At 38.8% G+C, this 106,568-nt stretch overlaps 1 protein-coding gene across 2 annotated transcripts; it reads left to right on the top strand.

Annotated features, from left to right (window-relative positions):
* Positions 1 to 217: 217 nt before the first annotated feature.
* RGS7BP (regulator of G protein signaling 7 binding protein) lies at positions 218 to 78,897 on the top strand (the record flags this gene model as incomplete). 2 transcript variants are annotated; one of them, XM_084233086.1, is made up of 6 exons in its annotated part: positions 218 to 382; positions 1,312 to 1,478; positions 51,312 to 51,442; positions 65,326 to 65,473; positions 68,910 to 68,980; positions 78,782 to 78,897. In XM_084233086.1, the coding sequence occupies 6 exons, from the start codon at positions 218 to 220 to the stop codon at positions 78,871 to 78,873; spliced, it is 774 nt and encodes a 257-aa protein (XP_084089212.1). The 2 variants fall into 2 exon arrangements, with proteins under 2 accessions (XP_084089212.1, XP_084089213.1); XM_084233087.1 differs by lacking the exons at positions 218 to 382; positions 1,312 to 1,478; positions 78,782 to 78,897 and having other exon boundaries at positions 51,379 to 51,442; positions 68,912 to 68,984.
* Between the last annotated feature and the right edge of the window lie 27,671 nt (positions 78,898 to 106,568).

Below are 106,568 nucleotides of genomic sequence, written 5' to 3'. Positions count from 1 at the left end.
CGCTGCTAGTGGAAGCAATGCTGCACGGCACGGCCAACGCTTCCTCGGCTCTCCTTCAAGCTGAAGGTTACCCACGCGCGCAGGCAGCCCCAAGCCTGTGAGCGCCGCGCCTCGGGTCCCGGCTCTGGTTACTTGGCGGCGGCGCGCAGGGCAAAGACCGGGCCGCCCGCGCCGGGGCGCACTGCACCAGTGGCTTTGGCTTGGTGGATGTGTATGCATGAGTTCTGCACCGAATGGGCGCAAAAAGCGCCCCAGCCGGTCCACCCGCTCCTCGATCTTCCAAATCAGCAAGCCTCCCCTGCAGAGCGGGGATTGGGAGCGCAGGGGCAGCGGCTCGGAAAACACCTACAAAACCCAAAGAGCCCTGGACGACTGCAAGATGGTAGGTTAAAAAAAAAAAAAAAAAAACCAAAAAACTGCGTGTTTTTGTTTTTTTTTTTTTCCGGAGCGGGGGTAGGGAAATTGTGTATGTTAATCATTTGCTTGAGTGCCAGCCAGTCCCCCACCCTCGGCTCCTCCATGCCGATCACGTGCACATGCACTATTTTTAAATCTGCAGTCCCCGATTCAGCGTGATACCCAGGTCGTAATGACCCTGCAAAGAAGTGCCACGCCAAGGGTCTTGGGGTCAGCGGCTGTAGGTCGTGCCTCTTCCCACCCCCAGAGAACGGTAGATGCGAGAGACACGGTGAACCGGCTCGCTCAACAGGGAGGGAGAAAAGGAAGGTGGGGCTGTTGCTTTATGGGAGATAGTAGCAAACAAACCCAAACAGAGCGCACTAAGCGCTGCGGAGGGGACGTAGGTTCCAGTGCAGAGGCTGTGGCGGGTCTTCCGGTTAGGCTTTGGCGCCCGCGCGGATCAGTCTGAGTGATTTGGCAATTGCAATCTACCTTGTTCTTTATCCCCTGCAACTTCTTCTTCTTCTTCTTTTTTTTTTCTTCCCTGCAACTTCTAATCCATAACCTAATATGTGTATAGGGGAGCGAACTGTGCGGGAGTTCCTGGCACTAATTCTCTAGTGACCTGGGAGTGGCATGGTACTCTCCAAATATGCTCTTCAGAAACTGAGTCTGAATGGGTCAGGGCAAGTTGGTCTGAAAATACAGCTTCCCTGAGCTGACATGCTGATGAAAAACAGCCCCTGGGCAAAGCGAATTTACCATCTTTGTGCCTTAATCTTTCATCAATTTTAGTTGTCTTAGCAAGAGATTTGGGGGGGTGGCTCGGGGATCAGCAAGAACCCCTGTCATGAACACTAACAGAAAACTTTCTGGTACGTGTTTTCTGAAAGAAACTCGCTTCTTTTCCAGCTTGTCCAAGAGTTCAACACGCAAGTGGCTCTGTACCGAGAGCTGGTCATTTCCATTGGGGATGTCTCGGTTAGCTGCCCCTCACTCCGGGCGGAAATGCACAAGACGAGGACCAAAGGCTGTGAAATGGCCCGGCAGGCACACCAAAAACTCGCTGCCATCTCAGGGTAGGAGACTCTTGACATTGTTTGGTAATTCTTGCACATAATGCTTGGAGGAGGGAAGGTATTTATGGTAGCAAGGCCTCGAGATGATCACTGCAAATATGGGATATTAACCAGCCACCCTGAGATCAGGATTCTCTAGAGAGCTAAAAACAAACCAAATCACAAACCAAAGCTTTTTGGCCATTAAGTGATTTTTTTAAAAAAAAATTAACTTTCAATATGCTGACGACATAATTGAAATTCATAGCTAAAGAATTTTCTACAGAATGTTTTGGCATCAAACTGAAATTAAATCATCCTGCCTCAAGATTATTTTGTCATCTACTGTTAGATATCCACAGGCACAAAAGGCCTGTGCAGTAGAGAGAAAATCTTTGCTAAAGCCCAGATTTACTAAACTATTTATACCATGAGATAAATTCCTATGATACCATTTAAAATGAAATCCCTAAAATAAAGCCTTGGATATAAATTACACTCTTCATTGTAGTGTGTGAAAGGGAAGTTTTCACATAGGAAAATCTTCTTAAAGATTGGAACAATTCACTAATCTAACTAAACCTAAGCTGTTTATGCCCGCGCCCCCAATTATTTTCATCACACCTAATGGATTCCCAAACCTACTTTACGTGGTAATACAGTGAATGAAAACTTCTCTCTTAGAACCCCAACCCCTCTTTCCTAATCTCTCAGGATTGGAAGAAAAGTTAGTCATGGAATTTAACAGTTCCTATTTTCAGATGAGTACATAGAGTAAGGAAACAGGAATCCTTACATAAACACATTAATTTAAGTGTTTGAGTCAGTCTGGATATAGCTTTTTTTTTCTGTTTGTGTGAATATGGCATTATTGTGATAGAAGTTTAAGTTTAGTCAGATACATAATGTTGTACATTGAGCAGTTGTAGGAATTAGATCTAATTTACAGATTTGAAAGAATCACTGTTTGCTATCTTTAATATGAATCATATTATAATTATTACATAAAGACTAGAGAGCTATATACTTATCAATAGTTTACATCTGACAAAAGGTGTTTCATACCATGAAAAAATTTTATAGCATCAAAAAAATACACTTTGCTAATCTCAAAGGGAGAGAGAAACAAAATATGTTACAAATCTACTTTGGTAGAAATATTTTAAGGACTATCCTTTTCTACTTTAGTGGTGAGAATGTTCTTAAAGGGAAGTGAATTTGGGAGAAAATCCAGGAGGTGGAAGGGAATTAAGTTTTTCAGGAATTGGGGGGAGAAACACAGCTCTGATAAATCCAAGACAAGGTGTGAAGAAAAAATCAGAATCATGAAGGGGAATAGTGTGAAGTAAAGACTGTGGAGAAACAATTACTTGGAAGGAAAAGAAAATTTAGAACAGAGAACTTGATGCTCAGTTTGAGAGGTAGCACGCTTGTAAACTTTGTGTCCAAGAGTATATGATGGGTTCTATCCAGGATCTCCTTAAATTAGAACTCAAATGATGGCATGTTCTAATTAGAAAATAAGGACTGAAGAAATGAACAAGGCACTCAGTTTAGTCTATTTTGCTACACACATAGAATCCATGTTCTAAAGTTAGAAAAGAAAAAGTCTGAAACTGTTGGCTAAGAGTTGAAATTCAAGGAACTGGGGGGATTTTTATTTACTCGGGGTTGCGTTGCCCTTTGCTGCTTGTTTCTGGTATCTGAGAGTTGCTGTTAATGAGAACAGTTTTTACAAGAATTGGTGGGAAACTATGTTGTTCTTAAAGTCTTGCAAAGGTAAGACTGGACTCTATAAAATGTTCTAGGGTAGGATCTGTTTCTCCTTAAAATCATAAACACAACTTAACCATCTTTGTAGAAAATGACAGCAACATGACTGAAGGAAATCCCTTTAGCTATTCACCATCTGGGCTCCATTAATGAAGGGTATAATCCCCCTTGGTGGAATTCCATTCCTGATATTGCGATGCGGACTTTTATTTTAAGCTTGATCCAAAGGCCTATAGGGAGGCTGTAGGAATTATTTTAAAATGTGAAGCAGAGAGAAGAAAAGCAAAATTTCTTGGGGTATGTAGAGACTAGATTTATTGAGGGCCCTTTCTTAGCCAGCATTATCCAGGTAAGTCACAGAATAATTCTCTAAGGGAGAGATTATTGTCCCTGTTCTACAATGAGTCTCACAGAGGTTAAGGAACATGCCCTTAACAAGTGGTACAACTTTTATTCAATTCCACATTTGCATGTTTCTGAAACCCACGATCTTCCCTCTATATAAAACTGCCATTCAAAAATGTGTTATGTAAAAAGGAACAAAGTACTGAGACATGTTAACATATGGATGAACCTTAAAAAGAGTATGCTAAATGAAAGAAGCCCGTCACAAAATACCACATATTTCCATTTATATGAAATACTCAGGAAAAGCAAGTCTCTAAGAAGCAGAAAGTAGATTGGTGGCTGCCTATATCTGAGGTGGCAAATGCCTAGGGTTTGGTGAGGGGAGTGGAACTATTCCAGAATTTAAGCGTGGAGATGATTGTACAACTGTGTATTTGCTAAAGATCTTTGATTTGTGAGCATAAAATGAGTACAATGTATGTCATGTAAAGTTTACCTCGGTGTGTGTTAAGAAAGGTGTGATCATCATCACCATGATTAACACTTGGCCTTTTGCTGGCTTTATTCTTTTCTTCAGCAGATTTTAGTGCAAGGAATATGAGCTCGTTGGAATGTGAGGCAGTAGGGGATACATGGGTCTTCATTCGTCGAGATGCCTACTTGAGAGCTAGCATCTAAGAACCAGTGGGGGGAGGCAGAATTTGACTGAATAAATGAATTTACTAATTTCTTACCAACATAGAGCATCCCCATTCCTGTCTACCACCTGGCTTTGGGACAGTGGAGGGCAACACGGTTGAGGGTGAACAGGGTGAAAAGAGGATAAAGCACAATAGAGAGAAAAAGAAAGAAAAAGAGTGAGTTTGACTTAAACAGACTGTAAATGCTACATTGCTTCCCATCCCTGACCAATGGAAACCTTCAAATAATGGTAGCCACAAGGGGGAAAAACAGACTATTTCTCACTAGCTTGTCCTGGGAAAAAAAGCCATCACCACAGACATAATCAACACTTTCTCAAACTTTGTTTAGATCAGCAAAGATGGGGCACAGCCTTCTCTTACAAAGGCATTGGATGCTTTCTAGATAGAGGCAACAAGGTGAATGAATCCCAGGTCTACCGTGTGACTGCTTGATTTGCCAGTTTTACAACCCTGATTCTCCCCTAGGCATTAAAGGCAAAGGAGCCATAAAGATCAGTAGCAGAGTGGTTCCCAAACTAGTTTTAGCATCAGAATCTTCACTTCAATGTAAATGTGGAAAGGCAGGTCAAAGGGGCACTGCTCTGCACTGCTGGTCTGTGTCTGTGTGTGTGTGGGGGGGGGGTGCGTGTGTGCATACACACACACACGTGCATCACATCAGAGGCAGATGCCCTATCGCCTTGGTTTTCCTTCATAAAATGACTTATGAGACACCTTCAAAGAATCCCAGGATTCCTGGCACAATTTAGCACAATTTCCTTGTTTTCTATTTGAGGAGTCTGAGGTTTACAGTATTAAAGTGATTTTCAAGGCAACTTTTGTCAAGTATATGTGAAGTTTTTGAAGCCAAGCAGACCTACACTGAATACTGTCCTTTTCTGCAAACTCGATGGAGTCACCTAACTCTCTGAATCTTAATTCACTGTAAGTTAGTTCTCCTGCTCACTCATGGGGCAGTTGTGAGGACTGAGGAAGCCAGGTATGAGAAATGAGGAGCACAATGCCCCACCTGTGGATGAGATTCTGCCCGGCCCAGGCTGTTGTGAGACTGGAACAGGTCTCTCGCCCCTGGCCTGGTGCCTGTTCCATCAAGCATACTACCTCCTGAGAGTAGAGAGAGAAAAGCACAGCACACAAACTGGGGGTGACCCAGAGGAGCCAATAGCCTCCAGCAAACCCCAGGAATTTGTGTTATGGTTGCTGGTGTGTTATGGTTCTTCATACTGTCTGTGGCTGGTGAAGAAAGTCAAAGTGCCATTTATGTATAATAATGTGAGAAGCAATATGCAGTGATGGGAAAGCACATAGCCCCTCACAAATTAAACCTGTATAAAATCATGGCTTTGCCACTTATGAAGCATTTCTGCATGTATTGAGATGGAAACTGCTTCATGGAAAGGTAAGTGGCAGTCCAGCACAATGGTTAAATACATGGAGTTTGGACCCAGACTGCCAGAGTTCATAGCTCAGGGCTACCACTCACAAATAGTGTGACCTTTTGGCCAAAGATACCCTCTCTCTCTCTCTGCCTCAGTATCTTAATCAGTAAAATGGGGCTAATAAACAGTGGGTCCAAATCATAGGCTGTGGTAAGGATTTAATAAGTTAATATCTTCAAACACTTAGTAGGTTGCCTAGTATACAGTAAATGCTAATAGCATTAATGGAGATTAGTTAGTGTAAGACATTTAAAATTCAAACAGGTCAAGATACATTTACTTAAAAATATTAATCCATCAAATATGTTTCAAATAAATACTTGGTCTGGATTAAATTATTATTTACCTCAAATTCTTATAAAATTCCTGAGGAATTTTCTAGGTTGAAGTTTCTCCAATGACTATCAAAAGGCCTCTTCTTGAATACTTTTAAAACAATATGGGATTTTGAGGGTTGAAAGTAGTTTAGAAATATTTGTGTCAGCTGAGAGTGTTCATAAATCATTTAATATTTACAAGTTTTTGGAAGAGGTATTGGCTGTGTGAGATTGGACAAACCGTCGAGTAGTCTCTAAATCTCAGTAAGGCCACTGAATCTCATGACTTCTGCGTCTCCTGGCTTCATCGTCTGGTGTTCCATAGTAAAACATGTAGAATCACATAGACTTTGTTTATAGAACTGAGCTATGAAAAAATAAACACTAAGAAGGAAGTTTGATGATCAAATTCCAGAAATAATTTGTCAACATGTGAACAAACTATAATCACAAGAAAAATCTTAAATTCCTAATGACTTTCTGGAGCCATATAATGAATATTTTGAAATCCATAAGCAAAGGTTTCCGGTCTTTCTCTCCAGCAATTATATTTCTGACCAGCCATGGCTCTGTTTCTCTCATTTCTCTTACATCTCTTTTCATGTTTTTTTTTCCTATTTTTTGGTCTGTTTTTATTTTGTTTGATTCCTATTTGAACTTTTCTGTTCTATTTTTTCCTGTACCACTTCTGGCTGGTACTTGTTCACTCCTTGTTCTATTTGCTAAGGAGTCAGGAGGTGGGAGTGGAGAGGGAGAACAGAGAACTGCAGTTTTAGTTGGTAAGGCTCCCTCTCAACAGTTTGGCTGAGACAGAGGCAATTATGTGGGGAAGTAGAGTCCAGAAGAGCTTGGTGCCTGTGGAGGCAGCGCTCTCAGCTTTCTTTGATAAACATGGTGGAGGAGGCCGTAAGTGTTAGTAAAAGGAGACTGGTTGGCAGGCATACCAGGCTGCCCACTCCTGTATTTCTCTCCCCCATTACAGATGTTTTTCTTCTAAAAATTTTAACCCTCATTTATCAAATCATGAAAGATGAGTTATATCTCTACCCATAGAATATTCTATGTTAGTTTTGGAGAAGTGTTGGGTTTGGATAGTGGAGTCCTTGGATTAACTCTGGGAAAAGTTTCACCAGAACACCCCTTTCAGTTGCACGCTGAGAGTTTCCCAGGCGACAGTGGCACTAGTTATATCCAAAAGGGCAGGTTTATTATAAAAACGGAAAGAAAGGACATTTGCGTAGACACAAGTGGGCAGAAAGAGCTGCCCCCAAAAGGGACAGGTTTGCTAACAGAAAGGTCAGCATAGTCACAGGCCAGCAGGAAAGCTTTGCTCTGCAAAGGGAAGAAGTTGGCAGCGAGAAGCTCCTGTATTGACACAGGTTGGCGGAAGGGCTGCTACCCCTTGCCAATACAGAAATTGCACTGATATAGTCTTGTCTTTGGAAGGGACTCATTCCTTTGGGGAGTTGTTAACTTTGTTAACCTAACTACTTCTTGGGTGTAATTGGTTGATCTGTTAGAACCAGTGATTTCTTTACAATGGCTCTCAATCTCCATATCCCCACCTTTGGTCTGCACCTCAAGATCCTTTCTACAGCAGTCTGCTACAGCAGTTGGCCCAAGGACTTTTCATTTCTACAGCTGATTTAATGACTATGTTAATCACTTCTAACCTCCCTCCCTCCCTCCCACCTCCCGCTTTTGGCTTCTTGTGAGCCAGGTTTCTGGTCTTGTGTGGCTCCTTTGCAAATTTTCTACCCTTAATCTCCATTAATAATATTCTGAATGAGTTCGTTAGGACTACAGTAACAAAGTACCTCAAACTGAGTAACTTAAACAACAGAAATTTCTTGCCTCACAGTTATGGAAGCTAGAAGTCCAAGCTCAAGGTGTTGGCAGGGATGGATCTCACTAGGGCTAGGAGAAAGGATCTGATCTTTCCTCTAATTTCTGGAGGTTTGCTGGCAATCCCTGGGGTTACTTGGTTTGTGGAAGTATCTCTGTCTTCATCCTCACGTGTCTTTCTCCTGTGCGTATGTGTCATGTCCAATTTTTTTCCTTTTTATAAAGACAGTAATTGTATTGGATTAAGGGCCCACCCTACTCTAGTATGACCTTATGCTGACTCAAGTAAATATACCTGCAAGGCCTATTTCCAAATCAGACCACATACTGTGGTTACTGGGGATGAGTACTTCAACATTCAATATTTGAATGGGGGAGGGGAGAGAGGAACAACCTTTTCAACCCATAGAATTCCTTTGACCCACCTTTGATAGAAAGCATACTTTAGGGCCTGCCTGGTGGCCCAAGGGGTTAAGTTGCAGCACTATGAAGCTCTCTGCAGTCACTGCCGGCCAGGGAGGTAATGCACATGGCCCAACAGACCTCTCCTGTCTTGCCTGCTGCTCCCCTTAGCACTCCGCCTTTTCCGCTCCCCATTCTATCTCTGGTGAATCCTCTCCCACCTCCCACCTCCAGGCTCTACCCCAGCCCTTATATGCATAAATAAATAAATAAATCTTTAAAAAAAAAAAAAAAAAAAAAGCAAGTACACTTTAGGTTGTTTTGCCCTGCAAGGATAGAGTTTTACCCAGGACTGTTCACACGTGCTCTTAGCATTCTTGCGTGAAGACTACTCAGTACCCAAAGTTGTAGCTCCTAATTAGGGCTGGGGTTTGAGACCGTAGAATAGGATACTTCCTATATGAAATGAATGTGTTCATAAATGTTCTGACTCCCAATATGGTTAGCCTTTTGCCTTAGCCAATTTAATTACTAGTGTCCGAAGGGGGAACAAAAATCAACTGCAAGAGAGAATACTAGAGGAGCAGGCGCGGCAACTGACATCAGGGCGTGTACTTTCCGTGGTGTGTAGGGAAACAGAGCCGGTTGTGGTTCCTCGGTGGTGCTGATGCTGATGAACCATAAGCACACATTGGAGCAAGTGCCAAAGTACTGATTCCCCCCAGAGTAAAGCAAAGTACTGTTAAGAGCAACAAACTAAATGTGATATGCAATCTAGACAAGTATTCTCCCATTGCCTGTTGAACTTGAGAGCTTTTTTATATTGTGAGCAGATGTAATGATGTTCGCCTTGTTAAAGCTATCTTAATAAATGTTTCAATTAGAGAGAAAATTTAAAAGAACTTTAGGAAAATTTGTCGGCACTATTGTGGCAAGCTAAGTGTGAGGATGTGAGGCTCAATTGCTCATTTGGCATTTTAAAATCTATTCTTAAAAGAAATTGTGTCTTGATACAGATGTTAGTAAAAATCAGAAATTAGATTAGCTTATATTTTATGACATTTCTATTACACTTGATTTTTTTTCTGATTTGTAACTATAATATGTTGGTTTCTAAATAATAGAGGGCTGAAAGTGTATACCTAGGATCAATGTCTGAGGCACAGGTGTTTGTTATTACAACCAAATCAGCAGACAGTGTGTATTTTAGAATTACTCATAAACTAATTATGTTAAATTCCAGTTATTTAATAAAATATCACCCCAACATCTATCTTTTTCATGGCAGCTTTATATTGAATAAACAATCATTTACCACTGAGATCACCTCTTAAAGCTGCATCTCATCCAGAAAGATACCTACATGAAGCACAGCTCCAGAGCAGAAACAATACCATCAGCCAGGTCATATTTCCTCTGCTCTGTAAGTCATGACTTCAAGAAAACATAAAAGCCAAATGAAAAAACATTAATTTCTTGTCTAGATGTATACAAATGTGTATTCCTTTCTGCATACATATAAGCCAATATAAAAATTTGTGAAATAGACTCTTGATTGAGATAAAGTATCTGAGACATTAAATAGAGCTGATTTTTAAAGTAAATATTTCCAATCTAATGGAAAACTCTAATCAGGTTAACAAGATCAACAGTTGTGGATACATAGCAAACAAATATCTATACCTAAGGTCAAGCAAAAAGTAGAAATTCATACTAGCTCAGAGAAAGTCAAACTCCTAGGATAGTCTTTAGGCACTAAGAATACCTCACCCCTATTCTGTCAGTTACCGAGTCTGATAGCGTGTTGTCTTTTTCACTGTCTAGTGTTTCGCTTTTTTTTCCACCTCTGTGGCCTTCCTCTTTGTTCAGAATCACGTCCCCTCAGGCCATCAACTATCATAGTACTTCCCAGTAGGTCTCTCCTGGCCTTCACTCTCCCACCTCTTCTTTTCAATTCATACCCTAGATCCAGACTAATCCTCCTAAAACTCTCCTCTGATCTTGTCACTTCTTTACTTTAAAACTTCCAAAGATTCTCCATTGCCTAAAGCAGTTTCTTCAAATGTGATCTGGATTGCCTGTCTCAGAATCACCCAGGATGCCTTCAAACCTCAAGAACCAAAATCACTGGAAAGTGAGGCCTGAAATCCAATTTTTAAATAAGAACCATCCTATTTCCCAGGAGAGTCTTGAACTTGCTAAATATGAGGCCTGTCAGCTAAGTCAGGGTTTCAATCTAGACTGCACATTGAAATCACCTAGGAAGCTTGAAAAATGCTGATGAATTCTATCCCTAAAGTTTCTGGGAGCTGCAGCTTGGCCATTTGGCAGATTTTAAAAAACTCCCCAAGGGAGCATGTGTACCAAAATTGATTATATTTAGCTATACTAACAAAAAAATCCAAAGGAACCGTGATTAAAGAAACTAGGGTTTATTCTGTGACAGTAAAGGAACCCTAGAAGAGACAATTCAGAACTAATGTGGTAACTCCGTGGAAGACTCTTCTGTTCCCTATCCTTCGTGCCTGACTTCCATCCTCATCCTCACTTAATGATGCAAGGTTACTACACAAGCCCCAGCCATTGGTCCAAGTTCCAGATTAGAAGGAAGATTGAAAGGCAAAAGGACATAATTTTCAGCCAGGTCGTCTCTCCTTACTCAGTCCCAGACAAAAGATCTTCCAGAACTCTATCACCTGGTCACACCTAACTACAGGGAGACTGGAAAATGTATTCTTTTGTCATCGCATCCCTAAATAAAAAGAGGACTTTATTCCTATGAAAAAGAGAGATAATGAGTATTGTGAAACAACTCTAATTTGTGTCATAATCCCCAACCTACATTTCTGGATTTACCATTTGCCATTTAACTTGTAAACTCTTACACATGCTAGTCTACTTTTTATTCTTTAAGTGTGTATAACAGGATCGCCCTATCCTATGAGCCTATATACATAGTTTCTATATGCAAATGCATACTCTTTAGCTGTTAAAAGAAAGAATTTCATCTCCCGAATGTCAAGGTTTTACTTGTAGTCTCTTTGTCCGCCATGCTCCTCCCACCAAAAACCAGAGCAAAGGGAAAGTCCCTAAAAGGATTAACAAGATTTTTCTGCCTTTAAATGGCAGAAAGACAAGAGGGAAAGACAAGAGATTCAGGGGCCATTTGGGAGGGCAGGGAGGGAGGCAAGGTGCCTTTGAAAGTGCTCCAATAGTATAATTTTCACAAGAAAGGATATGAAATTGGATAAGACCTGCAAGGCATGAGTAGTAGCACTCAAGAAATCAATTAAAAAATATCTCAGGTTGAGTGGGATTCTTTTTATAAATGTTTAAAACCTCCTTTAATAATTCAAAGAAAAAATTATCAAGGTGTTAAAATATGATGAGCTTTCAGATATAAAAGGTAGGGAGTCTTAGATATGGTGATAAATTGCATGATGACCTATGATCAAGATCATAACAAGCTCATTAAGAGAAATTAAACTTAAAACTCATCTCATATAAACAATGTTCTATATAGTACTTAGGTGATAAATGGTATTTAACCCATTTAATTCCATAAATTACAAATCCACATAACAGGGATCAAGAAGGGCTGTGGTCTGAATGTTGGTGTACCTGAAAAATTTATATGTCGAAATCTTAATGCCTCATATGGAGGGATTAGTCAATGGCACCTTTGGGAGTTACTTTAAGCCATTAAAATGGAGCACTCGTGAATGGAATTAATGCCTTATAAGTCCCTAGCCCCTTCTGCCATGTGAGGACATAGCAGGAAGGTATCAGTTAGGGTCCAGGAAGAGAGCCCTCACCAAGTCCTTCCCAGCTTCTAGAATCATGAGCAGTAGAGTTCTGTTGTTTGCAAGCCACTCAGTCCATGGTATTTTGTTATAATAACCTAAATGGACTAAGACAAAAAGACAAAAGCATTTCAGATAGTGAATAAGGCAGTGAGGAAAATAAAATAGGATGATCTTAGTAAAGAATGATGGATGCATTGCAGGTAGCAATTTCCACATAGGGAATTCAGGGAACATCCCTCTGAGAAAGTGACATTCTAACTTGATGAGCTGACTTTGAAAAGATATAGGTGATGATAGGAGAGAAAAATGTTTCATGTAAAGGTCCTGAGTTGAACTGACACTGGCATTCTGCAGGAAGAAAGTAAAAAAAGACTAGATTATCAGTTTGGAATTGTCTTCCACTGCAAGTAACATAAGCCAGATTTCAGTGACTTGAACACATAGTTAAAAACACAGGTATCAGGCATAATGAGCATTGGTTCGTGATTCAAAGATATCAGGACTAAGATTTCTGTAGTACTCTAGAAACTGTGTCCACGAAGGTAGGTCAGAGAGCAAAAAGACATAAGGCAATTAAGTGTGTCCCTTTTTACAGGACTTTCTCAGAAGCCTCACACTACAACTTCCATGAATGTCTCCTTCACAGACCATGCCATGTGACCTTCCTGGCTGCAAGTTTCACCATATATCTTTCTCCATATTAACTATGTAATGAGGATAACAATTTCCCAATCTGTAAATGACAAGGATGCTCCTGAAACCCAGGATATTTAACATGACTGGAGAGACAGGAAGAATAGGAAGCTGGCATGTGAGAAGTAAGGAGAGGGATACTGGAGTAAGCCGAAAGAAATGGAAGAAGATCCCTTATCACCTACCTCCCCTTCTTGTCCATTTCCTGGTTCGTCCATTCATTCATTCATTAAACGTCAAACAACTACTGTGGGATCAGATACTCTGCTAGGCTCTGGAAGTAAAAAGAGAAATAAAACACAGTCCTTTCCCTTGGAGGAGCATATGGCTTAGCATGTGGTATAGAGACAGATCATTGCCAACCATTATGATCAATGCTGCAATGGAAATATGTAGATGGTATAGTAGAGGCAGTGACCACCTCTGCTTGACAGGATGGGCCAGAAAGGCTTCACAAAAGGCCTGATGCCATTTGAACTGAGCCTGAAGAGCAAACATTAGCGCCCTTTCTCATTCACTTGCGTGGTCTCAGGCTAACATGAGTGGACCTTTCAAGGGACCCTTGAACCAAGGGGAAACAGAAAGAGGGCTTTAAATGTGTGGAGACCAAACTGTGCTGTACCCTGTGCCTTATTACTTCAGGATTAAATGAGTTCATCTGAAAGAACATTTAGAACCCACTAAGCTGATGTTTTTAAAGGCTGATGTTGGCTGAGAAATGCACTCACCAGCCAAGAAACAGAGTACAGCCTTCAGTGGCCTCATCAGAGAGCCAACTGTGCAGGAAGCTGAAAGGAGGGATTCTTCACCAATCTGAGCAGTCGGGACTATTGTCATCCTGATTCTTTTGACTTTTCCCTTATCGTTCTGAGAGGGTGGTTCTATACAGAGCAAATGAAGCTCCCGAGGCATCTCTGAGTGACTCTACATGAGGCATGCCTGGAAGTTTTTCTCAGCCCCCAGAAGGACAGATATTACTTCTCTATTTCATAGTATTTTTGAAATTATTTATTTATGCATACAAGAGCCAGGGTACAGGCCAGAGATGTGGGGCAGGGGGGTGGAGTGAGAGGATTCACCAGAGACAGAGTATGGAGGAGACTAGGCAGATGTACTGAAATACACTGCTGAGGGGAGCAGCAGGTGAGACAGGAGAGGTCTGCTTTGCCATGTGGGTTGCTCCCTGGCCGGCTGGTGATCGAACTCATGCTGCAGAGGCTGTGGATTGCTTCAGAGTGCCATGCTTAACCCCTTGAGCCACCAGGGAGGCCCTGTAGTATATTTAGGTTAAAAAAATTGAGCTATTTGGTGGGGTTGGTATTTGAAAATGTTTTCTCTGCTGCCAGCGTTGTTTTTCTTGACTCTGCTGGGCAATTTCCCTGGGAAGCCCCTTTCTGCCTTGGCGAGGCCCCAGGGTTGGCCTGTTTGCTTCCCTTCTGCCCATGGGCACAAACTAGGATTCCCACTCCGCGGCTCTCTCCTCCCCTGGACACACTTCAGTACAAGGGCCTCTTCAGCCAGCACACAGCTGATTTGAGGGTTTTTCAGGTTTCCTTAGCTAGTAAGAAGAGGAAAACAGGCAGGAAGGAAAAAATAACAAAATTACAGCCTTATTGAAGTTGCCAGCCGAATGTGAATGCATCTTGGCTCGGCATTCTCAAGACCTCAGCACTTCTCACGGGGCCTTTCTTTCTCCTTAGTTGATCTATTCAAATTGTTCTATCCTTGGGCACCTTTTTTCTTGTTTATTTGTCTATGAAAGTCCCACAAATAACCATGTAGAATCATACTTTGACCCAGGTCTGGAGAGGCTGAATTCAGGTTTCAAGAAACAAACTATTTTCCCAACAGAGGTCATTGGGATGGAGCAGGACACCCCAGTACCACAGTGACATTGGCCATCCAGCTTTCCTTTGCGACATTATAAAGTACAGGGGTGAAAAGAAAAATGAAGGTGAGGGTGAAGAATGGTATTCAGTGCTAGAGCTCAAAGAAGAGACAGCTGCCCACTGAGGAGATGGCCATATGCAAGAAAGTAACATGGAGGCTGGTTTAAGAGATGGGAAGAACTCATTGGGAGGGAGATTGGGAAGAGACTGAATGATCAACCTCAAAACTCTGCTTCTTAAATTCGAAAATCCTGTCAATAAACCAAGAGAGTACTGCTTTGCTAACAAATGGAATTTAAAATCAAAATAGTAATTAAAGTGCTCCCCTCATGGGATTTTGAGTTCTCAACCAGAATGATGGCTTGTTAGAGCTTCAGGCTCTGAGTTTAGACGCTCATTCCCTTAGTGGGTCTAATTTTAAAACACTCTAATTTTGATTGGAATTCCTATTTCCATTCTTGCCGTCCACTCACCAAGCTGATGCTTATTTCTCTCTCAGATACTCATTATCAGCAAATAGATAATTGACTTTTCATCTTCAAAATTATATTTCCATTATCCTATTACTGTGGAAATTCCTATTTGTCTCAGAATTAAAGACAAAACTTTTCTCCTCATTGTAACCATACTATTTCTGATATAGGTAAGAAATAGAAATTAAGTCCCCAAATCCCAAATGGTCCCCGGTGTATAGTAAATACTTCATGTTTCTTGAATTATATACCTCAAACATTTCATCTTTGTGTCATTATTTCTGTTCAAAGGGGAATTATTTATAAAAGAAAGAAAAATATTCCACTCCTGTGTGTCCTGTTACACTGTAACAAAAAGCAGGTGAGGTAAAAAATGACTAATGGGAAAGCAAGTCAAGGATAGATCATCTAATACTCTTGTTCTTTTTTTTTTAAAGATTTATTTATTTTTATACACGAACCGGGGTACAGGCCAGATGTGCGGGAGGGTGAGAGGATTCACCAGAGACAGAGCAGGGAACAGAACAGGCAGACTGATGAAATACACCACTAAGGGGAGCAGCGGGTGAGACAGGAGAGGTCTGCTGCGACATGTGGGATTCTTACTGGCCAGCCAGGATCAAACTGGTGCTGCAGAGGCTGCGGACAGCGTCACAGCACAGCGACCAACCACCTGTGCCACCAGGGAGGACCAAAATTCTTGTTCTTGCTAGCACTTAACTTTTATGAAAATCTATTTGTTTCAGTTTCTTAATAATCCTCATCTAGATCCTGCTCAAAAATAGTGACTGGTATAGAAACACCTTCACTATGAACATCACAACAGAATTTTCACTCCTAAATGGACTAGATGAGGCAAATATAGTAGACTGAGAGGTGAGTGGAAACCTCTCCAGACTAGGGGTTAGGGATCTCCAGACAGACAGTTCCAACATATTTATTTTATGTGTGTGTGTATAATATATAAATTATAACATATATGTATATATGTCTATAATATGTATATAGTGTTATATATTACTTATAATACATTATATATCACAGCATACACACACACACACACACATATATATATTAGGGAGACTGAGAAGTCCCATGATTTGGTATCTGCAAACTGGAGACCCAGGAAAGTTTATGCTGTATCTTAGTTCAAGTCCAAAAGCCTTAGAGCCAGGGGATCAAATGGTATAGATCCTAATCCAGAAACATGAGGAAGGCTGATGTTCCAGCTCAGCAGTCAGGCAAAGAAAGAGAATTTAATTCCCTTCACCTTTTTGTTCTATTCAGGCCCTCAATGGACTGATTGGATGATGTCCACTTGCTTGGGGGAGGGCCATCTGCTTTACTCAGACCATCAATTCAAATACTAATCCCTTCTAGAAACACCCTGGCATATACAACCAGAAAAAATATCTAACCAGATTATCTGGGCATCCTGTGGCTCAGGCAAGCTGATACTTTGGGTTATGTCTTTTGGCCACAGCAGATGGCTAAAAGCCCTAGAATTCATTCTCAGTGTGTAGGTTGGGAGATCACCTATGGACATTTGAGAAAACTCTGTGACACACAGCAAGAAGTGAGGGTTAAGGTAGCCCTGTCAGTCTGTATATAGGCAGCTATCAGGACTCATTCACCCCTTACCTGGAAGCAGCTACAGCAATAGAATTTGAAGTAGTTTGCTGTATCTTCCAGACTGGGTGACTCCTGTGAATATTTTCCACCATAAATCATGTTTTCTTATGAGTGAAGTTTGAGCTCAAATGGCTGCATCTGTTTTGAATACTGTACCATCATTGAATAATGAGGAAACTGCTCAGATTATTTTAGGCCACAGCATGCACCATCCTGCAAAATCATTCAGCAAATGTTTCCTCCATAAAACAAGCCTTATCAACTGTTTTTATATTCATAGATTCAATCTTTTGTTTTCTGAGAATGAAATATGTTTTAAGCTACCAAGTCTGTTCAGATTCAGAACAGCTTTAAATTATTCTCCATATTTTTGTATTAGCTTATGTACAGGCACTGTTGTAGATGTGCTACAAATATGTGAAGTGAGTTCAGACAGCTATTTAGGTGTAATCTTCTCAAAAGAATTGTCATCTCAGTTCATTCTGGAAAAATCTTGCTTTTTTCTTCAGTATTATAAAGGTATTCTCCAACGTCTGAGAAGAAAATTCTGTGGGATGTGAGGGAGAAAGAGGCAAGAAAGGAGAATGATTCAGCTAGAAAAAAAGAAAGAATATGGGAAAGGAAGAACTAATCAAAGTTGACCCTTAAGCAATTTGAGGGTTAGCAGTGCCAACCCTAGTGCATTCAAAAATCCAAAGATAACTTTTGGATCCTCCAAAACTTAACCACAGTATCTTGGTATCTGGAAGGGGTTTTCTCCATGACTTCCAGGGCTATGAAAATCCATGCATGCTCAAGTCCCTTAGAGTCAGTCCTTGGCATCTACAGGTTCTGTATCCCTGCAATCAACAGACTGATATCCAGAGTTAGTTGGATCATGAAGGCAGTATGCAGGGATAGAAAAAAAATATGAATAAATTCAATACAAACTTGTGTTGTTCAAGGGTCCACTGTAGATCTTTGGGAATCATGCTGCTGAAAGAGTCATACTGCCAAGAGAAAAAAAAGAATGAATCCAAAGGGGAAAATACCCAGTGTTTGGGTTAGTGGTTGGAGGCATTGTGCAACTCAAGGTCTCCAAACTCAGGTCCATCAGGGACCCAGAGAGGTGATATGGAAAAGTGAGGTGGGGGGAGGAGTGGCCAGCAATTGTGGGCAGGAGAGCACGCACCTGTGGATCTGAAGCAGGTAGCAACAATCCAGGGTTCTCTGATTGCTGATTCCCATGTGGAAATTGAGACAAATGTGCCATAGTTGTGGCTTCCATTTCCTTAAAAGAATCTATGACTTCATGTGTGTGTTTGAGACACCACGATTTTTAAATGTTGGCCAACAGAAAGTCTGCCTACTAAAAATGGCCCTCAGCCATCAGTGTCTGACTCTTCATTATCACCTCCTCCTTGATCAGAATGCTTGTAGATTTTTGGATGTAAACAATTGGAAAAATGCCAAGATGTCCGGTTATTTCGTGCTTGTATTAGTAACTAGGACCTGTATCACCTTTTTAATTTGTTGTTGTTGCTTTCAGAATGGTACAATGTGGAGTGTTAAAACTTGCCAATATCAGTCACACATTTTAAAAATTACCAGCTGAAAGGGGAGTGGTCTAATGGGGGATTGTTGCAGCTTTGGTGTTGGGTGTGGTGAAACACACTTGTGGAGGTGTGACCCTGTACCCTAAAATCTATATTGTGATATAAATCAACATTACCTCAATAAATATAATTTTTTAAAAATAAGAAGTCAAAAAACTTTAATTAGAAAGAAAATCTGAAAAAGTAGAAATTCACCTGGATGTTAAGACAATATATTTTATAATTGTCTCTCCTTTTCAGAAAAAAATTCGTCAATTCAATTGTTACTAAAGGTTATCAATAAGAGTATATAGGAAGTTAAGAAATTTTTGAAAAATAAAAATAAGTAAAGAAAAAAGTTTAGAGAAGGGATATGTGCATTTGGAGAGATATTGCATTAAATAACTATCCTGTAAGTTCATGAAAACTCTAAGATGTTAGTGTCTTGATAATTTAATATTTTCTTGGCAATTCCTTCTAGTTACAGATTTGGCATTTATAGCTATGATTCAACATCAACATTTTAAATATCAGTATTATGTTTCTTTTTTAAAAAAGATTTATGTTTATTTATGTATACAAGAACTGGGGTGTAGGCCAGAGGTGCAGGGGGGGTGAGAGGATTCACCAGAGACAAAGTGGAGAGCAGAACAGTTGGATCTACTGAAATACACTACTGAGGGGAGCCAGGGAGAGACAGGAGAGGTCTGCTGCGCCATGTGGGTTATCTTCTGAGCCGGGGATCGAACTCATGCTACTGTGGCTGCCGATAGCTTGATAGTGCTGAGACTTAAGCCCTTGTGCCACTAGGGAGAACCATCAGTATTATATTTCTTTTTTTTTAAGATTTATTTATTTATTTATACAAGCACTGGGTACAGTCAGAAGTGCGGGAGGGTGAGAGAATTCACCAGAGCCAGAGCGGGGAACAGAATAGGCAGACTAATGAAATACACTGCTGAGGGGAGCAGCAGGCGCGGCAGGAGAAGTCTGTCGCAACGTGTGGGACCCTCGCTGGCGGCCAGGGATCAAACTGGTGCAGCGGTTGAGTGCTGGGCTGCGAAGCTGCCACCAGGGGAGGCCCATCAGTATTATATTTCTGATATAATTATACCTTCTGGGGTTTTTGAGGTCAGTAGCGTCCCCAACTTCTAAACTTTCAGAGGGTTTTTAAATATTTTTATTGTTGTCTATTATATTAGTCCCCTCAAAAAATAGTGCAAATGAGTCTATGAATTAGCCTGTCCTCATCAGCACTGGGCTCTTCTGGCCCTGCTTTCCTTGTCCTGCTTCAGCTGTCTCTTGTCCATTCCCACCGCTCACATTCTTTCCCAGCTGGTCTCATGTACTCCCTACCATTGCAGGGTTCCTTGGACCTACAATGCTATAGCTAAAGTGGATACTGTATTCTATTCCTTGACTTCTTGGAGCCTTAGAACCCCCAAAGGGCACTTATCCTTTGCTGAATAAATAGAACCCATTACCACCATAAATATTCCAGTATTTTACAAGGTGCAGAACGCTTTCACAAATATTGGCATTTAATCCTTTCTACACCTCTACGAGTTGAGAATTTTTATTTCTATTTGACATGAGGAAACTGAAACTCTGAGAGTTGAAATGACTTGCCTTCTGTGACACAGCCTCAAAGTGACAGAGTTGGAAGGAGAAGCTAGGTCTCCTGTCTCCAACTGCCTCACAGACAGCACACTTCAGTCATTTCTTTTACTTGTCTTTAAGGATTTTCTGAATAGCCAGAGCTGAGGCCATGTAAATTCTTATGTCTCTTGTAAACAGACACACATCTCCTTCATTTGTAACCCCTCATTTACCTTCAGCTGGTATTCTGTTGCACAAATCTGAAGAATTCAGGTGATAGTAAGTAAAGCAGGGAGTCTCTGGGAGCAAATCTACCACAAGGAAGCAAGTCAGTACATTGCTACAATGTTTAAGAGTGATGTTCTAGGTAGAGCAGACCCCTAAATTCTTCCCATCCCAGGCCTTGACATGGAGCCTGTGGATATGAGCTGAATCACTGATGCTAGAACTTTGCAGTCCAATTAACTTTCCTTCCAGATCTTTCTCTAAATAAATGGAAAACAGAAAGCAGTCTTCTAACTCGTGGTCTCTGACCTGGAAGAGTGGTGGGTAAGCTTCGCTGTCCCCAGCCTCAAGGTATAATTGATTTCTAGCTCCTCTGCTGTCAGGAATTACAGTGGCAGTGATGGCCAAGTTCTAGTCTGAGTGGCATCTCTGTGGAACAGTTGGAGCCTGAGGCTGAAGAGGCTCAGGACAGCCTACCGTGACAGTGAGCAACTGATGGGACTGTTTATCTACCTACCAGCATTTTACAGAAATACAAGCAGGGGATTCTTGGCGATGCCTAGGTAGGTTGACTCCTGCCAAGCAGGTGAAGGCTCAAAGCTATTGACATGTGAGGATTCATGCTAAACAGCTTTGTAACTCTTAAGATAGGTGAGGAAAGTCTGAGACACTGAGATTTCCCTCAAGCTTCAACTCCTCAGTCACCCCCAAGTCTTCCTTTACTCAAGAAAGAATAATCATAGGTTATTTCCATTCCCCCATTAATTTGAAGAAGCTAGTGCTATGAGGACCCCAGGACACCTCTCTGCATGATCTGACTCCAGAAGCCCCGTGAAGAGCAGTGGTATTAAGTATGCGGCACATTCGAGCCCCCAGAGGGGTTTGGATCATGTTGTCCTCTCGCCTAGGTCAATTACATCAGAAAACCTGGGGGTGAGGACATGATATTTTTTTTTAAATCTCTGCAGGTGATTTGAGAACCTCCAGTAGGGGTTTGAGGACCCCTGGTAGAGAGAAAAAAGGCCTGGAATGACAATCAGAAGATCCCATTTACACTTAAAGCCAAGCCTTCAACTTTGTAGTTTTTATTAATTCCCTTGACTACTTTGGGCTATCGTGTGCATATCCCTTCTAAGTTTCCATTAAGCATACACACTTTTGTATGTACATTACAGCGTCATTTATCACAGTGAAAAATGAGGAATCACTTAAATTTCCAATAGACTGATTAATTAAACAAATTACCTGTGTCCTAGTGCTAGAATACCATGCAGACATCTAAATAACAGCAAGTAAAACTGCAGATTATAAAACAGTTTTCCAGTATGACCCCATTTTTTAAACAAAATACAAATTATACAGATAGGCAAATATTGCCAGCATATCCACCAAAATATTTACACTTTTTCCTTTCTGGATAAGTGACTTTCACTTTCTTCTTTTTAATTATTTCCCTTTTTTTTAATATTTATTTATTTATTTATTTATACAAGCACTGGGTACAGTCAGAAGTGCGGGAGGGTGAGAGAATTCACCAGAGCCAGAGCAGGGAGCAGAGCAGGCAGAGGACCGAAGTACACTGCTGAGGGGAGCAGCGGGCGGCAGGAGAGGTCTGCGCGCCATGTGGGACCCTCCTCCGGTGGCCGGGGAGCAGCCGGGGATCGAACCGGCGCTGCAGAGGTTATGGGCAGCTTCGCAACACAGCGCTCTACCGCTGCACCACCAGGGAGGCCCCACTTTCTTCTTTTTAAATATCTGTATTCTAAATGTTCTATTTTAGATAGTAAGGGTAAAATCTACTGACATATGTCTCTCTCCTCCAAGATGAAAATGCATACATTGTGCAAAAATGAAATATGATGTAAAAAATATATAAAATTAAAACAAAATAAAGAAAAAAAATCTACTGACACACACATGAAGCCTTTAATATTAGTCTTAAATATGGTAGAAAATCTCAAAAATCATCACATTTTTAACTTTAGAGTTCTAGATTTTATGTATTAGGCAGCTATCTGCAAAAACTTGAAGCTTTCCTTGTCCCCTAGGTTACCTACAAAAATATACTAACTTTAGACTTGTTCATCTGCCTGATTTGGAGCTTTAGATCTAGAGGGAAAATACAGAAAATGTTTCTCTTGCAGGACCTGCTGTGGGTCCTGCAGGGGCTGCCCCCATTTCACTGGAGAGGATAATTACAGAGGAAGCAGGAGTGAGAAATCATAAGGCCAGGGAGCCAGGAGAAAAGGCTATTGATCTTTTTTTTCTTCCCTAGAGCATTCTGTCATATTTTTGGCCTGGTGTGGCAGTGGTTATGAAGATAAATGAGAGACACCAGTGAAAGGACTTAGCACACATTTAGGCACAGTTTCTCACTCAATTTTCATACATTTGTGATGCCTCTGTAAAGAGAATAACTTAACTTACCAAATGAGTGTGACCTCAGACTATCCTCATCCTCTGCAAGCCTCAGTGTCCACCACTGAAAAAGTGAGGATATTGCGGCATCACATTGAGTTACTGCTAGAATTAAATGAAGGTGTAGCTAGAGCTCTAAGCAAAACATTAGACACATAATAGGTGTTCAATACATGCCAGCTATTATTGCTGCAGTTTATTCCCGCATTCTTTAACCAAAAAGAACCTTGACGTTTTGATAAGATTTTCATTGTAGTCTTAAAAAAGGGATTGTACAAGCTTATAGCTTTGACAGTTTGAGAGGGAAATGATAAAAATAGTTTGGAAGATTATATTTTGATTAGAAAAATATATTTTTTCACCATTTCAGTATTTTAAAAGCATATTATTTAAAATGTTCAGAAATGATCCCTCTGTAGTTCGACACCAAGAATAGAATATTTCATTTCAGAAAAAAATACCTTTGAGAAATGATGAGTCACCGATAAAGACAGTTGCCCTGGAAATGACTTTGGATTTAAGGCAAGTATTGTTCTGTTGTAAAATTGAGTAGGGCTTTAGAAAATGTTTGCAAGACAACATAGATATGCATATAATACAACAAATGCATCTTGACTTTCGTTTTCAGGTTCAAGGTGTAAGAGAACCGGGTCTAGGTAGAGGGATGAGGGCAAACATACTGTGACACTGATGATTGCAATTCACAAGACTGATTAAAATAGGGAATGAGAACATAGACCTGGGATAACTTGTAATGTTCACTGGTGTCACCTGGAGAGCTTCAGAATATACTAGTGTCTCCATCCTGTCCTCAGAGATTCTGATTTTCTTGGAATAAGGCATGACCTGGAATCCAGATATATTGAATATCTCAGATATTTAATAAACCAGAATTTTTTTAAAAAACCAGAATCTACCTGCCAGGCTATATCAAAAAAAGAAGTAGGAAATACAGAACAGACATAGATTGTTGACCTGGAATGATAAATATAGCTTGAAGACTTCAAAGTGCTTTCAGGTTAAAAAAAAAAATCTCATATTATCCTTAGGGCATACCTGTCTGATATTTTTTCTTGTCCTTTCAGTGAGGAAATGGAGGCTCATAGAGATTAAATGACTTGCCCAAGGTCACAGTTAATAAGTGACAGGGTCAGTCCTTGAACTCATAACCTCTTGACTCAAAGGCCACTAGACTTGCTACTATGCCATGCCCGGCAGAACAGAAATGCCTGAATATGACTCAGATTTATTAGATAATTGAAACTTTTTAATTTTCACTTTATAACTACTAGGAGTAGACTTTACTCTGTTACTGATCAGTAATTGAGAAGATATACTAATTAAGATTCTTGAAAGAAAGGGTAGCTTGTTTTAGATATCTTAAGCAAAAAGGATTTATTGGAAGAGTATGGGGGAGTCATACAATCAAATGGGGGAGCCATAGTGAAGGCTTAGAAAATGGACAGGAACCAAGGAGAGTGCACAGGTGGTATAGCAGAAATGGAATGGCTGGGATGTTGCCCAAGCCAGTGCCAATGATGCTGTGCCAGTGATCCAAATGAATCCTGTCCACCCTTTCCTTTTGTAGCACACACTAAAGGTTTAAAGCCCTGGTAGGAATGCCCGGTGGACCATGAGCAGCATCCTGCTGCAGGCAGTAAGATTCTGCTCTCAACTATTGTAAAATGAATAATATCTTTATTGATTCTTTTATTTTAAAAATACATGGTTATTAAGTCAAAGTCACTGGACACATCAGTCAATTTGCACAATGAGAAGAAAACAAACTCTGCACTTAGGGAATTTATTTGCTATCTCCTAAATTGGAGGCCAAAGGGGTTACAATCTCATTAGCTTCCTCTCCTGCTCCAGTGCCGGACAAAGTTGCCCCCATGCAGCAGTGACAGAGTTGCTTGAAGCTATAGTCTGAAAACACACTTGTTAGTTTGTTCATCCAGCCGACATTTATTATATAACTGTGTGCGAGGCACTGAGGTTTCCAGTACCTGATTTGGGATACAAAGATAAAAATTCATAGATCCTGAAAAAAAATCTTGTTTGTGCATGTGCGTAATGGACCTGTCCTCTGTGTATGAATGTGAGTGTGTGCGTGCTGCAATGCCAGAATCAGAGATAATCTCATTTTTCAAACTGCATAAGGGACTATGGTAATTTAGAGAAACCCTTTATTAATAACATTGGCGTAGCAGAGAGACTAATATGTTTAGACAGTGTTAAATTGTTCATCATCTTGGAAATTCATCTCCTGCCTCTGCCCTCAAGTCTCCTACCTGCTAGTTTCCTTTCCCTCTTTCTTTTTTGCTGCGTGCATACACGCACCACTAGAGAATAAAAATTTCTTATCAGTAAGTGCTATTTTTAGAGAGAATCTTAGGTCTTGAAAGATTTTGTTTCATAAGACTTTTTGGCACACTTTAGTCTTTCCAGAAAAGTGAAAAGGAAGGAGTTCACCAAGGACAAGTTTATACTTAAAGTTAGGCTAATTGAAAAGACAAAAATTGAAACAGAACCATATATGGGTTGAGCTAAACAATGAGTTAACGTTATCACTGCTTAAATCTTTTCTAAACAGTGCAAGCAGCACCAAGATTTGTTGTAATATCCTTTTTTTCCTGAAGCTGTACCTGGGTTGTATCAGCTTAATGTCTGTTTTCATAAACCAAAACAGAGAGAGCTCCCTAGAACAATAAGGCTTAATCTACAAAACACAGAGAAGCAGAATGGGCTATATAAAGAGCATTTACTCTTAGAATAAATTGTGTAAATACCTTTTCAAGTGTCAAAATAATAACCTTTTGTTTCTGGAAGTTGAATGTTGGTGAGCATCTATATTTGCTTTGCTGGGTATTTGGAAAGCCATTTCCATTTTAAAACAGTAAGTAAAAAGAATGAGGATCTAGTTTCCCACTTCACAGGAAAAGGAAAAGCATCAGCTGCTCAAATACCTCTATAAATAATGAAACAATTTTTTTTTCTAAGTTCTTCAGTCCCTGGGGCACTGTTCTTACCTTTACTCCGCATCCCACATTCATAGGTAAGTCCAGAGTTTCCTGTGCCCTACAAACTCCCTGCTCAGGCCATTCTGCTTGGGTCCATCTGGGTAGCGGGGGCTTGTCCTACATTCACTGCTGAGCCAGCTCGTGTTGCAGCCTGAACCACTGATGTTACCAGCCTACCCTTGCCCCCTTCCGTCATGCTCTTGTGTCTCTGCATCTCTTTTCTCACAGCTTCATCCAGGCTACATATTGATTGAAATGGGACCCAGTGCTTCAGTGCCTTTAGTTCACAAGGCACTGCTAGTGTCAAACAGCTATCAAACCGCTATTACCCTTTAATATTCCTTCTGTCCATCCCTGAGAACGCTTCCAACATTGACATGGTCCAGAGGATAACCACACCAACATCTCCCTGAGACACATATGTAGCCTCTTTGTTTCCTCGGAGTGGACTGTCATTCCTCACCTGCTTTCAATTTCCTTTCATTTATTCTGAAATGTCTATAGCCTTATGCCTTAAGAGAAATCCATGTTGATGGCACTGAAACTCGGCTAGGGTAAGGCAGGCCTTTCCAGGCTAATGACAGTTGTATGAATAAATCAGAAGCCATGGAAACTAATACTAAGCTTCAGGACAAATAGCTGTATTTTCCAGATTTTATGGGCTTTGGAATGCCTATCTCTTCATGCCCAAAAATATTCCTTAAAGTAGGGGTTCTCAACTTTCCTGCATATTAGAATCTCCTGAGAAGCTTTAACAATTCCTGATGTTCAGGCCATACTCCACATTAATAGTATGAGCCTCTCTGGGGTGGGACCCAAGCTACCCAGGGCAACCCAAGCTAAGGGGCAACCAATGCCTTCAGAAGATCAGCACCTGATATTTTTTTTCTTCCATATGTAAACGTATGTACCTATAAAAGACCTGGATTTTCAGAATAACTGTACATACATTCAAAGCTTTATGCCTCTCTCTGTTTAGCTAAATTGGAGAAAACTCTGTGACAAGTAAGAGTTTGAGGATACTTTAATCTGTTTTTCCTCACTCATGTCTATTTCTGAGCTCCAGTTACTCTTTCAACAAAGACTTATTGAGCACTTACTATGTACCAGACACTGGGGATACTCCAAGAAATAAAGCAGATAGGATACACCCTCATGGAATTTATACCTGTGAGAGGACACATATGAGAAATAAGAAAACACATAAAAGCAGCATGTGTACAGTGACAGTAATATAAAAGGATAATGTGAAAGCAAGGAGATGAGGAAAGGACAGCTGATTTGGGTGGTCAGGAAGGTTCTCTGAGGAGGTGGCATTTGAGATGAGACCTGAATGGTAAAAGGAATTAACCATGTTAAGATCTGGGACAGAGTATTCCAGGCAGAAGGAGACATGACTGCCAAGACCTTGAGGCAGGAACAATCTTGGTGAGTTCCAGAACCTGACAGTCTGGCATGTGGTCAGAGGGTGGGAGAGCAGGACAAGACAAGATCAAGGAGAAGTTAGAAAGTAGCCTGGTAAGGCCATGCAGGTCTCAAGGATGGGTAGATTTGATTTAAAATGCAGCCATTGGAGAATGCATTTTACATTTTAAAATGTGTGCAGAAAAGACTGCAGGGGACAAGGGAGGTATCAGTAGCTCCAGAGCTGTGGCTTATTTTAGAGTTATTTTTTAGAGGAGAGGTCAAAAGGACTTCCAGATGAATTGAGGTTTAAAAGGAGTTCAGAGGGTGATAAAAAGAGAATGAGGAAAGGGAAGAATCAAAAACATGTCCTTTGTTGTTTGGCCTGAGTAACTGATTGGATGGTAGTGCCATGACTGACACAGGGAGGTCTGAGTGGGGTGCACTTTGGGAGATGAGGGAGCAAAAATCAAAAGCTCCATTTGGACATAAAAACTTCAAGATTCCTTTAGGCATCCATTAATATCCATTAGAAGTTAATGTCCATTAGGACAAGTCTGGAGCTCAGAGAAAAGGTCGAGGCTGTAAATTTAAATTTGGAAGCCATTGACATGGAGGTGATATTTAAAACTTTGGAACTGGATGAGTTAGTTCACTTATGGAGATTATGTAGATAGAAAACAGAGGAAAGTGAAGGACTGGGCACTGAGATACTCTGAAAGCTTAGTAACAAGAGAGAGATCCAGGATTAAGGTTACAGGCCCCTAGAAGTCAAGCGGAAAAAGTTTCTCAAGACAGGGAATGATCATTGTGCCAAATGCCACTGCAATGTCAAAGAAGAGGAAGACAGAGGGATCAGTGCACTTCCTGAAAGGTTCTTGGCGACCTTGCCCTGAGCGGTCAGTGTTGCAGTGGGGACAGAAGTTTGAAGAGACAAGGGGAGGTGAGGAAGTGGAGTTAGTGGCTATTGTGTTCTGACAAGTTTGGAGGCCTGAACGTGTGTCCTTGTTCCCCACACTGATTTAAACTACTAAATATACAGCCCCATCACAATGTGCACATTCCCTGCGTCAGGGCACAAGTGGGTACAAGAGATGCCTGATCCAGTTTGAATGTCATGTATTCAGTGCATCCCCTGGTTGGAATAACAGCTGCAAGAAATGTGAATCTGTGCTTGGTAGGATCGGTTCTCCTCTCACCACCCCAAGCATGAATAACTTCTAGGAAGATGTTTCCTACCAGTCCCACCCTCCAGCTAAGCATCATAATCAAAAGGCAAAATATGTGGTCAGCTAACAAAAGCTGTAAGTAAAAGTTGATGATTTAATGACAGGAAAGACGAGCGCAGAGAACTTCGATCTTAATAGAAAAACTTAAGAGTAAAACTTCCCCACATTCCTATTCACTTGGACTTTCAAACTTGAAAAAATTGGAAGTTTTAGATTGAATTTTAGCTGAACTGGACCATTTTCCCTCCTGCCCTAGAAGATAAAAAGAGACACGTTCTCCTTTATGAAGATTAAATGGTCCTGACAGCACCTTTCAGATTGTGGCCTTGAGAAGCAGCTGATTGTATCTCACCAGTTACTATCAGTGGAACAACTTAAAGTCAGTTTTTAAAAAGGCAAAGAAGTGTTTTGGAAGAGAGTCTTGGAATCAAAATGGATAACACACAAAAGATTCGGAAAGATATAATTATCTGAATTGTCCATATAGTGTGGCTGAAATAAATTCTATTAAAATGTCAATTTGAGTCTCTATTTTGAAGAGAATGATAATTCAGATCGGCATATTAACCATATTTCTGTCTTTGTTCACATTGTAAATAGTCCCCAAAATAATCCTAGTTCATACCCATCACTATAAAAAGTTACAAAATCTTTTTTTCTTGGGATGAGAACCTTTCTAAAATTAACATTTATTGAGTGCATACTACATACCAAGCTCACATACACTTAAATATTTAAAGCTTACAACAATAATTCTTTAGGGAAGGTGTTTAATAATTCTTTAGGGAAGGTGTTTTTTGTTTGTTTATATCCTTTGTGAGGTAACATTGGTTTACAGCACTGTATATGATTTAGGGGAATAGGCTCATACCTCCTAGATGTATGTCACCACCACTCCCCCCTCCCCATCTAAACACCCAGGTCCTTGGCCCTATACCATTGTGATTCTTCGTCTTCTGTTCTCACCCCACCTTCCATCACCCTCTGGGTCTATTTAGGTTTAATTTGATCTAGGGTCTATTTAGGTTTAATTTGATCAGTTCCTTTGTGGGTTTTGTTGTTATTAGCTATTTGGGCATGAGAATTTTTAAGATCTATTCTCAACAATTTTCAAATAAGCAATGCAATATTGTTAGGGGTGGTCACCCGGCTGTACTTTAAATCTACATGCCTTATGTGTTCATCGCTGGAGGTTTATGTCTTTTTCACCCTCTTCACCCATTTGACCCAGCCCCTGCCTCCTGCCTTTGGCAACCACCAGTCCACCAATCTATTCTCTAGATGAGGTATTTTGGCTTTTTTGTTTTTAGATTCCATATTGAAGTGAAATCATATGGTATTTGTCTTCCTCTCTCTAACTTATTTCATTTAACATAATGTCCTCAACATTATCCTTAAGCATATCCAATGTAATAAACAGAAAATAGCAACTCTTTTTTTCATTTATTTTAAGTTTTCATGATTAGTAAGGTAGTAATACTTATGTTTATTGACATAGTCATTATTTCTGCCTTGTTTATAACCTTTGCCCTCTTCCTGTGATGGTATTAATACTTTTAGTTTCTAAAATCTTAATACACTAAGTTTACGTTTGTCAAATCTGGTGCAAATACATTTTTGGTTCACTCTTTGTCAATCATTAACTCATCTTTTGCTTTGTTTTGTTGCTGAGAGAGAAATACCCTAAATCAAAATCAAAAATATTTGCATATATTGTCGCTTTTACTCTAGGTTTTTTTTTGTGATTTTACCTGTTTATTTTTTGTTCTATATAATCTGAGTTAGGATAGGAATTCGTTTATTTCTAAATACTAACCAATTTCACAGCACCGGTTTAAAAACAATATATTCTCTGGAGCTCAAAGGGATAATACTAAATGAAATAAGTCAGAAGGAGAAAGATAAATACTAGATAGTGTCACTAATGTGTAAAATATAGAGAAACCAAAATAAGGGTTAAAGACAAGGTTAAAAACTAACCCTTGAATAGCACCATAGTATGGCATTTTTAATGTATTAGATTGTAATATATGTTAGAACAACAGCATAAATGATGTGGGCTTCCATATTTTATATAAAGTAGTACAATATTTACACTAAATTGATGGTGAAAAATTAAGAATGTATACTATAATCCCTGAAACGAACATGAAAAATATAATGTAGTCATTTAAAAATTCAATAAATTATAACAGAATTCTAAAAAAAAAAAGAAAGAAACTAACACTTGAAAACCAACTGTAGGAGTGAAGCATCCAAAGTGGGGAAGGGGTAAGGGAGGGTAAGATCAGAGAGAGCAGGAAGCAGCAAGGACGATGGGTGATTTGGTGATGGGCCTCCTACAGTGGCAACACCCTATGGGGAGGATCCTACTGTTACCTCAATTAAAAGAATGAACAAATGAATAAATAAATACAAATTTCAATAAATTAAAAATTAAAACAAGCTATCTTCTCTCTGTATTCTGAAGAGCCACACCTACCATCTTTTCGTGTCTTACATATTCATGGTATATTAACTGAAGAGTGGAAAGGTCAAAGTAGACTCATAAATATTATATACATCTTCCTCAATGCCAAGTTTTCCTAATGATACAAAGAATATTGGCATGATCACAGCACAGATGAGGCGTTCCTTCTGGAGGAGCCTGATTCCATCAGAGACAGTTTCCCAGAATTGGGCCTTTCTCCAACATCAGGATGTTTTGGTTTCAGATTGACAACTAAGTTCAGAGCCAAGTATGTGGACATCTTATTCTCAAAAAATAAGATCATTTTGATTGTGGGCTTCCCAATTTTATACTCTTTTAGTTAAACAGGAAATGCTTACATGACTACCTTTCAGTCTCCAGTCATGCCACATAAATCCATAAACTGTAGGTTTTTAACAATGCACAGTCTCGACAGATCAATTCTATGTTGCCAAAAGTTTTATTTTAGGTAGGACTCTCTGGTATCTTTCCACTAATAAATACCATTAGCATATTTAGAAGGAGCTCTGGTTGAGGTCAGTCATTTTCCCCTAGCAGGGAGGGATGGCATGTCAGGCCTGCTATTCACTCTTTATTCTCCTTGTGGACAGCACTTGATTTAACAGTGAAAGGAAACACACATGATTTCTTTTGTGTCCATTTTACAAACCCCCTCCGGCTCTTTAAGTTAAATAACCTGAGTTCTGTGTCTAAATTTCATCAGCGCTTTGTGGCACTACCTTCCCATAACTAGACTATATGAATAAATAAAGCTATTAAGCCCACGATGCTTGTCTCTTGTACATGCACCATCCCCATTGGTCCACTTTAGCTGCTCTGTAAAGCGGTGCTGGGGGAGAACTCCTGTACCTCTTTCCAGATTTTTTTTTTCCCTCTGGCAGCAGCACTTTTAATGTCATATTTCTGGTCTCCTGAACTGCAACAGGATGCATAGCCTCATTTTATAAATGTTACAGAAACAATATTTTATTAATGGTTAGATGGAAATGCTTAGGATACATATGAAATAAACAGTAAAATATGTAACTCTCAACAGCATGTCTTAAACATAGAAAATCTACTTGTGTGAAGAAATGCTTAAAAACTTTTAGAACTCTAAGGAAAGGGCTCTCCACCTTATTTACTCTGCATAATAAACATTAGTATAAAAGTACTAGATGGCTGAAGAGAGTCCAAATACTTCAGAAAAATACTATAAAATAATAATTTTAGAGTCATAAAGAGAGTGATCATAAGAAGTATTTCATGGAGTCATCCACCAAACAAGAAAAATGGCGAGAGAGAATCAATCTGTGGCCATATATGCAAGGTTTGTAGTATGAAAGACCTCTCTAGGTAAAACATAAACACCTATATGACCTACAGTTTGTGTGCTCATTAATCTGCTGGATTGTGGGATATTTGGAAACCTTCTTATGGTAGTGCCAGCAAAGACAGAGACATAAATGGAGTATTTTACTCTAAATTACACAAGATTCTCTAGTTGTCAATGACAAAAACCAGTGCTGAATTAGCTTAGGCCAAAATGAGAATCCCCAGGAGTTCCCAGGAACTCTATGAAAGTGTCAAAACCCAGTGTGAAGATTGGGATTTGGGTGGCTTGCAGGACTCTCTGACTCTGGAATATAAACACCATGAGGATGTTTGCCATCTTGGATACAGTGCATCCCCCTCTCACTCAAGACCAGCTTGTGGGATTTTTTTTTTTTAAATCCCAAAGAATAAATAGATTTTCTTCCAGCTTGAAACTAATCAAATGGGGGCAAGAGTGGGTATTGTGATTGATACAGCTTAGGTCCAGGATCCACCTCTAGTAATCACTTAAGTCTAGGCGAGCAAGTTCCTGAAAGATCACGGGAGGTCTGTACAAGCTACATGAGTGGGGCAGAGGGAGGAATGGTTCCCAGGCAGTCTGTGCACAGACAATGTGGAGGGTGTGTAGGGCAGAAGCAAAGGGTATTCACTCTATCGTCTCTGTAAAGAACAAAAAGAAAAGAGCAGGGCAGAGATCTTGTCATTATCTTTTATCGTTAATGTTGAATCCTGTGTTTTAGTTTCTGTTGCCAAAATAACATCCTTAGGATTTCTGTACAGAAGGTAGAACTTTCAGTTTTTAAAAACTACTGAATTGGGTTTCCTTTCCAGAAATGCAAAAAAAAAAAAAAATGATGCTCTAGACATTCTTGATCCACTACTTAACATTTATAGGATACATATGAGTACATTAGTGATGTTTAACAAAGGAAGTCAGATGTGTCAGAGACTGTAGTATTGGGTACTGGGGCACAAAAAAAATGAGTAAGACACAGTCTCTGCCTTCATCATTCATTCACTGCAGTGGGAGCTAGAAGCAAACAGGTGATGACAATTTAGTATGAATGATACATGTCATCCTATGTCATCCTAGGGATAGCACTTAATGTAGGTTAGGGATTTTAGGAAGAATTTCCCAAAGAAAGTGATATTGATCTTCAAGGTGAGACTTCTAAAGCATTTAGAAGTTGGAAAGGACAGAAGCGTTGAGAAAAGCGTGACAACTAGAAGAAGAGCATGTGCAAAGGCTCTGAGATACCAAAATCATACCACACATTAGAACTAAAAATGGTTTTAATGTAAGACTGAGGGGCAGTAATAAATGAGAATAGTGGGACTAGGCTAGAGAAGTAATCAAGAACCCTGTTGTAAGCTATAGTGAGCAGTTTGACTTTATCCTCAGGGCAACAGAGAACCATTGAAAAGTTTTAGTCAAAGTAATATTATGATCAAAATTGCATTTTTTAAGATTTATCTACTTATGCATACAAGAACTGGGGTACAGGCCAGAGGTGGGGGGATGAGAGGATTCACCAGCGACAGAGTGGGGAACAGAACAGGCAGACTGACTGAAATACACTGCTGAGGGGAGCAGTGGGCAAGACAGGAGAGGTCTGCTGCGCCATGTGGGTAGCTCCCTGACCAGCCGGGGATTGAACTCATGCTGCAGAAGCTGCAAATAGCTTCATAGTGCTGTGCTTAACCCCTTGAGCCACCAGGAAGGCCCCAAAATTGCATTTTAGAAAGTTTACTCTGGCTGTACAGTGGAAATGAGCTGGAAAGTATCAAAACTTAGGAGGATGTTGGTATGATTTATGTTGGCAGTAAAATTACCCTAAAATCAGCTAATATAGTAAGAATAGAAAGAAGAAGAAGGAATTGAGTGAATTTAATTGGTAAAATCAAAGTACTCAACTTAGTCTGAAAAAAGAAAGAGGGGGATAAATTAAGAATAACCCATAAAATTCCAACTTGATCATCTTCATGAATGGGAGTACCATTCATCGAGGCAGGGAATCCAAAAGGAGATTTGGGAGACAGATAGATATTAATCATGATGTTGAATTTGGAGTACCTGAGTGAAATCAAAGTGGAAAAGCCTGATAGACTGTTGGATAAATGGATCTGGACTTCAGTAAATGGTCTGGACTGGAAGTAAACATTGCAAGTATTAATGGAAGTAACGGGAACTGATAAGATGGGTCAGGGAGAGTGTGTAATGTGAGATGAAAAGGACCCTGGGGAACACCAAGTTTAAGAACAGATAGAATAAAGGAGCCAGTACAAAAGACTAAGACCGGCATCCTGCGAGGCTGGAGTAAAACCAAAAGGCAGCATCACAGTAAAAGAGTTTCAAGAAGTAGGAAGAAATCAAGAATGTGGGATACTCCAAAGAGGTCAGAAAATTGTTCATTAGATTTGAAATAAGATTGGTAGATTAGAAATTTAATAAGTGAATACAGACATCACTGAAAGTACTTTGTTTCTAAAGTACTTTGTTACTGGGAGAATACATAAGCCTAAAGACTGTTTTTAAAATGGAAGAAACTTGAATATATTTATTCTAACTTTTGTAGTTAAAACTCTCAGCATTAGAATTTTTTCTCATATGAGGCAGAACATACATATATAATACAGTGATTTGATATACTAATCTTAAGTTCACTTAATTCCTACATCTGTATACATACATCTGTATATGTAACACCACCTAAAGATATAGAACTTTGACAGCACCTCAAAATTTCCATCATGCCTCTTCCACTTAACTTCACTCCCAAGAGGTGAATAACCACTATTCTAATTTCCATCACCATAGATAAGTTTTGCCAGTTCTTGAATTTCATGTCAATAAAATCATACAGTATATGTGGGATTCATTCATGTGTTGCATGTGACAGGTTTTTAAAATTGCATTATAGCATCTCATTGTATGAATGTACTACAGTTCATCCATTTTTCTACTGAATGACATTTGAGTTGTTTCCAGTTTGGGCTATAATAAGACTGCTATAAAATATGTTTGTATATGATTTTATGGTGGATACAGCTTTTCAGTTCTCTTGGGTAAAAGCCTAGGATTAAAATGATGGATTAAAATAGGTGTATGTTTAAGTTAAATAGAGCCAAACAGATTTTTAAGGAATAATAATAATACTGCTTACACCCCCAAAATCAATGTATGGAAATTCTTACCTTTTGTCTTTAATTTTAGCTTTCTGGTCAGTAGACATTTTGAAAGCAGGACTTTCAGAGATTATAAACCACAGCTTCTTAGCTTGTACTTACAAAAATTTAAAAGCTTTCTACTTTAAGCGTTTCCCATAATTGGCTACTGCCCTTCAGTAAAACAAATCTAATATTAAAAACATATAAACATAATTCAGGATGTTTCATGAGAAAGAGGTAATTTAATTCTCTTTTAAAGTTAGCTAAATTATAACAAAGATGAGGGAAATCCTGTCAGAAAGAGTCTCAGTTCTAATTATGAAGATACAGGAAATATTACTACCCAATGGACTACTAAGAATTGAGTGGCTTATATGATGATAGAAATTCTTCATTAATATATCTATTTCAATTTACATTCTGTATAAGTAGTAAGTTTGGAGGTAATGGCTCTCTTTCCCCTTCTCATTTTCATTTTGATGAACTGTATTTGAAATCGTTCACTATGATCAGAATTATAGACTCCATTATTTTAAAAAATGCTAGTGCATCTTTTGGGGAAAATAATGAAATAGAATAAACTATTGACATAAAACTGAACACTGATTATTTTGTAATATTACTCACAATCGTTTCCTCTGTTTGATACAATATTTGAAACCTGACAAAGATAATAGCCATATGACACTCAAATAACATTACCTGTATGATTTATTGTTACAGTAAAATTTTGTATTCATGCTGATATTACACACAAAATTGGTTGTCAATATCATTACCTAATAATTCATTTAATACCCAAAAGTATCATGGTAAGTCTATTTAGAAATCTGTTCACACATTTTACCAAAATAACATGGATTACAACTTTACTTGTAAGACGAAGTGATTAAAGTACTGAAAATAATAGAAATACACATTTGTATGACTGAGTTGGTAAAGGCCTTTCCAAAACTGACACTAAAACCAGTGACCATTAATGAAATGTTTGACAACTGACTCGATAAATATTTGACATTTCTGTGTTCAAGCTCAACAACATGACATAGAAACAGATAAATTCAGAATGAGAAACATTTTAGCAGGTACCTCACATGCTCTCTCCAAAAAAGTATCATGGGGAAAGAAAAACAAGAGACCATTCTAGATTTAAATGAGACAAAAGAAACTTACCAACCTTGCATGAGCCTGGTTTTAAAATTAAAAAAAAAAATCTTTAGGGATAGATAGGAAAATTTAAAAACATGTAGTATTAAGAATATTTTATATTGGGGCCTCCCTGGTGGCGCAAGGGGTTGAGCGCAGCACTGTAAATCTGTCCGCAGTCTCTGCAGAGCAAGTTCAATCCCCAGCCGGCCAGGGAGCAACCCACATGGCACAGCAGACCTCTCCTCACTCTCCCGCTGCTCCCCTCAGCAGTGTACTTCAGTCTATCTGCCTGTTCTGTTCCCCGCTCTGTCTCTGGTGAATCCTCTCACCTCCTATACCTCTGGCCTGTACCCCAATTCTTGTATACATAAATAAATCTTTAAAAAGGAATATTTTATATTAATTCTATAGTTAATGTATTCATCAATTAATTTCTGTAACTATTTCAAGTTCTCAGTAACCATATGAAGCTACCATACTTCTTGGCACAGAAAATCATTTCTACCATTTCAGGAAGTTCTATTGACAAATGTTGCTCCAGAAGACAGACAGAGGGGTAGAGTAGATGGTGGCTGAGCATGCACAGCCTCCACATGTTACAGGGCAGGGAGAGGGGCACCACACAACCCCCAAACCTGCCTACTCTAAATAGGTTCTGCTGTCTACTACCTCAAGACAAAACATATGCGACCTTTAATGGAAGGAACTTTAATACAATTATTGTGCAATACAGAAAAGACAAAGAATATAGATTCCAAATCAGGTATCCAAAGTTACCCATCCCCTCATGGATAAAATGTCCAGACAAACAGGGTTGGTCCAGAGCAAGGCCAGAAAGCCTGCCCCAAGTCTAAAGCACCTGCGGGTGGGGACCCATAGAAAAGGGTGAGAAAAACCAGACAAGTCTGGGAAGATAATCAAAATCAAGATGAAACCTGCCATTGTTAACCTCTCCACAGGTCTCTCACCCACGTCTGTTTCAACCACTCCAAGACCAAGAAGCAAACGCAGCTTCTTCACGTGTCTCTCTGCTCCATGTGCCTCCTCCAGATCGCCTCTGGCTCAACCACCTTCCTCCTTCCCCAGTTTCCTCTCCAGGGTCTTCTCCTCCCTGCTCAGCTCCACCTCCCTTGGGTGGGGCAGGGAACCTGGAACCTCCCCTTTTCCTGGGGACCACCCTATTACACATGGAACTTGGAGCTTCAAGTTGTTCTCCAATGGTTGCATCACTTGACCCTCCCATTAGCACACTGTTCTAGTTCCTCTTATTAAACACTTGGTATTTTCAGACTTCTATTTTTCTAACCTAATGGGTATGAAATGAAATAGCTCACTGATTTAAATTTGCATTTCCCTGATAACTAATTAGACTGAGTATTTTTTCCATGTATCTATTAACCTTTAATATTTCCTCTTCTGCACATGTACTGTTTGTTTTTTCCCCACATTACCTTGTTGAAATATTTAATGGGAAAATGATCTATAATATAATGATAATCTAAAAAATAAAAATGATAAAATTAAGCTACAATGATTCTAATTCAGAAAAATAAATATCCAGATGGTCAAAATTTTAGAAAAATGTCATAAAAGTAAAGCTTTACTTTTCATGTAAAAAATCCTTTCATTTCCCATAATGTTATTTTCTCATATTCAAAGAGCAACCAAGTATAACATTGCTTGACATTTGGGGAAATTGCCCTACAACTTCTTATCTTTGTTTTCTAAGTTTTCCTCTCAGCTCCATGTAGACTGAGTGATTATTTTTCTTAATCCCTGCTATTATTTTTATTTGATATTATTCTTTTCTGGTAGAACACTGTGTGCTTGACTTAAAAAAGAAATCTCTGTGTGAGTGTGTGTGTAAAGGATAGAGTGGTGAGAGAAGAAAAATATTTCAAGATTTGTATCTAATTAGACATGTTTAAATTGCAAAGGAAACTGCCTTTCATAATTCATTGTAGAGGAAACTGATTTTGTGTCTATTGCTTGGAGACTTCACATATTCATGTTTTAGAAATTAGCTTCAGCATACACTAGTCTAAGCAGTGACCTTGGAAAAGAAATGACACTCTTTTAAAGGTGGAACTGGACTGTTTTTAAAAAGCACAGACAGAAACAAGACAGCAAGAAATAGTGTAAAAATTCACTAGAAATTAATCCCTGCCTACCTAGATCCTTGGAAAAGACAGGGGGCTGTGTTCTGTAAGATGTTTCACCTTCAGCATTAGCAGCCAGCCTGTATAACCTTCCACTTGTGAGGATTCCCACACGTACCCAAGCAGATTTGTCCCCCATTGGTCCTTTTTCCCTCTGTCTTATTGTCTGTCAGACTTTTTTCTATTATTCTTTCATTCCCTGTTGGGAGCAACTTTTCCAGTTTCCCTGCTACACTCTACTGAATGATGTCCCCCAACCTTGATACAAGTGCTTTTTGTGTCAGGCTCAAAGAAACAATCAAGATTTTTACCTTTAGCAATGGCAGACAGGGGCCATTATGCCATCCTTTCGCTAAGACCGCAGGCCCCTGTCGATACTGCAGCATCACATCCTTCAAGTGATTTTCATCAACTGGAAGCACATTGGGTATATGTGATGATCCCTGGCATTGTGATACATTGAGCTGGAATGTATGTGAATCTCTGATGTCCCCAAAGGAGCACTTCCAAAGGAGCACCCCTGTAAGTGATTTGTTCAGAGCAGGAGGCATGAGAGCTTCTGAGTTAAGCGGTATTGTTCTAGCCCTTGCCTGGAACAGTGCCTTGTTCCAGTCATCTCACCATGTGGGGCTCTTTGTTAACTCATATACTAATTTGTAAAGTGGGTATTGCTGTATTTCCTTTGATTTGCAATAAGATGTTAGTTCCCATTAAGAGTGTTGCATCATGATTTCAAGGACAGGAAATGAAAGAAGGCCAAAATGAAGCAAAAGTTTTAAAACAAGACATTTTAAAAATTAGGATAAAACCTTGCCCTGTAAAACCTGGAGTGCAAACCAAATAGGATTTGCAACTTCAATGCACACCCTCCAGGAGGTCTTTCAGAGTAAGCTGCCAAGCAATGCTCGGCTTCTCAGGGGTGCTTGTCATGCAGGGCACCCTATCACTGCAGTCCTGGAGCCTCCTATAGTCTTTCATCTGCTGAAGTCTGAGCTAAGGTGTGGGTTTGGATCTATTTATTAAGGTTTCTCTAATGTGTATCCTGAATGTCATCTGAAACAGCTTTCTCCCCATGTGCCTGGAATGTACTTGGATATTTACAGAAGTGACTCTTTTGCTTAATGGAATTAGCTCTATGGCTCTGTGTTATGATTTGGGAACACTCCACAGGATCATTTGGTTAAATATCAGCCTTATCACTAGCATGCCAACATGACTGCTTCTTTCTTTTGGATGCTAAGTGCCTTCCCACTTTAATAAGCATTATGCCTGCAACATGCTCAACCTTTGGTTCTCAAAGTGTGGTTCCTGGATCAACTTATAACTCATTGGAAAGAAATGATCAGACCTCAGTGCAGACATATTGAACTGAAAACTCCAGAGGTGGAGTCCAGCATTTGTGGTGTATAAGCCTTTCAGGTGATTCCAATGACAGTTGATTTGAGAATGTCCATTCTAAGCCTGTGGGCTTCAAAGTAACATGTGCAAGATGATGTGAAACACTCAATATTATCCTTTCTAATTTCTAACTGTGCCTGCTTTTGATATGCCAAACGTGTTAGTATTGTTAGGGGGAGACTACATTCCAACATCCATATATTCAATCTTCATCACCATGGAAATGGTGGCAAAAAGTGAAAGGGGGGGATTGTTAGGGGGAAAAGGTTTTCCTAAAGCTAATTCCATACAGGCTTTGTGGACTCCACCCCCCACCCCAGGCCAAAGCCAAAGACACTGGGAACTACACATCCCATCACCACCAAAGGGAAGGTGGCTGGGACCTGAGGGTGGGGTTAAGCAGCCAGGTTTGGTATAAAAACCAGACACGTGGGCCTTGGGGGATTCCCCATTTTGGCTCTCTGCCAGCTCGCAGCGAGTGGCCAGCTCTGAGAGTGCCTTTGGGTTTCCGGGTCAGCGGATCGGGTAGGACACATTAAAGACTTTATTTCCCTATTTTCTCCCTGAGTTGTACATTTCCTCAATTCCTTTTCCCTTGTAAATAAACCTTTTATTAACCTTTTGTGTGTGCATGCAGTGGAGTATTAATAAGTCCTTTTTAGCGCGGGTGAGGACCCACAGCCAGGCAACCTGTTTTATATCAGGGCTACTCCGTAACAGTATCATTGTATCTGGATAATTTATCAACAAATACATATTGTGATTACAAGTGCATGTTTAATTTTTTCTTAGGGATACATGGTATACAAAGTTTGAAGACTAATTTTCTAATAGTTTGAATCTCTTATGTTCCAAATCCATTGATGCCATTAGCCACCAGCACTGTCACGTATTTGCATCAATATATTTATTCTACTTCTTGCTTCTAAAACACTTTGCAAATAATTTATAATATTCACTTCTCTGGTGCTGAGAAGAGTCACATTCTCAGTAAAATGATAAAGAGATACCTCAGCACTGCATCCTGGATTCTTTTTATATTTCCCAATTTATTCCTTAATTTGTTCCTTAATTTTATTGTTTTCAATATGTAAATTATGAACTCTTCATGGCCAATCTTTTTCTTTCAAATGAATTTTAATACAGAACTCTTTTACCAGATTATTCTTTTTTAATTAATTAATTTTTAATTGCAGTGATATTTGGATATTCCCATCTGTTTTTGCATCCTGGGTTCTTTCCTTGAGTAAAATAGAGGATAATGATGCCCATGAACAGCATCAATGGCACCTTCCTGCTTCCTCCTTAATTAATTTGCTTTTGTGCAGACAGAAAAGGACACAAAGAGCTAGAAAGAGGATTCTATTCCCAGTCCATATCACACCCTTTTCCAACTTTCACTATTTTGCTTAGTTAGAGGGATTCCTGGAGGGGCTAAAGGGCACCCTGTAAAGTAGCAATTTTCCCCACTTCCCCATATAGACCAGACTGCTTAGCCTGATGTGGCCTCCTGTGTTATAAATACTTAACGCTCTCTTTGTATTTTGCATTTCCCTGAGTTAGGCATAAAATATCATTGTGCAATAATTACAAATGGGAAAATGGGAGAACTAGGAGTCGGACTGACTTTTAAACCACAATAGTTAAGTACTTTGACAAAGGACAAGTAGAATAAAATGATTATTTCATTGCCAACTATGTATGGGATGAATGAGCCCATATAAACCACAGTTTAGTTCCCGAGCACTCAGTTTTAGTAAGATTCTATAGCAGTTAAAAGCATGAATAAAGGTTAAAGTATTATCGCTGCATTTATTATTTGCATGACCTTGAATAAGTTCTACAACCTCTCTTAAACCTCACTTCCTTCAGTCAGTGTATTAAGGCTAAGGACAGTAACCGCTTCATAGGCCATAGACTCATTTTGAGAATTAAATGAGATATAAGTGCTTAGCTTGGTATCTGGTACTTAGTAAATTTCCATTTAGTTATATTGGATTTTACTTATGTTGAATCAAATGTCCAGAAATAAAAAGTGTGGACTGACTTACCCTCAACTCTTGTCAGTGAAGTTCACAATCCTTTTTCCCCTAGATAAAGCCTGATGATCTTATATAATGCTATTTTGCAAATCAAAAATAATGCCTCCATTGGAGAGACTGACCTAAATATTCGTTAATCTCTGTCTCCTCTTGCCATATGCCTGTCTGCCTTGAAGAGCTGTTTCTGCTCCTGAGCTAACCATTGGCAAAGGTACAGAGCCCTTTCATCATGTGTCACCTAATGTTTCATTTTATTTCGTCGTTAAGAGAAAAAATTACATGTAGCTAGCTCTCCATGGTGGTGCCATTTAGTTGGAAATTTGAGGGCAATAAAATGATACCAATATCAAGGAAGGAATGAAACATTGCCAGTTTTCTATCACCATTCAGAAAAATTAATTTGTACTAAAGGAGACTTTATAGTATGTTATCATAAAATAAAAACCATAGGATAACCATGAGTTTCCATGAACTCTTTAAAAAAGACTTCAGGGTCTCCCTGGTGTCACAAGGGGTTAAATCAGCACTATGAAGCTATCTGCAGCCACTGCAACCTGAGTTCATCCCTGGCAAGGGAGCTAACCCACATAGTGCAGTAGAACTCTCCTGTCTCACACACTGCACCCCTCAGCAGTATATTTCATTCAGTCTGCCTGCCCCCCCCACTGTCTCTGATGAATCCTCTCACCCCTGCACCTCCATTCTTGTATGCATAAATAAATAAAATAAATCTTTAAGAAAAATAAAAAGGACTTCAGAAAAAGTGATGTTTTTCTTTTTTCCCCTAAATTCACCCTTTTCTGAACAGCAGAATATTAATAATATTATTGAAATTAATAATAATTAAGGAGGAAGGAAGTCTGTAACAAAGGTCTAAAAAAGTCTAGACATAATGCACAGAAATCACATCCCTGGACCACATCTCCATTCATTTGTGCTTCTTACGACCATACTGTATAGTTTCCACATACTGTTTCACCTAAATCTTTCTAATAATGCAATGACATGGGCAGTAACTCATCTAAGCCAGTATTTGAGGTACTGAGAGGTTAAGAAATTTTCCCAGTCTCTAGATTATTAGTGATGAAATAGGAATATAAACCCAGAATTTTCGACTCTAGACCTTTTATGCTTCATGAGGAGGCTGTTAATATTTTTTCCTTCCTTTGAGGAAACGTGAAATACTGCAGCCAAATGGGCCCTCCTCAGATTCCTTACCAACTTGAACATGAACTTACTAGCCTTGCCCCTTTGATAGCAGTACCTGTTCCATACATGACCCATCCTGTTTAGTGCCTGGCTGGCCACCCTCCGCAAGTTTCAAACGTTCATTTTAATTCATTTCAATGAGCCTTCCATGAGCCAGGCATCATCACACAGGGGAGAGAAACAAACAATGGGCAAAACCTCACTGTTCCTGAGGTTGTTTATCTCAGAGGAAATATACCCACGTTAATAATGAATACCTCTGTTATTAGTATGTCGTCTTTTACTCTTTTTATTTATCTGTGTTAAGTGTCTGTTCACATGCCTCTGTTTTTTGAAAATAGCTAAAAGAAAAAAAGAGGGTTGAAAGAAAAGAAACTCTGAAAAAAACAATTTCTAATGTTGAAATGGGGCTCACAGTGGCAGAAGCAGCACTGGTGGAGCACCAGCTCCGTCTCCTCCATTGTGTTGGCACCACGGTGAACTGGTGAATTGTTTGAGAACCAGACAATCTGTTAAGTGTTGGAGGTTATAACGATAAATAAGATAAACTTTCTGAACTCAAGAAATTGACAAACCAGTGAAAAAACTGATGATAGAATAGGGTGTTTTCCATGTACTGGTCTCTTCTGTTTGCATCAAGCTTTCTGCCTTTTTGTAGAAAATAGCTCTGACATCTGTCTAGAAGTGCACATTTTCACATTGGCATGAAGTATCATCTTCTGACTTATGCAAAAAATATAAATTATCATCGCATGCCAATAGAATGACAGAATGACACCATGGAATCCTATTCGATACAATATTTAAAGTATGTCTATGTTGGGCAGGAAGTTTTAAGCTAAAAATTCAAACTGCAAAATACCATTTTTAAAAAGGCCTAATTCTTCTCTAAATCCTTTCTGAAATCTAAAGAATGAACCAGAGAGCTAATCTGGCAGCACTGAAGCCTGATAGAAGCTATATATATTTGCTATTGTTATTAATATGATAAATAGATGTCATGTTTCTACCCTAAACCCTACCCAGACAACATTTCTGGCTTAACATTTTTGTCGGTCTAAAGAATAGAATTTCAGGCCTGTCCATATTTTGGACACTCATGGTCTTTTGTCACCTCCGAGAACATCACTCTAGATAAAGTGTCTCGCATAAAAGAGAGGCCATTGGAATTGACCCACACAATGGACTTTACAATTATTCTGTGACTGTATAACTAATATAATTGATATGTCATAATTAACTCTTACAGTGTTGATCAACATTTTGTATTGTTATAGTTACATGTGATGAGGAAAAAGTAAATGCTAATTTTGAATATAATAAAAATTAATTAGTTGAATTCTTTCCAGTATAACACACATAACTGAACTTTGGAGATCACTGGTTTCAGGTAACAGTATCAGATTGAAAATCTTAATTTTTAGATGCCAAAATATTTTCCTTATTAAAATATGGAAATAGGGCCTCCCTGGTGGCCTAGGGGTCAAGTCTCAGCTGTAATGGTCCAACACATAGGCCTGAGTTCGATCCCTGGCCAGGGAGTTGACCCACATGGAACAGCAGACCTCTCCTGTCTCACTCACTTTTCCCCTCAGCAGTGTTTTCGGTCTCTCTGCCTGTTCTGCTCCCCACTCTGTCTCTGGTGAATCCTCTCAACTGCCCCCCAACCTCTGTCCTACACCCCAATTCTATTCTTCTGTGCATAAATAAAATAAATTAATTTTTTAAAAATGAATAGAAAGGTGTGGGGAAAGGCCAGGACAAAATAAAAAAGATATTTTATTTTGAATATTAAAGAAATACTGCCTTGTGGATTAGTTTTCTCCTGATCAATAGCATGGGTTTCAAGTATCAAGAAAAAGACGTTCTGATGTATAGCCCATATACCTTTTTGATCACTAATGTGCTGAACATGTCCCCCAAACCCTTCCTAATCACCACAAAAGTCACTACCTATTCCCAACTCTCCTCTGTAATACCTTAAACAGTAACATTTCAGGTTAAAAAAAAGATTATAATTCAATAGTATTATTTTTGGTCTTGTTATTACAAGTAATGTAATGTCCGGAAACTGGTAGCTCTTGATTTTTTAAGTGTTTATATTTTCCACTGTTTAAGTGAAAAAGAAATACTTATGGTGCTTGGTAACACCTTACGTCCATTCACTAGCAGCTCTCCCAATTGGATCATGAGGAAATGCCAAAGGTCCTGCCAAGGGGAAAACTAAAAGCAACTGGGAGAGAAGACCAGAATATGCCCCTACATCATAGAAGGTGCTGGCCTCTCTGAGCTGTGTTTCTTTGCATAAAAGTACCCAAGGTCACCACCCAAAGATAATTCACTTCAGGTTTCACTTTGTTGTTAAAAGTCATTTCATTTCTGAGTGAACCAAAATAGCTCCAGGGCAGAGTTTGATCCCAACTCATGTTCAGTGGCAAGGAATACACCGTGCCTTGTGTTCCCATGAAATGGCAAGCTGTGAAGGGAGGGAATTACTGCAATTATGTCTTCAAAGGCTCCTGGGGAACCAAATTTGCTATAACTTTCTATGAAGAAAATGCAAGAGGTTTCCACCTAAGAAATAAATTTCATGAAAACTCTCTAGAGGAAGATTATGAGACAAATGGAGACAATAAGGAGAGTCAACTATTATATATATACTTTGAAAAATGTTTTCATTCTCTTCTGATTCTGTTTTAATTGCTGTACATGTTCTGGTAAAACAAAAAAAAAAAAAATAGTGTAGTCATTTAATAGGTGCCTGGTATCTGTTCTCTGTTTATAAACTTGGATAGATCCTGTAATCACCTTTTAGAACTTAAAACCAAAAATAACAACTGGGTCACCCACACAGAGGCATGTATGCTTGAGGGCCCTTCCCTGCCCTCTATCCATTGATTACATAAACTTACAGGGCCACCTTGAGAAGTCTCCTTCACAGAAACCACATAAAGGCTGGGTTCTGGGCTGTGCCGTGTGAATTTGGAACAGAATTTGGGTATCCTTCTAAGTAGAACCCATCTGAGGAAACCGTGGGGGTATTTGAAAAGATACCCTGGAGATCGTTACCCTTAGGTTAGTCATTTAATCCCTTTTGTCTCTAGCTATTTGCTCTGAAAAATAGAGCAAAGAATATCATCCTTTTATCTACCCCCTCTCCACTCACTCCCACCTCCTCAGTCCCATTATGCTTCTTTCCTTTTGACTTAGTAGCCAACAACAGAATTGATTTTGAAAAGACAAACTTGGGTAGTTTTCTGCAACAGGATTTCTGGTTTCCATCTCTGCTGGTTGACAGCCCCCAAGTGTTTTTCTGTCATCATCTGAGACTATGAAATGCTGAGTAGTTGTCAATGAGGTGACACCTTTTTTTCTAGGCCTAATGGCCTGTTTATCTAACCATGGTTCACATTTGGGAACTGTAAGCAAATAATATAATAGAATAGCAGATAAAGCTAAAGACCATATGCAAGTTTAAAGTTAAGTAAACACAATTTTGATGTGTTAAGATGGATTGCAGCCAACTTCTAACAATCTTCACAGTTTCTACTTGTTTTCCCACACATGAGCTCATCTGATTTTTGCACCAAACTGGAGGTACTTCAGTTGTGAATAGTAATTATACCTGTTTCACAGCTGAGGAGACTGAGGCCCAGAGAAGTTAAAATTTTCCTAAGACCACAATTCTAAGCAGCTAAGTCTATATTTAGAGCTAAGTTTTATGACTCCAGAACCCATCTTCCTTTTATTATGTCTCACTTCCTTCAACTAAATATATAAACCATTACATTAGAGACAGACCTTCAAAACAACAAACATTTCTTTGGTTTTTAAAAAGCTTTTAGCAGCTGCAGAGAACAACAAAGTCTGGCAATCTAGGCAAAAGAGCAGACAGATTCTGGGCCCTGTCATTTTATAACTAAAAATCCCTGTTTCATTCTTGAAGTTGACCTTACTGTCATGAAACTTCCCAGTTGGTATGTTCAATTTATGCTATGTAATTAAGGAAATGTGAGTCCTTGGACATCAAGTGAAAAATCCATAGTCTACATATTTCACAGCTGAGGGGGCTACAAAATACAGCAAAACAACATTTTATTTTACTTGCTAAACCACATATCTAGGTGTCTGTCCATCTCCTATCCAACCTGCATTTTTCTGAAGTTTCAGGTATCAGTAAACTACCCCTAAGTTTGTGCATATTATTAACTAGAGTTCAATATTTGTTTCTCATTTTCTTTAGCTCACATTTAATCCAATGCCCAAATCTTAAGTGTACCTTTCAGTACGTTATGCCAAATACTTACATCCAGGTGATTCATACCTCTACCTAGATTTGGAATATTACTCTCATGCCCAGTCAGATCTCTCTCCACCGTTGGTCTAATATCTGTCCCTGTTGCTTTGTCTCATCTGCTCTGGAACTTCTTGTAAATGGAGTCTTATGGTATCTAGTCTGTATATTTTCTTCTTTGAGACCATGTTTTTGAGACTATTTCATGTTGTTTTGGGTGTCAGGAGTTTACTCCTTTTAATTGCTGGATATTATTTTATTGGAGGAATGTACTAGGTTCTTTATTCACTTTTCTTCTAGTAGACAGTCCAGCTGGACTGTTGCCAGTTTTTGGTTATTCTAAATAAAACTACTATGAACATTCTTAAAGAGGACTTTTTGTGTATTTTTTTTCATGTCTTTGACATGAATACCTAGGAATGGAATTGCCAGGTCATAGGGGTAAGTATATGTTTAGTTTCATAAGAACTTCCAGAATTTTTTTCATAGGAGTTGTACCATTTTAACTCCCACTGGGAATGCATGAGAGTCTACCAGTAATTGGTATTATCAGTCTTTTTAATTTTAGCCATTCTAGTGGGTACTCATCATACTACTTTTTGAATTAAAAATAGGAGTACCACAATGAAAAGTATTTCCATGATCAAGTGGCAACTAGGCAGTATTTGTCTTCATGGCTCCCTATTACCACATCAGTTCAGGTTTGCTAAACCATATGATTAAGTCATTAAATCCTGATTCTCATCCTTTAAGAGGTTGGTTGAAAGATTCATAATTTGGCAGTTATTTTTAATGTTTTTGGCTTCAACTTCAACTCTAAATTGCTGAAGTTGATTTGGGGGATATTTTTTCTGTTATTATTAAGGTTTTCAAATTACTCAAAATAATCAAGTTAGCTCTTGACTTATGCTCAGTAGAAAAAAAATAATCACCTCCTTGTCACTACCTCATAAAATTTCTTTGACTGAATTGAATGATCATCAGCTCAGGGACAACTCTCATAGACCTAAACTTGATTAATAGAGTGAATCATTCTAGACCAAGCATGCCATGTGTGGTAAAGTGACCTCCAAGATAAGTTGCTCCCATTTCCTGGAGAAAGTCCATAGGTCTAGTTTTGTTTTAATGTAAATGTTTCTTCCATAGGCCCATAACTTATCCCTAGTAGGTTTCAATTTTTAAACTGCTGTTTTCTTGGCCTTTCTGCTATTCTCCATGCTCTGACGCTTACTCATTTGTTATGAAAATAACCTAAATGTTCTTGCTTCTCAAAAATGTATTTCAACCCACTGCTTATAACATTAGACATATTATAATTCATTTGGACATTGGCCTTTTAATGAACTTTTGGTAACCTGATCAAGGCATTGTGAAACACAAACATAAAAGACATCTTAACTTTTCACTGCTCTTTAACTAGCTCCTTTTTCTCAATTTTCCAAGATATTAAAGGATAATATATGAGTGGATACATGACTTTTTAACTAGAACACTTATAAGGCAACATTAGCACAAGTAAATTTTCACTAGGCAGATTTTATTTCTGATAGAACATATTGAGTTGTTTCCCATAACATTTATGAAGGACATAATGCTTCCATAGCTTCCAGAATCTCCACTGGCTACAGAGGCATTGGGAGATGGCACCAAGAAATTGTTAAGAATTAGGAATTAATCTCTGTTCTGACTTGCCTTTTTTTCAGAAGCATTTAATACATAATTTTCTCTCTGTCTAGCTGTAAAATAATAAATAAAATATTCTGGCTCTTAAGATATGTTAATATGGTTGTCATTTGTTTAAATTACATAAAATGTCATCTATATATGAATTTTGCATATTTTGGGAACTAAGCCACTAGGCACATATTTTGTACTTCTGAAAATAAGTATACTCCATGGTTTGGAATGACACTGCACTGGCTAATTGTCCCACTCATCAAATGTACAATACATACAACAGATTTATTATAGGTTTGAAAAAATCTGCATATGAGCCACCAGAGCCCATGTTATGTGTGGGCGAAAACAGACAGCTATGATTGGGATGATGAAGAAGCAGTACAGCGAAGACCTGCCTGCTTAAAATATTTTCCCTCTAGCTGCCTTTGGGATAAGACACATTCTTCAAATGTTTCTATCAAAATCAATGTATTAGCAGGTTCTAGATCAGCATTTTTTTTTATTAAATGAACCATTAATGCCAATTATTTCTTCAGAGCCCAGCAGTGCCAAGAAAGAGTATCATTTTGAAAGGTCAAAGATGAGATGAAATGAGTGATGTGTGTGTGTGTGTGTGTGTGTGTGTGTGAGAGAGAGAGAGGGAGAGGGAGAGAGAGAGAGAGAGAGAGAAAGGGTGGAGGGTGGATAGAGGAATTCCAAGGATCTTGAGATAGCATGAGGGTAAAAGGTACCTGTGGGGGAAGTTCTCAAAGAAAATCTAGAACTTTTGCCAAGATTCTCTTGCTTCCAATGTTGGCCTAGGGCTGGAGCCATGAGACTCAAATGAGAAAGCAAGGTAGTTTTTATTTCTCAGATAAAACAAAATTTTGCATGTAAACTCTTTTAGGCATTTTGTTCTATTGGGCAAAAGAAAGACACAGAATGACTGTGCAGCTATCACTGTACAAAGACAAAGAATGTTGCATTTTTCTGTGTTCTATAAGCCATTTAGTTAAATAAAATGGCTCATCTACTAAATAAGTGTTGAAAATGATCACTAAGAATTATTATGATTATAATGATAGTTATCAAGGTAAAGGACTGTATAAGTATAAATTCTTTTTACTGTGATTCCAGAACTTAAATAAAAATGAAGCCACCACCTTTTCTATTAATTACTCCTGACATTTACCACTGACCCACTTTACAAATGAATCAAATCCAAATGCCACATTGTTTAATCAGATTTCATTGCATTTTAAATGAACGGTGATGAAATAAAAATAACACATCAGGACATTTGACAGTTCACTTTTAGACTTCTTCCATTTCTAATCTATTGCTAAACTTCATCCCTTTTTATTTAGTTTGCCTTATCCAACACATGCTATTTTAGTTGCATGTAAAATAGTTTTATCGACAATTAGTTTCTCTCCCCTTAATCAAAAAAATTAAAGTGATCATTCCTTCTTTTATCATATTCACACATACATGCTTTGTCATGATTAATAGAGAAAGGCTCAAGGATTTTAGAATACATTTAGAGCACAAGTACAATGTTTCTTTAACTTAATTAAACACAATTATTAGAATTTTATTACTCTATTTTTTAAAAAATTGTATTTTCATTAAAAACATTTGGTCTTTTATAAACTAACCACATAAAATAATAAAGAATATTGTTTACACTGACACAAATGGCCCTGGTAAAAATAATTTGTATCCTGGCTCACTAATCATATTATGCTAGGGTCTTAATCCTAAACTACCTTCTAACTTGTGATTGAATAGCTCTTCATTAGTTTCTCTAAAAATCAGAGTTTTTAATATCTCCTGGCAGGATAGGATATTCTTATGATTTAAATAGATTTAGGAAATTTGTTCCAACAATTTAATTGAAAATATTTGTTATTTTCAAATACTTAAAACATTTATGGTTTGACGCTTCTAGCAGAAATCTGCTGCTGATGGGGGAAAAAACTGAGAGCTGTAGGTCAGAAAGATACTTATGTAAGAACTGTGACATTGGCCACTGACTTAAAAGCAGGAAGTCCTACATTTTAGACTCAAGGTTTTAAGGAATCTTTTTATTGAGCATTTTCCCTTCTCGGAGCTGAGACAAATGGCTGATGAGGGAAATCTGGAGAATGCTCACAGCTTTTCTCTTTCATTCTGTTGCAGCCCAGAAGATGGTGAGATCCATCCAGAAATATGTCGACTTTATATCCAGCTGCAGTGCTGCTTAGAAATGTACACTACAGAGATGCTAAAATCCATATGTCTACTGGGGTCTCTTCAGTTTCATCGAAAAGGTATCTGCATTTAACTTACTGCCATAGAAACTGAGGAAAGTTAAACAAAAGATCATCTTTTGCAAAGTGCCTTCTGTTGTATATGTCTATAAACAATTAGAATGGATATAGATATTTGAGACATGTATGATATAAATTAATAAAAGACATCTCTATCAGGACTATCTAAATGCATTGCACACTAATCGTCTTGAACAGAAATTGCGGTAGAAACAGTTCTAAATTAATTATCTCACCACTTGTGACTGGTTAGAATTGGCATAAGCAGCAAAAATACATAATTAATTTACAAGGCTGCTATTTTCCTAAATGAATTAGGTTGTAAGAAGACAAATTACATACTGTGTCCTAAAGATTTAAAAATAGGAGAAACTCAACAAATAATAAAACTCCTCTTCGCTGGCTTATTTTCTGAAGGAAATATGTTGGCTCAAATGACTGAAGCCTCCAGAGGTGACAAAAAATTAAGAGCTGTAAGTCAGAAGGACACTTATGTAAGAACTGTGACATTGGCCACTGGTTGATCAGATTTCTGGCTCCCATTCTGAGGCTCTACCTTCTCCTGGGTGTTGGCATTCCCCTCAGACTGCCTTCCCTGCATTGAGCAAACTGATTCCAACAGTTCCAGTCATCATATCTGCACACCACAGGATCCATAAAGAGAGAATTCTCACATTATAGATGAGCGAACGTCCTGAGCTCCATGCTGATTATACCAGGTCAGACGACAGGTCTCCACCTGAATCAACCACTGTAATAGAGGGATGGAATTACACTGATTGATTTAGGCAGTCAAGGCCCATTATTAGAGGCCAGAGAGGAGTCAGCCTCATCCAACCAGTGGCTTTTTCATGATAGGAAAAGTGGAATATGATGGATGCCGGGGATGAAGCCAAAATTGTCCCATACTGGAGGGCTCAACCTGCATATGCCTTAGTAATTCATTGATGGTAATTTTGGGGGAACTGCCTGAATGCAAACCTCTTGCTCTTGAGTTCAGGAGAATGAGGGTGGTGCATGGACAGTAATCCCTGCATATGATTTAAATTCAGAGATAGAAAAAGTCAGTAAACTCTAATACTTAAGGAAAATCTTGTAAAAAGTGGAACTTGAGCTAGGCTGTGAAGATTAGGCTCAGTGGGGAAAGTAAAAGAATGACCAATGAGGCGAAGAACCAGTAAGAGATTTGAAATGAAATGAGCATGCAGTTCAAAGGAACTAAATGACATGACAAAGTGCTTATAAAAATCAAATCTTTCCCCAAAAAAATAAAAATAGAAATACCGTGCGATCCAGCAATACCACTTCTAGATATTTATCCAAAGAATATGGAAATATTAATTTGAAAAAATATGTATACCCCTATTTTCATAGACGCATTATCCATAATAACCAAGATGTGGAAACAACCCAAATGACCATTAGCAGATGATGGGATAAAACTGTGGAATATATACTCAATGAAATGCTATTCATCTGTTAAAAAGATGAAATCTTACCTTTTGCTACAACATGGATGCAACTTGAGATGATCACATTAAACAGAGTAAGTCAGAAAATGAAAGATAATTACTGAACACTTTCTTAAGTGAAATAACCAAAGCAAACTAACAAAAGACAACAAAAATAACTCTTAGACTGGAGAGTTACTAGAGGGGAAGAGGGTGGGAAGAAAAGGCATAAGGGGTCAATTTGATAGAGACACTAGAACTTCATGGTGAGGGTGATGGAGCATAAACACATATCAACGTGTGATGCTGCACTCCCCAAATTTGAACAGCATTATAGGTCAATGATAAATCAATAAAATGCTATATTTAAAAATCACATTTTATGTACAGCTATATGCATGCATACAGCAGAACTAAACATAAGAGTATGCTGCCTTGTTCCAAAGAGAGAACATTTTCTCAATATGTGAATTTATTCTATTCCACTTTTCTTTGTAAAGGCTGACCTTTCAAAGGTTTCTGTCTTTACCTCTGTTATTAATACAAGTGAACATGTTTGGAGAGATTAACTTCTTGACACTCCTAATGCCTGATCAGAAAATTGGATATGCAGACAAACTGATGACATCCCAACAGGTTGTCATTGGTTCCCTACTTCTTGTCCATCAGCCCCCCATACACACACACACACACACACACACACACACACACACGGTCACACGTAAATACGGATTTGAATAGCATTTTCATTCTTCTCAATTATGGTAAGATAGGCTGGGTATGTTTAGATTGTCTGTGCAGACCCGGGGTCTGTACTGGTTACACCTACAGTATTTCATATCCATGTCATTAAAATCCACCTTGTTGATGATCTGACCTGAGTGCCCAGTGACCTCCACTCCCATCCCTTCTCTAGCTCCGCAGTTTGCCACCTCACCTCCATATGCCACCCAGTCCTACTTGTCAGCTTTCCACAGTTGACTTGTGAAGGGAAACCTCTTCTGCTCCCTATCTATTTAAAAATAAAAGAGATTCTCCCATGCTGATTTCTTTCTTATTGTGTTTGGTCTTGACCACACAGATAAAAAACACATTTCTTCTTTACTGATCTGCTAAGTTAATTTTCACTGCCTTTTGTTTTCATTGCCAGTCTCTGATCTGCTTTTTTCCTGGTACGTTTTTAAAACAATAACTCTCCACTTTCTGCTCTAGCACCTAACTTCCTATGTACAAAAAAAAAAAAAAAATACTTGAAAAGAATTTACTTAAAAAGAACACACCTGATAGCATATTTGATGATAAAGCCCCATGTAACATTAAGTCTCCACTGGATCTTATTCTTCTAAAATCATTGTTAAAGTGCTACTGTAGAAAATCTACTTCAATATTACAGGATTCTGGATAAAAATGCTGACTCTAGGATTCTGTCCAGAATCTCCTGAAATGGGACACTTCAGGTTATTGTGAAATAAAATGAATATTGAGAACTCTTCTACCTTTTGAAACAAAAGCAAATAGTGGACATGGCAAGAAACCAGTCCCTTTTCCTCAGGAAATATAGGTTGGGAAGAGGATGAGGTGTAGGGAGTAAGAGGAGGGATAGAGAGCTGTAAGTCTACAGAGATATGTATATATCTGTATCTATATTTTTTAAGTCATGTCTTAGCATAAAGGACCACATATCCACTGGGGAAAAAAGTCTGTCAATAAAGATTTAAGATATCAGACATTTTTGCAAGATAATATCCTCTATCAAAAGGGGATATCTCTGGGCCTCCATTGGTGGCTCAGCGGTTGGGCACTGGGACGCGAGGCTGCCCGCAGCCTCTGCAGCACCGATTCGTTCCCCAGCCGCCCACGAGGGTCCCACAAAAAAAAGGGGGGGGGATTTCTCTGATGTGGCCTCAGACTAGGGATGGGGCCTGCCTATCTGGATAAACTAAGTCCCTTTGCTTAAGAAATCAATGCATTTCCAATTACCTCATGTCATAAATCTTTGTTTTCTATCCATTCATTCATTCCAAACATATTTATTAGCCAACTACTCTATGGTATTAGTCATCCTTGAATTCTACTGTTCTAAACTCCAAATCTAACAATGTACAATTCATGTGTTATTAGTGTCACGCTATCTCTTTAATCTTCTGCACATGTCTACTTAACTTAAGCTCTAACTTACATTACCACAGATACCCCCATCTTCCACCTCAAAAGAAAAATGAAACCAGCTAGTCCTGAGCCTTAGAGGAATAGTAACTCCCATTCTAGTCTGATAACCCTTGAAGTTTCTTTCTGCTTAGTATCAATCTCTGGTATGTTTCCTTTAATATTACATAAAAATTAGTATTTTCATAATATTTAGGTTAGCTAATTTCTTTTCCTTCTGTGTGAGTGTTATAGACTGGCCATTCCCCTCGTCTTTATTATTTCTTTTTCATCAAGAAAAGGAAAGGAATTATAATCAAGTCGTTAGGTTTGGTTCTATATGAATCTTTTTGTGTGTGTGTGTGTGTGGGACCCTCCCCAGCGGCCAGGGGAACGAACCGGCGCCGCAGAGGAGCCTCGCAGCCCAGCGCTCAACCACTGCGCCACCAGGGGAGGCCCTATATGAATCTTTTTTTATTTTTTTTTTATTTTTATTTCTACAAGAACCAGGGTATAGGCCAGATACATGGGAGGGTGAGAGGATTCACCAGAGACAGAGCGGGGTACAGAACAGACAGACTGACGAAATACACTACTGAAGGGAGCAGCAGGCATGACAGGAGAGGTCTGCAGCGCCATGTGGGACCCTTGCAGGCAGCCAGGATCAAGCCGGCGCTGCAGAGGCTGCGGGCAGCTTCACAGCTCTGCACTCAACCGCCTGCGCCACCAGGGGAGGCCCTCTATATGAGTCTTTAGTCAGTTTTTTGTTAAGATGAGAGACTGAAGCCAAATTGTATCACACTTATCTCTACTTTTATTTTTGTTTCTAATCACCTTTCTGGCTGAAGCCACAAGTCCAGCAAAAATTGTATATTACCTTTAGTTTTACTGTGGTATTGAGTAGTTGTGAGCTTCCTCGAGAAAAAAGACACAGAAGGTCATCACAGGGGTGAAGAGCATGGCTTCTTTCTGGGAAAAAAATAAGCCTCAAATCATTTTAAAGCTCCCATGGTGAGCTTGAATTTAGTAATGAAGATTGTCCTTCTCTCCCAATTAAGCAAATTGTGAGTATCTTTAGGCCTTAACAACATCTTTAGTGGATCTTCATGTTTTTTCACTGCTCTGGGCTGTTGAAATTTTGCTGTCTCATAAGTCTGATTGGTACAATCTACTTGGAAATCGTTTATACTTTACAAGAACATGCTATTGCCAAAGAAATGAAGAAAAACAGTACTAAAATTATTTTATTTTTTCATGGCCAACAAAATTAAAGTGAATTACTGTGATGTGAGGTAAAATTCACATTTAATAAAGGCTATTGGGTTATATACCATGTAGAAGTAATTCTAAAAAATTGTGTTTATTTTTAAGAAGATGATAGATGGGTATAATTTTAGTCATTTTGTTGTTTCATATGCTAACACTTTTAGTTGGTGATTGGATCATTACTTAACAAAGTCTAATTTCTATGCAGATAGTGAAAAATAGTTGCTCTCACTTCTTCACAGTTAGTTAAGTAGGAAATCTTTCCCCATTACTGAGTCGATGCTTCACAGTGACCATTAATGCCTATTTCCTGCTACAAGATGCAATGAGATTGCAGGTTTCATTCATTCCGTTGGCAGAAAGTGGATGTCAGTTTCTAAGGGAATTGGATGATCCTGCCATTTTGACCATGACTTTCCTGTCTCACTTTCTCTCCCTGTTCCATCAGTCGAGGCAGCATTCCTGCTCTGACAGGAGACGCGATGCATTTCAGCACAGCCCCCTTTACACAGGAGCTTGTTCTGACTGTCTTTCTTTTTGCCTCACCTTGCTCTGTCAGTTGCCCTCCCTGACGCTGCTCTGCCTCCCTGCCATAACTTCCAGCAAAACTGTCCCCAGGTCCTTTGAGATGAGTTCTTTCCCTGAAATGTACCACCACGATATATACAGATGTAAAGATTTGCAGAGGAAATGTAATCACAAAAGGGAATGAGTAGAGAAAGCTTAAAAGGTGAAAAAAAATCTTCATCCAAAATCTACTGGGAGCTGAGAGCTCAAGATGCTCTAATGAGAAATTAATGAAGCAATACCCAGCAAAATACAGGACGTACCCAAGACACAGAATGGAATGTGCAGTGAAGATTCCCTATATTTAGCACAATATTAAGAAATGTAAAGGAAGTGACCCAACCAATAAAAGGCAAACAAACAAGATAAAGACAGAAATAGGATATAGCTAAAAGTGAAAACCTATTTTCCAATGTAATGAGGCAACTGATACTAAAATAGAACAGTGGGTTAGAAGAACTAAAGAAGAATAAAACTTAAAACAGATTTAAAATACACTATGATTCAAAGTCTGAGGGCAAATATGCAACCACTCTTTGAATAACACTTACCGAACACATCGCATACCTAAGGCAATGCTCTAATGCTGGGAAGATTGCAGTAATGAGGCTGATGAGAACCCTGTTCTTGTGCGTGTGTAGCAAAAAAATAGTTTTTGGGAAAAAAAAGAAAAAGAAAAAAAAAAGGATGAATGAATGAGAATCAAATATTCTAAAAATCCCCAATACTAACAAATATAATACAAGTAATTAAAATTAAACTAGAATGGGTCATTTAATAGAAAGTGGCTGGGAAGCTTCCTTAAAAAGAATGGTCAAAACTCTCTGAGGAGATAACATTTGATCTGAGACTTGAGTGGTAAGAAGGAAACAACACTATAAACACTGGTATCTAATGCAAAGAACTAGAGTCACTACAAGCTTGTACTGTTGACAGGATATAAATATAACCAACATCTGGAATCCAGTGGTAACCTTAAACCATCTATTATTCTATCTCCATGTCTTCATGTAACAAACAGTGAGTAGGACACCATAATCATCACTTATTGTCAAAGCAGATGTCAACTAAGGAAAAGGCTAATTAGCAACTATCATCGTTACTACTTACTGTATATCTTCTACTTGTGCTTTATACAAATTATCTCATTTTACCCTCAAATATTATTCTCTCCATTTTACAGATGATGAAGCTGAGGCTGAAAGAGGTGACTTGCCCAAGGTTTAATTCTGACTAGAAAGGATTATATTTAGTAAAATAAAATAAAATGCAGCATTCATGTGAACCAAAGCAAGCATGGGTTAGCCATGATACCCTTGTGGGAACGCTGGAATTACTGATTTACATAATATGAGCATCTTATATATTGTTCTACTTTAGAAGCAGGAAGTGGAGCAGTAGAAGCCTCCTCGGGGCCTCCTGTGAATGTATCTTCCATTGTCTGCTCTCTCACACAGCTGCAAGGAACCTCTAGATGGCTGCTGTCCCCAGGGGTAGCGATAGGAGTCTAGTGCCATAAGGAACAGAGAAGCACATCAGGCAGTGGAGGTGGGGGTGGGGGGGAGAAGAAGAATAGTTCTGTGTCTTTTCTGAATTGGAAAACATTTATTTCCCAGTGTATGGACTAGAATGGAGCTCTGTGAACAGTATAATTATTATTTTCCATGGCAGTGTGAATAGCTACTTGCCATAGCGCAGAAAATCCTTTGAAACTATTTTTTTAATATAGGTAAACAACTAACTGAATTAATAGAACCTGTTTCTATTTAAATTAAATGCTTTTGAGAAACACAAGAGAGGAAAAGTGAATTACTTAACAAACAGCCTACATCTCCCCAGTCCTTTTCACAGTGCTTAGAGTAAAAAGCACCTACCAGTTATGAAAATGCATGAGTGAGAATAACCATTCGATAAGATTCCATGCATCTGATGTAAGCCAGGTTCATTTTGTTGTTCACAGTCAGTATGAAAATTGTCCTGAAAGCCTTCCTTGTATATAGTGTTATAGCAGATAATGTGTCAGGAGTACAAAGGATGTAGGAAATTTGCCCCCGACATCAAGGAAATGATAGGACAGTGATATATTATTAGCTCTGAGAAGATTTGTTTTGTTTTGATTCCTGGGGAAATTTACACAAATGGATAAAATTGGCTTTGCTGGATACTTGAGGCCAAAGTAATGACCTCCAAAGAGATACTTTGTGTGGCAACACTTTCCACTGAGCTGAAAACAGGCAGGAGAGCAAGAAGGAAAAAAACTCGGGGTTGGAGAAGGGGGTGGCGGGGAGTGGCGGAGGGAGGGGAAGAGAAATAGAGAAACATACAGAGAATGGGGTGGGAAAAATAAGTGATGGGAAGAAAATAGATCCCTAGCGTGGAGTGTGATAAAAGACCCCTCCCCCCTCTAAATACAGGAAGCTCATCTTCTGGGGTCAGCCTCCAGGACTTCTGAAGCTGAGGGCACTCCATGGACTCTTGTTGCTGTCCCATAATCAGATGTGTTTTTGTTCCTCCTAAGCAGCTGACTATTTCTCAGGAATATAAGAATAACCAGCCCCTTCTAATCTGGTATGTGCTTCATGGGTGGTTTCCCTTAACTTTTCCTCAAACATGCCTATTTCATTATCCATAAACAACCTAAAAATACATAGAAATCCCCAAGGAGCTAAGGGCAAAAATTTTGAAAGGCTGAGGAGAGTAGCCAACTTTTTGATGTCCTCATTCCAAATAGTGTTGAAGTCAGCTTAGTGTGATTTCAAGGTCCTCTAAAGGGTCTCCTTCCCTACTTCAGCCCCTCCTTGAGCAAATATTTGTTCACTGATGCCTGAAATTGATTTTTTCAAGGGACTGCATTTTCCATTTCATAATAAGAAATGATTTTCAATGCATATCCACACTCTTGGGCGAAATAAAACATTGACTTGAAATTACCATTTGGAAGCAGGTTGACCCCTTTCCTGAGAGCCCACCTGATGTTAGGGAACAGGTGCTCCATTCTAAGGACAGCTGGTCAAAGGAGGGAAGCAAAGAGTAAAGAACTTGGATAGACCCCTGCCAGGTTTGTGAAGCATTTCTCTGCTGACTCTTTAATGTAACTTAGAAGAGCAGCTATTAAATGAACCTAGTAACCTCTCCAATCTCATCTCTCAGCAACAACCCCCACCCCACCTGCTTCCCCCCATATCCTGCCCTGCCACACTGAAGATATCTTCCTGAACTACTTTGAGGAATCTGAACATGCACATCCAGTTACTCTCTCAGCCTAGAACATATATGGTCTACTCACCCTATGCCACTGCATGCCTCCCCCTTCATTCTGTCTACCGCTATGCTTTCTCCAACTCATAACTCCTTCCTGCAGGAAGCCTTTCTTGGCCCTCCAAGGCTAGGTTGATGCCTATCCAATATATTCCCCAGTGCATTTCTATGGCACTGATTATGGCAAGAATTACCTTGAAGGGTATTTGCCCAGTTTCTTTTTTGTTGTCCTCTCTAGAGTTATCACCTGTATATGTGTATTATTGTATCCCCACGATTTATCACAGTTCCTGGAGCATGGTAAAGATTCAATTAATTGTATTGAATAAGTGAATGAATTGCTTTCATTCTGCATCTGTTAATAGAGAGTGTGTAATTGGAGGTAAAGCTTGTCTAGAGATGTGGGACTGAACACATGCAAATCCTTTCCTTCCTACGGAAAATTCACTGAAATAAGAGGAAAGATACAGTGAAAAGAATAAATCCATATTATTTCTTATATTTTTCAGAGAAGAGTAACTGTGGCATAAAGCAACACTGAATCTCAAAGGTTAAAACAATAAGAATTTATTATTACCCATGTCCTAGTTCAATGCCAGAGTTGGGGTGGGTTGACCAGGGAAAGAAAGAGTTTGAGGGATCATTTGGCAAGATATTTAGGAGCCAATCCAAAAGAGGCATTCATCATTGCTCAGAATCCTGCTTAGAAGCCATAACTCTGTCACATGGCCCCTCTTAATTATAAGAGAGAGGAAAAAAAGTAGAGATTGGCAAACATAGAACAGCCTTTTCCGTATCTCTGAAAAACAAGGATGCATGACCAACAAACCAGAGAATTTCAGGAATTTCTCAAAGCTAGAAAGCATCTAGAATTGTATTGGTGACTATAAATGAATAGAGAAAACCAGTGTCTATAAAATCTCAAGAAGAAATAAGCAGGAGAAAATTACTGCAGAAATGAAATCAATTCCAAAGATTCTTCAAACTTGGATTCAAATCAGACAAGAGACTTCTAGAATAATTGTCCAAAAAAAAATTGATGCTTGAAATTGCATTCAGAAAAATTAGGTTATTCCAAATAGAGCAATAGAGACCATTATTATCACAACTGGGCGGCAAAGTTGGAGAGGGTATGAAATAACTCTGAGCCACCAGAAGGGCAGCAGTAGAAAAAAGTGAACACCTGATTCTAATGTTTTTTCCAAGCCTGAATTGCTCAATAGATGTGATTCCATAGTAGTTCTAAACAGGAAACTCAGAGCACGCATGAGGTCCAAAAATCAGGCAGTGTCTGGGTAGCTAATCACTGGCGATGGAAACACAGAAGACAAGTTTTAAACACATGTCCCAGCCACACATCCTGCCCTTTTTCCACAATCTCCAGAAGTAGGATAGTCATCAGAACAACATACAAACAGAGATCCTCAAAGACAAGTTTGAATACTCTTCCAGAATGACCAGATTTTGAAAAACCAACACCCTGAAAGGGATTACCAAATACAACAAAAAAGCAACTAATACTTTAAGACTAATTTTAAAGTGAAAACAGAAATAATTTTTTTTTTAATAAATGTTTTTTTTTTTTAATAGAGGCATGCTTTATTTACTTGTTTGCTGGTTTTTGTTTTGCTTGTTTTTTTTTGTTTATACATGCACTGGGTACAGTCAGAAGTGCGGGAGGGAGGGTGAGAGAATTCACCAGAGCCAGAGCGGGGAGCAGAGCAGGCAGAAGGACCGAAGTACACTGCTGAGGGGAGCAGCGGGCGGCAGGAGAGGTCTGCGCGCCATGTGGGACCCTCCTCCGTTGGCCGGGGAGCAGCTGGGGATTGAACCGGCGCCGCAGAGGCCGCGCGCAGTTTCGCAACCCAGCGCTCAACCGCTGCGCCACCGGGGAGGCCCCAGAAATAATTTAAATCTATGTAATCAGTACACTCAGAAAGATTTATGAGTCTGCCATGCCTATGAAACAATAATTGTCTGCAACAAAAGGAAGAAGCCATCTATTTTTGGAAATAAAAATATTGTCAATCAAATAAAAACTCAATTGATAGGTTGATTAATGTTGGGAGACAATATTCCATGCATCTCTTGCATTTTTGGTATATCTTGCAAAGTGAGGCACTGACCGTCCTTTGTTTTACACTATCTTTTGGAAGATGTTTATTTAGCAAATGCTTCAGAAATCAGAAATAGTGTTTTCCTTCAGAGGAATACCTGCTTGTTGTTCAATGTAATAGGACTGTTCTTTTAGGGGCAAAGGTCAGATATGCGTATAAGAGATTCAGGAGCCTGAATAAGTTCAGGGTTCCTCTCCCATCACACAGCACCTTGTATGTGTAGGAAGGATCTGGCCTTTTTCTTAAGGGAATTAGGACTCAAGAAACCAATACAAATGTTCGTACTCTTGCTTCTTTTATCCTGTGATAATAAACTGCCTTTGTCTCTGACCCAGGCATCATATCATATGTCTCTTTCCAATGTTCATGAAACTGTGACAGGCTAAATTGCAGTAGAGTAATGGAAATACTGTGACCCTATACTAATGAACTGAAAGATCAAGGCCCTAAAATATATATATATGGATTATGAAAGATAATCAAGAAACATAGATGACTAAATCTAGAGATTCAAATATAAAATAGGAATTCTGAAAGAATGGAGAGAGTAGAGAAGTAAATAATCAAGAAAATAGAAAAACATTATCATACCTATAGAAAGGAAAAGATGTTTAAATTAAAAAGTCTGTAACACCTCAACGAATCACTCCATAGTTTATAATGATTGCAAAAGGAAAAGGGTGCTTCTACAATGGTCCACACTGGCAGAAACTAGCTTACCAAGCATTCAGTAATACTCAACTAATGTTGTTAATAATAGGACAGAGTCATTTGCTTTTTGATGCAAGATACGGAGAAGAACCCACTATCATGTCTGTAATATTCTTGGCCAAAATGCTTACTTTGAATTAGATATGCAGAAACAATAAGACAACTAATATATCAAAAACATTCTATAAAACAACTGTTCTGGACTATTCATTCAAAACAACTGATGACAAGAAAGACAAAAAATAAGAGACAAGATCCTGTTCTAGCTAAAAGGAGAATAAAGAAACATGGTAAACAATACAGTGCATAATCCTGTTTGATGCCTTGATAAAAAAAAAAAAAACTATGAAGCCCGTTATTGGAAGAATTGGAGAAATTTGAATATAGACATGATATTAAATAGTATTGTATCAAATTGTATTATATAAAATCATTTATCAAAGTTAATTTTTTGGTGTGATAGTTGTTTTGTAGTTATGTAAGAAACTTTCCTTTTTTAGGAAATACACACTGAAGTATTTTGGATAAGCTGTATTAATGTAAATAACTTATTTTTAAATATTTCATCAAAACTATATAACTATAATATACATGAAATATATGTGTATATACATGCTTATATATGTACTTCTATATATGTGATATATACACACACACAGAACTGAGATAAAAGAAACTATGATTAAATATTACCATTTGGTGAAACTAGGATATTTGAATATCCATTGTATATTCTTTTAAGTTGGCTGTAAGTTTGCAAATTTTCAGATTAATGAATTGGAGAAAATAGATTGCAAATGCTAGTCAAATGCCAAAAAATGGGTATAAAAAGAACCCATACCTAGATATATTTAGGAGGCAATTCAGAACTCAAAAGTTTAAAGATAACATCCTTAAAATTTTTAAGAGAGCCATTAAATAGGTTGCCCACAAAGCTTTCCCGGCTATAGATAGTAGACAAGGAGAAAACATTACCCATGTTCTGAGAGAAACTTAGTTTTCTCATTGATACTTATATCCAGTCAATTAGAAGTTAAGTGTGATAGGAGAGAAAGAGAGAACGAGAGAGAGAGAGAGAGAGAGAGAGAGAAAATATTTTCAGTCATATAAAGGCTTGCAAAGAAATCATAGAAATCATAGAAGCCATAGAAATATAGCATTAGGGATACATAAAGTCACAGAGAAAACCAGATTTGAAAGTATGCTATTCCAAATGTATCTAGTAGATGGTTTTCTAGGACAAATGAATTATCAAAATTAACTCAAGAAGAACAAAAATTTCAAATAAACCATTAAACCTAGACAATACTGAAAAAGTAATCAGTGACTCATTCCTCATTAAAGTTCCAAATCCCAGATGGTAGTAATTTATAGTTTCACTTGCAGTGAATTCAAACATTTAAACATTTTTGAAAAAGAATAATGAAGAACTTTCACTACCAAATACTAAAACCATAATAATAATTAAAAGTTCATAGAATTGGCACAAGGACAAACAGATAAATAAATGTGAAATAGTTTAGTATGTCCAGAAACAGACCCACATTTATATTGGAATTTAATATGTCATAAAGAGCAGTAAGGTCAACAGGAAAGTCATTAAATGGTGTTAGGGCAATTGGCACTTTATTTGAGCTAATAATCTATATCCTTTTCAGCCTGCTGTTATACAACAGCTTTGTAATTATTTATATAATTGTTAATTGTCTATCTCTAGTACTTTAAGAGACAGACTGTCATCCTTTCATCTCTATATCTCTGACATCAAGCTTAATCGGCAACTCAAGGAATATTTCCAAGTGAACAAATGGAGTAAGTGAATACATAACTGACAAAGCTGGGTTTGAAACCCAGTTCTTAGGTCATAGGCGATCCCCGGGCTCCCAGGATCCTCCCTTCAGAGGCACAGATGTTCTAGGCAAAATGAAGAACATTAGCAAAGTCTGTCTGGACTGGACTAAAACTCCCATTTCATTTCATATAAATCTAGTGCTAAATCAATTTGGAGATTTTTTTCCAGAGAGAATCGACTTGAAATCAGTCCCTGCATCGGAGAATCAAAAAGCATCGTGGTTTCACACCCCCAAGCTAACCTGATTCTAACTCACTAAGAATGGGCTACAAAGCACCAATATTTCATCAAAATCAGGGGCCTTACTTTTATATTGACCTTCAGGTTGCATTGACCTCATGCTACCTTTCCCAAAATGTTGTGAAAACATCACACACACACAGAGATAGACACACCATTTTAGTATTTGTGAGGGAGCATTTCAATCAAAGTGTAGTCAAGCTTTGCAGTCTTGGATACAGAATTTGCATTTATGATTTCTTATCCATTTCTCTTACCCACCCTATCACCCCTTAGGAAAGGAACCTGTCGGGGGAACCAAGGGTTTGGATTGCAAAATTGAGGAGAGCGCTGAAATGCCTGCTGTAGAGGACTCCTCATCATCCCCTGTAGATATTCAGCAACAAGCCTGGCAGGTTTCCACAGACATTGAGAACACTGAAAGGTAAGTGGGAAGTTCCCTTAAATAGACTGCCAGCCCTCCTCCAGTTAATACTGTTAGGGGCTACAGAAAGTGAAGATTTTCTCTTTCAGACTCAGAAACAGCTCTCATAAAACGGAGAGGAGAGCCGGGAGAGACGGCAAACTCTGCAGTGAACAGTAGGCGAACCTCCAGCAGACATAGGCTCCAGCCTCTGCTTAGCTGACTCCGCCAGGCTGCATCACCATGGAAATGGAAACTGTGCTTCCTTGGGAAGGGAGCGTTGGATCTATGTATCATCACAGTTCACCCAATAGACTAGGTCCCAAAATATTCATTTGTTCAGGGAGACAAGTTCAGAATCGTGCAAAGATGCCTCAGATTTCAGGGGTATGGAAAATTCTGCAGAGAGGTGGGTCAGGGGCCCACATCTGTCCAAGGCAGCAGTGGCAGGGCTCCCTTCACTCCCCTCCAGAATGTAGCCAGTGGCCCCCACAGTGGTCAAGGCCAGTTAGTACACTTATCTTAACCAGCAGTAGCCCCTGCTAGAAAGGGAGTTTCTTTCTTTCTTGGGGAAAAAAAAAAAAAAAGATATTCTACAAAGATTCCATTTCATTCAGGAAAAGGAAATGATAATAATATAATAATAAGTGCCATGTCTTCTCTAGATGCTAAAAATGCCATTTTATGAGGCAGAAGAATGAGGCCTTGTTTGTCAACCTTTGGACAGATATCCTGTCCTTTGCGGCTAATGTCCCCTGAGCCTGGCACAAAGCAGCTGAATGAAAACTGGGCAATTCTATTGAGTGCTCTGTGTGTGCTATGTTGAGTCATTGGCAAGATAGCGAGCATTTTATTTTTTATTTTTAGAAATGTAACACACAATGGCATTTATAGCCATTGTGGTTCTACAGTCAGGTTGTAATACAATTCTCAGGCTCATTACTGAATTTCTGTGTTTATAGAAAATTGAAGCGTGTGGTAATTATGTGCTATTAATAAAACTTGGATTTTGTATAAGCTTGGTAATCCAACGATTCAAAAATAAAGCTGTTTGGCACCATTTGATAGAACTATAGATAAATGATGAGGGATTGATTTATCTTAATTTATCAAATAGAAAATGCTCTGTTCTAGTCCCAGGAAGAAATATCTGCCAGGATGCTAATGGTCAGGGCATAATCCATCAGCCCAGCCATTCTCCTTTTGAGAGAACTTGTACAACAGCTACAGCCAAGCTCTGTACGCTTGTAGAAAAGCAAGCTGTGGGTGACATAAAGAATGGGAGAGCACAGCACACAGGGTTGACAATGTTTCATTTCAGTCTGAAAATCCAGATTCCAGCCAGGGAAGGTGGAGACAAGTGAAGGAACTAGGCATACCTGGCTTGGGAGGGCAGTCTCCTCAGCTCTCCCTGTCTCACTGCCCCACGCTTGGGTCACAACCTGTGTTACACCTTAAAAACACCAGCTTCCCACAGAACTGAAGCATACAGCAAAGGAGGGGGAAGATAGGGGGCAAGAAATGATGAGCAGGATGAGCACAAGAGAACATGGTGATGGTTCATGGGTGATAGGGTGGTAAGAGAACTACAGAGACTGCAAGGATGTCATAAAAAAATTAATAGGGCCTCCTCTGGTGGCGCAGCGGTTGAGCGCTGGGCTGCGAAGCTGCCCGCAGCCTCTGCAGCGCTGGTTCAATCCCCGGCTGCCCCGCGAAGGTCCCACATGGTGCGCAGACCTCTCCTGCCCCGCCCGCTGCTCCCCCCAGCAGTGTACTTCGTCAGTCTGCCTGTTCTGCTCCCTGCTCTGGCTCTGATGAATTCTCTCACCCTCCCGCATTTCTGACTGTACCCAGTGCTTGTATAAATAAATGAATAAATCTTTAAAAAAATTAATTTATAAAAAATAATCACCAGGGTCCCACCCTAAAACAACAACATCAGGCTCTCATGGGGTAGAACCTAGCAGCCGGGCACTCCAGTGCAAAAGCCAGGCTGAGAATTGTTGCATCTCAAGAAGACCTACCTCTCCAGCCAGTCCGTCTCACATTCCTACCCTGTCCCACCTTGTGCCTTCCCCTCCCACCCATCCTGTCTGCTCTGGAGAATTTTACATAAAAACAATGCTTCCTTGGCTGGTTCTAGGAGCCAGTCCTCCTCTCTCCCCTTCCCCACACTCACCTTCTCACCCCAGAAATACTCTTTGCAGAGTGTCACCATGTAGCTCCCCACAGATACACCCTCACGCCTGTGAGGAAGAATTCTGGTTGTATTTACAGGTGTTATCTAGAGCTCCTCAAGGCTACTTTCCTCTCCTTTTCCAATCAGCAATCCCTGAGATAGTTTCATCTCACACATTGCCCAATACTTGAGAAGGAGACCCCATGGGGTTTCTACCTCCCCAAAGATAGGGATCTTCAAACCGTACTCAACAGCTGTGTTTTCATAACGCGGACTGTGGAGTGTCATCTGTAAAGTTAAATGGTAGCTCTCACTCCTCCAATGGCAGAAGAAAAACAAGTTAAAGTTTCCTCAGCTTTAGAAATGTGTTCTCAAAAAAGCTTTCTTAAACCCCAAGGCCTGCTATTGCTCACCTATTCTAGAATTAACTAGATGGTGTATCTGATTTTTGTCTTTTTAATGCCCTGGGATTTGTGGCATGATGACTCAGTGGACAACCACCCAAATGTGGGGGAACCACTGGCCCCCTGACCCTTGGTCCCAGACTAGACGCCCTCAAGATGACTCCCTACTCTGCACTTCTATGGTTTATGATCCCACATACCTTGTACCTTGAGATGAGGGAGGATTTTGGCGGTAAGAGTGGCATATCTATATGCCCGTGTCCGTAGGAAGGGAGGCCCAGTGCCCCTGGTGGTACTGTGCTCGCTCTGTTTCATCCTTGGTGGACCTCTTCCCTGAAGGTTTTTGAATTTAACAGACTCTCCCCTCCCCTGACATTCCAAGTCAATTCAAATTTAATTCTTGTTAATAGTTTACACATGTGTTACACCAAATTGCAATCACATTAGACTTGTAAATTCAAGCAGAAAACAGTGAAACTACACAATCACAACAGCCACCTGACCTGAAAACCTTGAGGGCACCCTCACTATTTGAGTTCTCTGCCCTTCCCTCCCCTTGGAAATCTGAAGTACAGTCCTCATTATCAGAGTCTCTCATCTGATCTCGGCCAGGTCCCACTGGAGGAACAGGTGAGAACGCCTGCAACAGAAGGCCCTGTGGAAATGCTTGCCAGGGTAGTTCTTCCTTCCAGAGCCAGGCCAGCTCAGATTGTTATAAAAAAGCAAAATAAATTCAATATTTGCCTATTGGAAACTAGAGCTTGTACAATTAGGTACAGACTCTCGTCCTTCAGTTGTCTCATAGAACAGACTGTTGAGATTGCATTTCAAAATTGTACAGCTGATTATTTTTCTTTTTTTTTCAATTTTGCAGAGATATGCGAGAAATGAAAAACCTTTTAAGCAAACTCAGGGAAACTATGCCTTTACCACTGAAAAATCAAGGTGAGTTTTGTCATTTCTTTTTGAGGCAAAGGATGTTTTTTAAAATAACCTTGAAATGTGTTTCTTGAGAAAGTAAAGCAAGTTTAGTACACAAGTAATCAAAGGCATTGGTCATACATCTGTCTTTGCTCCAGAAGGTACGGTAATGAGAAGGGAGTACTCAGTGACCATAGTTTTGCTCTGAAGAGAACTGAGATTCACTCTGACCGCAAATCAGATGCCTCCTCCACTGGCCTCAGTCAGGAGCATTTCTTCATTGCCCTCATTGAGAAACATGCAATCCCACATGTGGCAGACACAAAGGACTGAAGGCTTGGCCCTTACTTTTAAAAAGTTTACTCTAGTAAAGGAGGCTTAAGAACACTAACAAAGGAAGACCTCCTGCCATCCAGATGTGTATTATCTAAAGGAAGTAATAGTAAGATACACTGAGAACTTACACATGCCACCCAACTCCAATGTATGTGTGGGGGAGGGTCCCCAATACCCAGCAATTCTTGAATACCAGCTGTGTATCCTACAATGTAACTGAATTCTGACAGTTCCTGGAGATATCAGATGCTGAAAATTAAGGGTTTAGTCATCATACAAGACTGTCCCTCTCATCAAATGCCAATCACTAGTCAAGGTTGTCACCTGTACTTCTGACAAATCTCCTATAGATTGGAAGTTCCAAAGGCCACCCCCATGGGTTGGTTAGTTTGCAAGAGCAGCTCCAAAAAACTCAGAGAGACATTTTACTGCTAGATTATGAGTTTGTTACAAAAGGATATAACTCATTGTAGGGGCAGGAATTGGACACCGTGCAGGTTTTCTATGATCCCATGCATGCAGACAAGGAGGAGAGAGTCTTCAGTGGCTTTGCAGGCTTTTATTGGGATTTACCGGGTACATGGCTGGCAGGGGTGCTGGGGTGCCGGGAGGCTGGTAGGCCTCCCAGCGCCCAGCAAGTCTTCACTCTATCTGGGTTCTCTCTGGCGTTCTCTCTGTTTCTCTTCTTCTCTCGGCTTCTGTTCGTTCTTGGCTTCTGCTGGCATCCCTGTGATGCCACCCTTGTACCCAGGTGCCTGCCATCAGGCATGCATTCAGGACCACAGGGTTCCCTCATCTATCCTAATGGGAGGGCAGAAAAGCCTGATACTTTTACCTTACCCTACACGCGGGAAGGTCAGATGGATGAGATGGGGGAGCTTCCATCTTCTAAGTATGCCAGTCTCCCCAGTCTCCATATAGTCACCACAGGAAGCTCTCTGACCCCTGTGCGCTTGGGTTTTTATGGAGGTTCACTGCACAGGCATGACTGATGAAGTCACTGGCTATCAGTGATGGAACTCTTCAGCCCCTCCTCCCTGGAGGTTGGGGGTGGGACTGAAAATTCCAACTCTCTAAAAAAAAAAAAAAATCTGTTGGTTCCCATGGCAACCAGCCTCCAACCTCAGGTGTTTTCCAGAAGTCACCTCATTAACATAACAAAGGACACCTTTTTCTCTCTCAGAACGTGGGAAATTTCAAGAGTTTTTAAGATCCTTGAGTCTAGAACAGACATACAGACATATTATTATAAGTCACAGTTCCACAATTCCACTGTTCTAAATATTATAGATTGACTATATTAACTTAATAATTCTAATAAACTTTGAGAAAAATGCTTTTTATATTAATATAATTTAATATTAAATTAACATTCCCTTATCTACAGGAAAGTTAGGTACAGAGAAGTTAACTAATGGGGCCAAGGTCACAAAGACTATAAGAAAATGAGATGTGAATCTAGACCATCTGGCTCCAGAGCTATCCTAAGGTAGTTAACTGTCGCGCAACCAACCCATACCGAGTAGGTTCATTACTGGTTCTAGCAGCCATGCTGGTGTCTTCATACTCTCCGCTGTTCATCGTCTCCTGCCACATACCTTCTTCCTTCTGAGCAAGAAGGAACAGGACCTGGCAGCAGAACAGAAGAGCCTCTTGGCTCAGGATGCAGGGTGGCAGAAGGTGAAGAGGTGGAAGTGATAACACCAGACGGACAGGCTAGTCTGAAGCTCTCCTCAGCTTCTTAATACTGTGGGGTCAATGCCCCCAAAATGGTCAGATAAAATTTTCTCAGTAGGCCTAGAGCAGGCCTCATGTCACACTGGTCTGGAACTAGAGGTCAGTCAAGACCCTGAGAGTCTCAAGAGGTCCATTTCCATTACTTAGGAATGTAAATTGTTTCACTTGGTGCTCACTGTAATGAGGACCCTGAAGGCTTGAAGAAGCTGATCTGGCCCAAGTCCTTCACTCAGCCCTGATTAAAGAAGAGACAAATATATCCTCATCGATAAAACAATCACTATTCTCCCTTTTATTAACCTGGAAGAATATGATGTGGGGTTCTCAACCAGTTTTAGGTTTATCAATAAACACATTCTCTCAATCTAAGAATCGCACCCTTACTGAGTAAGGATGAGGTCACCATGCTCTTTTTGTCAATCATGTGAAATCTCCCCCTTCCTGTCCTTGATACCCCACATTCTAAAATGCAGGATGGGCCTCCCCGGTGGCACAGAGGTTGAGCATTGGGTTGCAAAGCTGCCCGCAGCCTCTGCAGCTCCGGTTCGATCCCTGGCTGCTCCCGGCCACCAGAGGAGGGTCCCACGTGGCGCGCAGACCTCTCCTGCCACCCGCTGCTCCCCTCAGCAGTGTGCTTCGGTCCTTCTGCCTGCTCTGCTCCCCGCTCTGGCTCTGGTGAATTCTCTCACCCTCCCACGCTTCTGACTGTTCCCAGTGCTTGTGTAAAATAAATAAATAAATAAATAAATAAATAATAAACACAGAACTTATAAAAAAAAATAAAAGAAATAAAAAGAAATCTAAAATGCAGTCCTGGTCTGCTCCAGAATTGACAACCATATAAATTCTCTATTTGTGCATTATTTAATTGATTGTTTTTCCTCTGCTAACTCATCCAATGCTGGTTTGATTACTCCTTCAGTCTGAGAAGAACCTGGGGGACATGGGGTGATTTCTTTTGTGGCACAGCATATGTTTATCCCCAACAGCAGCTTGAGGGCCCCTTGCTGTGACTTACATTTAGCTGCCCAGAAGATGATAACTCTGGGTTCTCAGTCTGAATTTCATGTACACCTTGCAGCCTATATTTTAAATCAAACCATCTGAAATATTCCCTCTCCATTTAGTGAAAATTAATCCAGCAGAGTTTGAACCATGCATTTGTTTTAAAGTTTATTTATTTATTTTAAGATTTATTTATTTATACAAGAACTGGGGTACAGGCCAGATGCACAGGAGGGTGAGAGGATTCACCATAAACAGAGTGGGGAACAGAACAGGCAGAGTGACGAAATACACTGCTGAGGGGAGCAGCGGGAAAGGTCTGCCGGGAGATGGGAAAGGTCTGCCGCACCATGTGGGACCTTCGCCGGTTGGCCGGGATCGAACCGGCACTGCAGAGGCTGCGGACAGCTCCATAGCACTGCGCTCAGCTGCACCACGAGGGAGGCCCTGGACCATGCATGAACAAAAAAAAAAAAAAAAAAAAATCAGAACTTTCCATTTTATTAACCTAGGACATATTGATAATCTAAAAAAGTCTAATATAGTAACTTTGTATTACTTTTATAAACATAAAAAATAATTCAAATGTTAAATACATTTAAAAAATATTAACATGTAACTTGAGATTGATACTATGTGTAAAACAGGCATGAAAGGAGAATAGTCATTCAAATCCATGATACCCCAGGACTTGAACCCTGAATGAATGAATTTGAGGAATGAAAAGGAGAGAGCCAAGAGATACAAAGACTTCTTCATGAGGGAGAGATGTCATAGGGTTTTAAAATAATTTTTAATAAAATTGAAGTGGTCTTATGGGAAATTCAAATTCCTTGATTTGGGGGGAGACAGGACAATCCTCACCTGTAAAGATTTGTGTCTGTTCTCTAGATGTTTGGTGGGCATTCACAGCTTGATGTCACTGCAAGCTGACCTCTGAAGGAAGGGGGTGAGGGTGAGTCTAGCGTGGAGGATCCAGGAAGGCCTGAGGGAAGGAGAGTAGGTTCCTTGGGATCCCTCTGGGAGCATTTTTTAGCAGATGCCTATGGTGCCATTGTAATGAACAAAGTCAGCGGGAGTCATCTGAATGACTGCATACTGGGGCTTCTCCATGACCTTACCGGAATTCTTGTCAGGTACTTTGTTTATACAGGTCTAGGCTAGTATAGGCAGAAGTCATGTGGGGTGAGATGTAGGAAAAAAATGATTCCAGTTCTTTTCTGTTGGACCGTAATGTCAAAACATAATTCTAACTGGATGAAAATCATTATAGGAAGCCATCTGTTTTCCTTCTGGCTTTTTATTTTCTTTCACTTTTTATTCCATTTACGTGTGTGTTTGAAGGAGAGAGAGAAGAAGGGAAAGCTACTACTCTGGGTCGCTTTTTCTCCTGCCTCAAACCCTGACCATAGAAAAGCCTATCAGGCATGTTCTAGAAGAGCCTGTGCTGGAAAAGCTCAAATTCCCCTGCTCTCCAGGCTCCAGACTGGACCTCAACTCAGAAACTGTTCAGGGTTTATTTCGGCATTTAAAGATTTAATCATAACTCCCCCTATAACCACCACAGTCAAAATTTGATGCAACAACGGTTTGCTTTAAATTTATTTTCCGTGGCAAATACAGGATTGTGGCCAAGAACAAGAATTTTAATGGTTAGTGGTAATTTTAATGGTTAGTGGTAATTTAATGATTAGTGGTAATTTTAATGGTTAGTTTAGACAGATCCTTTTCCCTCCTATCCTTCCAGTTTAAGACTGGGGACAAATGGGTACACAAAAGAAAAGCATGGCCCTTGTTCTTGCAGCTCCTACAGCCTCCTGACAGTGTCCAGGTCTCCTGGCTCACAGCCCTCTGTTCTTTCCACTCGGTGCCTCCTGTCCTACATTCTGGGTCACTGGCAGTGCTGTGGGGAGCTTCATTAATTATGATAGTCTTGCTGTGTCAAATGGATTACAAATGGTACCACCTGTGGAGAGCCCACAAGGTTACTGACAAAGGCTAAAAGGAGATTGGAAAGTGAAGGACAAGCATCTTCCGAATATGTACTGTTAATCAAACAAAACATCTCAGCAGAAATAAATTAAGCCTGAAAGACAGTTTCACCTTTTCCAAAATTTCTGACTTAATGAAGGATGTGGGATGTATTGGTATGTTCACTCTTGCCTACAGTTTGGTTGTTGAGACCATGCGTTAGAATCAGCCTGAAATGGATCAGTCAGGAATTGCATAAATTCTAGAATAGGACCCCTCTGCCAACATCCTACTCCAGACTAAACTCCAGACTCAAATCCCATGACTCTCCAGTTTGGATGTCCAGAACCAGAATCAATACCATCAAGTCAGGCAGAAGAGCTCTGATATCTGGCTGAAGAACCCTGGCAGTGTGCCATGTTCTAACCTGGAAGTGACCTTTTAGGTTCTTCCCCCATGGGATGTCTGCTGATGTCTGGATGCTACTTTGGGCAGTTTTTTTTTTTTAAGATTTATTTATATATGCATACAAGAATTGGGGTGCAGGCCAGAGGTGCGGGAGGTAAGAGGATTCACCAGAGACAGAGTGGGGAACAGAACAGGCAGATTGACAAAATCCACTGCTGAGGGGCGTAGCGGGCGAGACAGGAGAGGTCTGGTGCGCCATGTGGGTTGCTCCCTGGCCGGGGATCAAACTTGTGCCGCAGTGGCTGCAGATAGCTTCATATGTTGTGTCTTAACCCCTCGTGCCACCAGGGAGGCCTGCTTTGGGCAGTTTTATTGGTAGCCCTATATACTTTGTAATCTCAACAACCTTTTATCTAGAATTCAGATATATACCTATCTCCAATGGCGACATGTATATGACCACACCTCCACAATCACACATGAATTGCTTAGTGCAATACTTTGTGTTGTGGCCCTACTCATAAATGTTAAATGTTTACTCGATGTCCACAGATGGAGGAACAGACTTTTCACCCTGGCATGTGTTGTCCTCTCCATCATCATCACCAAGAAATGGTCACCTAGGATGTGCCAAATTCTGGGTCAGGTGTTTAGAATATGTCTACCCCTAGACACTCTAGATCCGGCAGGAGAGAACTGAGTGAGCATCACCTGGGAAGCTTTTTCAAGTGGTATGTCCCTCCCCTGGTAGATAGTGATGGAGCTTTTCGGGGTAGGGCATGTGAATTCTGGAAACAACTATCGTACACATATACACATATACACACTATTGGAAAGACAAAGAAAATAGTGCTTTGAATATAACAATGTCATAATATCATTAGTTACATGTGGGTTGCTACAGGGCTTATTGGATTCTCATGAAGTCAGATCTGAGTTGTTAAAGGGAGGGAGGGAGTAATGAGAATTGCTTTTTGCAAAGTGAAAGGAGAGATGTTTTAGGTGTCAGACAAAGAAAGAGATGGAAAGATGTCTAGGAAACTTACTGTTGGCTGAATTTCCTACTCTCCCTTTGCTCTCCTTTTCTCTTTGCTTTCCTTGCTCCCCTTCCCTTTCTCAATTTTTATTTTCGCACTTTAAACTGCCCTAGGTTATGGTTCTGTGAGACCTCACCCTTTAGAGAAAAGATGCCATGAAAGTCTTAATAAACACATATAAACCAACATTTGCAAAGAGAAAATATATCAAAGACTTCCCAACAAGTTCAGATGGATTAGCCCAGAACACACAGAATAAGTCAGGGAATATTCCATTTTGCTCACATTCTTTTGGCCTGTCACTTCAGAGGCAGCATTTCAATCAATGTGGGAAGACTTCTTTCCTTGGAGATGAAGTCACTTCAAACCTTTCCAGGCATACTTACTGCTCAGTGAATTTCAACCCTTACTGCAGGTGTCAGCTTCCTATGGTGTAGAGAGCGGCTCCAAATGCCTACTAAGAATTGTTGCGCTTTTGTGTCACTTCAGCCCTAGGTGTTGATCAGACAAGCTCTGGGCCAGACAAAGGTGTCACAAATGCTAGACAAAGATGCCTCAAACCAGCAGTCATCCTACGTGGGTGGCCTGTTCTTTGCTTAACATCTGAGCACTTTCTCACCAATCCCAACACTTCCTATTCAAGTGTGTGTGTGTGTGTACAATACTCACAAGTGATTATATATGAGACAAGAAAGATGGCTGAGGAGAATTTCTATAGCGTGACAAGTTTTTGATTCATTATGATGAGTACACATGTAAAAGGACAAGTCTTAATATAAATCTCATAATATCTGTTGCATAATACCTGTAAGCTTTTAACACATAGAAGAGAGAGTAAGAACAAACATACAACCACAACATACACATGCACACTTTTTTTTGCAGATACATTGTAGTAAATATTTCCTCATATAGTGGGAACAGTACAGATAATTGCGTCTTATAATATATAAATACATGTTCGGACACTCCCCAGTTCTCTTAAAAGTTGGAAAAAGAAAGGGATATATGGAATTCAGGAGCTAGATCTTAGAAAAATGTCTTAGAGACAGACATTTTTCATACCTATAAATAGCTTCATAGTTTTGGTGATTCTGTTCCAAGGAAGCATTGAATTTCAGGTGAACTTGAGTTTCAGGAACTATAGTCAGTATCTAAAGAGATACTAAAGTTAAATTGATTTACCCTTCAGAGTCTTTTATGTTTGCCATATCCAATTAGGTAAAGTTCACTGGCCATTCAGTGGTTAAAAGAGTAAGAGTCCTAAAAATGATATGAAAGTGAGAAACTAGCTTATCATTTCTTTTGGTTAAGAATATATCATGATTCATCTCTGAGACATTCTCCTGAGAAATCAGGCTCATTTACAGTGTCTGATATTGCTTTCAATATCTCAGCTACTTGGGGCAAGTTTAACTATAAAGGAGAGATGTCCTATTTTTAGCTCTCAAAATGTTGACATCTAGATTATAATGAATTATTTTCACTATGGAAAGGACAAAGATAGTCCTGTTTTTCAGCAGCATTGGTAGCAGAATGAGTTTTTAAAGAGGATTTTAACCTAGGGAGACTCAGAGAGTGTTTGATTAATTTGATCTGCCCAATTGGGGCATGTGTTTTTCTTCCCTGGCTCTCCCTTACTGCTCTAGTTCCATCTAAATGTATAACCTAGCGCACATTCCAAGGAATACTGCCAACTTGGTGGGTGATGCTAATTTACAGAGGAGCATGACACATGGAAGAAAATCTTTAGGGAAGGGGGAGAGGAGCCTAGATTCATGGATGACACAAGTTATATAAGATGATTGGGAAGCTAGGGCCCATTTGTGTTCTTTTTTTAAGATTTATTTATGCACACAAGAACTGGGATATAGGCCAGAGATGCAGGGAGGGGGGCACAGGATGAAGGGATTCACCAGAGACCGAGTGGGGAACAGAACAGGCAGACTGACTGAAATACACTGCTGAGGGGAACGGTGGGTGAGACAGGAGAGGTCTGCCGAGCCTTATGGGTAGTTCCCTGGCAGGGGATCAAACTCATGCTGCAGTGGCTGTGGATAGTTTCATAGTGCTGTGACTTAACCCCTTGTGCCACCAGGGAGTCCCCTGTGTTCTTGATAATTCCCCAAATATCTGTGGGCTCAATAATCAAGGCAAACCAAAACTCATGTACAAGCCAGTTTTCTGTTGAGCCGGGGCAGAGTCTGCACTATGCAGTCCATCTCTTCATCTGACTCCTGATCTGGGCTCTTGCCTAAGGTCCTGTCTCCTCAGAATTAAGATGTGGCAAGCAGGTGCCCCTGAGCTCCGCTCTGGGAGGACAGTGCAGTCCTAAGCCCTTGCAGAGATTAGGTCCCTCACAGTTGCCAACGTCAGCAGGCCACAGGGCTACCCCTAGCTCCAGGCTGACTGTAGCAGGTTTCCAGGATGAATCTCCCCGGTTGGCATTTAGATTATTTCCTTGTGGTCTTTCTACAGCCCCTGAGGCCACACTGAGCTGTTCTGCTCCATCAGGCTGGTTCTACCCATCCTTTCTTTTGGACTGCATTATTTCTTTAAGACCCAGTTCATTAAACTAGATTTGATTTACTGGTTTATTTTTCTCCTCAAATTGTATTCATAAAATTCCAAGCCAAAACTTAGGCGTTCAATGGTCAGTAATCTTCTCTGAACACCCTTATATACAGAAATCTATAGAAAGTGCTAGGACTCAACATGGAATAGTTAAAACTTCTTAAAATTATGAAGAAGGTAAGTGAATGCAAGACAATGGTCCCGTGTTAAGAAAAATAGGTAAAGAACAGCTATACTTATGGAGTGCTTCCTCTGTGGTAGACACCTAGGAGCCCACACAAGTGAAATTGTCTCAAGGACCTAAGGTAAGTATTATTAAACCTTATTTTACAGATAGGGAAACAAATCTGGAAAATTTAAGTGTCATGTTCAAGGTCACAGGACTAGTTAACACCAGAGACAAGCTAAGAAAAGAAGCCACCCTTAATCCAGAGCCTACGTTTTTCCTAAGAAGCTACCCTTCTCCCAAGTGAAAAATGGCTTCAAAGCAGTTCAAATGCAAGTCTAAGCATTGGTTCTCAGCTGTTATTTGTCCTCCCCATGGGAAATATCTGGGGACATTTTGGGTTGTCACAACTGGCAGGGGAGTGCTTCCGACTACAAAGCTCTAGATAGACCCCTGCAACAGAGAAGTATCAGGTGCAAAATGTGCTGAAGTGAAGAAACCTTGGTTCAAAGGATGATTTTTAAAGCCATTTTATCAAAAGCAAGCTGTTTTGTGGTAGCTCATTTATATATACATTGTATCCCATTACAGATGACAGCAGCCTTCTGAATCTAACTCCCTACCCCCTGGTTAGAAGACGGAAGAGAAGGTTCTTTGGGCTGTGTTGTCTGGTTTCAAGCTAGGCGATTCCTCCTGGAAATCCGCCATTGGGAAGACCTGGAGAAAAATCACAGGACCCGAGGACTCCAGACAGCTGAAACACAGTTATTGGTTTTTGACTATGTTTTCTATGCTTCCTTATTACTTTTATCACCTCCTCCTGCCCTTTTAAGTGATTTTACATTTGAAAGCAGCTGCTGTCAAGAAAAAAAAAAAAAGATTCAAAAGGCAGGCTGTTTTTAAAAAGGATTTTTAAAGCTGACATGTGCATGTCTGCTCTAAACCATACCACGACAGATGTAAGACTTATGATTTTTAAATTATTTAAAGGTTTTTTTAAATGTATTATACAGAGAAAAATTATTTCATGTATAGTAGTATATCTGTAGCTCTTGCTGATCTCATGTTAACAATTTATCATATATGAAAAGGTCTTTAAACATAGAAAGCTATTCAAAGCTGAAAACTATTCAAAATCCAATCTGTCAGTATCACTAGAAATAATATAATAGTCCAACATATACCACCTCACCTATTGCTTTCTCTGCACTCCTTTATGTTCAGTCTTCCATTCTGTCAGAATCTAAGAGCTTCAACATCAAAATATTTTAATTAATAATGCAACAAAACCCATATATTAAAAATATTTAAATTTTGTAAATACACAATAATCCTAATACCTTCCTACAATGCATATGGGCAACTAATTTCCTTTTGATCCAATGATGTCTTTTTTGGCTTCATGGATAATGAAGTAATCCAGCTAGGAAATGGTGTAGAAATATATACAATTACCCTAAAATGTAAAATTGAATAATATCACATTTTCTTCTAATTGAAATCTGAAGCATGATGTTTGCACATCAGCATAGTGTTAAATCTTATAGGGCATGCTGAAATTAGCTCAGATTGTAAAAATATTTAACATTTTACATTGTTAATAAATCTTTTTAGTTAAGCTAAGCTTGTCTCATTTTAGATGACTATGCAGATATGACTTTTCCAATGTGTACTTGATGTCTTGTCTTATGCTTAGAATCTTGAAAGCAGGACACATTAAGCAATACTATATTCTAGAAAAGAGGAAACCACACGCTTTGTTTTTCTGCTCACAGTTTTGTTGTGATCTTCCTCCACTAAACTTATAACATGGTACAATTTTGTTATTTTTTTCCCTGTTCTTCCTTTGGTTCATTTCCCAGACAGAATTTCCCATGGGTTGAGAGTTCAGGTCTTTGCACTTTTCTTATTTTCCTTAGTCCGAAAAATCCTAATGTTAGGTAAGAGGCTCCAGTGTCTGGTACAATAAAAGGATGAACTAGATGCCTACAAGTTGTTTATCTAAGATGATCTTTAATCCCAACCCTATACTTCCTCAGTACTTATGTGCACAAGCATTTATTTGTCCACCAATATTTTGACCTAAAAAAACAAAGTTTATCGCTTCAGTGAAGATCAAGATAGATGCAGATGAACTACTGGATTAATTACTGTATTAGGTTGAATTATATGAAGTTGCTGATATTTGACTGTTTTGACCTACAAAAATGGCAATTTCATACAGTTTAATCTAATAGCTGGTACTATGGAAATTATCCCTGGAATTGTTTTCTAGCTCTTGTGATTGAAAGTAAAAGAATGAAAGAGTTGAAAGACATGCAGGTCTTTAGGTTATACCAGCTGTCTTTGGCCATCTTCTTGGAGTCAAGAGGTGTGTTCAGTGAATTGGTAATAAAAGGATGGTTATAGGTATGCCTATTTCATATGAAGAAAATCCCTTAAAAGTTAGATAAGAAAAGTTTGATTTAGTTTCTAAATCAAACACTTGTAAAACTACTGTGGGAACATGTATTTCAAGACTCCCTGGTGGATACTCTCTTGAAAGCAAGTAACCACTCCCCAGATTTACCTAGTCTACAAATCCTGGTTTTTGTAAATCAGGTTTGATTAAAGCTTATTATCCTCTCCTGAATGCAATTCATTGTCATGCCCTGAGGTTAATTCACTAGAGTCCAATGTTTTGGGAATTACAAAAGAGCCCAATTTGGCATGCTCTCACCTCCTCCGCTCTCTGCCTCTCCCACCCTTTCACAATATTGAACCCCCAGCTTCAATATTCTTTCTACTAATCCATGCAAAGTTATTAAGTGATAAGCCCAACCTTGATGTTCAGCACGTTCTTCTAAATGCCTGACCTAAATAACTTCTGCTTGGTTAATTTGTGCTCACTCTCGCCTTAGTCTCAGTGTGAAAGTAACAATTACCTTCTGTGCAATAGTCCTTTGTATGACTGAAGACTGTTAATAAATTCAGGTCTCACCTCCATGTCTGGGAGGGCTAAAGTAACTATTATGGAGATGGGAATTTACCTAATTCCCTAGTTAAGCTTTTCATATAAGTAAATAAATTCAGTCACTTTACCTGGTATTCGTAGTGCCTGTTTCCCAATCTTTGATCAATTTTGTAGTTCCCATGGACACACTCCAAGATTTATAGAGCTTCAATCACTAGCAGGTCCTAAATTAAATTTAGTGCTCAAAGTCCTAATAATCTACCCTGGCTCACAGTTGCAATGGGCAATTCATCATCTTGCATTAGATATGCCAATGGATTTCTTGAGGACCTGACCCACACTCCTCTCACCTACCAAAGGACTTTCTCAGGTGTGGTTCCATGAGATACAGTTCTACTGTCTCAACTTCTTGATGGTGATTTGCTTTCAGAATGGCAGTAGCATTGAGCTGATCTCTAGCTGAAGCAGAAAAGGACATAAACTTTTCCTGGCATACACTCATTTATGTTACTATCATATTTTAAGATCCCAAAGTGATTTTTTTTTTCAGACTACAGAAGTAAAACATGTTCTTTGTGGGAAATCTGAAAAAAGCAAGAGGGTATAAAGAAAATAAAAATCACTTGAGTTCTACCACAATCACATTGTTTAAAACTATATTTCCAGGCCTTTAAGTCAGTCCATACAAATGCGTGTTTGATTTAGTTGTACAAAGAAAGGCCCAGAAGGTCAAGGTGTCTCTAAAAAAGAAAAAACAGAACTGCCCTCTATAATAGTTTGCATGTACTTAGTAACAAATTTACCGACAGCTTCTGGCTGTTCCATTGTTCAACAGTAGAAAAAAGACTTCTGAAATTGCTGAGCCCTGATGACTCCTCTACCACATGACAGCTCTTGGAGAAATTCTAAAATCCTACCAGATTTTTTTTCCGTTAGGTGCTCCTCCATCGGTTGGGATACTTACTCACAGTTTGGCAATACTGCCACCTACTGAAAACTGATCATTGGAGTAAGAAATATATCCTATACAATTATCTAATTTATTTTAAACTGCAAACAAATGGGTCAGTTTAACAATGATCTCATGTGAATTTCAGACTCTGGAAGTCTCAAAGTTGAAAGGATTAGGAATATCATCCACCCTAACTTGCCACCCTATACAATATACCTAAACAATGTCTGTCTTTTCTTTGTGCTCTAGAATGTCACCAAATGCCAAATGATCAACTTTCTGGGAACTATGTAGGTAGGACAGATCACTGGAATTAAATATAAAGTCCAGAAATAAACCCAAGAACATAGAGGAATTTGAGTACATTATAAAGATGCCATTACAAATCTGTGAGACGTGGTTGGATTATTAATTAAGTATACTGGGATAACTATATAGCCATTTGTTGGGGAAATGTTAGTTCTATACCTCTTAACTCTTATCACAACAAATTATAGAGAAAGTAAATATTTACATGTTAAAGCCCACAAATAAACTTGCAAAAGGACTATCAGTCAATGTTGATGAATGTCTAAGTAAATTTTGTGTGGAAAAAAATCTTTCAATGCAGATACCAATGGAAGAAACCACAAGGGAGCAGATGGTTGTTTCTGATTCATTAAAAATGCAAATACCTATATAGCAAAAAGTAACAAACCTAATTAAGAAAAAACAAAATTAGAAATATATGCTAAATACTAGAAATTGAAGTTTAATGCCCAATATCTTTAGGAAGTTTCCATGAGCTCTGATCCCTTTCCCAGCCAAGTGTTCCCCCTTCATTCTTAACTTAATTGCACTTTTTTCATTACTGTTTCTTTGTCTGTTTATCACCAATAAATTAGAAGTTCAAGAAAGAAGCAACTATGTCTATTTTGCTTACTATTGTACCCCCAACATCTAACACTAAGCTAGACACTAAGTAAATATAAAAACATATTTACTGAGTTGAGTGAATAAAGAATGCATGAATAAAAGACATTTTATGACTCAAAAAGAATCAAACTCAAAAAACTGAGCTAAGACTATGAACTGACAATGCATATAACACACTAATAATTAATATAAAAATATCAACTATTAATAAAATGCAAATTGTTATGATATACTCCTTTTTACATATCAAAAAGTAAGAAAGTATTAATAATTAAAGTTCCTGAGGACAGTAAGGGTGCATGGAAATGAATATTTTCTTTTAGAATCAATAAGAGTATAAATTGATTTGACCTTTCTGGGAAATATTTTGTCAATATATTTTCATGCATGCCAACTAATTCCTCTTTAGAGAAATTCTCCTTTGACAGTTCAGAAAAAAAGAACTAAAATGAGTTTATTCATTATTTTTTAAAAATTTGCAAAAAGGATGTTTATGGCAACATTATTTGGAGGAGTAGAGAAGTGTGAATGAGCATTATAGGGTTGGTTAGATATGGGACAGCTTTTCAAAGAAATACTGTGTGGAAAAGGAAAGTTATACAAGAATATCTATAGTATGATCCAATTTTCAAAATACACATATACATGTGTGCATTAGAGTCCGATAAGCTATTTGCTAAAATGTTAACAGTACTTATTTCTGGGAGGTGAGAATGGGAGCAATCATATTTTCTTTTTGCATATCTGTAATTTCCAATTCTTCCATAATGAGCATGTAGTATCTGTATAATTTTTTCAGGGAATAAACAACAACCTTCACAATATATATTGAATAAAAATACATGTTATAAAACTGTATGTATAGTATGACACAATATTTGTAAAAAAGAAAATTATATATAAATATATCTATGTATGTATATATATATGCATAAGAAAGCTAGAAGGACATACACTAAATTGTTAATAGTAGTTATTTATGGGTAGTGGGATTATAGGTGATTATTTTTTCTTTTTTGCTTTTCTGTGTTTTCTAATTTTTCTACAATGAATATGTATTACTTGTGTAATAAAAACTAATAATAAACATTTAAAAAAAGAATTAAAAAATGAAAGGCATTATGCCTCGTTCCTTACCTTTGTCCTACCAAAGCATTTAAAGTACTCATGATTTCATGGTCAACAAGTCCAGGTAGCCACTTGTCGTCCCTTTAGTGAACAAACGTGATGCTCTCTGCTAAAAATGCTCAGACCAATAGGTTCACCCTATGTGTTGTGACATATGGTAAGGTCTTTTAGGGACAGAGAAACCTGGTTCCAAAAGGTCATTTGAGGACATAGAGTTTTGCTATACTCCAGGCACCCAGGCACTCAAAATTAAAATAAATATACAATAATAACATAGTATACTGTAGATGAGTGAGATCTACCAGAGTTAGAGAAGTCTGGTCAAATGGTAATCTGAGAAAAACAAAAAGTCATCTGAAGATAAAGATTTAGGTTATTCCCTAGGTGAAAATACATATAATGAGAACTGAGTGCTATTTTCCTTGTCAGATAAAAGCCTATAACAGTATAACATAGCAAGCAACAGTGCAAATGTACTTGCTGGTTGATAAAATTCAGTATGGGCTTTGAGAGATTTTCTCTCTACCTGATCCCCAAAAATCTCTGCGGGGACACTTAAAAAAAGTTAATTGTTGCAGGAGATATAAAATTAGCAACTCTTATTAGGGACTCACAATATCTCTAGAATCCTAATACTCTTCAAATGCCTTATTTTTTTTTTTTTGGTCTAATAAAACACAACTAGTAGAGATCTTTAGAACTGTTCTAATGTCTCAAGACACTCATACCTGAGGCTGTTTTACTCTGTTCTAATAAAGATACCACAATCAGCATAGCAGCTGCTACTGGGACTTCTTGGACAAGCTGGTGGTTTGACCATCCTATTTGTGAAGCAACCAAACTGGTGAATCAAATGGTAGCTGTCAGAAGTATCACCCGGGTCACCACATTTAAGTGACCTCATCTTCAGGTGGAACGATGTGCCTACAGAAAAGCATCACAAATCCATCAACAGCACGTATCTGAGTGGGAAGAGAGAAATAAAATAACAATCTGATGGAGAAAAACATTCTCATGAGCGTACCCCAGTCACTCTTCCACTAAAACTCCATCTTTTAACTTAACATGTTGTAATTATGTTATCAGTGTGGGAATTTATCTTCCGTATGGATGAGGGAGAAAACTTCATCCCAAGTTAGAGGGGCAGAATGGGCCAGCATTCATGTTGGTCCAAATGCTCAGAACCCAGATTGTGGTATCTGACCCAGCTTTGTGTATACACAATGGAATTCTACTGAGCTATGAGTAGCTATGAGTAGCTCTTGCCATTTATGACTACATGGATGCAACTTGAGGGGATGATGCTAAACTAAGAGTCAGAAGGAGAGAGACAAATATCAGTTTATTTCATTCACATATGGAATATAAACAGAGCAGAGGGACAGGCAAAATCAAACCAAATAAAATCTAGGATTATTACTGCAGAACTGAGGCCCTCAGAGAGAGTGGGGACATGATCACTGGTGGAGAACAAGGTTCAATGGACTATGTGATGAAGGACTACTGGTGCTTTGGTAGTGGGTGTGGTATGGAAACATATTTGAGAGGTGTGAATATATACTCCTAAAAAATATACAGTGTTGCAAAGCTATGTTACCTCAGTAAAAAAAAGGAAATTGTTGTAACTAAATGTTCTGTTAATTAGAAATACCTCCATATTATTTATACTTAATAATCAAGAAAACTGATACAGAAGCTATTTAGGAGATTTGTTAAATTCAGGATGAGGGAAAGAGTTGTTTCTTTGTTTTTTTCCCCCAATATATTTCTTCCCTTTTAGAATTATAAATTAAATTCAAAATAAATATTAAATGAAGTAGAAAAATAAAAAGCTTCTGTACAAAGAAACTTGCATCAAAACAAAAATGCATTCTAATGACTGGGAGAAGATATTTGCACAACACACTTCTGACAAAGCGTTATAGTATGATTCCATTTATGTGAAATGTCCAGGACAGACAAATTTATAAAAGCAGAGAAAAAAAATCACTTGTTTCCCAGGGTGGAGCACTGAAGGGCAAACAGAAGGGACTGCTAATGGTATGGGGTTTCTTTTGAGAGTGATGAAAATGTTCTGTAAATGATCATGTTGATAATTGCACAATTTTGTGAGTATACTAAAAACCAGTAAATTCTATGCTTTAAATGGATGAATTATGTGTTGTGTGAATTATGTTTCAATGAGAAGCTATTGAAGCTATTATACATTTTTAAATATACTGGTGGTTGTATTCATTAAAACAAAGCAAGAAAGAAAATTAACTACCTACAGATTGAAATGTAAGAAATAAAACATCCATTTGCAAATGACTTGTCTATCCAGGTTGAAATCAAAAAAAAAAAAGCATTTAATAAGTGGATTTAATAAGTGAGTTTGTCAAGGTCACAGTCAGTCAACATGTTAAAAATCAATTCTACATCTGTTTGTCAACAATAAACAATTATAAATTGAATTTTTAAGAATTATCATATGATGTTAGTTTTTTTAAATATGTGCCATTCTCACTGGTGTAAAATAGCACCATAATATATGAAATACCTAGATACAAATCTTATAAAATAAATACAAGATCTGCATATTGAAAATTACAAAATTTGTTGAAAGAAACCAAAAATCACTTAAATGGATGAAGCAATATGCCATGTTAATAGGTTATGAAATAGATTCTTCACAAACTGCTTTAGATATTAAATGTAATTCCAGTTAAAATTCCAGCAGGAATTTTTATAGAAATTGACACTTGATTTTAATTTACATGGAAAAGCAAAGGAACTAGAATAGTCAAGATAATTTTGTAAAAGAAGAAAAAATTGGAGAACCACACTACTTGATTCAAGACTTACTATGTAACTACAGAATAAAGACAGAAGTATTGGCAAAAGGATAGACACACAGATCAAATGGAGCAGAATGAAGAGTACAGGAATACACACACACACACTCACACACAGAGTCAGCTGATTTTTTTACAAAGGTGCAAAGGCAGTTGAATGGAGAATCTATAATCTCTTCATTAACTAGTACTAGAATAATTGGTCATACATAAGCAAAAAAATGAACTTTGAACTATACATTATGCACTACTCAAAAAACAACTTAAAATTTAAAATCTAAGGTAAAGTTTGAAACTACAAAAACTTGTAGAAAAAAATAGGAGAACATATCTGTTGCTTACATTTGTCAATGATTTCTTAGAAATGGCACAAAAACCACAAACCATGAAGAAACAGCAATATATTGAAGCTCATCAACACAAAACTTCTGCTCTCTAAAAAACTATTTAAAAAAAATATTTTTAATAAAGTCATAGGCTGGAAGAAAATGCTTTGTGAAATACATATCTGTTGAAAGATTGATGTCCAGAATAAATACTTTTTGAAATTCAATAAGGAAAACGAACTACCTTATTAGAAATATATAGGCAGGGCCTCCCCGGGGGCGCAGCGGGTTGAGTGCCGTGCTGTGAAGCTGTCTGCAGCCTCTGCAGTGCTGGTTCGATTCCCGGCCAGCCAGGAAGATACCTACATGGTGCGGCAGACCTCTCCTGCCTCACCCGCTGCTCCCCTCAGCAGTGTCTTCGGTCTGTAAGACTGTTCTGCTCCCCACTCTGTCTCTGGTGAATCCTCTCACCCTCCCACGCTTCTGGCCTGTACCCCAGTTCTCAAGAACCTTGAACAATACCTTATGAAGGACTAGGGTACAGGCCAGAGGTGCGGGAGGGTGAGAGGATTCACCAGAGACAGAGCGGGGAGCAGAACAGGCAGACGGACCAAAGACACTGCTGAGGGGAGCAGCGGGTGACACAGGAGAGATCTGCCATGCCATGTGGGATTCTCGCCGGCCGGCCAGGATCGAACCCACACTGCAGAGGCTGCAGACAGCTTCACAGTGCAGCATTCAACTGCCTGCGCCACCAGGGAGGCCCCAAAATAAATAAATCTTTAAATATATATATATATATATATATATATATATATATATAGGCAAAAAAATGAAGAGACATTTCATGCAAGAAAATATACAACTGGCAAATAAACATAAAAAAGGAAATGTCCAACATCACTGGACATTGAGAAAACACAAAATAAAACCACAATGAAATAATACTACATATCTATTAGAATAGGAAAATAAACCCTGACAATACAGTTTTTCCAAGGATAGAACACCTTCACCATTGCTGATAAGAATGCAAAATGGCAGCACCACTTTGGAAAATAGTGTGGCATTTCCTTTTCAAGTTAAACCATACATTCCATCAATCCCATTCAGATATATTTACCCAAAAGGAGCAAAAATAAATCTACTGAAATAGCTGTATGTGAATGTTTATAGTGGGTCAATTTCCTAACAGCTGAAAACAGGAGATAACTCAAATGTCCATCAACTAGAGAATAGATAAACAAATTGGGATACAATCATACATTGGAATACTTAAAACAAGAAGGAAAACTGTCTCGCCTGCTGCTACCCTCAGCAGTGTGTTTCAGTCCATCTGCCTGTTCTGTTCCCCCGATATGTCTCTGGTGAATCCTCTCACCCTCCCACACATCTGGCCTGGACCCCGGTTCTTGTATGTATAAATAAATAAATCTTTAAATAAAAAAATAAATTCATGTGGATACAGCAGAGCGAAGGAAAGAGGAAATGGTAGGAAGGGTAGGAATGTGAGACTTCGTAGGTCATGTTGTGTGTCAATCGGATTCTAAGTGTGATGGGAAACACTTTTCTGGTTGGGGGAGAGTTTGGGAGAACTAACATGATTTGATTTATATTTTAAATATTGATTGGCTGCCATGAAGTGCAAGAATGGCAGTAGTGAGACATGTCACAAGAGAAAGTAGCTGAGGTAAGAGTTGATGGTGGCCTGGATCAGGTTGGTGACATGAGAGATAAGGTTGGTAGTCTTGGCAGGAAATCTCTAAACTTGCTTTTGTGCCATGTATGGAGTAAAGGAAAAGGAATAGAGGATGCTGCTAAAACTTTTGTTCTCAGAATTCAGATGCCATTTACTGAGATGTAGAAGGCTGGGATTTTTGCAAGTTGAGATGGTGTGGAGAATTTAGAATTTGTGTGCCTATTTGATAGCCAAGTTGAGATGTTGAGGAGGCAATTGAGCTTAAGCCTGGCTCTTAGGCAGGGAATGAGACACCTATGTATGAACCACCCACACAGCAGACTGAATGTGATTACCCTAGGAAACAGTGTGACTGGAGAAGATTAGAGACACAGGGATTGAGCCAGGAGGATCAGCTGGAGTTAAAAACTTGGGAGAAGAAAAGGAATTAGCAAAATGTCTGAGAAAATGAACTAGTAAGGAAGAAGGAAGATGATAGTGATGGGAGTTCAAGGCCCAATATACCACTGAAGAATTATATCACCTAGTAAAAGGGTGTCCAAGAAAACTCAACTGTATTACATGTTGAAAAGTGAAATTAAGGCAAAGCTGAAAATGAAATCACTGGACCTGTCAACATGGGAGGACGCTGATGATTTCAACATGGGAGGACTGAGACCAAAAGTAGGTTAGTGAGATAATTGAAGCTTATAGAATGGAGACAGCTGGTATAGACAACCATTTCAAGGAGTAAGGGGAACAGCTAGCGGGAACAGTAGGGTCAGGGAGGGGCCGTTATGAAGACAGAACCTACTAGAGCATGCTTGTATGTTGATGGGATTTATCTAGCAGAGAGAAAGATTAATTGTGAGGGAAAGAGGGGAGATAAATGAAGAAACTAGGTTTTGAGGAGATGAGAAAGAGATGCACTATATAAGCAGGGATATTGCCCACTTAAAGAAGCTCAAACTTTGTAAATCTTTGGTTCCAAATTCCACTTGTATATCAGAATTCTTTGAGGTTTTCTTTTTTAAATGTTCCACACTAAATTGATTGATTTACAAGATCTGGGAGTGGGTTTTGGGCATCAAGACTTTAAAAATTGTACATAAAACCTGTATTGAAAACCGCTGATGCATAAAAACAGGAGCAAAGAGACTGAAAACAAGCTTCATTTGACTGACTTGTGGTGGGAAGATGAGGAAATTTCTCTTACTGACTCTATTTTCTCAATGGAACAAGAAGTGGTTGGTGTGAAGAGAGGTTTAAGGTATGCAAAAATATTAGGACATAGGAAAGCAAAATTACTCATGAAATAAAATACAATTGCAAGGATTTGCAGAAGGCCCACTTGAGATTTGTGGTGATAAATGTTACACAGACTGCATTAAAACAGCTGTGTTTCTTCTCCAGCCACATCCATCCGGGCACAGGCAAGAGTAGGTGGACATGCTCTTTTCTGAACTTTGAAGTAGTCGCTGACTCCTCGCTAAAGTTACTGAGTAGAGGCAGTTGTCTTTGGAAATTTCCTACTTCCCTCCTGCTTCCTAAAAGTAAGACACTCCAGGCTGACCTAACCCTCTTATACCCATCCAAAATAATATAAAAGAGGTATTAGTGAGCCCAACTAGAGTTTTAATTAGTGGAAAACCTGAGGGAGAAGAAAAGAAATTATAACAATATCATGCTGAACCACCATTTACATGAAGTAAAAATATATAAAGCTCATATGTAATGCTTGATAACTTTACACATTTATATACAGCAACATATGATCACAGCTAGATAAAGATATAACAACAATCTCACTACCCTACAAAGTTTCCCTTGTGCCAGCTGTCACAGTCCCAGGGCAAGAGGCTTGAAGACTTATTCCCAGACAGAGTCCAGAGTCATAAATGAACAGGCCCTGACACCAGACTTTCATTTGTTCATTCATTCATTTGCATATAGAAATACAAATGAGGCCTACCTCTAGAACCTGGAAATCTGTTGTTTCTCCTTAGTGCCAGAGATTGCTTATCCCCTCTTCCTGGGCACCTCCCAAGGCTGAAATCTACTCTTTTCCTGTTACTAAATCCCTAGTTGAACTCGGGGGCAGAAGACAGGAAACCATCTGCAAGGGCTGGTTTTAATGTCCCTTCCAGCTTTAACAGCTGTTCATTCCAGAAGATCATCCTCACCCATAGTCATAGCTCTGTGACAGGTGTTAGTCATTGTTGACTCAATTTCCTACATTTACCTAACAGCTAGAAAGCTGTCAGTCTCTGTACCAGTGACCATACTCACTGTTGCTGACACATTTACAACATAACAATATTGCTTTAGAAAAGCAATTTACTTGCACTGCAATGGAGTGTAGTTCAAAATAGGTCCCAAAGATGGCAGTATAGTACTTTGTGTTTCCCTGTATCTGCAAAAATTTTGAACTGTCAATTTATAAAACAAGTTGAGTTGGAAACTTCATCATGAGTCTAGGAAAATAGAATTGTTTTCTATGATTTTATTATTTCTACAGGAACATGTCTACACATAAAAAATACCACACCATCTACACAATGCTCTAAAATAGGCAAAACACTATCACATACATGATTTTACTTCATCCTCACAAGAAACCTGCATGATGCTTATTTTCATTTTATATCATTGGGTTCAAAGATTAATTATGACTAATTCAAGGGCACCCAGCTAGTAAAATTGTTGTACTTTACCCAGCTAGTAAAGTTGTCTTTCTTGCATACCTCTGCTTAGCAAAAAGCAAAAATCTACAGGCTCGTGAATTATTTTAAACATCAGGGGGAGACTTACGATCCAGGAGAAATGTGGGATTAAAATCACAAATTTGGAAAGGATATTGTCTGATAAGTAGGATCATCAACTCATCCTGGTTTTCTTGGAATTCTTACCAGTTTTTGCATCAAAAATTCCAAGTCGTGGACCCCCTCAGTCTTGAGGAAACTGGAGCAACTGGCAAAGAGTGGCCTGATTCACCCACCAGGTCCATCAGAAACCTGGCTGGTCTGACGGTTCTGTGAGAGGCTAGCACATTGCTTTGCACTTAATACTGTTCAACAAATATTTCGGAACTTGTAATTCAGCATTACATTTTATTTGCATCTTTTCTGCTATTTCCTAAATAAGACAGTCTTTGGAGTCAGTCTTACTGACTCCAGACTCTTCAGTTCAGCCAATTTGGCCTCCTTTTCCACACCGGCCCAATCTTGTCTCAGCATGGTTCAAAACTTCCTCAAAGTTTTAATATTCTGTTCAGATGTAACTTTTTGAGCAGGGGCAGCAAAGCACAGGAGTTGAAAGATATTGTGAGTGGATCAGAAGATATCTCTACTTGCCTCTATTCTAACAGATCATAAAGCTAAACCAAGTTCTTTCAGATTTCAGATGCATTAGTGCTTCATCAATGTAGAATGTGTGATGCACAGTGAGTCTTTCACTATCCTTTAAACTGTGGATTTTTAAAGATTTAATATGTTCCTTGGACTGTTAAAGCAAATTTGGGTCTTCAAGAATTGAAGTTTTCATTCTTCTCCCAGTAAATTAAGTTCTCAGGCAGGAAGTCATTCTGTGGTGATAGTTCCAAAAAAGGGAGCAGGGAAGTAAGGTTGGAGGGTCTGGTGAAAGGGATATTCTAACCAAGCCAGGGAGAAGTGGCAATTTGGTCCCTTTTAATCTCCAGGAGATTATGGAGAAGGGAAGAGGAAAGAGGTAGAGAGAGCAAGACTTGATACGTTTGCTATTGGCATTCTGAACTGATATCACAGAAAATAAAGGCAAAAAGGAACATTGTCGGGCCTCCCTGGTGGTGCAGCGGTTGAGCGCTGGGCTGCCAAGCTTCCCGTAGCCTCTGCAGCGCCGGTTCCATCCCTGGCCTCCAGCGAGGGTTCCGAATGGCTCGCAGACCTCTCCTGCCGTGCCCGCTGCTCCCCTCCTCAGTCTGCCTGTTCTGCTCCCCGCTCTGGCTCTGGTGAATTCTCTCACTCTCCCCCAACCCCGCCCCCGGCCCCCTGCGCTTCTGACTGTACCCAGTGCTTGTATAATTTAAAAAAAAAAAAAAAGAACATTGCCAACTTCATGAAACACTTAAGGACCCTTACATTCTATAATGCAGGGGACCCGACTGTCCGAACAGCCCTCTTAGCAACTAGAGGCAATGGCTTTAGAGTAAAATTGGAAGGGCTATGGGATTACATGATCTTGAGAGGGCTGCAGAGACTTCCTAAGGTCCTGGTGGAATAGCCTCTGACAGAATATAAAGGAGTTAATGTTAGCTGGTAACTCTTGGACATTCCTACTTTGAGATCATTTCTGAGGACCATGATCCAGGGTGAGGACCAGGCAGATGGCAGGTGGATCGTGCAGCATCACCATCAGCTGAAGTGAGTCTGAGGCAACAGGTAAGGCTACTTCAAAAGACTACTTCAAAAGAAACTAGACCACAAGTGCTCCAGTAACGTTAGCAGAATTCAGCAATGGGAGCCAGCAGGGGAAGTAAGGACAAGGTAGGCAAAGAACACAAAGATCCACTCACAGATCAGAGTCCCCCCCCTCCCCCTGCCGTCACCACAAGAATACAGTAAGGCTATGACTTCCGAAGTCCTCTTTGTCAGGGACAAGGTGGAGAAGGAAGAACTGGGAGAGAACAAACATTTACTGAAAGGCACAGACAAAAAGGAAACAGTTGGAATCAGATTTAATGATAACTCTTTAAGTTCCCCTGGCCCACACTACCCTCTAGAGCAGGAAAGGACGGAGGCAAGAAGGTGTACTCTTCTTAGGAAGATTGGATTAATTGCTGAAAAATAAAATACTCACATTTTCTTTAAATTTTTGTGAACAGAATGAGTAAATATGCCATTCTGTTATAATAGTTAATAAATGAAGCTTTTTGTGTATTGATGATTTAGCAAATAGGTCTTGATGAATTACTCAATCAGCTAATTGCTAAGTCCATAAATCACTATTTGGCAAACTGGTACTCAGCAAATTGGTTTTTCAGCAAACTGATCTTATGATAAATTGCTATTCAGTGAATTGATCTGTTTCAACCTGCTGGTTAGAAAATACAGAGAAGCCCCAGTCCTGCAATGTTTATGTTGGCTCTACATTGTCTTAGCAACTCAAATTTTACACTATTTGAAAACACTTTAAGATAAATTTGTTTATATTACTTTTGTATCAGCACCTACAACTTCATAAATATGTTTTGGCATAAACATGAACTCTAATGAACCATGCAAGGTTAGTCACAAATCTGTTGTGAGTGGCTCTCCAAATACAATTCTGATAGTTCCACAACCCTCCTGGGCATGATCAGAATGCAAAAGAGGAAAGGGAAATGAGAAAAATGGGGTAAGGGCGGAAGGGGAGAGATGGAATGATACAAATAACCCTGAGGCAACTGATGACCCTGAAAAGCCGCAGAAAGAGTACCAAGCTTTCTCTTTGCCTGACTTATATTCACTTCAAGAGAATCTTCTCTACTTAAGCCACTTTGTGGTTCCACACCACACAGAATCCTTTCTCATGGCTAAACCTTGTTTCAGCTCTAACTTGAATACTTTCCATGGCATGCAACATTTTTTTCTAAGTTCTACTTTGCTTAGGTTGAGACTGTGTGCTCTCAGGAGGGATAGGAGTGAGACATCCTTACAATCAAAATCATTCCCATGTTATAACCTATAATGTGCAAGGAAAGTGCTCCCTGCCTGATATACTTGATTCTGGTCTTGTCTGCTTCAACAAAATGGAAGACAGTGTCTTCAAGTTTTCCAGATACGAGGTATCACTTCTGCCATAGTACAGACCTTTTTTCTCCACTGTTAACCCCTCCCCCTGCAATGCACTTTTTCTTAAGACTCTCTGATCTTAACTACGTGAAACTATGCATCAACTTCCTCAGCACTCAATGACCTCTCCAATTTTTAGAGAATTATAAGCACCACTTGCCTGTATCAGTCATGTTGGCTCTCAAAATCCACATATCTCATATTTTCCTTATTTCATATATGTGTTATTTCAAACACCATAAACATCTTAAATTGAGGTGTGGTGTCTGATATCACAGTGCCTTATTTTGTGATGAGGACATCCATATGCATGCTAATAAAAGCTTACCGAACTGAAAAGAATTTTTGGCTGTACCTTAAATACTTTACTCTGATTTAGAATAATTGTACTTGCTCATATGCTCAAAAATAAACACCATACCAAGCCACTTAGTAGAGAATGCTTTTAGAAGTATTTTGCAATAATGGAGAAAGATGGCATTCAGAAATGGAACTGAAGTGGTTCTTTTAAAACAAATTTGGAACGTAATATTCTTCTTACAAATTTGTTGAACAAAGCATACAAATCTAGTGTACATAGATGTTTCTGTGGGGAAAATAAATTTAGGATCCAAAGAAGATAATAGATACAGAGACTGAATGATTCACTTAAGGGGGGCGGGGGGGTCTTACAAAATGCAGGACAGGAAAATAGGGAAATTATCTTCATATCACAGTAGATGATAAATTGAATATAAGGGTATTTTTAGAGTGAATATTATATTGGGGTATGTTCATTGCAGCACTGTTTTACAGTAGCCAAATTATGGAAACAACCAAAGTGTCCTAAAATGGATGAGTGGATTAGAAAAATATGGTATATGTGCAAAACGGAATACTATTCAGCTATTAAAAAAAAGATTAACTCTTGCCATTTTTGACAACATGAGTGGAAATGGCAGGGATAATACTAAATGAATTAAACCAGAATGAGAAAGACAAATACCCGGTGGTGTCACTCAGATGTGGAACATAGAGGAACAAAACAAAGGGTCAGACAAAAAACAAACCAATAACAAACTATAGAAATCTGACTGTGGAACTGAGGCTATAAGATGGGGAGGGGACCATGGTGGAGGCTGTGGGTGCCTTGGTGGTGGGTATGGTGAGGTGACATTCACCTGAGGAGATGTGGTCCTGTACCTCTGAGTCACCTACAGTGTTGTAAACCAATGTCATCTCAAGGGAAAAATAGTGATAATAAAATACAAATAGGAGGAAAAAATAATTAAAAACAATAAATACTTGTGAGCTTTGTTTTTATGTCCTATTAAAGCTGGTTAATCTTTTTTTTTAAGTTACTGAATTTTCATTTGGGAACTTCATCCAGAAGTATAGAGAAGTTGGAGTTAAAAACAAATGTGAAATAAAGTCTTAAAAGTAAATTTTATGTTTTTGTAAGCATGATTTTATATATATATATAGCTATTATGAATATTTTTGATGCACACATCAGTCAAAATGTTAGCATTATGTATTTAGAAATATGGAGAAGAATACCTAGAAAAATAGCTAAGAGATTTGAAAATCTCTATGGAGAAGAAAGTAGAAATGAAATAGAATAAGGAAAAAAGACTATGATTTTTATTATACATGTTGTAACACTAACAAATTTTTTAAACTATTCATGTGTTACTTAGAAAAATTAAAATTAAATTTCAACAAAAGTACAAGGTGTTATAGAGCTGATGGGAATGCTGCAGACCTAGATGGGGGTTCCACAGACCTAGATGGGGGTTCCCAGTTGGTAACCTTCACTCTGAAGGTGAGAAGGGGTGGTGGTGGTCTGTGACTGTTATTCAACAGAAGTCTTTACTCTTGTGTCTATGATTATCAATCAAAATTTCAATATAAGTGTGTTTTTAGAGATAGGCAAATTAATGCCAAAATGAAACACATTTCCCCCCCTAAGGAAGAGGAGTAAGAATAATAAGGATAAAAGAGCAAAATGTCACTTTCCATCACAACTCCATTTTCACCATGTGCACACTCTAGTGGGAACACTTTAAAAATAAAAAAAAACTATATTTTGTTGCAATATATTATAAATCATTTTCAAAATGTAAATATCTACTTCCCATAGGACTGGAATTATTCTCATCATTTCTCTCATATTATCAAGTTCATTACTTTGTACATAAGTAATCAATAGATGCTGAGTGAATGAATAAATCTTGATATATATGTCTCCCGAACATTCTTCATGTGCCCTTCCAGATGACTTTCCAACGTTATCCACTCAGTTGACTCCTGGGAGATTTGAAGACGGCAAGAGGAATAGGTCCTTGGTATTTGCTTCATCAGCCCTCTCTCCCTGTCCTTTTCTGCTAGGTCATAGTTTAACAGTGGTTGTGTCCTCCCTTGCTCACCTCCACACACACCTACCCCCTGGGCTCCCCAAGTTCACAACTCTTGATAGGCAACTTTTTTTCTGAAATCTTCAGTTTTTGCCAGATTTCATATTCTACCTTTCCTTATCCAATCAGTCCCAGAAGAAGTAACAGCTTCCTGCTTTTCTCAGCCCCTGTATGTTTCACAACTGTACCTTAACCCACACCTTTGAAAATAATCCTTTCTTTAAATTTTATCAGCTTCTCCTTTGATTCTTCTCTTATTTCCTGCTCATACCTTGACAGATTTGACAGGTTCCTAATGTGCTTAGTCAATCCAATTCAAAAAATCTTTAGGGTACAAGGCAATTGCAAGGTAATGCTGGAGATACAAAGATTTAGTCTTGTCCTTAAGATGTTCAGCCCAGTAAGAAAAATGAGAAAACAGTCAAGTAATTAGGTATTCAAACTACAGATCAATTTTATCATCAGATAGAGACATAAAATATCAAATAGAATAATTACAAAACTCAGAAAGGGCAGGAAACATTCAAATTTACTCTTCCCCATTTGTTGCTAAAGGCACTCCATAAGGAAGAGTAACAGTGGGCATATATACTTCCACCTGATCCTTTGTCATAACTAGATTAATCACTTCAAAACATGTTGTTGAGCTGGGATTCATTCTAATCCCTAGTTGATGTATATTTAAGACCTTTGAAGGGCAGGGCAATAAGATATATAACAAAAGTCTATATCCTTTAGTATTTATGAATGCATAAATTTTAGGTTAAAAGCAAAAATTACCAAAAGTTCAAGGATTTATAGAGTCAGATACTTCCTGGGACAGAGGGTAAGAAAATAAGTTTTCCTGATCTGCACTCCTCAAACTTTGTCAAATGACAGGTTACGTTATTGCGTTGATAGAAGAATCAAATTGATAGGCCAAGATTTAAAAATTATGCACCAGGGGCCTCCTATGGAGGCGCAGCGGTTGAGCGCTGGGCTGCTAAGCTGCCCGCTGCCTCTGCAGCACTGGTTCGATCCCCGGCCGCCAGCGAGGGTCCCACATGGCGTACAGACCTCTCCTGCTGCACCCACTGCTCCCTTCAGCAGTGTATTTAGTCAGTCTGCCTGTTCTGTTCCCCACTCTGGTTCTGGTGAATCCTCTCACCCTCCCACACTTCTGACTGTACCCAGTGCTTATATAAATAAATAAATAAATAAATCTTAAAAAAAAAAAAAGTAAATACTTAAAAAAAAAAATTATGCACCAGGCAGTACGACTTAACAGTTAAATACAGGTTGCTTAGATTCATGTTACTTATTGACTTTCTCATACAAATCATTTGGTATCTCTGTACTTCAGTTATCTGCAAAATTAGGAGAGGAGTAGTCATTATTACACAGGATCACAATAAAAATTTGATGAGTTAATATGAGCAAAGAATACACATAATACATGCTATACAGGTTAACTACTGAATGTTTCTGGAGCTTATAAAGACATTATGAAGTCTTTCATATGAATTAGAATTGGCTTGAAACACAGATTAACTTTCTTGATGTGAAGAAATCCATGTTGTTAATAAAACTTGAAATTTTGCCAGTTAAATTTCACTGTCTTCAATTTACATTTCCCAAAACGAGCCCTGATTGGATATAACACTATAAAACATAGAAAAATTTAGGATTAACTTAAGAACTCTTCAAATGGTAAGTCACAGAGGATTCAAAGGAAGAAGAAATTGTTGCTGATTGAGAACAGGTCAGGAGACATTTTATGACGGTGGGTATTTGAGATGAGACATGAAAAAATCAATAGGACTTAAAGGAGGAGGAAAGGAAAGGTACATGTCTTTCCTCTTAGGAAACCATTTTTAGTTACCAGATTGTGCTTGTCTTTGTTTATTCCAGGGTACACTTTCTAAAAGCACTTAATCTTCCCAAGGACAGCACTAATAGGCTCTGATGTTGTCTATTCTGGAAAAAAAAAGAGACAGAGATAGAGAGAACCAAATAAATGTTATGTAACCATGTTACAAATTTAAATGCTTTGTGTTCCACTTTGCCAGAATTTCATTATAGGCTGTGAGTTTGTAACAACAAGGCACAACTGTAGTGTATATGTGTGTTCCCGTAACCCAGATGCCAGCCCTTCTCTCCTAGTTTCTAAGTCATTTTCTTCTAGTTTACTTGGGGGAGGGGAAGACAGGGAAATAGAGCTTTAGGACTTGTCTCATACCTGTCCTGAGTCAGTTTTATGTCACAGCTGCTTCTTCTGCCTCTGTTTGTTTCCCTATGGGCCATCATTCACTTTACTGCTAGATGCTGCAGAACACTTGGCTTAATGACTCCATGAAAGGATGTTGCTCTTCATTGCAGGTGTCAGCAAAGAAGTGGCTGTGTGAATGATATGTTTTACTAACTTTGTATTTCCCCCATCACCAGTCCACAAGGTTGTTCTGGCAAATTAAATTTATAGTGATCACTTAGAGGTATAGGAAGTTCAAGTTCATTTTATAACAATACAATTTATACTCGAATATTAGACATACCTGATCTTAAATGTCTTTGAGTTTACTCCTCTATTGGGAAATTTCTTCCTTCCCTGTCTTGTTATCAAATATCTCCTTTACCTCCCCAAAACCTCTGTCCTTCTTGTTTTACCCCAGTATTAAAAACCTCTGTTTATTCTTATGCATATCAATGTATTGACCTTTTTGTTTCATTATTTCTCATTACATACCTACATGCCCTCCTGTTCTCTCCTTCCACCTTCAAACAGATCATCAAGGCATTATCCTAAATAAACTCATTAAAACAACTCTAGTGCCAGGACTAAATGGTAACCATATACGATAAGATGGAAAGGAAACTTCACAGAGGAAAATTATAATTGAATATGAAAAGATCAGCCCTGATAATATCCACTGAAGTCCTAGCAAATCTTCACAGAGTAGCAAAATGGAAGACCATTGCTTAGTCAGGTTAAACGTTAAGTGACTATCTTAAGTCAGATTACCTAGAAACACAACTGAGGCAGAGAGTTCTTTGCTAGTTTCTTTGAGAGGATGACCTCAAGGGGGTTCTTGACGATAACTAGGGAAAGTAGGGCAAGGCCAGGGAAAAAGCCAACCAGAGTCTTGGGTTTAGTCAAATCTATCTTAACCTGATTGTACAGGGAACTCTAGAGGAAGAATAACAAGAGTTATTCTCACTGGAACAGGAGATCAGCCAGCAGTACTTGTGTATCAGTCACACAACAACTGTGGGCCACCCTTGGAGGGTATAACCTCCAAAGCATTTTCAGGTGAGGTGGCTCTTGTTTGCAGATGGCATTTATTGGGACAAGGGTACACCTGTGAGCTGTTACCAACTAACAAGTGAAGTGACTGGAGGATGGGGCACCAGCCTGAAGAATAGGGTGGGGCAGGCAACAACATCATCTACTGCAAAGCACAGCACCTCAGCAAGAGCTTCCTGTACTAATGCCCAGTTCTGGAGCTGACTATGGCTATTCTCAACTTGGCCAGGCCCAGATAAGATCAAACACACCAAAATGCATTGTGCCAGTCACTTTCTTTTGCATAATTTTCTCCTGTAATTCAATTAACAATGTCTAACCCTTCATTTATTTTATCAGTTTCTTATTTTAATTTTATTATGACTCACTGACCATAAACATTTAGTGCTCTCAAGTTATAAGTATCATTTTGTTGTATCATAGCTACTACTATAGTTTAGCTACCAAATTCTGATAGGCAACATAAGTAGACATGTGAGTGAGGCTTATGTAGGATCAAGGTATTGCTGGATTCTGACTGGGTAGGTTGCTTATCACTGAGTGATTCAAATCTTGGCCAGAGAAACACAGATTCACAAAATTTTATTACTCTTGCAAAGAAAGTGGATGTTGTATTATTCATTGAATATCTCATATAGCAGGATTTTTTCTAAGCAGTTACTTGATCTAAGCAGTATTATGATCTGAGAATTGCAGATAAAATAACTTAAACACAATGGTTCCCTATAACAAAAAAGAATAGAAAAAAAGATGAGTACAATTATATTTTGTAGTGTCAGAGCTAAGATTGTCAGTTGCAAGGAACAATTGAACTAATTCTACTAAAGGGAAAAGATATTCTCAAGGATTCAGAAACTTCACAGACTCCAATAATAGGCAGTGACACAGAGAGCTAGTATATTAGAAGCTTTCCATTTCTTACCAATAATATTGTCTCCTTTATCCCTGATTTTTTCTACAGTCTAGCCCAATTGTCATGGTCTCTTTATCATCTCTCTTTACTTCCTCACCGTATACATGACCACTAGCCCACCTCTGACATAGACCTATAATGACTGACACCTTCCTCTAAGTCTCTGCTCATCTCCTTCAAAAAAAGAATCAGACTGGGTGTGGTGACTATCTCTAGACCAGTGAACTCTGGAAAGGATCAGAGGACTACTATCACCCACTGTCCACTTAGTATAACTGGAGTCAGAAAGTTTACACTGGAAAATTAAATTGTGTACGATGGACGATACATTGATATTTATGATATATAGAATTTACATAAGTCACACACACTCACATGTAGTATCTGGATATTCCATTTCTCCTGTTAAGGCCAAAGGAGAGTTTATTCTGGTATAGCCTGGGGCTTGAGGATTAACGAGGCCCTTGAACAAGTAAGCCTAATTCACCTTAGAATTGAGCAAGTTCCTTGGATATTGTAAACCAGCAAATAGAACGGAGCTGTAGAAGAAATGTCAGCTTTAGACTTTGTCTAGTCAATGAGCCAGATGAGGAAGAAAAGTCAATGAGGGGGTTGGGGGAGAACCATAATTTTCTTCATAATGGAGTCATTTTGGTTTTAGGGCACAAAAGTTGTACCATTTTACATTCTCACCGGTAATGTACAAGGGATCCAATTTCTCCACATCCTTTCAACTTTTGTTACTTGCTATTTTTTTTTAAATTATGGTAGGGGTGAAGTAGTATCTCATTCTGCTTTCATTTTAATTTCCCTGGTAACTAATGCTGTTGAGCTATTGTCATGTGCTTATTTATCATTATTATTTCTTTGAAGAAATGACTATTCAAATCCTTTGCCCATTTTAAAGTTTGGTTGTTTATCCTTTTGTAGTTGAGTTGCAAAAAATTCTCTATATATTCTGGATACTACATGCTTATCAAATATGAGATTTGCAAATATTTTTCCCATTCCTAGGTTTCCTTTACTTGCTTGATAATGCCCATTGATGCCTAGAAGTGTTTCATTTTGATGAAGTAAAATTTATCTAGTTTTCCTTTTGTTTGTACTTATTGTGTTGCATCTATTTCTCCTTTATTTTTTACCTTTCTGACTTTCAAATAAAACTATTAAAGCTAAAAATTTCTTAAGTATTCCTGCAACTGTATATAAAGTTTGACATGGAAGATTTTCAATATTATTAAGATGTTAATTATTTGTTACATTTCTTTTCATTACAAAGACTAATCTACAAAATGTTAGTTTCCTAACATTTTAAACTATGTCTTTTGTTATAACATAGTATGAATAACATTAATCCTTTGGATAATATTGAATTTTCCATGGTAACCTATGTTGTGGAGAGGGGCAGTGGGGGTGGGGGGTGAGGGGTGGAGGCAAACCAGACATTCACTTTTGAAGTATTACTCTTGCCATTTTATGAAGATCTACATACAAAAAATAAATGAAGGTTACTGACAATTAGCAGAAACAGAGACTACTGCCCTTCAGATTTTACCATATGAATTTTAAAAAGTCTCCTCTACATAGGAGTACAAAATTCTCCCATACATGCCTTCCAGAAATTGCTTAGAAACCTATACAGAAGACATTGTATCCACAAGTAAAGAAAGATTAGACTATGCAATTTTTAAATAATGAGAGTCATAGTAAACTGGGTTAAATAAACATTCAAAAAGAAACAAACTATTTGTCCAGAGGAATTAGTGGGGATGTCATTAAAAGTCTTCAAAGGGCTGATGGTGATAGTTCAGTGAATATAAAAACGCTAAGACTATCTTTGTCAGTTATAGTTAAAATTTTAGAATACATGACATACATTTTATTCATGCCTCTTAATATACAACCTATTTTTGTAAATATTCTGTGAGTTGTTAAAAAGGATGTGTATTCTCTGTAAGGTGAAAAAAAATTATACATTGAATAGCTCTTGTAGAATTCTTTGGTATCAGTCCTTCTTTTGTTTGATCTTTGTGAATCTAAAAGTATTAAAATTTGCATAGAATTGCTAATTTTTCACTATAGCTCTAACAGTTATTGCTATATTTCAAGGGTGTTGTTTAGATGCATATATTTTTAGTAGTTATATTTTATGATTTTATATTTTTGTAACCAGGATATAAAACCTTTTGTGTCCTTTATAAATTGCCTGATATCCTGTTTTCTAGGTTATTGATGTTGCTACCTAAGCTTTTGTTGTTTAATATTTACTTGGTGTGCATCTCTTTTTGTCTTTAACATTTTAGTGATTTTTGTCTTCAGTGTGGTTTTTATAATGTTACAGCTTTAAAAGAAATCTAATGCAAATATGTATTTTGATTAGTTGTTTTAGTATTTGCATTAGTTTAATTTGATACAGTAAGGCTTGTTTCTATCATCATATTTCACATCTTCTATTGCCTGTCCTTTCTTGTTTCTTTTTTTCTCCTTTGTTGTTTCCCTTAGAGTTTGAGTGATTTTGCTTTGCCTCATAGTTATATGTATTTTTTTCTTTTGGTGCCTGTCTTTAACATCCATATTCAAGTTTATCTATAACTGTTGACTTCTTAAATGTATTATTATACATAACTTAATCCTAAAAAGAAAATTCCTAGGGCCTCCCGGGTGGCCTTGGCGGAGCGGTTGAGCGCTGGGTTGCGAAGCTGCCCGCAGCCTCTGCAGCACTGGTTCCATCCCTGGCCACCAGGCGAGGGTCCCAAATGGTGCGCAGACCTCTCCTGCCGCCCGTTGCTTCCCTCAGCAGTATATTTCATTGGTCTGCCTGCTCTGTTCCCCGCTCTGGCTCTGGTGAATTCTCTCACCCCCCTGCGCTTCTGACATATACCCAGTGCTTGTATAAATAAATAAATAAATCTTTGGGAAAAAAAAAAAGAAAGAAAGAAAATTCCTAATAAGAAAAATAATTTACCACACTTTCATAACCTTGTACTACTCCCCATCTTGCCTGATTTCTGGGAAAGTTCTTCAGATTTTCCATTTCACCATTCTGTTCCTTAGCTACCTCTGTATCTACCCTATTCGTCATTCTAAATTCTCAGGGGTTCTGTTCTAATATCGCTAACTTAGATGGTAAATATTGTGCACTGTATGGGGTTTCTTTTGAGGTAGTTGAATTCTTTATCTGTTAATCATTTTAGTCTCTGAATTTAAGTTCTCTGGAATCAGCTACTTTCTCTAATACTGTGCACCAGTGAACACCCAATGTCCAGCCTTAGTCTAAGTCAGTCCAGGCTTGTTTTGGAGACAGGAGAAAAGTTGAATCAAGAGTGGAGAGCTTCAGGAACAGTAGAGCCATGGCTGTCCTGCTGCTACATCAGTACTTTAACTGGGAATGTATGGGGGTGGAGGGGGATAGCTATGGGAACATAATAGATTGACGTCATAGCCCTAAAGCTTTGGAAGAGTAATGTGAAAGACTGTAGTTGACCTGTTTTCATTAATACTTCCCCCAAGCAGGACTTTAAATACCTCTGTCATTTTGTCCCCAGGCACCAGGGTTAGAGGTGAAAAAGCAGATGATGATTATACCAAGGGAACCTAAAAAGAGGAAAGAGTAGAACTTTAAAAGCTTTATTCCAACCTACATTCTCATTGCCACATGCAGCAGCCCTCTACCCCAAGGTGAACCATCCAACCCTTCCTATGGTTTAGAGCAGGATTTAGTCTTCCCAAGGATTTTTCACTAATTATTACTGTTGGCACTTGTTCCTGGAATCAACATCTCCCTCTTCACTTCTAAAGTTACTCCAAAGTTGCTTTTGAGGTAGGAGCCAGTAACTCAGACTTGTCTGCATCTTGGCAGAAAGCAGAAACTCAGCCATTTTTATAGCTCTTGATTCTATAGCAGAGCCAACATTTTGGACCCACTGTATGATTCAAAAATATTAAAGTAGTTTATACAGTGCCCATTCTTTTGTATCCTCACTAACGATGAATATAATCACTATATTAAATAGAAAAAATATATATCTCATTGATTGATTTCTATCTTTATTCACTAGTGAGACTGACATTTTTTTCAATGTTTATTGAGTCCATGGATTTCTTTTTGTGAGATCTGACTATTCTCAGCATTTCTCATTTACCTATTTAAAAAAGTGTCTTTTCTCATTTAGTCAGTTTACATAGACTTTTTATTTTGATTGACAATGAGGCACTTAAAATACATATTTAAAAAAATCTTTACAAAACAATAGGAACAGTAAGAGAAAATCTTAAGATACCAGAGATGGGATTTTGCTCCAAAAGCTCTCTATGAAATACTTTAATGCCTTTTTGTTTTTTATATGCCAATGTTATTATTTCTATGCATGCAAATCTGTCAATATTTTCCTCTTATTATTTTCATTAACTTATACAATTGTACTTTTTTTTTAAATGACATCTGAATCTATGTGGGGAGTTTACTCACTTTTTTTTTAAAGATTTATTTATTTATACAAGAACTGGGTACAGGTCAGAGGTGCGCAGGAGGGTGAGAGAATTCACCAGAGACAGAGTGGGAAGAAGAACAGGCAGACGGACAAAAGACACTGCTGAGGGGAGCAGCGGGCAAGGCAGGAGAAGTCTGCCGTGCCATGTGGGTTTCTCCCTGGCGGGTCAGGAATAGAATCCTCACTGCAGAGGCTGCGGACAGCTTCACAGTGCAGTGCTCAACCCGCTGTGCCACCAGGGAGACCTACAATTGTATTATTTTTATGTTTCCATGCTTATAATTATAAAAACACCTTTTCAAAATCTTCATAAGTGCCAAACTATGTTTTATGTTCATTTCAAAACTAACATTTTCTTAGTTAATTTTTTAATTCAGTTTGAAATTGATTTGTGAGTTTGAAATGTAAAATTACAAATTGACTGAAAAAATGAACTTTCTCTATATCTTTTATACAGCTTAAGTATGACTACAGTAATAGCATAAGACCATAAATCCAGTCAATGCAAAGAAGATAAATATTCTGTTATAAAAAAAAAGATTGCTCAGCCAAAGGAGAATAATAATAGAGAGGCAGAGAGGAAACTCATAAAATGTTCTTATTGAGAAACTGTTTTGGTTTTGCTTTTTTTTTTTTTTTTTAAACTGTTCTGATAGCTCCATTGTTGGGGGGAGGGCTGCAAAGGGAAATGGAAAAGGCTAGCTGA

This window comes from Talpa europaea, assembly GCF_964194135.1.
Source record: "Talpa europaea genome assembly, chromosome: 5".
In the NCBI taxonomy this organism is placed as follows: domain Eukaryota; kingdom Metazoa; phylum Chordata; class Mammalia; order Eulipotyphla; family Talpidae; genus Talpa; species Talpa europaea.
This window is presented reverse-complemented; position numbering and strand designations above follow the sequence as displayed.